The 140,996-nt window shown below is 43.3% G+C and overlaps 10 protein-coding genes and 1 non-coding gene across 13 annotated transcripts; 6 read left to right on the top strand and 5 right to left on the bottom strand.

Moving 5' to 3' along the window:
* Nucleotides 1–54,101: 54,101 nt before the first annotated feature.
* LOC137912956 (lysine-specific demethylase 8-like) lies at nt 54,102–57,248 on the top strand. Of its 2 annotated transcripts, none has more exons than XM_068757086.1 (8): nt 54,102–54,204; nt 54,802–55,272; nt 55,539–55,711; nt 55,851–55,983; nt 56,058–56,111; nt 56,626–56,775; nt 56,882–56,974; nt 57,060–57,248. In XM_068757086.1, the coding sequence occupies exons 2-8, from the start codon at nt 54,823–54,825 to the stop codon at nt 57,222–57,224; spliced, it is 1,218 nt and encodes a 405-aa protein (XP_068613187.1). In that variant the 5' UTR covers nt 54,102–54,204; nt 54,802–54,822; the 3' UTR covers nt 57,225–57,248. The 2 variants fall into 2 exon arrangements, with proteins under 2 accessions (XP_068613187.1, XP_068613188.1); XM_068757087.1 differs by having other exon boundaries at nt 54,123–54,204; nt 54,788–55,272.
* Nucleotides 57,249–58,769: 1,521 nt separating this feature from the next.
* On the bottom strand, nt 58,770–66,814 carry LOC137912937 (UNC93-like protein MFSD11). The gene is made up of 13 exons (XM_068757065.1): nt 66,725–66,814; nt 66,078–66,133; nt 65,878–65,985; nt 65,722–65,801; nt 64,908–65,004; nt 63,103–63,161; nt 62,838–62,982; nt 62,167–62,216; nt 60,782–60,847; nt 60,583–60,708; nt 60,323–60,497; nt 60,103–60,238; nt 58,770–59,362 (listed from the first exon to the last, which is right to left on the bottom strand). Exons 1-13 carry the CDS (start codon nt 66,812–66,814, stop codon nt 59,210–59,212), a joined length of 1,341 nt encoding a protein of 446 aa, XP_068613166.1. The 3' UTR covers nt 58,770–59,209.
* A 1,243-nt stretch (nt 66,815–68,057) lies between these two features.
* LOC137912949 (ubiquitin domain-containing protein UBFD1-like) lies at nt 68,058–72,417 on the top strand. Of its 2 annotated transcripts, none has more exons than XM_068757079.1 (7): nt 68,058–68,132; nt 69,571–69,831; nt 69,912–70,120; nt 70,199–70,264; nt 70,783–70,888; nt 70,991–71,073; nt 72,000–72,417. In XM_068757079.1, the coding sequence occupies exons 2-7, from the start codon at nt 69,588–69,590 to the stop codon at nt 72,108–72,110; spliced, it is 819 nt and encodes a 272-aa protein (XP_068613180.1). In that variant the 5' UTR covers nt 68,058–68,132; nt 69,571–69,587; the 3' UTR covers nt 72,111–72,417. The 2 variants fall into 2 exon arrangements, with proteins under 2 accessions (XP_068613180.1, XP_068613179.1); XM_068757078.1 differs by lacking the exon at nt 68,058–68,132 and adding an exon at nt 68,182–68,333.
* A 1,023-nt stretch (nt 72,418–73,440) lies between these two features.
* Nucleotides 73,441–74,616, top strand: LOC137912966 (recQ-mediated genome instability protein 2-like). The gene is made up of 2 exons (XM_068757097.1): nt 73,441–73,726; nt 74,223–74,616. The coding sequence occupies exons 1-2, from the start codon at nt 73,441–73,443 to the stop codon at nt 74,372–74,374; spliced, it is 438 nt and encodes a 145-aa protein (XP_068613198.1). The 3' UTR covers nt 74,375–74,616.
* A 262-nt stretch (nt 74,617–74,878) lies between these two features.
* On the bottom strand, nt 74,879–82,548 carry LOC137912939 (zinc finger CCCH domain-containing protein 7A-like). The gene is made up of 23 exons (XM_068757067.1): nt 82,456–82,548; nt 81,582–81,683; nt 80,903–80,942; nt 80,504–80,707; nt 79,898–80,056; nt 79,543–79,623; nt 79,356–79,409; nt 79,233–79,272; nt 78,824–79,143; nt 78,490–78,727; nt 78,379–78,407; nt 78,160–78,304; nt 77,919–78,077; nt 77,556–77,761; nt 77,061–77,161; nt 76,784–76,965; nt 76,604–76,677; nt 76,394–76,527; nt 76,210–76,315; nt 76,008–76,116; nt 75,792–75,925; nt 75,544–75,707; nt 74,879–75,451 (listed from the first exon to the last, which is right to left on the bottom strand). The coding sequence occupies exons 2-23, from the start codon at nt 81,647–81,649 to the stop codon at nt 75,262–75,264; spliced, it is 2,937 nt and encodes a 978-aa protein (XP_068613168.1). The 5' UTR covers nt 81,650–81,683; nt 82,456–82,548; the 3' UTR covers nt 74,879–75,261.
* Nucleotides 82,549–84,789: 2,241 nt separating this feature from the next.
* On the top strand, nt 84,790–86,499 carry LOC137912926 (phospholipase A2-like). Its single transcript, XM_068757054.1, has 4 exons — nt 84,790–84,826; nt 85,346–85,514; nt 86,118–86,224; nt 86,342–86,499. Exons 1-4 carry the CDS (start codon nt 84,790–84,792, stop codon nt 86,497–86,499), a joined length of 471 nt encoding a protein of 156 aa, XP_068613155.1.
* Nucleotides 86,500–88,653: 2,154 nt separating this feature from the next.
* On the bottom strand, nt 88,654–88,725 carry trnat-cgu (transfer RNA threonine (anticodon CGU)). The gene has a single exon. It is a non-coding gene; the product is annotated as a tRNA-Thr (tRNA).
* An 8,256-nt stretch (nt 88,726–96,981) lies between these two features.
* LOC137912943 (axin-1-like) lies at nt 96,982–107,276 on the top strand. Its single transcript, XM_068757070.1, has 10 exons — nt 96,982–97,829; nt 100,356–100,490; nt 101,151–101,247; nt 102,286–102,423; nt 105,272–105,792; nt 105,882–106,043; nt 106,123–106,359; nt 106,465–106,572; nt 106,930–107,079; nt 107,150–107,276. Exons 1-10 carry the CDS (start codon nt 96,982–96,984, stop codon nt 107,274–107,276), a joined length of 2,523 nt encoding a protein of 840 aa, XP_068613171.1.
* Nucleotides 107,277–111,566: 4,290 nt separating this feature from the next.
* LOC137912955 (galanin receptor 2b) lies at nt 111,567–113,387 on the bottom strand. The gene is made up of 2 exons (XM_068757085.1): nt 113,014–113,387; nt 111,567–112,329 (listed from the first exon to the last, which is right to left on the bottom strand). Exons 1-2 carry the CDS (start codon nt 113,385–113,387, stop codon nt 111,567–111,569), a joined length of 1,137 nt encoding a protein of 378 aa, XP_068613186.1.
* Nucleotides 113,388–117,996: 4,609 nt separating this feature from the next.
* Nucleotides 117,997–121,297, bottom strand: LOC137912941 (AN1-type zinc finger protein 2A-like). Its single transcript, XM_068757068.1, has 10 exons — nt 121,159–121,297; nt 120,515–120,606; nt 120,343–120,437; nt 119,816–119,947; nt 119,574–119,725; nt 119,363–119,491; nt 119,172–119,247; nt 119,013–119,089; nt 118,478–118,562; nt 117,997–118,304 (listed from the first exon to the last, which is right to left on the bottom strand). Exons 2-10 carry the CDS (start codon nt 120,567–120,569, stop codon nt 118,266–118,268), a joined length of 840 nt encoding a protein of 279 aa, XP_068613169.1. The 5' UTR covers nt 120,570–120,606; nt 121,159–121,297; the 3' UTR covers nt 117,997–118,265.
* A 7,483-nt stretch (nt 121,298–128,780) lies between these two features.
* LOC137912925 (homeobox protein unc-4 homolog) lies at nt 128,781–131,326 on the top strand. The gene is made up of 3 exons (XM_068757053.1): nt 128,781–129,039; nt 129,491–129,666; nt 130,361–131,326. The coding sequence occupies exons 1-3, from the start codon at nt 128,781–128,783 to the stop codon at nt 131,324–131,326; spliced, it is 1,401 nt and encodes a 466-aa protein (XP_068613154.1).
* The last annotated feature ends 9,670 nt before the right edge of the window (nt 131,327–140,996 follow it).

The following is a 140,996-nucleotide window of genomic DNA, read 5'->3' as shown; positions in this document are numbered from 1 at the left end:
CCTGTTAATTAGCTTTGGTGTTGTGCCGTGAAATATTTTTTTTGTGAGAAATGCGCAAGTGATGGGCATTATGTGATCCCATTAAAACAAAGTGCCAGCTGTTTGCAGCTGGGAATTTTTTTGAAGCAGGGATGAGGTGTACGAGGGGAATACCGAACATCCTGAAGCCATTAAGGGTGGCTATTTAACAAATGCAACTTTGCTGAAATCTGCTATTGTGAGAGGAAAACTGAAAAGGCTCAATGGTGTAATGGATTCATAAAGCTGTGATGTCTTCTCCAGCCTGATGTCACACATCCATCAGATAGATGGAGTGTTTAAATGTGTGGAAACTTAACAAGGGTCCGGATGAAATTCAGTGTTAAGATAAAGAGCCTTACCCGACGTGAACATCAGGCAATAATCAACCGAGATATTGAAGAACACATCTTTAAGCTCCATTGACTGCAATGTTACTCAAGTTCAATGCACTTGATTATTTATTTATTTCCCTTTAGGTCTGTTTTTGTCATATATGATGCAACAAATACGCCTCTATAATAGAACATTTTACAAACCCAAAGGATATGGACTGAATTCAAGGCCTCTCAAAACAGTCTGTCATTGTTGTGCTTAATTGCAGTGAAAAGTGTCTGTATCCTCATCAACGTTGAATCTTGAACCTCCACAGTAATTTCGTTACTGTGTTGAAAGCCCTGTTCAGCTGATTGCGTTCATCTTAAGAGGTCAACCGTGTGTTTATTCACAGGGAACCAGAGTGACCCTTTGAAGCCTTTGTATAGAAGTAGGCAGAGGCTTAATGTTCAACATAGATAAATAGGGAGGCATCAGCCAGGTCAGCGCGCCTGAGGCCACATTCTGCACAGACTTGCTGATTTAACGGGTTTATTAAAAGGAATAAACAAATCTTCTGTGGTCCAATTTATATTATTACCAGTATAGCAGAACTCCAGCTCAGCAGCCCTGTAGCCACTGCTAATAAGAGCGTAGTCTCCTGCGAGTGCAGCCAGTAGCTGGCCCTAACCACTAATTTCCTCAAACACGCCACAAGTGTGTCGGCCTAGAATGTAATGAAACGGGCCAAGTGCAGAACGCTGTATCTCAGTGTGGCGGCATGCCAGAGATAACACCGCAAGGCCCGGCTGAGACGCTTCCCCCCCGGTCGCAGAATCTCATAGGAGAAGTCAAACGCACCCTGAATTTCTAGTCGGAGACAACCAGCCACACGGATAAGAGCAGAGACTTTAAACTGCTGCATGTTTTAAAGCTAAAGTAGAACATAAAGTCATCAAGAATGAGGATGCCTGCGGGTGTCAGGGCAGGGGCGCTTCATCGTCAGTGCTGCTGATTAACCGGGCGGGTGAATGGTTTGTTGTTGCGCTCCACCATGGGCACCGCTGATGAGGTGTTGTCTTTCAGAGACAGACAAGCGTCCACATTGCACAAAGAGAAAAGATTATTTCATGAGAATTCAGGGTTGTTGTCGGCACAAGGAGCAATTCCCTTCGGGAAAAAAGCAAATGTTTCATTGTTGTTTTTCCACAAAGCACATTTTGACATTTGTAGTCATTTGAATGCATTTATTACCCTTAAGCAGCGCCCCCCCCCCCCCAAAAAAAAATTACAAATGCATAAGTACATCTAAAATGAAGAATTAAGCATGAAGCATAATTAATTTAAAGACAAACAACAGACCTGTTGGCGGGATGTTGCCCGTTGTCGTGTTTTCATCACGAGGAGAGATCAGAATGAGAATACTTGAATAATCCCATCGGGAAATTATAGAATAAGATAAGATCGCGACTCAATGAGAGCGACAAAGGAACGTAGGGTATCGTTTAAAACAAGGGCTCCCAAGATGGTCACTGGCCCAAAGTAATAAGTAGCTTTACTTATATATGGATTGATTTAAAGATCCATTTTATGAGAAGAATATTTTCATGATGCATTTATTGTTTTCCAATGACAACATATTTGCTGTATTTGTACATAGTTCACACATTTCAATCAATAGTACATCTGAGCTACTCTCAATTAAGCGATCAATGGTGTCTACAGCTACTCTGTAATGAATGGCTTGCTATTTTTTTATTTATTTTGTAATCTGGAAGCGTGATTACACAAGTGTGGTTTCAATCACTCCACGCTCCCTTCGGTTTGCTGACACTTCATTTGTATGCAGACACTTTTACGCTTGCCCTGAGGACAGCAGAGGTCCATATAATAGTTATTCCAAGAGCTCTGCTCTGAATATTTCAAAGGCATGCACCCCATCTCAGAGAAAATTCAGATCAGTACAGATGGATTAATCAATGCTTTGGTATTTCACAAAGGAAGCTTGCATTAATTTCAAAGAGGGGAACTTGTTAGCCAAACACACGGGGGGGGGGGGGGGCTGCATTATCTGCAGCTTGTGAGCCGCAGCCTGCGCTTCAGGTATTGGCATTTTCATAGACTCCTCTGTATTGATCTGCATAAAATGCAGGGAGTTTAATTGAAGAACGGAGTTGTAATAAAAGGAAGCTCACGCTATGTGTCGTCTTTCACGTCAAGCAGCTGTGCTGAAACGAACAGGAAGCAGAACCGAGTGCTCAAAATATATATAGAAAAAGTCATGCGTCTCATTTTGTGTGTCGTCCTCAGAGCTTTACCTCAAAGTGATTCAATGAGGACTTAACTTCTTAATTATGCATGAAGTATGTTGTCAAAGGAATTGTCTCCAAAGCGTGCATCATGGCTTTTGAACTGATACGATTTGACCATTTTAGAATGAAGGCTATTTATTGTTGGTCTGCAAGGCTGAGCTGATTTTATCATTTGAATTTTAAATAACAGCACGATGCTTTCTGCAGCGCTTCTGTTATGAATTCGGTTCCTTGAAACTGAGCAGAGGATGAGAAATGGGTCACGGAAGAGAGCCACAAATATTGGAGCTACAGTAAATCCTGAAGAAATATAGACGATTAGTGAAATGTTCTTGATTAGCATCTAGATAATGGTATAAATATCAGGTCTGGTGCTAAGATTTCATTATTGTGGAGTTCTTGGTGGAGGACTGTACTAAACTCAGTGAATTTCTGTCCAGAAAGAATTCAACTGATTCATGTTTTAATCAAAGATAGACGTGGTTACAACTATCAGCTACAAGACAACTGTTAGATAATCATCACTGTGATGAGAATCAAAACTTCCAATTTCTTCATGTTTAAACATTTAAATCCGTTGATGTCTAATTAAAAAATCACTTTAAATCAATCGCAATCAAGAAGGCTTTGTGCTTCACTCTGCTTTTTCTTATCCTATTGTGGCACAAACTCTTTCCACTAATTGGGAAATACCTCCATGAAATAAACCCCAGGAAAAGAATGAATGTATCATTGCAAGTAACGTGCATTGAAGTCATTTCAAAGGCTGTGATAACCTAAGACGTTCTGGTGTGAACCTCGGGCGCAGAGTCAGATTGAAACTCTGCACACGTCATATGGGAGCACAACAAGGATGCCGAGCCTGAATGCTTAATTCGGGGCGAGTGGGATGTTTACTTTATAAACAAGTACGGCGAGCTTTTAATTATCTGTGACTCCTCGCATCTCAGCAATAATGCCCTGTGAATTCAAATGGCTTCGACCAAAACAAACAGAAATCAATGAGATTTGGAAAAGATCTTGTGCGCTGTTATATTCAATGCCCCAACGACGGCTTGGCACTGCAGTGTGTGACAGGAGGTCTGAAAGTAGATGCTAAGGAAGCTTTGATGTCTTAGCACAAGGAACCTCTTGCGGGTCTATTAAAGTCATGTGCGCCTTTGGAGTGTATTAATTTACCTGATTTATTTCATTATCACATGTGTCATAAACACCTATAAATACTTCCATGTGTGTTGTTTAATGCTGACGAGACACGCCGAGTGTGCAGACCCATTATCGTACGCTAGATTTAACTTCAACACCAGATGCTCTGCGGTGACATAAAATATTATATATAAAAACAGGAGACGGTTATTCTGCTTTTACTTTTTCCTCATGAGCACAATTAATGTTAGACATTTATTACTGATTAATATTTAACACAACCGGGTGTTTAATTATTCACCGCCTTACATAATGAACTGATTTCAAGTAAGAATTCTCAACCCAATTCATTTTTAGAGAAACGGCTCTTTAAAGAACTTTTCTGGTTTGGAAACAGTTGGACTGGAGGAAAAGCGGTTGTCTTTTCTGGGTCATTATTTTGGGCCAAAAAGGTCACAGGGAAAAAGATGCCCTCTGCAGTGTTCCTCGGGGCTATTATCACAGGCTCAGAGGGAATTGCCTTCAGTAAAAATATCACTGTATTCTTAATCCTGCAGTCCAAGTGGAGAGTTCTGCTCGAGTTCACTGATGTTGAGACGCATCTCTCATAAGCTGTCTTTAAATTAAAGCACAAAAGCGTTTTTTCAATGTTTTTATTTTTGTGCGTTTACAACAAATGTTGTACTTGAGACCAGTCCAGATATTTATTTTGGATGTGTTCATTGTGCTTGAGAATGAGGGTTGTGGCTCAGGGGGTATAACGTCACAACATTCCTGGACAGCCTGTTCGGCTGCTGGAATGGGGTCTGCTGTGCAATCTGGCTCCGTGGGATGTGTGTGTCGGTTTTCAAGCCAATCAGAGATCACTCGCTGATTTCACTAATCTGCATGCCTTCAACCAGACAGAGAGGAACAAATCAGCTGGTGTTGAATTTGGCTGGAATATTAATTTTCATATCTTCCAGGGTGCAGGACAGGACGCCATTGGCCTAGAGGAGAAATGGCAGTGCACCCCACTGATCCGAGTCCTATCCATGAACAAATGCACTGAATGTTAAATGCTGCACATTAAAATGATTTCTTGGCTCCTTTTGTGCATCTAAATGGTGACGTTTCTATGGATGTGCTAAAATGTGACCAATCTCTGCGTGTCTCAGCTCTTTAAGTAAACTTTATTGTCTGTCACAATGATAAAAAAATAAATAAATTGTGCAAAGACCAGAGGAAATAAAAGGCATGAGGAAACAATCCAAACCAAAGACTTTCACTGCACGCTGACATTTCCTTGGTTTGGGTAAATCAAATGTTGTGTTCAGGTGCATGAATGTGAGTGTACATTTTAGTGCTGGGTTCACTGGCCTTGAGTTCCGTCATGACCTCCAGTCTCCTCCATATGATTTCATGTGGGACTCCGAGGTTGGGACAATCACAGTGTTGGATGAATTCAAAGTGGCTTTTAAGTGAGGAATGAGTGTGAAATGTTATTTTCTAAATGTCAAAAATGTTAGCACCGTGATGGGAACTGGATTAAAGCAGTTTGATGACATAATCAGGAAGGATTTTTAAGGTCATAAATGTTTTTATTTAAAAATCATCCTACTGGGAAGCCATTACCAAACAGTGGATGAAGCTCTCACACAAAACGCTTCACATTTGGAGTATGTCAACATTTCAAGGGGAAAGGATGAACTGGTGAATTGAAGTGCTGAATATTGATTCAGATTTTGATTATACCAAAGCATAGATGCAAATAATCACAGTCTTTATTTAAAACCAGTAACACTGACCTACAATCAGATGGCACATCATCTCACTGTAAATATCATAACAATGAGTACTGACTGCTGACTCAGCACATCTAACCAAAATATGCCATCATTGAATACAAGACGGAATGGAAGTAAAGATTTTCTACCGAGCTGACCGGAGACGGAGCTCGAGCTCAAAAATAAAATATGGGAATTACTTTTGGCTGCTGAGCTTTGGGAAGACGCTGAAGTTACCTAGATTTCTGGTAATATTAACCGGCGTGCTGTGTGTGTGTTGTTGTTGTTTACTTGATACTGGGATGTGTTCAAAAAATTGACAAATTGCATTTAATAAAAATGTTATTCCTCTTTTTTTATACAGAGTAGATCAATTGTGCACCACTTTGTCAAATGATTCGTAACATAAGGTGCCGAGTTTTCACTCTCAGACATCAAGGCGAAAACCCATTGAGTGATTTACCTAAAAAAGAACATTTGACCAATAACAATCACAGAGCTGGTAGCGCTAACTGATAGCTGTTATTAATCAGTCTGTTGGTGCCTTGGTGATGTGCAACATCTTAAACAGAATCATTTGCAGGGAAAGACTTCACTTGTGTGGCTGCAACGCTGTCCATAAAGAGCAAGCAATTCATTACTGTCAGCCTCGGAGTGCATAGCCCTGATTGCTAATGCGAGGGCACACTCGCCATACTCAACACAAGACGACAGGGGCATATGGCTGAAATTATTTATCATTCATTTTTTTCTCTTGAGCCCTGCGATCAACTGTATATTTCTTCTCCCAGACAAATACATTTTGTTCTAATATATTTTCTAGGTTTTCTTTGAGGTATTTCCAGGTGTATGAAAACTCTGTTGAGAAATCTAATATTAGAGATGTGATCCTGAGGCGACTTTCCCTCCCCTGACTTCGGTCTGAAGATATAAAATATATGTTTACATTTTAGCTTGACAACAATGTCCTGACATCGCTGTTTCCCATGTGACCACATGAAATAACCCTGTCAAATATATATTACAATCCATACTTATGACATTTTGCTTTGCTCAGTCAGACAAAGTCGGAGGAGGCTTGGGCTTGGGGGGGGTGCAAACATGCTCTGCATCCCGTGGTAATGGCTATAATAATCATTGTCGATATGCAAGAGCTTCCAGGCTTCGATTTATCACACTTGAGGTGGAGTAGATGAAGAGGTCAAACATTTTTTTTCTTTTGCTCAAGTGAATCAGTTATTCCACCACTGAAAAAATGGCATAACAGCATCTGACTCTGCAAGCTTTCAGTCAGCCTGTATTAGATTTATCACTTTCTTGTCCCTGTGCCTTGTTGATGCCTCCAGAGTACAAATACATCGGTATGGGAGAGGCCGAAGCTGCGACTATGACATCTTTCCTGGTGCATTATCCTCACACTCAATCTCCTTGGGGTAGGCGGAGTGTTTCCACCGGTTAAGTCCTAACATGTAACCAGACATTGCTTTTAGGGCTCGGCTGTTAACAGGATTGACAATACTCTTTTACAGCCTTCAGATTGAATATTCCCTCCTGTTGCAGAGGCCTCACCATTATACAGCTGATAGCTCCATTGCTTTCTGAAAGAGTTGGCAGGACTTTTTAATGTTTTGTATTTTCCCCGCACTTAATGGCTGTCACTGTTCCTTAACTTTATTGTACACACTTTGGCACGGACGCTTTTGGTGATGGCACAATGGTGTCTGTGCTCTCTGGTCGGATTGTGTGTGTTCAGTGTTTTGTGTGCATTTGCATAACATCTGCATGTCGTAACATATCAAGTCACGATGAAGAAAACTTCATGAATAACTAATGTCCATTTTTAATGATGGAGTTAAAAAACAGACTCGCATCCTTTTCCTCCTCAGTCCTACATTTTTCTGCTCCAAATCCCTTCTTGATGGAGGAGGGGAAAAGCCGGAGGATTTATTCCAGGTCGTCAGAACTGTTATTTTGCCTCACCATCTAGGTGACCAGGGACTTCAGCAGAGTCTGTAGGATTAAAATCAAAAAGCACTGTGGACCATGGCATGCAAGAAAATAAAATACAAAATTTATTAAGCATGTGAACTAATCAAGTTGCTTTGATTTCTGCATTAATAAACTTTATTGTGACATTCAAAGGAAATTGTATCGGTAAGGCTGCAGCACATAAGAAGGTCTATCGCAATGGGGTGGTTTACTCTCACTTTTTAAATAAATAATAAGGAAATATTCCAGAATGTTTCTCTTCATAGTCCTGTGTTTAAAAAAAGAAAACCAGAACTTAAATCAGCACTGATACATGAAGCTCTCTTACTTCACAGTAGGATGCCTTTCAACAACAATTAACGCTAAAGTGCACACAATCCCACTCACATTTGATTTGTTTTGCAGCCCCATCGCCAACAACAAAGTAAATGCCCGTTGAAATCCACCCAGTGGTTTTTAGATAGGCAAGTGTCACCGTTCAGCGTTGGATGAAGGAGATATTTTTCCAAGATTTTATGGTTCCTTCTTTCAGGCACGCTTCACCCTTCCACTCAGGTTCATCATAACACTTAAAGGACTTTATGAATAATGCACAAATCAGTCAAGAAAAGTAATCTTGCGATGTTCACTGAAGTAGAAATATTTTTATCTGGACCCGCCTCAAATTTTAATTGGTTCTTCTTTTCTACATGCCGAACACATCTACCAAGTTTGATCAAAATTCCACTAACATGTTTTCAGACATGTTAGTGGAATCCTTTCCTGTAATGAAAATCCATGAAGTGGTTTTTGAATAATTTTCCTAACAGTCAAGCAAAAATAACTGTTGATGAAAACATAATCCCCATTCCAAATGTCCAAATGTAATGACATCCAGGAACAGGATCCCTGTCGGAAAAACTGAGAATCACAATAAAATATGTAGTGCTTTTAGTATTAAGACAATATGCTCTACACAAAATGCATTAATTACACTGCAAAACTAAGTCATTTTACTTCTTACACCTTTAGAAGGGGTTTCAGCATTGCAATATAAATATAAATATAATATTTTAAAATACAGTTCTTGCGTAATTAGGGAAAAACATATGCGAAGCATAACCTCAATGGCAGAGGTAATAACCCCTTTGGCATGTAAAAGTAATGAGTGCTATAGATTCGTGCAAGACAAAGCTGCAAAGGAAGCCTGGTATTCACAGCGGGTCGAGTCGAGCTGCTTCCTCATTCAACAGACAGACTGTTTTAAAAGAACAGAGGACGTTTGATTTGAATACAGATAGAAACAATCCCACAGACCCGGGCCAGAGTTGGGATTCAGTTGGGAAAACAGTGAATAATTCAATAATTAAGGAAACTTAAGTCATCGGCAGCCGCTCCAGTCAAGAGAGAGTTCATCGAATGGAATCCCAAAAGTCTTAATGTTGAGCAGTTCCCATAATCCATTACTGTTACATCGCTGTTACATCAATCCTGATATTATTTGTTGCGCATTTTTATTGTTTAAACTTCATTTAGATCATCCATCCCATAATCCTCACATGGATACAGCATACATTCATTGATGCAGCATACATCAGCGTTTGAAATTAATCAAGAGGATTTTTTTAATGTTTTTTACATTTCATTCAAAATCATTTCCATCTATATTCAAATTAATCTGGTTATTGTGATCCTGACACATTCCAATGACTGGTATCCAGGCATAATTTAAACTTCTAGAACTCAATCCAAGGGTGAAAACCTACTTTGTGCTTGTTATTTGTTCATTTTTGGGGGGGGCAGGCAATTGCATTCTAACAATATTGGTTTTTCCATTTCAAGCTATCATGATTGAAAAGCTACATGTTGTTTGAATGCAGTTGTCACATTATTCTTTTGTACTGTCTCGCGCTTTCAAACTGACAAGAGGCTCAAACTTATTTATTTCGTTCACTAAAATTAAAAACACCTTCAACTACAAAGAGCCGCATGTCTCCGCCGACGGGGTTGTCACATCAATCTGAACAAACAGGAAATAGTCAAAATAAAGTCTGGAAAAAATAGTTGCCGCAGGCCTTTGAAATAAACAATAGGCATTCTTTTAAATGTAGTTGTTGCATTATATACACTGGTACCTCTACTTACAAATTTAATCCGTTCTGGGAGTAGCTTCGTAACGTGAAAACTTCGTAAGTAGAGACGCATTTTGAAGGTAAATGCACTAATCCGTTCCAAGCCCCGCAAAAGTATGATATTTTTTTTAAATATTAATTTACCTTTTAGCTGTTACTTTTTGTCCTCTTTGTTTACTGGTCCTTTGCGGTGTTTTCTGCCTCGCGTTTCTTGAAAAACTGATCCAATGACGTCTGCTTTTGCCGGCTTTTGACAATCCGTCGGAAATGTGCGAGGCAGACGTCATCATAATGAGCAATAGCCCGACTTGTCAACACTTTTTCCGGGTGACACGAGGGGGACACGAATAGCATGCTGGGATACACGCATACGCAACGGGTTGCCAGGCAGATTTTAGGCGATAGCCAATGGCAGAGCAGCTACGAGCAGCTATTTTTGACTTCGTATCCTGAAACGCCTTCGTAACGAGAGGCAATATTTTCCCATTCAGATACTTCGTAACCTGAAACTTTCGGATGTAGAGACATTCGTAAGCAGAGGTACCACTGTATATATATATATATGTGTGTGTGTGTGTCATCAACTCTTCCGAAACAAAACAAATAAACAACCCCCTCCTGGCTGCTTACTATGTAAACTAAATGTTCATATCCAGCTGAGAAAACAACAATAATTCTTGCGTTCACTCATTTGAAAAACGATTAATACTAAAACCAAATTGTTTTATTCCCATCAAATCCTTTCCTTCATCACAGTTTGACTCATAGCAAGAAATGACTGAAAAACGGGTTGGAAAAATCGGTTTTCCGCATATTGGAAAGTGTCCATCCCAAATCAGATTCCACACGAAGCCCTTTGCTCCATCCCTTCTCCTGACTCTCCCTCTGGCGCGTCCGCAGTGTTTAGCTCTACCAGTGGAATACACCAGATTAAACAGAGATACTGTATAAATTATTAAAACTGTCTCCACATTTGAAACACACTTAGATATAAATCAGAATTTGACTCATCGCAGCTGATGAAGCGTTTTGGTGCAAAGAAACCTGTCGAAGCTTCCGATCAGCAGTTCATTATTTTTCTTTCAGCCAAACCCAAACAGTGATGTGACAGATGATCTGGGTGTGCAGCGGTGATCAATAAAAAAAGAATTGAAAAAATATTTTTAAAAATGTAAGGTCAAGTTAAAAAATGTACACATTGCCAGGATACAGGATGGAGCTTCCGGGGATCAGGTAATACATTGTATCGGAAGTGCTGCTATGATTAATTCAATGCAGTGTTTCCCTGCTTTTCACCCGCTGACCCTTCTTTTTTCTCAGGCACACTTTTAACTCCCCTTGTGGATGCATTTGATCCACCTCCATTTGTCTTCTCGCTGATGAGGACACTGCCTGCCATGTTTCCAGTCCTGAGCCCCGCTCGCCCTTGTTACCGCCCTGCAATGATAAGACAAGTTGGAAATTGTGACTTCTTACAATTGCAAAAAAAAGCTTCACTAAATGTCAATAAACAGAGAAAGTGGGTGAAGCAGAAGGTCACATGACAGCTTAATGACAGCAGGTGGATTTTATTATCTACCTTCACAAGTGCTCGAGATAAAGAAAAACGCACTAAAGGTGACGATTGTGACTTGTTTTATCGGGCATGGTCCAGGATGCGGATTCATGCAAACACAAGGCAACAACTTCATTCTTTAATTATTTTTGTCCTGTTTAAATCTGCAAAAGTGAAATGGATAAAGATTTAAATGCCAATGTTGGATAAAGTGTACAGCATAAAGCTTCTCCAAGTAAACATCTGAGGGCAACATCTCTGGGGGTGAAGTATATTTGTGCTTTTTTCGTGTGTTTTTTAACATTCGCCTCATGCATGTTTTAATGTGAGTTAAATATTGTATTGTAAAGGTTAAACTGACTGAATAAGTGCTCGAAGCCCGTTGAGACACTGAAGGTAATCCTCCCAAATAAACCCGGCTGTGCTCATTGACTTCATCCGTTTGATGTTCAATGTGTGAATAGAAACCATAAATACAAACCGGGCTCGCCATAATCGCCTCGGAAGGGATACTGTAAGGATATTTTCTGAATGCTAATTGGACCAGTGTGTTTTGTAGGATCTATACGGCATGTAAATTGCAGCATAAAAGAAGGGTTTAAATGAAAACAAGCAGAAGGTTAAATGTATGAACACTTTGCATGACTCTGAACCTGCAGCGCTGCAGCTGACGAGCCGCCATCACATCGTTCCGGATGAAATATAAACCCTATAGACCAGCCGGTCTGCAGCTCTGAGGGTGCATATTTAAAATGTCACAAGCACCCAGTGTAACGGTGACACGCACTTAACACTGCCATTTTACGTCAGGCCCATCATATGGCTGCAATGAACTGTGGAAGCTCCAAATGGGGAGCGTTAAATGATGCATGTCAATCACAGCCTGCAGTTATTAACTGTCTCTAAATATTTACTCAGCAGTTGTGCTTGAAGTAAACAAAGGGGAGTTCTCAAACCAAAAAAAAAGGTACCCTCAGAATTCCGGATGATACTCATACAGGTATTCTGCATAGGCTGGCATATGCAGAATGCCACAGGGAGCCGTTTTGGAGGAGCGAGGTAAACATGGCCAATGACTTTCATTTGGGCCCCTTGAGTCAAATATTTCCTTTTGCATTTAAATTTAACTCGTCAATGTCAAACATACAGATTAGTGGGATTCTTTGAATCAACCTTGATATTGTCAGACGAGGCAGCGTATTAATGAAGGCAGGGCGTAGCTAAGGTAGCAGCATTATTAACGACACTATAAACACACAGTTTGCCTCAATTAAAAGTTAAAAATACACTACTGTAAATGAGGGGGAATACATAAAGGCCCTCACATTATCCCATTATCATCCTCATTATCAGTTCAGCAGGAAGTCACACGAATGAATGGAGGTGTCGCGGCATCCATGGGTGTGTGCATGATAAAAAAACACTTTCCAGTGCATCGCTGGTATGGACAGAAACTAATTCAGAGTCGCATACAGTCAGAATAAGGTACAGTTCATGTCACAGTGGCAGACTTAAGCGCTTTAAAAGGAATATGGGTCATTTAAGGGGAGCCCTAAGGAGTACAGCCATGAGTACAATGCCTTTATAATTGCCTGCATGTGCAGACTTCCCGCCTCAGCACACGCGTGGCCGGCTGAGGTCGAGGGCACGAATACTCCGTGTCCGTGCATTCTGAAGTCTGGTGGCTGTCGGCATGAAAGGCAGCCTCAAGTGCTCCGAGCAGCAGCCGGGGAGAGGGCGCTTTGTAGCCGGATCAGCACACACTGCGGGAGGCGGCAGGTGTGTGATACGGTGTGAACCAAGTGGTTCCGGATTCAGCGGCGACGGCACACACTCCCCTCCGTGTGCCTTTTTAAACAACACACAAACCCCTGGCACGTCTGACAGCAACATATCGGCCTGAGCAGCAGCAAAGCAGGAGTCTCGCTGTAGGTGTGATGATTTAGAATGGAATACTCAACAAACCGCATGTATTTCTCTGTCTACTCAGTGTTTCCAGTCTTTATCTCACTCCAGGTTTTTCTCCTGTAGTTTTACTCACTTGGTCTGACTATTATAAAAAGCCATACTGTGTGTTTTCCCCCTTGGAAACATTACCCTTAAGGAGATAACAGCAGCAGACTATATATTAAAAGGATAAAGCTGGTGGCTGTAGTTTTTCCTCTAAATTAATTCAAAGCCCAGAATCATTCCCACTAACAAATATTGCCTGGGTATCCACGGACTGTTATTAGGACAGTAAAAGAAACCAGTCTGTGGCCATTATCCACATTCAGCTCTCGTATCATACAGGGATAGAATAAATAAATCATGATCAGAACTTACATCAGAACCCTAACACCACAGTCCGGTCTGGCTGTGCTTTGTCCATTTAATCTGAATTATTTCAGAAAGCATGCCTGAGAAAAAATATTTAATTAAATAGGCAATTAATAATAAAATAAAGAAAGAAAGAAACAAATGTGTTTCTGACACAGTGTCGTCAGGCTCATCACGAAAAAGGTTATTTGGGCAGATGAGACATGCAATCCCTCTCGGGAGTTCTGCGTCCATCCCGGGGTCGTCTCCCATTTGGTCATCCCCAGAGAAACTCCCTTAAGGCCCAACCACCTCAACTGAGGAGCGGAACCTCGAATTCCCTCCTTTGAGGCAGGAAGTCAAACCCAACCCGGAGGGTGAAATCCACCGACTTCCAGCCGAGCCATGGCCTCACATTTAGAGGCTATCAATCTCATACCTGGAAACTGTTCCAGTGATCCCGAGATCTCGTCCACAAATATAACAAACAGAACCAGGGACAAGTTGTGCTACAGAAAAAAAAAATGTTTTAAAGTTTGCTGTTTCAGACGCAGCTGGTGTTAACAATAATTGAAGTAAAATGCCTGAGAGATATGCCTAGATGCTTCTTATTGTTGACACCTAAACTATTAGATATCAGTGGGATAAGAACACAGCAAACAACGCGAGTCCTGAGCCAATTACAGCTGGATCCAGGTAGGCAAACAGTTCCAGGGTCCAGCCCACAGCACCGGCGAGCAAAGCGCCTCCCTGAAGCCGTCACCCACAAAGCTTTTTCTTTTATTATTTATTCATAAAATTGTGTTTGCAAGACTGCATCCGTGTTTCAGTCTTCAGAGGCAGATAGGAAAGGAGGGTTTCTTATTTTTAATCCCTTGTGGCTCCACTTCACTGGTTTCAGTAAAGAGCAATAAATGCATGAAACTGATGGATTGTAATTCCATTTTTAATAGGAATCAAGATGGTTTATGAAAAAGACTTTGAAGCTCAGGGAGGTTTAAATGCCTTTCTGTTCGACCATCTTGTGTCTCGTCTCCATTTATTCATGGCAAGCTGACACCACAACAGAGGAAGAACTATTTTTGGGGATGAAGTAATTTTATGCCTTAATTGCCCTTTGTGAGCAGTTTAATTTGTGAAGAGGAGAACAGAAATATCACCAATATTGTAAAACAAAAAAAGAGCTTAACATCGAATCTGAGAGGCTGGAAGAAGGACAGGTAAAAAAAAAAATGAACATTTTATTTAGAATGTGAGGCCTAAATAACATGGAACAAGAAAAGCACTCAGTGCAGACCTCCACCAAGCAGCTCATTCCCCTCCATAACATATGAGGAACAAATTTTGAAGCTCCATTGACTGCAATGTTATCAAAAAATTCAAAGTGATTCAGAATCCAGTAACTAACCAAGATCTTTATGTGCTGTGAGGCTGATGAGGAGACGAGCAGCAGGTGCCCTGAGCAGAGGCGGAGCTACGTGGAGCAGGAATCTCCATCCGGGTTCCTGACAAATCCACAGCAAATGTAAATGAAACATGCAAAGTGATCTAGAATCCAGGATCATCAACAACATTTAATAATCTGTTCCTGGTAACATTCCTAAAATGTCCTGAACATTTTTTCAATAAATTATCTTTCTGAGTCATCTTGCTAACAGACAGATAAAACGCATATTAAAAACAAATATATCCCGTGTAGGCCCTGCAACAAAGTCGTGCCGAGTTCCACAGGTAGATCCAGGAGTACCGGTGGCTGGTTGTAGCAATCTGTGCACTTACACACACATTTTGATCAAAACAACACAAAAGCTCTGGATCAACATAAGGAAGGGAGCGTTCCGGAGTCCTCTAGTCTAGGGTGCCGTGCATGCTTGCAAATAGATTCATTTCATGGCGACTGTATTAACATGAACTGTAAGGCAAACACGGATTCAATTAATCAAGTTAATTGAGCTAATTAATTTAGAGTAGTCGAGCATTTCCAGTCTAAAAGAGCAGCAGGTCTTTATAGGAAAAAAAAGAGAGGCAGCTTTAATAAAGCTTTAACGGTTGTCGTCCTCACGCCTCCCTTTTATCTATTTATTTTAAAGGCGCCCTATTTAATATTAGCCAGAAGTCTAATTATAAATGCATTACTTCTTCCTCCTCCGTACAGGTGATGTCATTTGAATTTAAATACAAGCTACTTCAGGAAAACAATCAGCAGAGAATAAGGTTAAATTATAATCACTGGAAGATATAAGAACTCAAACCAAATTTCCTTTGGGATCAACAAAGTATTTATTTATCTTACTTGCATCTTGGAGTCAAGAATCAATTCTGCATCACTGCAGTGTTTAATACATATACCATCCAGAGACGAGGATTGAATTGAGACTACTGATTTATTATTTGCTTCTACTGCAATATTTGCTGCTTGTACATGTGAGAAGTTTCCCCAAGTTCTCGTGTCCATTAAAAGCAGGCTTTATTGATCCTCCGTGAAACTTTCGGCATTAAGAATTGGACCGGCCATATCGTTTCAGCTCACATAAGCAGCTTCAGCGCTAATGAGCTGCTGCACCAATTGACTGGCGCATTTATAAATATATATATATATTAATATTATGTTGCCTTGACAACAATCTTAAACTCAACTAAGTGGATTTGGTTGCATTCATTTTCCTTTAAGTTGGTACTGAAACTTCCAGATGTATGTAGTCAACACTCTACCAGCAAGAGGCACACACACACACACACAGGTGAAGCAGTGTGTCTGATTGAACCGTCCTGGTCACAGTGTTTATCGGGGGCTTGCACTGTCAGTCATGCTTTGTGTGGCCGGAGGGAGGAGAGAGCAGCAGCCGCTCAATAAGCTTCACTGAAGAAATGGAGTTGCTGTCCTCGACTCTTTTGCCCGCTTTACCTTAACCTCTGACACTGATAGATATTAGGCAACAGAATTTACTGGCAATTTAAACGTTCAGGGGCAGATTTACGTCCTGTTGGAGGAAGCGTTGTCTTATTTGTTAAGGGGGCGGGGGTGTTACTCCACATCGAGACTAGCTTTAAACTCTTTTTGCTGTTTGAGATTTACATTTTTCGAGTTTCCTTTTTTAATTGTATTTTTTTTTACTTAACATTTGTTGAATTCCTTCTCCAACCCTGAACCCTCCCACTTCTCTATGATTGGCCACACCTGGCAACACAGCTGACTTCCTGCACACCAGATCTGCATTCAACAATCAAGCGTCCCCACGTCACTTAATTTCCTGCTCAAGAGGAGAAATGTTCTGCAGGACATCCTGTGGCCCGGATGTCTTCGGATCTCGTGTTGCTTTCCTGTTGCTTTCATGTTTGGACATAGATCAAACTCGACAGAGCAGCGGCTCCTAATTCAGATTGTCTGCTGGGCAATTGCTGCGCTGGTGACACGTAATTGTAGCCCAGCCCTTGGGTTTTGAAAGCATCTTAATGCGGACATTAACATTTGGACCACTAACAGTTCTGTGCATAATGAACTCCTCAGGGTGTTTGACCCCTCTGAGAAGGTTGTGCTTGCGTTATTTATATCAGCTGTTGAGCGTATTTAGTTGTTCAGGAACAGCGGGTTTGAAATCCTCCTGCTTTGAGACATTTCCCTATACAAAGCGAGTAGAAGTAAATCTACATTATTCACATGTGCCTGGAAAACACTGTTTTTATCTATTTTCATGCAGTTTTAGACGGTAAATGTGAACTTTTTGCATTTGGCTTGTTCCTTTCACCTTGTTTCTTAGCAGTGTGGATGAGTGCGAAACAGATTTTGAAAGATGGCTTTAAAATGATCCTTTAGTTGACCAGCCTTGTTGTAAAATAATGGCGTTGCTACAGGAACATCAGCCGCATTGGCCTGGCGATATAGCGCTCTGTTTGGTTTCTGTTCTGAATGTAATCGATTAAAGGATTAAGGGAAATGTTTTTGAGCTGCTTCAGGAGTATTTTTCTTTGTACTTGTTAAGTATTCAGTCTGAAGTCAAGATAATGATCAACCAGTTTAGCATCTGACTAGAAATAAGTGCTCCATCTATCTTCAGTCTCATAATCACAGTTCTGTAAGAATCCTCCATTTCTGCTGCACCACTTTATTTTTCCCAGATCTTCCCATTAACTATTGATCCTGATAAGTGACTGCAACTCAGACACATTCACTAATGACGCAAGGAATACCCTTAACCTGCAAATACAAATCCCTCAGCGGTCTTGATCCTGCTGCAGCTGTTAGCGTCCGAGGTTCGGGCCTTTAACACGATGCATGTTGGCGGTTTGGGACGTTGGAGCGTGGCTGCGGGTGTCGAGACCACGATGGACAGTGAAATCTAACAACCGCCCAGCGCTACTAGCCGTTATTCTCTAATGAAACGGCGCTCCGGGGGCTGCAGGGTCCATACGACGCAGCCATGCAGCACTTCACTTGTTTCAGTCTTGACTGTACCCGAGGCATTGGGTACAGGCTTGATTTATTCCGCTCTTTTATTCGCCACTAAAACGCTTAACCCTTGACTGTTGTGATTTGAAATGGCACCGGTTATTTTTATTCAGTTGAATGACAGCGTCACGGAGATGAAGCTGCAGTCGGAGGCTTCCACCAGGGGATGCATGCAATTCTTCATTCCCATTGGCGTGACTTTGTTTTTAGGGCTTCTAGGACTTATATTTTGACACTCTTGACACTAGAAAAACAACGGCTGAATTCTAACACATTCTAAAGTATAAAATCAATAATCTGGTCATCCAAGCTGCGCGTAGTGTCATCACGTTCCCATCAAAGCGACCAGTCGCTACGTCATAGTGCTGGAAATGACTAAAAATACTTAAAATCAACATCAACAATGCATGCAACAAAATCAAAATCATAAATCACACATCTATCGCTCTTTTTCCGATTCCAGCCTCTTGTACTTCACTGCTACGGCTCCCTTACAATCCCTGCAATTTTCTTGTCAGTGGTCTCTTTTTTTATGTACCGTATATATATCTGTCGAAAATCCAAAATTGCAGCACACAGCAGATTTACGACTTGACAGGAGCTCAAATTCAGTTTCACCTCAGTCCATGCCTTCTCCTGCAGATTTGTCGGCTCCATAATAAGAACAGCCACACTCATTCTGAGTACGATGACCTGCGCCAAGACTCGCTGGCAAAAGAAATGAACTTTGTGCATCCATCAATCAGAGTTAAGCGTGGATTCCCATCAGAATGTTACCAATTTAGCCCCGTCGAACATGTGCAACGAGGGCTTTGTGAGATTCCTCACTGTATTTTCTACATTTCAGTGAGAATGCAGGAGAGTGTGTGCAGTTGTTCTGGGTGTTATCTGATTTTAGTACATTTATTTTCAATGATGATACCCATCCTGATATATGGTGCCTGGGGAGGGGGCAGCACAGGCCTCAGGCTCCACAGGAGGAAGTGCTCCAGGCCACGCAGGGAGCAGTACCAGCAGTGTGGGGATTCTTCTGTGACTTTCAGCACACAGTTGTACCGAGATTATCATCCTGAATCGAAAATATGGCAACAGAATTCTCCAGAAACTGGGAAATCAACTTATAAAGAAACGCCATCTGGTCTTGGCAGCTTATTTCCTCCACGCGAGTCTCCACATCCTGGACAAGTGTGTGAGTTTCTTGTTGGAGAGAAAAGCTGTCCTCTCTATTTAAAAAAAGAATAATAACATAATAATATATATATAAATAAAGCAGAGACGTAGAAAAGTTGTCCTCCTCCAAAAGCCTTTCCCCACCGGTGCTGCACAGGTGACTGAAACTAAGAGGCGCTCACCGCTCTGTGTGTGCGCCGCTGTCGGCTCTGTGCTGCACTGGTGGTTCATGAAAAATCGCTCCCCAAAGTTTATGAATTATTCTCCTCTATTTCTCCTTGTAACCGATGTCTTGTCTCACCGCTGATCCGTGGCTAATCTGATAGCGATTTAGCATTGTAAACGACAGGTATGACATGGTATGGCATTTAAAATGCTCCCATTTGATGCATGAATTCTACCACGGCAACAACACAAAATATTTTTCAGTTTTATTAAATGAGCTCAAAGAAAAAAGCAATTGTGTAGATGTGCTAAATGCACAGACGGTGTAGTGTAGTGATTTCAATCTCAGCATGGAATGATCGAGTTCATTTTAGGCTTGGTTTGTTTGATTGAAGTGTCCTAATAATCCGAAGCATGAAAATCGATTCCCTACGTTTTGAGAAGGGTTGTGTTTATACGTTAACGTCATGTGTCTTTGTTTTCAGACATGCATTGGTTCCAGCTTTGTGGTATAATTGTCACATTAAGTCTCAGTAAACAGGACAGATGGCATATTATAAAGAAAAAAAACAAACAAGAATAGCCCAAAACGGTCTTATCGCACGCCGGTGAACAGACGTGCCAAATTTACTGTATATAATAACTGGCACAGTCTCCCTATTGTATACGGATCTTTTGTTTATCTTCAGCTCTCCCACTTACAATCGGTGTGATGCTGGAGGCCAGCAAAGAACAGCTATCCTCGGCGTTGGAGGCAGGCACAGCTGAACTGGAAACCATGGCAACACAGTGCTTGTCTCTATAATCTCTTGGCCATGACAGAAGGTAGGCAAATACCTGCACAAGCCCGGCCTATTCAACACCTGCATGAAAGAAAAAGCGTTCCAATTTGCACAAGATGAAAACACGCCAGAGAGGACCGGTTCTGATGGCCCGTTTCACTACAGTATCTCCATATCTCACAGCATAGACGGACAGGCTTGGCTTGGATAAAATATCCGAATATAAATCATACTGCATTTCACAGTGAACCGAGTTTCATTTGTTTGTATTTTATCAGATCAGATTTTTTGCGAATTTTGAGTCATATTTGAGAGCAATTTTTCAGGTGGTTAATGTTTTTGTTCATGTACCGGTACTATAACACCATTCAGTTAAAGAATGGTCTCTAAAATAAATTGGTGCATGCTTTAAATATATTTAAACTGATAAAAAAAAATAAAACTGGGAGAATAATGCAGCGATAAAGATGATTCTTGAAGATATTTATTTACTTTACATATAATCCATTTGTAAATAATTTTGGATCAATCAAATCATGCAAAGTAATGGAATTATTCATAGTATAGTTCCTGCAGGCCATGAGGGCTGAGCTTACAAACACATACAACCACCTCTTATGCTAAAAAGCCTTAATTGATCCGAATAAAATATTTTTAATACATATTCTCCAAGACAATGAAGTTGTTCCAGACATTTTTATGTATGATGCCCTTCTGCTCTGACACTTTGACAGCAGCCAGCTGAAAAATGCGCAAAGAAGGGAACAGTACAGAAATAAATACGCACTGCATTTGCGTTTCATCACATGCTTGAGGTGCGTGTTGACGATCCGTAAGAAAATCACAAACGTTTCCCCAAGAGAAGCAACAAAATAAAAGAGGACGGGTGAAGGCCTTGAAACGGCAGAGGAAGCCGGGACTGCTGGCAGATCTGGGAAGTTACTGTCAGCGGAAAGGCTGAAGCGCTTCATGGAAGTTTCATGTAGAAAGATTTCATGTAAAACTTAAAATTGCTAAATCCATTGCAATATTATATAAAGGACAAAATAGTCTGATCTAAAGCCCTATAGGAGGAAAAGGTTTTGGGGATGTTATTGGAATTCAATAACAAAGTAAAATTCATCCATTCATTCCATTCAATTCAATGGCAGTCCCTTCATGTAAGTACATGCACACAAAGTAATGTAAATTACGTAAATGAATGAGACACTGATGGTCTGAGAGTTTTAGCCCGTCCAGTAAAACTCCACTTTCATATTGTGCTGTGATCGAAGCTCATGGTAATATCAAAGAAAAGACAAAAGGCATCTTTCCTCGGTTCTTATCTTCGCTCGCCGTCCTTGAACTGCTTTATTTCAAAGTCTATTATCCCGGGTGGATCGTGGATAATGTGATGGATTGTTTAATTACATCTGTGCTAAATAATTACTGAAAATGGTACTGTTAACAAAATCTCATTAAAATTCCAGTATGAAAAGTGCGCGATTGTCTTACAAGACCCTTACGGTGTCACGGCAACCCTCTGTCTCCGGACCCATCAGGCATTGGACGACAGGTTTCACAGCCGGGGACGCAACAGCTTGGAGCCGGACTGTATTACTGAATTTAAAAGGGAGTGGTGAACTCTGTCAGACAGAAGAACAGCTCTATTGTTCTCTGTGTTTGTATTCAGCCTGTCGCTGTCTAAAAAGCATTCACATCAACCCTGAAAGTAATAAGTATTTTTCGACAAAATGAGCCGAGCTGCCCACCTTTAACCTTTTAATATCATGGCGATGAAGAAAACAGTGGCAGGAAGCCAAGTCATCAGCATACGAAATAGCAAACAAAAATCATTTCCACAAGATAATAGCGCTGTCGGGAATAAAGCAGGAGGTTTATTCAAAGGCAGCAAGGCCGAACAAATCTCCCACCTGGATGCAGCGTCTCGTTACGCAGTCTTTGTGAACGCAACATGTTCAGAACTGTGTTTGAAATGTTTGTGCGCACAAATATCCTGTTTATCAGTGTGTTGTTTATGCGAGGATGTGATGGATCGGAGGAACATTTACGGAGACCCTGCGACGAGTCAAACATGGTAGAGCTGGACCGAGCTTTGATGTAAATTCAATCTTTGTGTGTCTTTCGCTGCGTTCACACCAAATGTCATGCAAATCTTTTTGCACGCTGCTTGATTCCACACAAAGTCTAGAAAAAAAAGCCACAAAGCAAACTTGTGCCGGTACAACGTGAAAGCTGTGAGCTGGCACAAAAAAAAGCCAAAAAGATCTGAAAAGGGAGGTAAATAGATCACAAGCAGTTCACGGAAAATAAACGGAAGGCCTTGAAAGCTATAAACCAACAACCTTTAGTCTAGAGAGGGCAGACGTTCTGGTTCTGGTTCCTCCCGCGTAAGGCAGCCGGGTTGCAGGATGCTTTGAATCTCGCTCCTCCATCCTCCCCACATGCATCATCTCACTGACCGAGTCTTTCGGATGCATGTGAAGAGGACTTGGTTCTTTTTTCTCTTCATAATCCTTTCCTAAACTCTATACATGAGTTGACGGTGACGACCGACGCTCCACCGAAAGGAGAACCGTGTCCCCAGGAGGGAAATCAGCAACACATTTTCCAGCTTCAACCACCTGGAAATGGGATTAACCTCCTCTGACACTGGCAGCTAAACTGAAACCGATTTACCAGTGGAAATTACTGTTTTGCATACTATCAGCGTGTGTTTCTACGATACGCTGCAGGCTGCAGGACTCAGACTGCGACTCCCCTCTGCTCATTCTTTTAGCTTCTCCCCTGGGGATTTGAGATGTTATCGATAGGGATGTTCCAATCGGGGGAGGTTTAAAATGTGTGTGTGACAAATCTGGCCCATCTTATTTCTAACTAAGTTGGGTTCCACTCGGTGCCAAAGGCGAGAAGCTGTTTTTCACGCACACGCTCCAGGCTAACGCTGAGCGGAGAGATACCCGATTTCCCACCATCTGAGTTTAGTGAATCCAACGGAACAGGCGATCCTCACCATGACTGAAAATATTTGCACATCCACACACTGTAATTTCCTCTCCTATATAAAGCTAAAAGGTTCACCGTTTAGATTTAGCTGTCACTAATGGGAGCTTTGCCCTGCAGCACCAGCTGAGATGACAAAACGCTGTCCAGATCAGTAAATAAGGGATGAGAATTTACGCAGCTTTGTATTAACCTATGCCGACGCATTAAATGCAAACCAATGAGCGACCCTTGGCTTGGTCAGCGTGGTCACAGGAGGGTTTACACGGGATGCACATCCACCCCTGATGGAATGAATCAAATCATTTATTTAGTGTGTGCTGCCAGGATATTTGACTTGCTCGGCTACATTTAGCCCGTAGCCTCCTCGTGATGAAACGGCAGGCAGAAGAGGAGAGGAAAGCGACCCCGAGGCGCTGTGGAATGATGCTCCTCGCTCACCTCGTTTCTCTTTCTGTCAATACAATTCTCATTGACAAATATTGGTGACACGAACGCCTGATGACAGCCTGTAATTAAGCTATTGACAAATGTCACCAGATAAATAAATAAATAAAAATTCACGCTTCTGTCATTTGTAGGTTGAATGATGCATCAATTGGGCGGTTATGACTTTAATTAGGCGCCAGCCATTATTTAATCGCTGCTCGCGTTCTGTCTCATCGCCTTCCAGTGGCACTTTAGTTAAGGATGCTCAGATCCAGTTAAGTCAACGACCTGTGAAATTCTTGGAGGATGATGTAGTTCTTAAAGTACATCGTATAATGTCTTCTTAATGTCAGCTTTATTCCAGCATTGCATAAATCGTGTTGCGCTGACATTTTGCGTTGTGCAGAGAATATTAATTCAACTCTCGGCTCGTAACAAAACATGTTAGACAGGCGAGCTGCACCGGAGTCCCACAGCTGCTTGCTGGTTATTTAAAGGGTGACAGAATCACTTCCTAAGGCTCTTGGATGCTCGTTTTAATGACTCTAATTTCCTCGACTCTTAAATCTTAGATGCTATTAAAAAAAGAATTCAGTCCAAAACAGAAAATAGGGAGAACAGATTCTGCTTTCAACAGTTTTCCCTTTTCTGTAGACTCATTTATTCCAGTGAGGACACTGAGCAGACCAGCAGTGCCTCAGGGATCTATCCTTGGCACAGTTGTGTTATCTCCGTATGAGCCCTAATTAGCCGAAAACACACATCGCTATCTTGCCATAAAATCCGGTGACTAAAAGACTGCACCTTTCTGAACATTGTAAATATATTGCGAGTAAATTTGAAAGCAGTTACTAAATGTGTCTCTCTCACCGCTGCATGAGAAACGAATGGAGACGATTTAGTCTTAATGGCGTTACCGCAGATAGAATCTGACAAACACCGGGTAGAAACAGAGTCAAATTTGAGGACAAAGTTTCTGACCTCAGACTCCCCTTTGTGTGACGCTCTTGCCAACATCACTGACCTTGTACCACATCAGAGCCGTGGAAAGCGCTCGTCTGGCCCAAGGTCAAAGTCAAGAACTTGCTGGCGCCCTTTGTCATCGCGACAGACGGGTTCAGACATGATCCACCCGGCAACCTCAGGCTGTCACACATTTTAAATTTACTGTCCGGCTACTTGTCTAAACTCTATATTCCTCGCACCGTACATTACAACTTTGAGTTCGAACTTGCTTACCAACCACCAACAAATAAATTGTAATATAAATTATTACATCATTGCACCCAGGGCAATGCGCACACTGTTGCTATGTTGCCATGACAATGTCTTTTTGCTTGGATCTGTGTTATCTCAGCTACACATTGCTTTACATGCATCTGTCCCTTTTATTAAATATATTTAAATACCCTAGATCTAAATTATGTCTTGATAAAAATGGGTTTTCGATGCCTGGATATGTTTTTTTTACGAATTATAAATGTATTAGCATTTCAATATCAGCAACAACCCAAACAAATACGAGAAGAATGTTCAAGTATCTTTCTGTATCATATATATCATAATTATGTTCATGTTATCGCTCAGCTGTTCACATCGATATTAAATATTCAACAGGACCAAATAGAGTTCTGAGATAAGGGGGCGGGGATCAATGAAGTACTTATTGTATAATACATTTGGTTCGGACTGAGCTCTAACATCGTATTCAGTGACCTTTCACATTCTGCAGCTCCTCTCTCTCATGATAACATTTCACGATGCCGCAACAAGAAATAGTTTCTTTGAATGACAGCAAACTGTTCTTGGTGATAAAAATCATTTGCGTCTTCACTGAATGGTCCAATTTAAATCTGATCTCAATTTGAATCTCTTCATGCCTTCCACACTAACAAAAGCGTGTACACTGTACAGGATGCTGCGACTCTGCAGCCACATTCATTTCTGTGTCATTATACAGTTTATTCAGTAGCCCGTGCTGGTTCTGCTGACAGTAATTAGCTTATGCAGTTGTTTGTTTGTTAACCAACAATGGATTCTGAACCCGATCCTCCTTCTTGTTGTTCGATGAAAGGTTCCCTTCAAGAGCAAAGCGATTCGTTCTAAATCCATTCCCGAGCTTGGCGTGATTTAAAAAAAAACAGGCGTTCATTTCAGAATTGGCTGCTATTTATTCTATAATGGCGAGATCACGCAGAATAAATTATTAATTATTATTAATTTCTTCAACTTGTTATTGTTTACTTACGTCTTAATGATAGAAATCATGCCTGAGTGGAATATTTTTATTACATTATTTGAATGAAAGTATATTTCAGTGTGCCTTTTTGTAGAAAAATCTGGCTTTTGCTGGTAGGAAGAGCAGCATGAGAAATATTTTGCTGTTCTCCTGCTGCATTGTTCCTCTAATAGCGCCGGCGCCGCTCGAGCCGTGTCCTCAGGGAACTCCCTGGCACTCCTTCATCAATAACTTGGCTTCCTGGTCGAGTCTGCTCGCTGAGCACAAAACTCTACAGCAACAAATTACATTTTTAATGAGCACAACCTCTTGCTAATAGCTGTGCTAAATCAGTGTGCTTCACATCACTTATATCAGCAACTTTAAATTTTATGGCAATTAAAGCAGAGCTCTGCGGTTATGTAATGCGCCCTTCAGCAAGTGCTTCGCGTTTGGTGCAGCTTTCGCCTGAAACCCGAAGCCGTAATTCTGAGTTTAACCTTTCTGGTGTCCGTTCTCCATGTCTGGAATTCTAAATAAGAGAAAGGTTCCCGGCTCTTGACGGGAAGAAGAAGGCTTTTCATTTTTAGAGGAGATCATGATAATGCATTTCTAAATGGCTGTAAAACCGCATCATTAAAACCGAATTCTTTGGGCATTCACTTTGATGGAAAACGGTGAAAAGACAATTCATCTAAAGTTGTACCTCATGAAATATTTTTTTTATGGGTGATCTTTTTTAAAAGATCCCTCAAAGCCATAATGTTTTCCTTCTAAGTCAAGAATGAAGGCTGTGTGAAGCCACACACACTTGGAAATGCTCTGCACACCACAGAATCGATGGCAGCTCTGGGATGGGGCCGAATCACGCTTGTTGATGCAGGCAATTCTCCTGTTCATTAGGATGAAAAAAACAAATATTCATCGACTTGACACAAACAGACGTATTACAGTCAAGCATATTGAATCACTGGCTGGCACAATTTACATCTGAGCGGTGATCCAAATGATAAAGAGTTGATTATGAGCTGCTTTTAAGATCTAAACTCTGCCTATGCAAAGACCACAGCTTTTTATAAGAATGTCACAAATCAAATGAGGCATGAAGAAATCTTTCTGGTTCTCAGAAAAATTAGCATGATGTAAAAAAAAACAAAATAAAAAGCAGACCTTCAGCCAGGCCTCTGGCAGTTAACGGAGTATTAGTGGGTGAACTAAATTAAGCAGCTTGAAAGAGAATCATAATGATTGGATCCATAGTTCTGAGTTCGTAAACAGAACAGCGTGTAGCGCAGAAAGCACGATTGAAGAATTTCTGTTTTGACAAGCTTGTGTATTGAAAATCAAGACAATGTGAGTCTTAAAGGGCTTGAAGCAATAAAAGCAAGCGGCTCGCAGAATGATGAGTTCATTATCGACCTCGTGCGCTCTTCTTTTACCCTTCAGTGCCTGTTCTGAAGGAATGCATGCTCAATGCTGTTGCTGCTGGACCGATGAGCGGCTTTGATAGATGCATTCATGAGATGTGTCATGACATCGCACAAATGTTTACTGCGGGACGGCGTCCTGGCACGCCACATTCTTCAGGGGACGCCAATCAAGCTTCTATTGAAAGCTCGTCGGTCATTGCCGTGTTTTTTGGCAAACCGCTCAGCTCTCACAGCGGCGTGCGATACAGCCATGTCAAAATAATAAAAGGAGGCCGCAGTATTTTGTCTGAAATGTATCAGAGGTTTAAATGTATTTAAGTTCAAGAAATAGTTTCATGATTTTTATCAGTAACATATTACATATTATATTTTTTTCATTGCTTTTGATTACATCCCCGACCGATCAGTGTGAAATCAGTGTGTGTCCCGTCTCCGGCATGTGTATTATCTTCATCCCTGCACAGGACGAACATCAGAGGTCAAAGACTCCTCTGGGTGTCTTCAACTGTATTCGGTAAAGACAGGTTTGCATTTATAAGCTGATGTGTTGATGGAGCATAAAATTGTGCACACAAAGTTTTATGTTCAGTCCAGTATTTGCATAAAACAAATTAGGAATCCATCCTCGTTTCACCATATATTTTTCGGATAACTGACAGTTTTAAAGATGATGTCGTTCTGGTAATGCAAAAGCGGTCAAATGGCGGCGATAAAACTCCCGTCTGAACCGCAAGAGTTCGCTCATTTATATGGTTAAAGAACACGGCGAGTCCTTCAATGTCCCAGACAGGAACCTCCCACAAATCGATTCTGCTCATCTCCCAGCATCTGCATGCAAACGGTGTCAGACGCTGCTGAATGTCTGGTACCTTCAGTATTAGATGGCTACAACCTATTTAGGAAAATTGAATGTTCAATGTGATCATTATTATTAAAGGACTCAATGACTCAAATTAAAGACTCCACGCCAGATCCGACGCAACCTGGAAACCCTTATCAGAAGCTCACGCAGCAACTCGGGGCCATGTCACGCAACTATTTCTGCACAAAATTAGGCGACACAATCGTAAAATGAGTAGGTAGAATAGGTGAGTCACCTGGATATTCATACATCCCTATTTGGGACACACGTATTCCCCTGCACAATTAGAGACAGTTTTTATGCCAGTGAGTTTTAAAGAACAATGAGTAGATCATTATATTTGCAATATACAGTAGTGAGTCTGAACAGTCCCACTGATTCCGCCTTTGGAGAATCTGCAGCAGGCGTATTCACTTGAAAGCAATTCAGCTAGAGGCGCATGGCCACCGGCCCAGTTGGACCCATTCAATTTCTGTTCTCGCTACTCTGTATGTGCTGGTCCAATTGGCCGATTTATAGACGTATTTGAAGCCCGGACAGCCTCTGTGTCTCTATATCACTGGATGCATTAAATATGTTCTCTGTGCAGGAACAGAGTTCGCTTTGGTAATGCTGATTATCCTTTATCGCCTTATCCTGGCTTCCTCCGCCGAAGTTTTCGACCTCGTGTCTGAATGTATGGCGCCACACCAGCGGGAAGTCCATATATGGTCACTGACCGGCAATAGAGGCTGAGCTGATTGGACAAAACCCCAAAGATCCAACACCTCCACCCTCCTGGGGTTGAATAATTATGTTGTTACTAATGGTTGCCTAAACGTAATCAGCAGAAAGCATTAAATTCCCACACCCACAGACACACACACGGGCGGACACAAATAGCGTCTACAAGCACAGTCATGAAACTCCACTTATTTTAAGCCATTCCCTGTTGTATCCTCACTTCCAACAGCGCTTTCAACTCCAAGAGCTGGCGAGTGGGGGGGGGAAGCGTTTCTTGGATGGATCGCAGATTTATACAATGGAGCAGACAAAATAGCGCGAGCTGGGCCAAAAGCGCAGAGCTAACAGTGGCGCCATCAGAAAAGCCCAGACATGGGAATAAACAGAGGTGCTGATCAGCACTTATAGGACTTGGAGATGAAAGTTTTTGGTAAAGTATTCTTTTCTAAAGTGGATTTCAGTTTAGACTACATACGAGAATGTAGTCAGCGCTACCCACTACGCCACCGTGCCGCCTCATCATTTAACTCGCTGCTTGAATTTCTACCTCTGACAGTTCTATTTATTTTTTTTACCAGCCTGTGAATCGATCCCAGCATTCTAACTTTAACTGGCATAATAGAATGAATAAAGGACGATAGGATAATGAAATGTTATTTTCCAGCTATATTTGTATATTTGTCAAAAGTTGAGCAAGATGAATGAAAGCCCTCAAAGTGTCCTGGAAAAAAAGGAAATCAGGCTTTTATTTGATGTGACATGAAGTCCAAGGCTATTCCACGATATTGAATATTAGCTTTACCAATGAAAACATTGAATAATGCTACTGGAGACTGGCCCCTGTGTTTAACAGATGGATATGTTGCAAACCGCTCTGCTGCCATTAACGATGCTTATCTATAGGGCCTCGTCACTATCGGCATGACTCAGCCTAATTACCTTCAGGTCAGAGCCTTAAATCACACAAATGAGAACAACTAAAGTATGAGCACTTAAACCATCGCTGTCTTAGTGCTCGCGTCAAACTCGTCATCCGCAAATGAATTGTAAATTTATGGAAATGCGACAAGCATGAGAAGAGTTGCTTGCATTTCGGGTGACAAATTGAAAGCAGGGGAAGACAGCTAATCTCTACACCGTCCCGGGGCTCTTAATTCCCACCGAAAATGTGCCAGACATTCCCCCTCTCCTTCCCATCCCGCATGTTCCTTTTCCCTTATCTCTGTAATTTGGCGAGCGCTGACAACGGGACGTTTGACAGAGCTGTTGACAGTAACTCTTCCACACTGGGATAATCACTTCAGGATTTCAGACAATGAGGGAGAATATTAAGGGAAACGTACAGTAGCCAGAACAGAAAGACGCAGCAACTAAGGAGAGCGAGTGCTCTGCAGGAAACGTAGATTTTATTCTAGATGTCCATTTGCTATAATATTATAGAAACCGCAGTTCATTCCCCCTCTCCTTCCCATCTCCTTATTTTATATGGACACAATTAGAAACAATGACAAAAAGAAAAAGAAAACAATGTCTAAGAAGCCCAATGAGGAGCAGATAGATGAGCGCTATCTGCTTCTCATTTGGTTTGGTTTCTGACGTTGCATTAGTTAAACAGAAAGGCTTTAAAATTACATTTGTTAGATTGGTTTAGCCGCACGGCTGCTCATACATTTACATCTTTACTTGACATACATGATTTTGAATGAAAGCTAGGTTTACTCGCAGTTGAGTAGCTTCTGCTCAGTTTCCTTTACGACAAGACGTATCGTGTTACATGTTGAATATAGTCGGGGCGACCCGGCTGAACATTATTTACTATCCGCCGTTAGGGACCAACCTTCCAGTCATAATTGGTCTCTGGCAGAGCCCGGTTCTCATTTATCCATTAATCCTCTTTAATTAATTCTCTTTCATTCACCTTGGTTAGAAGAAATCAATAGCACGGGTTCCACTTAATTTGACAAATGGTCTTTTGCTCAATCCCTTTGTGCTGTGTGTACCGGAATGTGTGTATGTGACAGCACAAATGTTGTGGACATTTACAAAAAAAAAGTGATTATTAAAAATGACATTTTTATCTGTGTTTTTTTAAAAGATTATGGATGAAATATTCACTGGTAAGAGGCTGTAATTGGTTTCATTATTCCCGGGTGCACATTTCCCATAAACTGTGGCGTGTGGAAACACGTTTGTTAGTCGGAGCAGTGGATTCTGACACATCCCACTTCCCTTTTCACCACCGAGGACCCTGATCCTTTGAGCTTTGTCTCTTCCCTAACATTTATACACTTTTTTTTTTGAAGCTTCAAAGTTAGTCCCAGAGGTTTCAATTAGAAAAGTGTGCTGCATCTAAGTGTATTCACTTTAATAGTCGAGAGTGATCTCCGGAGTGTTGTTGAAGGGTATCGCTGGAAGTGTTGCTCTGTCTCTAACTTGGGTTAATTGGGTTTCTTTCAGCTTCAGCCAGAAATAGTACAATGGAAAAAAAGGGAAGAGAAACTTCTTATATTATCTGCTTTAACCTCGTGTTTTCATTCTGATTCACAAACTGAGAAAAGCCATTACTGTCGTATTTTTTTTTTTGTCAAACCCAAGTTGCTGTAGCTTTAAAGATATCAAGATAAATGTAACCACGCTTATTAAAAAAAAAAAAAAAAAACATCACAATCAATTTTATAAAATACTTGTTTGCTCTTGTTGTTTGGGATTGATCCCTTTTGTGTGTGTGTATTTAGTTTAGTTTAGTTAATTATAGTGAATTAAGTTAGGATTCCTTTTGGATGCTAAATACAAGATTTGCAGTGTTCAAATATTTTCCTTCTGGAAACAGGCCTATTAAAAAATACTATTCATAAATGAAGGCTGGGGGAGAAGATAAATCCACATAAGTGCCTGAAGACTGCATGAAGCTGCGGAATAGCCTTTGTTAATTATCAGGTCTCGCCATCCTGCTGATGGCAATGAAAGTGGGATATGAATATGACATTGGTTCGCTCATGGTAGGGCAACTTCATTAAGAGCACACGGCCATTTTTGATGATGGAGTAGCAAATAAACTGTCCCAAATGGCTCCCATTTCCCTCACCTCCTCCTTCCTCCCTCCTGCTTTCAACCCTCTCTCATCATAATTCTTGTTTACGAAGTAAGTGTGGAGAGGACGAGATCTACGTACGAGCTAATCTGAAGGACTCGGATATAATATATAAAAAAACACGCAACAGGTCTGACCTTGTGCGCTGCGGTTTTAACATTAAAGCAACACACCTGTCAACCCTTTATTGCCAAACGTATCATATTTGATACACATGGCCTTTCAGGATTTTGAGACTTCTACTTCAGAAGTGTGATCCCCCCCCCCCCCCCCGTTCTTGCACAGTGCACGTTTTTATCAATTGTTGCACCAAAAGTTTAACAGTGGTCTCCCGTTTAATTTTTAATTTCGATGCATTCATGGGAACGACAGACTAAAGACAAGCTGCAGGCAATCTACTTCACAGAAATACCAAAGGAAGAAATGATCAATAGAATGTATTTATTCTGCAGCTTTAAGCTCATTTTTGGGTAGCTAAAACATAAAGACATTATTAACAAGAATTCTGATTAAACATTGAATATTTCTGTCAATTCCATGCACAGCATAGGCTCTTTTTTTAAATCAGCACTTCTGGGCTCGATGGTGTAAAGGACTAAACAACATTTTCTAAATTCTCGTTTCGGTGGTGCAGCAGAAGCAGACGCCTCCAGTACTGGGGGAACGACTACTGCACAGGAATCCACAGCTTCCCACGCAGAACAGGAGTCGAGAAACAATAGATGGCAGAACAGCCACAGAGACTTCCTGTGGTGCAATAAAACCGCATGAGCAGAACTGAACGCTGACAATAAAAGACACCGAATCGATGGGGGCGCCTCGCGTTTCCCGTCCCATTGGCAGATTATTTCATGGAACACAGCAAACAAAGCTGAGATTCATTCAACGGAGGGATTGCTTCGCCTCTCATTCTGCAATATGCTTCTTCTTTTTTTTTTATTACGTTAAATCTGAGGCTGTTTAAGCTTTTGTCAGGAGTGGAATTAAACAGACAGCGAAGGCATGGGGACGTTCCAGCGTGACATACCGCTGAGAGCCCAAAAAGAGACAGGGCAGACAGGGAGCATCACATAATCTGAGTCATTATCGGACGTAAATGAACGGAAAGTGCAGCCGTCTCAAACGAACAAAGTGATTTCACAGATCACTGGCGCCCTTTTCTGGAGATGGCAAATTAATGGCAGCACTATATATATTTTTTTCCTGGGCTCTGCAAGCCCTCCTGAGTGCAATAATACTGAGTGTCAGGGTTTGCCATCGAAGAGGTGAATCGTTTGCTGCCCTGGACACCGAACAAAGTGAATTGGGGAATTGATAATGGGATTCGCTTAATTGTTAATTAACATAATCGTGTTAATGGGATTCTGTTAATTTAAGATTTATTTCCTTATTGATTAATGTATTCTCTTTTTTTTTTCTTTTTTTTTTTTTTTGCTGTGTGTGTGTGAAATGATGTTAGAGGATAATTACCAGCCACCTTTAATTGCCAATAATTGAATCTGTAGCGTATCATTAATCAAGCTGACGATCGCGGACGAGGACGCAGATTTACATTCTGCATCCAGTTTCAGAGATGCTTGCGAGTCATTTTTTTTACAATTATCATCCGTCTTTAATGTAAATGAGCATTTAACAGCTTTTTTGGAATATGATCTCTCCTAAACATGCCATTGCAATGCAACACACGATTGTGCGTCTGCGCAGCGGCTCCCAGAGAAGCCCATATTTAAACAGTCTCCGTGCAGGTATAAAGGCCGGGTCCAACCTGAGTGCTGCAGCGAGAGAATGACACTGGATCGCCGAGCAGCAAAGCAGGGAAAGAGGGAAGAGGTGAGACATCGGGAAAAGCACAGCAACAAATCAACGGCATCAACCAGGCTGGGAAAACAGTCAGCGCAGAATGAATCATATCATGAGCAGGCATGGACAAGGCCAATTAGGGGGAAAAATGGCTGAAAGCAAGTTACCCCCTCAGCTAAAGATAGCGCTCATGTCGCTGCAGTGGAAGCCGGTTGGCTTTGTTATAGTAATATACGGCTCACTTATTCCTTTGTGTTCCCAATTTGCAGCTGAATATATTTCACTGTATTCTAATCCAGCTCTGCTCTGGTATCTGTTGCTCCTCTTGTCATGTCCATGCACAGAGTTGATGCTGATCTCCTTTCACTTTGCACCCTTGGCCTTTATGTAGGAATGCCTTTCTCATTGCGTTCATTTAATAAATTAATTTCCTCATATCAATCAAGGCCAACAGCATTCTTTGCCACATCAAGCTCAAGCTGGCCAAAGGGGCGAGAAACACCTGCAGCTCTACCCAGAAGTAGAATCCAACAAGCAGCTCAGAGTAAAATCAAAGTTACATCATATCAAATCATCCTCAAATATATCCTGATTTTCTGCTCCTCTGTGAATTCGTCCATGGAACTGCAGCACCGCACCAAGTGTCCATCTGTGTAGGCGTGACCGAACTGCTCCACCAAAATCATCTGAATCGTGTTCCTTTGTTGTGTTTACACTGTTTTTGGTGTGAATTGTGTTCTTTTGTTGTGTTTACACACTTTTTGGTGTGTTTTTGTTCACATTTGAGGGTGTATATCCACAGCACGTTACACACAAATCACACTACACACAGTGACAACCCTCAGAATGTATTAACTACAAACCTGTTCTGGAGTTCTAAATAATTTTGTCGTGAAGCCTTTTATTGCTCAAACCTTTCTCCATATATTTCTGAGACGTGTGTGTGCGAACCCACCTAAAGCAGGCATCTTCCTTCTTTCCCACTGACGTCTAGACAGGTTTTAGCTTTGTGTTTCTTCTCTTTCATGTTTTTCTCTCAAACTAATTTGCAAAACTTGGGAAAAAAGAACGAGGATTAGCACATGATCATGCACGCTATCCACGGCAACCCAGAGGCCATCATCCTGGGAAGGAAGGCCAATTTGTACTCGATTTGTTCCAGGAGGCCATTCCTGAAGCGAAGTCCTCTTTATTAGCTTTAAGTGTCTCATTCTCCAACCTGTCCAATCACATCCTGTCTCATTCTCCCATTAGCCAATCATATGTTGAAGCTGTCAGACGTTAAATTGCCTCTCTCTCATGAAGTCGACCTCTCATCAAGCGCCACCCTTCACCATCACCAGTGTTTGGGCTCACATCTCCATTGGATGGTTTCCCTTGGTGATCCACTAAATTCTTTACGTCACTTCTGCCATTCTATTGTTCTTCTTTTGGTTCTCTGACAAAAGTGGATCTTTGTAGGGTGATTTTTCCTCCCCAGAGGCTTAATCCCGGCTGAAGGAGGAAAATCACCCAAATGGGGTTATTCTATTAAAAACCTGCGGTTACATGAGAAAAGGCTTCATTCAAAGACATGCCTGCATCTGCTATTATTATTGATCGTTCAGCTCCAGCGCTTCAAATGTGTTGCAACCTCAAATTCAAAGCGACACGGATGTGACTTCAAGGTCACGAGTGCAGCCACCACTGGGAGTCTGTCCAAGTGTGGCAAACAACACATTTCAAAGGGCTGTTGTCACTGTAGCATCTGTTTGATGGCACCTCAGCTGCAGATGTCGCCACAATATGTCAGCGAGAGAGAGAGAGAGAGAGGAAACACCCGCCGGAAGCATGCGGTGCACATTCGGAGCATTTAAAAGGATGGTTCTACAATGCTGAACCTGTCTCCGAACACAATCAGACACTATTTAGTGATCAAACATATAGACTTAATAAAGATTAATATCTTCACTGAGGCACGAGGGAAGACAGGCCGGTCTGACAGGCAGATGAGAGACGGGGGACTTTGAACGACAGTTTGACCGGCTGGAATGTTAGGACTGTTCTCGCATCAGATCCCTCGCCGAAGGATTCTAACAGCGTCGCTGATGACCTCGGGCTATCGGCTTTCTTTGGTACCAAATCTTTGATATGCGACTGCTGCAGTTGAACTTTTGTCAACGCTCCCATGTCAAACTGTCAAAATCTTGCGCTCCTCTCATGAGTGGTGGGTGAATACAAAGCCTTAACGAAGGCAAAGAAATAGATGAGAGAAAAGAAAACACATTAGTCAACAAAAAGTGCCGTTTTCTGTGATAAAAGTTCTATTTTCCAGCCATTCAGTCCCGTCGTGATTCATTCCCTGAACCTTGTTTGAGATTTTGCCCGAGGATCTAAAAATTACTTCCTCTTTCTTAAATCTCTTTAAAAAGCAAAAACAAAGGGACTGATTTGCAGCCAGAGCGATGCTGTCCCTCTAATCAACCAGAGACTCCAATAAATGTCCTGGCCCTTTGACAGCGTCCAAACATTCCTAGGACGCAGCAACAAAGTGCTGCTGTTACGTCAGAAATTGACCGGTCGGAGCATAGACGCAATTATTTCCCACAAATCCGTCCTAAAAACAGAACGTGTGAGTTTTCTGTGAGCTGCTTCCATGCCCTGCACCCGCTGCAATCCACATTAATTTTGGTGTCATCTAAGAACCGTGGCTTCTACACTCTGCTGGAAATGATCGGATTAGCCGCGCACGCGACTTTGGCCCACTAAAACTTCAGTCGAATTATTCACATTGAAGAGACGACCCAGGAAATAAAGTCTACATGCCGTGGAAGGTGCCCTTATCACCCTGTGCAAACCAGCTCGAGCTGCAGAATTGGGAATGAAAGGGTGGGAAAATGTTTTAGCCGTCCGCACAATTAGGAGAAGACACTGGATGGCCTGACATTATTAGCTCAGAGTCATTACGTTTTCATTATTCTCCTCCATCAAAAGGACTTTTTGCAGCTTATTGTGGTCAGAGAGTCCACTGCTCTGACTGGTGGAGATATCCAGGAGCTATGAAGACGCACCGCCCGGAGGATGGGGACGACGTAGAGACATAGAGACTGTCCTAATCCCCTGTCAATGAGTCCAAAGAGCGATCAGAGTCACAGTAGGGCTATAAGAGTTTGGGACTTGGATGGATGAATCCCTGAAGGGTCAAATACAGAAAGAAAAACATGATTCATGCTACACATTCTATAAAATAAAATAAAAAATTGAGTTTAAATAAAATAAGCAGGGCTTATCTGATCAGCAGATGCATTTTTGTAAAATAAATGTGCACATAAATTGGCAAATAGCTGGCATGTATCAGGAGAATGCATGCAGGCAGTCTGGGATTCCGCATGTCGATGTAACTTTGTCAATTCTCTCTATCGCACCCTGTTGATGGATGCAGACTAATAAACAACAACAAAATATGTGCCATGTATTTTTATCTCAGACTCCATGTGTTGGAAACGCTTTATAGCTCATCTCTTTATTCTTGTAGCTGCAAAGCCTTTTTTCCAGACAGCAGCATTGCTCTAAAAGTCATCTATCTGACAGAAGCAAACAAACAAGCACGGTGCAGGAACATATGTTCTGTAAAAGGCTCTGCAGTCGCTCTGGGACTGTCGAGGCTCTCGCTGATCCGTCAGCGCTGCAGTCAGCTGGCTGAGAAGAAGCCACCTAAAGTAAACACAACTTCTCTTCTCACAGCTCGTAAAAGCTCTTTATTAATTCAGCTGCATTCACTGCTACAACCGGAGCTCCAGACATTTGTGCCTGCAGTGATGCAGCCTGAAAGGCCATGAGTAGAACCGTTATTTTTTATGAATATGAGTGATTACCTCCGCCAAGGAGGTCAATCATGATAGGATCTCTATCTCGCCACCAAATTTCATCTGGATTGGATCCGGATATTCTTGAGATTTTTCTAAAACAATGGGGCTACACTTGCGTTTTGGCCTTCTGTGCATTTAATAATAGAGATAGAGATTTCTAACAAGCGTCGTCTTATTGCTGAGCCAATTCTACATCGGCGCAGGTCAACGGATTTGTTGCTTCCACCGTGGAAAAACTGCCGAATGAATTTAACCAAAAAAGAAATCTGAAGATGGGTCTTGGTCTAACTTAGATCCCATTAAATCTTTAGAGCAATCTGGAAAAAAAAATCTGAATTTGTCCATTTATTTATAATGGAGGTTTAAAAAAAAAAAAAACATGTTGTAAAATACATGGGATCTCCGAGTATTTTTCGAGTTGTATTTGTAACATACACATAAAACAATATATTGAATATGAACTATATCCGTATTCAAAACGCTATTTAAAAGCTGTTTTGTATGTGGCTAGGTTACTTCAGGATAACACATGAGGAACTGGGCGTATCCGTGAGCAGGTCAGACAAAGGGATGGGGTGTCCTTTCTTTCATGGAGGTGAAGTGGTAAAAAAAAAAAAAGAAAAAGAATAGAGACAGCAAGCTGACGGCTGGCACGACCCGTGTCAGCACTGTTCAATCTCTGGAAAATCACATTCAAGTTCCTCTGGAGGCAAAGCTGGTGCGTTTCGTTTACTATTCCACAAAATGTGCCGTTTGAAGGCCTTTGTGATGCATCCGTGCACAACACTGTCGGTGAACAGTCATAAAATAACAGTTACTCTCTATTGGATTTTTAGTCCAACTGCAAATATCGAGTAAATGCATGTAAAGGCAAATAGATATACGTACATATTCAGCTTTTTTCCTTCAAAACCATTTACTTTCAAACAGCCGGCGCATTTAAAAACCCCTGCGCAATTCATGAAGTCTCCTTCCAGCAGATTATTATCAGAACAATATTTATGGACTAAATCCCGACTGCGGCTCGGAGCTTCCGAGCAAATTAGTGCACTGGTTGTTTTGGTTTCTGTGTCGTGTGAATCCTTTTTGTATTTCTCCTCAGCCTCCAATGCTGTTGACCCGCTGTCTCTCCGGTTCATTGTTACTTGGATAAATTAGTCAAGAAGACGAAGAAGAAGTCAAAGAAAAAGCCGATAGAACTGGGATCCCAGCTGGATTGTGATGTGGATCGTCATCCGGACCTCGTAGTGCATTTCAAAGCTGAACGTTTTTCTTTTGATGTCTGCAGCCATGGCTTCGGTTATTTAACCTAAATGTGTTGCTCAAAACTTTCCCACAAATGCGCTCCGTTTCTTTGACTCATTATATCTTCCAACAAATGCAGCTTTCTAGCTTTTCTGCAAGAGAGAAAATTACCGGCTTTCCTCTGATATTGTTTTCGAGCAATTCTCCATTCTGGGATCGGACAGATTTCAACAACCATTGATAAGAAAAGGGCGAGCGATAGCGATAGCGGGATCAAATCTTAATCTGTGGGAACACATTTGGCAGATGTACAAAAGGGTCTTTGGCGCGTTAGCAGTTTATTTGACATGATTTAAAATCCCCTCTGGCTCTCGGAGGCTGATAATGTGAACTCTGAACATCACGGTCTTTGTCTCATTTCACAGTCAAAGTACAAAAAAGAAATCTCCTGATGTGCCGGAGTCTGAACACTCGATGGGGGAGCCTTCTGAGACGTTCGCCTGAATCGTGACTTTCTTCAGATGCAACCATGAAGCTGCTAAAAGATAATCTGACCATCGTCATGCAAAACAATCCCTTTCTTTGGGCTGCATCCGCAATTATTCCATGAATGCTGCTCCATCGCTGTCGAGGACAAAGTTCCATGCTAATGGCTTCGCGTGTCGGGCACGCCGTATTCATCTGGCCGCGGCTCTCGTCTTTTATTGTGAAGACACAACGGCTTAGGACTTAAAGTGCAAGCACAAGTGCTTCAAGAGATGTTCCTGGCTTCAGACAATTTGCTGTTGAATGCGTCACCATGGCAACACTCCACCCACTCCGCCTCACCTCTGGAAACCAAAAGCATTTAACATTCGTGCTTTCTTGTCCTTCTTTTATTAACCATCCACCCAATTTCTTCCGCTTTTCCGGTCAGAGGAGTCACTGGAGCCTTTCCCAGCTTGCAATGGACGAGAGGCGGGGTCCGCAGAAGTGATGTCATCCGAGGTCTTTGTAACTCCACCCCTCCAGACAGCGGGATTAATGATCAGGTTCTTGATTGTGCCTAGAACACATGTAGGAACCCAGAACCCTTCTGAATCCGTAAACCATCGCGTGACCCCGCCTGCAGCCATCGCTGCACATCCGTGATTGCCCCGGGAGACTTCCACAAATGATCCTGCAGCAGATCCCTCTTCCGCTGCCCTGTGCACTCCCATCCCTTTTGGCTCGCCCCCTCCCGTGGGAGAGGTGTTCTGTCTGCTTGCTCGCTTAATCCCGGCCTGTCAGGACCCTGCTGCGTTTGTGGAAAGATAACTGAGGCCGTCCCTGATGAATGTGTCTCTCCTCACTGTGCCGTCAAGCCCTGATGCTCGGTCATCGCCTCATCATCGGGTCTCTTCTGGCTGGTTCTCCCGGGACACAATGCCAGCTCTCTTTTAGTGACTGTTCTGATATTTCTAGGGAACCGGACCTCGTTGTTTGAACTAAGCGTGGCCACAGTAATGAGGATATGAGCTGAACGTGCTGCCGCTTTGAATTGTCTGTCTTAAACCTCTTCACTCCTCTGCCTACAAAGAAGTTTGGAAGACACGACTAACAAATGTAACAAAATTAGACCCGGCCTATTGGGAAAAGAACAAGAAACATTTGATCCGACACCTGCTCACTTCCCATTCCTGCACCGTTTCTACCACCTCACCGGCGTGTAACGCCTGCACAGCTCGTGGCGCGTCCTTCTGGACCGGTTGTCAGTAGAGCCGCTGCTTCCTTTCCATCTGGATGACATCAAACTCTGCAGGACATTTGAGGCTCAGCACATTAAGCCGGCAACCAAAACCTGATTCCTCTCTGTCTGGGCCGCTCTGAAAAGTCGATTTGCCACAAGTGTTAACGCAATCAACACAAAGTAAAGCTTTATCCTGTCCTTGTCGTCGTATGCATCCTTCATGTTTGAGCCCTCGACAGAACGCATCAGGATTTTGCGGACGATTCCCGGTTACTTGGCAGCCTTGGACGGATGCTGCTTCCTTCAGGCTGCACGGATTGGATGATGGATGAAATCAGGGAAAACGCATCCCCCTCTTCAACAGCAGACAGCTTTTTTTTCTGAAGCTCTTCTCTGCCCAGAAGATGTGAGTGTCAAGGCCCAGATCACCAGTATTTTTGATGCAATACCCCAAGGAGGAGAAGGATTCCTGAAATCCACTTTACTGCTAAGAGAAATCTGTTTTTTTGTTGTTGTAAAACAAAGGCAAACGTGTAATTAAGACCTAAAACAATAGTCCAATACCTGTACATCCCTTCTGTGAAGAAGATGCGTTAAAAGACACGGCCATCCCACAGGCGTCTGCACGTGAAGTCATCCTTCTTTATCCAGAGACAGGGAGTGTGTAAATGATGCATATAAATGATGCATTGTGTTGAGTTGTTGCAGAGCACTCGGCAAGGAAAGAGAAAGGCAAACGTGACATGTTGGAGACGTTCCCGTTTGTTCTTGTTCGTGCTCGCCTCTCATGACATGGAGACTATTTTCACACATCTGCTGCAACACAAGAGGCTTTTGTCATAGTAATGATAAAAAAAATCTCCAGTAATACTGAACAGAATTCAATCCTCCTGCTTCTTCCTTCGTCTACATGTGCATGCTCCTTGATGTGAAACCATCTGAGCCGACATGTTGCTCATGCAGACGGGACGTAAAACAAGCCCGTGTCATCGCGCAGCAATGATAGTGATTAGGTCGTGTTTAGAAATCATGAGGTAATAATTTGGTTTGTATTGTCAGTGCGGTGGGATGAACCAGCCAATAAGATTCTTGCTCTGCTTACATGTAAATGTAATTTCTATAGTGGCTTTATACTTTTTTGTGATTCCTGTCTAGCTACATTTGTAGTCGTCATGTGTGTAACATAATTGCCATTAAATGCCGTGTCTTCCTGCAGAACAACAGATGACTTTCTGCATACGAAGAATACTTATCAAAATGAAAGCATGAGTATCTCTATGAAGTTTTGTCTGACGTTTGCCTCAGCTGTGAATGCTATTTTAATATTTGGTTGGATTATAGGCCCAGCAGTTAAAGATCAGGGCAGGGAGCCGCGGCCTCGGAGTTCATAATGGATGCGGTTTCATCCGCGTGCCGTGAAGCTTTTACTCACTCACTGCTTTATTGCAGCTTTTGCTGCAGTGATCGAAAAAACAATGAGTTGGATTTGGATGTTCATTTACTGCCTGATACAAAAATGTTAAGTTCCCAGACGGGGGTTGGTTGTTATTATTGATGCTTCCTTGTGTGTCAGACCTCATGAGCTGTGATTAATACTGCGAACTGTGTCATTCTTTCAAGCCTAAACGATGTATGGGGAGCTCGGTTTTATAGAACAGAATAAGAGAAAACATGAAAAGGTGACTTCAAATTGAATTCAACATCCATGATGGTAGCGGCGTATTGACCTAAGGAATTAGGTGCCATAACTGTTCCTGCATAGTTCTGCACTCACATCCTATATTTAAACTCACGTCTTAAAGCAGACACTAAAATAAATCAGCTAAATCCTTTAATAGCATAAGTTCTGGGCTTCACTTCATTTGCCTAATACAAATAGCACTTGGGTTAACTGTGAGAGCCTCACTTGCCCTGCCAGCAAAATGTAAATAAACCGCATTTGCATATGTGGATTTTTCTAAAATAAAAAAAAGGATGTAGGTTGACGGGCAGCTCATTTGTCATCTGCCCGCTTCCACCTTGGATCTCATCTTGACTGTTAAATGGATTGCTGATAAATCAATTATGTTTTGGGTGGCAGATTTATCTTATCACTTGCTGCTGGGTTGAATACGTGAGCGATATTTCTTTAGTCCTCTGCATGGTCATTTAGAAGAATAAAGGAGTCTCTTTGGCATGCAGGTGTAATTATTGAGGCCATTAGAGTTGCTTTATGCCTCAGGAACCAGACCTCCTGATTCCGGGTTCATCTTGTGCATCTGCTACCAGCCGACGACTCGTCCTTTCTAAGTCTATGTGAATGATATAGACATTAATTTAAAGATATAAATCCGTCTTCAATGTTCTTAAACCTTCTGTATCTTGTATATTCCTGACACTATTAACGAGGTGTTCTGGCAAGAATAAAAGCACCATCAGTGAAATTTTGTTTTTCTTTAGTAGCTGCAAAACTACCCCAAAGTCGAGAGGTAGGTTTTCATGCACGAGGATCCATATTAATGAGGTCAAATGTGCTTTTAGGTGTAATCTCATCGTGTGGAAACTGAGCCGCCTCGGTGGAGGGACGCGATCTCTGAGTGCTGATAAGTTTATTCAAGTATTAGACTGAAAGAAACACAGCAAACTTGGCTCCCATACACATTTCCCGGCTGATGTGGAAGTCTCGGGCAGGCAGTGAATATTCATGTTTTGTGAAGGAGTGACTTGAGAGAAGATACTGATGGATGTTGTCGAGCGGTGCAAGATGAAAACAATATTGATTTTGTTAAGAGAAAGCATGATCTGGCCTGTGAGGGTCGGTTCAAGCACGGTGCTTGTTGTTGATTACCTTCGCCAAGGAGGTTCTGTTTTTGCCAGTGTTTGTCGGTCTGTTTTTGTGAACCAAGCCACACTGAGTCACTGAGTTAGATTAGTTTGGTCATTTCGTAGCATACCCAAAATGAATCTGTTTGCTTTCCAGCTCACAGATTCTTCATTCATTATGTCTGACCATCTGTTTCACAAAACAGGGCTACTTTCAATCTCGTTAGGTTTTGAGCAGCGGGAGGACACCGGTGAGTCGTGTCATACCTCCAGCCGCTCATCTATCCATCAATCAGCGATATCGGCTTTTCTGCTCTCCTCACAAAAGGTCCGCAGGGCGACAGGAGGAGAAACACTGGGACACGTCGACAGCCTATCACAGGCTAACACACTTTTATACTCACACTCACACACTCTGAAAAATTCTGAGGCTGCAGCCGGCCCGGCCGGCACGTCTCTGGACTGAGGAAGGAGAACGAAGAACCCAGAGGAAAAGCCTTGTGAAGTCAAGTCAAGTTTTTTTGTGCCGCCAGATATCATGTAAAATGTCTCGGTGGGGTTTACGGGTTCCCAGCGGGAACTGTTCCCTAACACAGATAAAGCTGGAGGAGGGAAAAACTCAGGGATAAGAGAACCACTGAAGAAGAAAGAGGGAACCTCAATGGAGGATCCCACTTCTGCTGAAACTTATGTGATGATCCGGGACATGAGAGCCAAACAGAGCAATTATGAGAAATAAAATATTAAATAGGGGAGCCGTGCTATTCATCCTTTCATATGTACTGAAAGGAAAGTCAACCTGCCTACGCAATCTATCTGTTCTTGTTTGATGGTAAACTTAATTTATGTTTATTATTCTGACTCTGATTAAGCTGTCCTAACACGATTGTCCTTAAGTCCTACTTTGTCTTGTCCTGTCTTGATGTTTCGCACATCTTTGATGAGAAGCAGGTATCAGTTTCAAATAGCATGCACAAAGCTCGTTTATCAAAGCGGGTTGGTGCAGGTCACAGACACTCACGCACGGAAACTATTTATCTTCTGCACGGCCAACGTGCATCGATGGCGACATTCACGACAAGTAAATGTGCAGACAGATTAAGAAGAGTTTTTATGACGATAGGAGGCTTGAGATGAGATGGATGAAGGGCAGAGTATCGCCGGTGCCTTAATTTACTAGCGTGGGCACTTTAGGTCAAAACTATACTTACAGCTTGAAGCAGCAAGCATGCTAATTAGATTTAATTATCATCTTCAAACCTTTAACATTCTCTTTGATTAAAAAATGTCTGCAGCTGTTGCTAGAAGAAAAAAACATTCTCAACTTACATCAAGTCCTCTGCAGGAGTTCTGTAATTATGAAGGCTGTCATGTACAATTCAGGCCATATGGGGATGTACATATGTCCACCGTGATTGAGACGGCGTCCTGTGGAGCCGGACAGATGCTGTTGATGCATAAGATTTATAATATAGAAGGAGGATGCAACATGGTCACAGCATGACGGCGTACAATTTAAAGGATTAATGGCCATTTATTTTGATGCCATTACAAAATCTAATTGAAAGAGAAAGATGTGATTCTTCTGGTTCGTTTGATGCACAGAATGAGCCCATGATCGCCCTGAAATTACATCCAAGGAACTGTTTTAGCAGTCAGCTCTGGAAAAGATGTGCAGTCCTCATCTCTCCTCCTGAGGAAGATGCTCCTTCAACAAAGCATGTCTAATTTGAAAAAGAATGAAGGGGGTGAAATGTTTCAATGAGCCAGGAAATGTAATGCATCTGGCCCAGCAGCGTTGATGGGAGTCTATCAACTCCAATATGAATGGGAGGATTCGAGTGGCCAATCGTGTGTCTTGTGCTCGCCAGAGGAAAGTAGAGCTCAGTTGTTCTATTACATTGTGTAGCACTTCTGCAGAGATCACCTGAGACCTGCAAGACATTTTGCTTCCATATCCTTCCCCGCATTGTCACAAGTGAAAAATGCCAAAGGGAATTTAGGTGCAGAGAGGAGAGTGCAGGATTTGGAGCTCCTCGGACAAGCTGCTGCTCAGTTCGCCAGTAGTGGGAACTAGAGGACATCTCGCCAGGGTTATGACTTCAAACGTGTAGCAGCGGCGGCTGCTCCGGGCCAAGGGGGCAGATTTATCCAATTACAGCACCAGAGTCCCCTTGACACATGCAACGGTCCATTGGAGTGGACTTAGGGTAGTGGTATGTTGCTTAGAAACACTGGGTGTGTGTTTGTGTGTGTGTGGGGGGGGGGGGGGGCAGACACGTCCCACTGCCAATCTGTATTCCGTTAGAAGCCGCAGACATCTCCTTTTTACCCTGCTTTCGTTTCAAATTCTTTTCAGGCTGCATGTTTTTGGATGCCAACACAGGTGATTGGCACCTTCTCTCTCAATGTATAACAAAATCAATTCTCTAACAGCATCCCTAAGCACGTCAATCAGACAGCGATGCTTTCTGCTCCTTCGTTTTCAGCTTCGCAGGCACTGATTGTTTGCGGACAAATCCCTCAGTACTTACTCGTATCAGCTCTGAGGGCCGTGGCAGAATGCTGCCTTAATTGGCCAGCGTCAAGTCATGCGCAACATGTTAGGAGCCAGCAGCATTGGGAATCACCTTGTTAATTGAGGGCCGCAGTTGAGAGATTGACTAATTGATGAAGGCCTTTCCAGGGTTGTATAATTCGTGCAGGAGGAGGAGAACTGTCAGGGATGATTCATGTGTCTTTGGGAAGAGGATTGGTCTCAGTGGCGTCTTTTGCTCCGTAGACCCGGAGCAAAGCGGGTTGTATCATCAGCACCTCTGTCTCAACCACTCGACCCCCCCTTCTCTAAATCTGAATAACAAAAAGATGAGAATGGTGTTGATAGGTTGCCACAAATGATGCCGTGTTATATGTCTACATACTTCCCCAGATGGTTGCTCCAGTCCCGGAATGCCGTCAAGATTCTCGGAAGACGTATGGTTGTGTTGTAATGGAAGCGTGAAGGGATCCCAAGCCGCGAAGGAAATATCTCCATCACACAGGTCGAGCGAGAATCATACCCCCAATGTGATGCATTATGGGAAAAAATGGAATGTGCGACAACAGCATAAAGATTATAAATTGAAGAAGAGGCGGAATTACCTCCTATCTGTGGACTGAGCTGGCGCACTGTTGTGTGTGTGATACCTTAAGATGCAAATGTAAAGGGTAGAAGATGTTTTATTTTTTAAACTGTACATTTTCATTTGATTATTGTCAGCAAATCCGATGGAAAGCATCAAGATGTCCATCCTAATAACAAGTATTCCGTGTAACACCATAGAGTGCTTTAGAATTGCAATTCCTCTCTGCCTTAAATGTAAATGAATCAAAAAACCACTCGATGAGTCACACAATTGTTCAAACGCAACAAAAGAGAATTAATTCAGGATTGATTGGGTGCACAAAATAAATCAGCCCCCCAACACTAAACGCTCTGATCACCACCAACCTCCTGACTCCGCCCTTTGCTTCTGTCACATCCCTACAGTAGGAGTTCGCCTGCAGTCAGTGACTTGTCAATTCTTTCGCGTCCTGCCATTAAAGGTTCTACATCAGCGTTTCAACAGCGGACAATATGGCAGATGGAAACCGTCGGTGTGGTTCGACAGAGAATCAACGGCTCTTCCCTCTTCAGCTGTTTATTGCAGGTTAGGTCCACAAAGTATCTTATTGATTGGCGCAGAACTGCAAAATCCTCTTTGCTCTGCTGCAAATGAGAATCAATGCTGATCAAAACTACTCGCTTCGGAGAGGAAAAAATGATATCCTGAGCAGCTGTGTCTTTGAAAGCAGCGCATTTAACATACTGTTGGATAATCAAGCCGACTCTTCCCTCAGCTGGACAGAGGAAGCTCCTGAGTTGGTTGGGGTTTGATTTCAAAGGAAATATAAGCAGCTTCGAGAAGACAGCGGCCCTTCATCCGGGCCAGATGTGTGGAGTATCATTTTAGACGTTTATCACTCCTTGAGTATTCAGAGAATAAATCCATTGTTATGTAGGCCTGAAAGCATCATAAACTTTTGATGGGGGTTCTTTCCTCAGTTTCAGATGTTGCGGCGGTGAATCAAAAACACGTAAAGTTGTCTGATCCCATCCTTCTGCTAACTTCTGATGACGTAGAAGAAGAGGTAATCATTTCAGAATTTGAGGAAACAGTATTCAAACAAGACTTCAGTTTCCAGGGTTACCAGAATTGCATCTTTTATGTGGTTTTTTTTTTGGGGGGGGGGGGGGTTTGAAAGCAGGACTCTGGAATAGATTGCAATTTGGTTTTTATATGAGAGATTTATTAGTAAAAGGATTGCAGACCTTGCAGGATAGAAAGGCAACAGCCGGCCACAGTGTCCTTGCTGAATTGTCCTTTAATGAGATGATAAACAGTGCAAAGGGTTACATATACCTAAAACACACACCCTATGAATGTGAATGGATACCAAGAGATAAAATGAATATTTGTACCATATTTCCATATTTTCTTTTCCCCCCAAATATGGTAAATTTATCCATGTACATTCGAACCGACAAAGCGTGCGACAGCCAGCTCATCCAGCCGTGTCAGAGAGTCATTCAGGGAGGTCAAAGCGTCCGAATGAGAACACAGAACTTGGATGACGTATCAGCAGCCTTTTTGACAGCTGGATGCGATTAGAACCCTTTGGGCATGTTCAGAGATGTGTCTGTGTATTTGTTCATCGGAGAGGCAGGTGGCTGAAGGACTGGATTATTTTTGGCTCCTGCTCCTGCAAGGCAAAACAAGTGAAATCTGTGAATTTTGTAAGAGGTGGGGGATGATGAGACACGGGGGCATCTCTGTCACAGGAACTGAAACCGTGCGTGTTGTTCAGAGCCCATCATCAAAGTCATCAATCAGATACTCAGGGCTTTTAAAAATCAATACCACGCCATGATATTTTGGCACAGCTCTGTAAAGGACCGCCCAAGACTGTTGGGTGGGGACAGGACTCTGCCATGATGCATCTTCCTCTGCCCCCCCCCCCCCCCCCCTCCCCCCTTATTCAGCGAGGCAGTTGTTCGTGACAGGACCAATGGCGGGTCACAGGTGCCAGGAGAATTTACCCATCCTTTTCCCTCCACTGCAACCAAGTGTGGCTATTTCACCTCCCGGCTCAGTGGACGCCTCCGCCTTGCTCACAAATCAAAAACTGACTGACTTTAACACGCAGAGGTGACCGCTGACCCAGTTTGAAGCTGCTTGCGAGACACCCACAGCTTTCGTTTGTTCGCAACCCCACCAAAAAGCATTCTTGGCTCAGGTGCGTACGGCGTTCTGTGATGTGTAAGCATGTTGGCGTTCAGCTCTGGATGTCTTCCTGATCTTCTGTCACCCTTGTAAGCCTGTATGATGAACGGCAAAGAAAAGGATGAAGGCGCTCTTTTACCACCTGTAATGGAGGCAAACACATTAAAGCCTCCCCGTGCATTTTTGGATTGGATGCATCTAATTAATCCCAGCAGATTTTATTGTTGCTTTTAAATACCTGTTGAATCTTTTCTGTTGAAAACCAGGTGACATAGGAATGATTCTGATTCACATTGGAGAGTATAGCAAAGAATGTGTGAGTTAGTCTGGCTAATAATTACTGCCTGCGTCTCGACAGAGGCCCAAAGACTTCATCTCTGTTTTGCAGCCCTCTTTGTGTCATGTTGAGAATTTCATTCTTCAATATGACCTGATGAAAAGCCTTTCGGAGTCAAAACACTGTCAGCAAACAAAGCATGCGCGATACCAGGCTGTCTGTGTTTGGTCTTTGCATACTAAATGACAACGCTGTGGCGCGGGGAGGGCTTTGCCACCACAATGCTGCTCTCTGCTGGCAAGTGAACTTCTCACGTCGGACCGACCTTTGAACTGTTTCAGAGCGAGGATGAGTTTGATTCCGTGCACCGTTTGTTCGCAAGTGTGCAAATCAATCACACCGGTGCTGTTAATTATCCTGCACAGAATAAAGTGTAGCATGTCAAAATAAATTATGTATATATATATATATATACACATTTACCCTCTGACTGGAGGGGCGCGTGGATTTTCAGTAGTAATTCCCATGATGCACAGCTCCTGCTGGGGTAGCGTCTCTTTGTTCAGATCCTATAACGGTATGTTCGAGCTCCATAGTCAAGCTCAGGCCTTCCATGCAGACCCAAAGGAGCTGACCACCCACCATTTAGCCTTGTTAAAAAAAATAAAAAGTGAAAGGGAAATCCCATTTTGAGATAGACACCTTCTCCCTTAATTTGCACTACGCTTATTACTTATTCCAAAAAAGATCAAAGCTGCTTAAACTACCCCCAGAGCTCGCAGCCCCCTGAAGATTTCTCCACAGCGCTGGAATAACGAGGCGAGGGCTGCCTCTGTTTCCATCTTCCCCTTGCGTTAGCAGAGTGTTTTTATTTACCAGACTTATCTTCGGTGAGAGGTGCCATATCCTTCGTGCGAATGCGCCGGCGAGGGTTGGAAACGGGTTATTCGCATTTATTGACTGCCAAATAGTGCAAATGCATATTTTGCTGCTGGAATGTGACCGGCATCAAGCGGCGGGGCTGCAAACCAAGCTGGGGACCCTCTCCCTCGCTGTCTGTCCTGAAACAGCTGTTTGAGTTCTAATTAAAGGGAGGCAGCAGGTGTCACCTGAACCCCAACTGTAGGGTCACACCTGGCTGCATTAATTTGATGTAAACCGGTTTTGACGCAGTGCCTGCACTCTGGCATCCCACATTAAGCCCCTGGAATTGAGCACCTGCTTGGGGCGAGTAGGCAGGAACGCTTGCACCAACGACAACGCCAGGCTGGCGAGCCCGCGTCTCCGTGGTGACGACTATGTCATCCTTGACTCTGGCTTACCAGCAGCATCTGTAAGTGAGCAGCCAGTGTCTCTGACCTGTAGTCACACCGAGCAGAGGGCCGGGTGCGCCCAAGATAATTGCCTGTGTAAACCTCCCGGAGGCTGTAAAGGCAGCTTGTTTCAGAGCTCTTGATGATTTCACAGCACATTTAACTTTACACCTCTCATTTGTTACCTCCTCGGGGTATTTCCAAACACCCATTACCAGGTTCCCAAGGAGTGTAGCAACCCTTAACCTCCACTAGTTTTTATGTATGCATAAATTGCCCCGGGGCTCGGTGTGACACTACATTTGGACCCGTTGATGTTCGTTTGTGTGCAGGCTTAAGCAAACAGATGACCTTCAAAGCCGAGCAGGAAAATGAAAAAAATAAAAAAAAGATTGTGGCATTCCAGATGCAAAATTGGGTTGTCTGTCTGACACTTCACTTGCCAAATTGCATTTGCATAACCCGAGGATTAAGCTTACGCGGTTTGAGTGTGTCGTGCCTCGGGTCATGCTGCACTCTCCGCTGCAACAGTTTCTTTGACAATGCATTAATTTCATGAGTCAACAGGCCACAACTGGCAGTTTGTGCCGAGCCTAACAGTTTTTAATTGAATTCCAAACCATGGCAACACCACCGGAGGCTCGTTTTCCATCTTTTATTTCAGCAGCACCTGGAGCGTAATGGTGGTGATTACATCCCACCGACGGTGTCCCGGCAGCTCAGCCCTCGCGGGCCTCTGGGAACACGCCGCTGACAGTCACAGTCCATGCTGCCCTGTTTGGCTGCTGGCGAGCAGCAGGAGCTGCTCTCCCTGCTGCTGCAGCGTTGTTCCACTACTGTTTAGACAAGCTGGTTTAAAGAGAACACTTGATCAAACAAACAAAATACTCATTTAGGGTTTGGGTTGGGGGTTGCAACATTCCAAATAGCATCAAGAAAAAGACTCGTCACCGCTGCTGTTAAGACCAGCAGGAGGAGTGGATGGTGACAGTTAATGTTAGACTTAATTGATTTATTGCTGAAAGTCAGATCTTCCTTGAAATATAAAGCATCCCTGAGTCAACAAAAAATAGATTTTCCAATTCATAGTTTTAAGAGTTCATAAAACCTATTTTTTTTAATTTCTTGACTCACAAAAATCCTTAAAGTAAAAATGGTTCAAAAAGGCTGAGAATTCTTTCCTTTGTAAAAACTATTTTATGAAAATGGATAAATAGCACCTGCAGCATTTGAAAAGGCACCATTCCTGTATCGCCCCAGGGGCACCATTCTCATAATTCCATGCAGGAAAAGCCAGAGAAAGCAAGAGAGCAAGAAAGAGAGAGAGAGAGATAAATCGCCCTCCTCTTTCAAGTAAACCAGGCAAAGGTCACGGACTCCTGCCGATGGAGATTTGAGACAAGGGCCTGTGCGTCAAGTCAGCACTGACAGCACAGCGAGGGATTATATTGTTGGGCCTCTGACCTTCGGTGGAGCTCCACACCATCTTCCAAGCACAGAGTCCGATGCATTTGAATAATGCATCATCCTCTCCTGAAGGGAAAGCACTTCTAAACTACTCGCACAAGCAGAGGTACACAATCGCAGCATTGACATCCTGGTGTGAAGTCTGCGTGCTACAGCCTCCCGTACAATAATGAACTCAGTGTGCTCGACCAGCTGTGTCTCTAGTCTATAATGTGCTTTTGCATTGTTTCGCCTCTAATGTAGGCCAGTACAGATGATTTGGGGCCACAGGTTTTATTGCATTTAATGCTATTGTTTTTGTTTTTTCATTTAACTTACAATTGATTTCCTGCATACGCTAACCCGTAAGCGCAGTTAGCTCCATTCCTTTAATCTTTTTACATGAAATGTACAATAGATTTTTTCTTCTGGAAGTCCGTATATTCCAAATGCAACAAGAGCTTAAAAGAGAAAGAGAAAAAACCTAGCACACTGTAATTTTGGCCTCAAAAGTAATTTCTCACCTCCGAGCGAACAAAAGATTTAGCCACGAGAATTCTTCATTTTACAGAAAGAGAATGAAAAGAAATCCATGAAACATTTTTTAATCCCTTGTGATTCCTGGAGAGGCATGTTGTCTGCTTTACATACAGGAACTGCTCCACATTTTGCAGGGAGATTATTTGAATTTCATGGCTTTGTATTTATATATCCGACACTTCCCTACTGAAGATTTCCTATCATGTTTGTTCAGACGGACCCCGTCCCCCCTTCCCCCGTCCCAACCTCAACAAAGGAAATCTCTGTGTGACATCAAAAAGCACACACGCAAATATTGTCTTAACATTGCATAAGCAGATAAATATCAATCAGCCTTCTAGGAATATCTGTGTTTACATGAAACATTCTGAGTAGCAGATTAAATTAAAATGGGGAATACAAACGTTTGAGTTACAACGGCGCCATTAATTATAATGACAGGATTGTCACAGCGCCACATAATGACTGTGTTGGACACCATTTGATATTTATCCGGTCCAGTGTGTACGTTGTGTTCTGTTTCCTGGCCACAAAATCTATTTGATATTTTTGCAATAAACTTTCTACACACACTAATCATAACGTGAAGCGGTGTCTTCAGAATTTTCAGGGGATTTTCATTTTCATCCCTTTTTTTTTCAGGGGTACACTTTGTACTTTGGGTCATTGCGGTGATTGGCTTCATTTCCAGAGCAGATCACAGGCACTATTCTTTTTCCTCCTTTTTTTTTTAGAAAGCATCCTACACACAAGTACTGAGGAATTTTTATTGTATGTGTGGCATTGGGCATATGGGGCTAAACGATTGTTGCCAAAGCCGACAACGCCACTTCAGGACTTTCAACCTAAAGAGCTATTTTTTTCATTCCTTTGGTCCCCAGCACGTTTTAGCAGGTTTCCCCACCCACAGGTCCGCTCACAGTGATGACCAGCACGGCATTCAACAATCCAGAATATTTTTTTAACACTCTAAAAACTTCCTTAAAAACACTCTACAAACAAAAAGAAAAGGAGAGACAAGGCTAACAAATGAAAAGGAGAGACAAGACAGTGACAGTCTGCGGCCAACCTGCCTTTGACGGGGAAAACACAAAGACAGGGACGAGGGAAGGGAAGCACCTATATACGTCCCCCCCTCCAATCAGTGGCAAATGGGCCACAGGTGCTCCCTCCCACACCTGCCTGCCTAATTACATACCATCCGGTTACATATGATTTTGTTTTTCTGTGTGAAATGTTTCTCAAATGAATCGTTTTCAGGGTGCATCTCTGCTGCTATTAATATGTCTATATTTTCTACAAAATCATTATCTATTATTACCCACACGTCTCTAGTACAAAAATGCTGTCTTTTTAAATTCTTTGAGAAATGTAAATCTTTCTCAACTCAACTCCTTCCATTCCCAGCGACACTTTAAATCACCTTTCTGTATTCCTCTCCTCCCGTGAGTTTTTAATGCTTGTTTATCCATGTGTCCCTCTGCCCTAAACTTTACTATTAAAGGAGCACTGTTTACATTTAATTAACTAAACTGTGCGACAGCTGTCGGATAATCTATGGAAAGAAAGAGCACAAACGAGAGCAGCACATTTTCATGCAGCTCTGAGACTGAGCGGTTCCGCACAGATGGGGCATCGTAGGAGCAGAGTATCGAGATTGTATGCAAAATAGGATGCTGGCATTTGAATAACAGCTGTGTGTATAGTGTGTGTGTATCCAAGCAATGGCACAGTGCCATTCATTCCAATGTTAAATTGGCTCTAGAGAGTATTGCGACTCGTAATGATACTGCACTTTACAAATTACGAAAGAGTGAATGCAGCTGGTTTGTGCTATAAAAAAAATAAATGGATACACATTTAAAATGGATTACGGTAATCATAACTGTGAGGCGAAGCGTTGTTTGGGGCACTTGTTCCTTTTTGTTGAGAGCTAGGAACCTTTTTGTTGTTGTCCGAGTTCCCACCCGGCGTCCATTTAACGTCACACAGGTAGTAAAGTTGGATGTTGTTGCGGCTCAGCTTCACAATGGCGTCATCGTAAACAAAATACCGGGACAACTGCACTAAATTGTGTTTGTCGTGTTCACAGGTAAAAAAAACAAACATTCAGTTCACTTTTAATGTTTGATCACTTCGGATTTGGATACATTTGCATTGCGTGTGAAGCCTGACGTTACGTTCGTTTCTTTCTTTACAACTGTCAATATTACATTTATTTAACTGAATCAAATGACACATATTTTGTTATTGATTAATTTTCAAAGATTATCTGAATTGAATCATAAACAAAGAAGATAATTACAAAAACAACTTAAATATCTCAGATGGGACAAATAAATAGTACACCATTTTACACACACATTGCATTTGTCTCACTGCAGCAAGGATTTTGTCGGTGACGCGAAAAGACAATGTCGTGTGCGTGTGTGTGTGTGTGTGTGTGTGTGTGTGTGTGTGTGTGTGTGTGTTACAATCTTGGGCAGTTATCATCCGTTGACAGATGACCGGTGTGGCAGAGAACAATATTAAATGACAACCTTTGCCTCTGAGAATCAAGGCGGATTATTGCGATCGTTACTCTCCAAATGATGCACATGTAAATTTGTTTTAAGATTGGAAGTGCATCATCGTTGGGGATTAAGTCTGAACAAGCGGTGTCCTCTCACCTTCAGCGTCTGTCCCACAGAGTAAATGAAGACATTCATCAATGGCATTGCTGTGGTCAAAGATCTCCTCTGTCCTGCCTCCTAATGAGGAAGAGTTCCCGCTGCACTTCAGCGACAAGGTGGAGTCGAGCGTGTTGGAAATGATGAAACGGTCCCGGCGGCAGCTGTACAGCGACAGTGATGGGAGCGGCAGGATTATTAACGCTCAGATCATTTTGGATTTTTCGTGGGAGAAGCTCAACACGGGTACCTGGCGTGACGTGGACAAAGAGTGGCGATGCGTCTATTCTTACGGCTGCCTCTTCAAAGTGGCCGCTCTGTGTCGCCAAGAACTGCCGCAAGGCGGGATCGTGGAGGCCATACGGACTTGTGACATGGGTTTGCTCATGGGTGCGGCCATATTGAACAATATTCTTCAGGTTGTTGTTCAGATTCTACAGAAAGAAGTCCGAGAATTAGAAGAAGATGAACGGGAACCTATTGATTTCAAGGTCGGTGGTTTTTAACTTGGGTACTTTTGTACTTTCCTGAGTATTTTGACTTAGTTTTTGTTTGTTTAAAACAAAATGTGTCCTTAGGTTTTTACTTAAAGAAAATGCTGTGAATTTACTTTGTTAAAATAATCCTGAATGACTTTTCCTCACCGCGTCCTCGTTCATTAATCCGCTAAATATTTTGGTTCCACTGCCGGCTTTCTGTGTGGTAGGATGACTGACGCACTGTTGGGTTTCTTACGGCAAGACGTTTTCTTCCACAGAGGATAAAGATCGAGAACCCACATGCTCCTGCGATCCTGGAGGAGTTGGCTGTTCCCAGGATTAAGTGTCCTTCACTGGAAAGCTTCAACACCAACTACCTGCTCCCCGTCCGCCCGGTGATTTTAGAAGGGATTATCGACCACTGGCCCGCTCTCAACGAACACCCCTGGAGGTATTTCTAATCCACTGTGTGTCCATGTTCCTCATGAATACGCTTCCGTATACAAGCATTAATATACTTAGTATACGCTTCCGTATACAAGCATTAATGCTTGTATTCCTTCATTTCCCTTCCCCCCGCCCCCGCGAAGCTTGGAATACTTGAGATCCGTCGCCGGCTGTCGGACCGTTCCCGTCGAGGTGGGTTCCAGGTACACGGACGAGGATTGGTCACAAACGCTGCTGACAGTCGATCAGTTCTTGGATCGGTTTATTTTAAATAAGGTGAGAATGATCTCCTGTAAGGAAGCATGAGATATGTAATGCCGTACTTTAGGATTCCTCTGTGTTTTGTGCAGGATGGTGTTAAAGATTTAAAGGGTTACCTTGCTCAGCACCAGCTTTTTGATCAGGTATGGCACTTCGAATGATTTAGAAATGACAAGTTATTGGTAGTAATTGATTAACAGTAATTGAGCATTAGCAAATAATCGTTATCTGATTATCATGTGTCGATAATTGAAACTGGAGCTGCCGTGACTTTGGAAGGTTGTTCTGTAGAAAACTGAAACTGCCGACCGTTTGTTGGCACCACATTGAAAACCTGACATTGAGTTCAGTGAGGTCCATCCTCTGGGAATCACAAATATCGGCACCTAAGATTATTGCAATCCGTCTGGAGCTCCAATCTGGACCTCATTCACAGTCTATCGGTCCTTTATTTTCATACTTAGAACCACGTATGAAGTTGACCCGAGCTCAGCCACAGAACACACGCATATACCCATCATCATCATCATCATTTCTATTACAGCAACACTTCTTTCCTGTCTGTACTGCAGTTTCTCATACAAGGATCTCATGCTGCATTCAGGTGCGGCTCTGTGTTTTTTAGTTGTTGTTGTTTTTTTATGGATATTGCCTCAGATACCAGAGCTGAAGGAAGACATCCGCCTCCCTGATTATTGCTGCCTGGGCGAAGGCGCGGAAGACGACATTACTATAAATGCGTGGTTTGGCCCCGGAGGTACCGTCTCTCCTCTCCACCATGACCCTCAGCAGAACTTCCTGGCTCAGGTAACGGTAACAACTCAACTTTTATGATTCCAGTTAGTGTCAAAGAGCTGTCACAGGACCGCGTTTTGTTTATCCCGTGGGATTTTCCCCGTCGTACACACACCAGGTGGTGGGAAGCAAATACATCCGTCTGTATTCTCCAGAGGACACCGACAAGCTGTACCCTCATCAATCCCAGCTTCTTCACAATACCAGCCAGGTGGGATCGACAGTCCGTCGAGATGGTCCGCGCCGAGCCTGCGAATGTGTGACGCATTTCCAATTTCTGACTCCCTTCCATGCAGGTGGAGGTGGAGAATCCCGACAGGGAGCGGTTCCCAGAGTTTTCCACAGCTCCGTATCTCGAATGCGTATTACGGCCAGGAGATGTGCTGTTCATCCCTGTCCGGTGCTGGCATTATGTCCGCTCCCTGGAGCTCAGCTTCTCCGTCAGCTTCTGGTGGTCATGACGGCCATTTCGCAATAAATAAATACAGTTTTTGAGTAAAGTTTGTGTTTTGGCTTTATTTCTGTCGCCGTCAAACCAGAGCTTTTTAACTAAAGTGAGACTAATTCTCATAAATCCTCGAGCAACCTCTGATCCGTGAACAATGAACACACACTGCCAAATGATTAGTTTAATTGAGCTGATGATGATTGCAACAACTATTGTGTGAGAAGCTCCAAGCAGGGAGAGAAAAAAAGAAAGAACAAACAAGCTGTGAAAGATGTTTACTCTCATTTCATCCTGCATATAATTTGTTTGTTCGTCATCTAATTTGATAGGATGTGTTATTCTTTTCAAATTGGCTTATTTAATTGTGCTCGCAACCTAATTCCGACAAATAACCTCAGAGTTCCATAACTCATGGAAATGAGGCAGGTCTTCAAATGTAATAACCGAGTGAGCTGCAGGTACAAAAATCAGTTCTTTGGCGGCAATCAAGGAGGGCATGGATGAAAATAAATACATGAAAAGAATGATTCCCATGAGTGCAGACAGAATTTCAAATGAAAACTGCCGTCGCTTTGACAGCGGAACGCTTGTCGAGTACCCTGAACGCCACCTGACAACAAAGACGAGGGCACATCGTTTCAGATAACGGACTTCTGACGGGCCCAGTCATGTGTCCCGTAGGTCCATTTCCATCAAACCGTCTAATTAGAACTTGGAGTGTGTGAGGATGTGACAAAATGACGTACAGCAGCGCAATTTAAGAAACTTGCAGTCGGTTAAAGTGCCACTCGGGGAAATCGAGGAATGCTGAGGAGAGGACGAAGAGCTGTGTCAGAATATTTTAGTGAGCAAAACATATTCAGTATCAGGTGGGATCTGTGATATAAGAGTGTCAGCAAGGATGAAGGGAAAGGTCTACGAGACAGTGTGTGAGTTTCTTTTCATGTGTTACACTTGACAGATTCAGTTGACATTGACGTGCAATAATGAATGGGTGCTGCACCAGACATGGCAGCGTTCAGGTAATGGCAAATATGGTATTTATAAGGTTATCGCTCAACAAATAGCCCGAACCCTGCTGGAATCTAACTGGGTAAACGCAGCGTGCCTCCTTTAGCCCATCAGCGCTTTAAACAATTGAATTAAGATCACACAAAACTGCTTAATCTGATCAATACTCAATTACCAGTGAAGTAACGTGGGACCTCTGGGCTCATAACCCCGTCTCTTCCAGCTAGACCCTCTCCCTACTCTTCTGCTGTTTGATTAATGGTGGCATGGATTTTCAAATAAATCTTGGAAATCCGTATTAAATCCCGATTTATTTTGTTTCATCACACGTTGACGTGACGACCGGGTTCCTCATGGGCAGTAAATCCGCTTAATGCTGGAACACAAAGCCGTTCCAGGTGTTTCCAGACGGTTCGGTACACCTGTTCAAAGAGAGCCTCTTTGCATCTCGATAAGTACGACAGCAGTACATATCTGTCTCTTATCAGCGGCACAAATTGATGCCTATTACAACATTTTAAACTACAGTTAATACACAGCTTACCAGTGAAATTGCATAGATCTTTATTCAGAAGAATCAAACACTGGCATCATGCAAGATTTACAAAAAACTTTAATGGGGGTCCAGCATTAATTAGTTAAACAGCTTCTGAGCCCGACAATTTAAAAAAAAACATTGCTTTCATTTAATAACAGATTTAGATTTAACAAAACAATTATTTTCAACAGTATGACACGTTTTTAATTGCAAACCTGAGCGTGTATCGCGTTTCAGCAAACACAAGGTAAGGCAAGTGGTTACTTTTGACATCCTACAGTTTGACCGACAGCATTGAACGTGAAATTCTATATTTTAGGGTCGAAGGCACAGTTTAAAGTTAGTGGAAATATACTTATGGCAATAATATTCCAACGTTTTTCCTAATACAACTCCATTCCAGCCGTCTCTGATGAAATAATGGGCGCCGATAGAGAAACGGCTTCTTCCTAATACTCCTGTATGTCTGTCGCGGCGTTCTGCATCCTCTCCACGATGAAGAAGCACAGCGTTCCGGTGAAGCCCAGGATGACCATCAGCAGGAGCTGCCACATCAGCAGCAGGTAGCCGCTGTAGAAGAACGCCACAGCGGCGAAAACGGACTGAAGAAAAAGGATAACGGGTTTTATTTGGGGCTTGGGACAGATTCAGTTCTCTCATATTATATATTACATTAAAAATAAACCACTATATCGTAAATATCAAAGGCACAGAAAAAGAGCCAAGATAATATTTCATGATATTTTGCAGAAAACAAGCAAAAGTGAAATCACATAATCTATAAATGTAATTGGCAGAGTAAACGCTGTTCATTAACCCCCTCCATTGAAACTGTAATTATACACAGCAGGTCTGGAGCTGAACGGCTCACTAACTAGCTGACGCTACTTTGTTGGGTTGCATTAATACCTGCTAAAATATAAAGTTTTATAATTGAGATTAAATTGCTTAATGAAATTAATTTGACTCGTGCGTAGATAAAAAGGCAGAATCATGTTTTTGTAGCTGTAGCAACATGCTAGTAATTTGAAAATAATTTGTTTATATTAAAAAATTCTGAATAAAACATATTCTTGGATAGCCATGAATCATAAAATACTTAATTATTTTGCATTTTGATGTTTTCTCATTACACTAGTGGTGTACAGACCAGCCGATGAAAATAATGCAATTTAATTTCAGAAAACCTTCAAGGAAACACTTTGATTTCGAAGGCTTGTTTAGTATTTCTTTGAATAGTTTTGCCGCAAACATTTCTTCCACACGAAGACGAGATACCGTTTGTAACCCGGCTTCGCTCAGCTCTGCTAACAATGCCCGAGGGTTGGCGACCTGGGATTACCTGGATGAATTTGAAGATGGCGAAAGCAGGCGTGCTGTGCTCAGCGTAAACGTGGCCCAAGACGCTATAGAGCTGTGTGTTGAAACAACTGTCCCCGAGCCCGAGCAGGAAGCTGCACAGCAGGGCGACGGAAACGCTGGAGAGAGAAATCACAGCTGGTGTTCAAATAAAACAGAAAGGCGACTGTTTATTCTTCCTTATTGCTAAAGGAGTGAGCTACCTCGGAGTTAGGTACGGCTTATTTTGCGTTGTGGTGTGAAAGACAACGGGGGCGTCAACTGGGATGTTGAGGAAGATCAGATAGAAAGCAATAAAATGGACAACCATCCCCAGGAACACCACAGAGGTCCGTCTGAAACAATTGTTCTTAAACAGCAATCCAAACAAGCCTCCGCCTAATGGGAAAGAGCACATTTATTCATTCAATTACCTTGAAGTGATCTCAAATCGCCTGAAAACTCTAAAGGGGCACTAACTCACCTACAATTTCTCCGACGCCTACCACAATCCCGGAGATCCCAATCAAGCCTTTGGCCGCCGCTCTAAACTGCGTAGTTGCTCCGATGCATGTCCCGTAGACGCCGCTGTAGAAAGCGAGCTCCAGGCCTGCAGATCAAGGAGCTCATGCTATCACGGCAAGCCTTCCCCGGGGGCCAATATGCATAGGGCATCAACTTACCGCTGTAGGCCATGCAGGGACTCAGGAGCAGGATAGTTCGACCCTTCACAAGTTGCAGGATGGTTTCTGAGCAGGACACACGATACGCTGGTTTAGATTGCTAATAAATACGCATTCAATTTCCACCACTTATCTGGATTGAGCCCAGATTAAAAGGCAAAGGTCACGTTATATACCCTTGAAGACTTTAGTTCAGTGTAAATAAAAGATGCGGGCGGTGGGGGGGGGTTACCATTTACATGCAGGTGGAAAAACCACCCAAGAAATTTCTTTTTCAGAACGACCCCCCCCCCCCTCACTAGGTTTGTTAATAAATGACTGGATGCCCTTTCTTGGCACACATCTTGGAAGCAGGTTTCTGTGAACACAAGATACACGCCAGACAAAGAGCAATCTGATCAGCCAAACAACTCCAGGCTGCACCCAAGGTGCAAGAGCAGCAGAGCTTCCTATTGGCAAACACAGATAGCCATCTGAAATAAGCGTTTAGCGCTCTGTTGCTATGCTGGGAGAGTTTTGATGCAAACCAATTTCACCTGAAGAAAAACAGAGGCGCTTGTGAGTTTCAGCCTCAAGAGCTGCAAAGTGCAAAGTGCATTAGTGTGTTCAGCAGAAGTGTTTATTGCACCTTAATGGGACTTTAAGATCAACACAACAGGTGAAACTGTGCTGTGCCACCCCAGAATCTGAGCTGCAGTCCTGAACAGAGAGCATTTACAAGTCCGACGGTCCTGCCTCATTAATGTGTGCTTATTCTCGCCATCCGTCTTCTTGCAGCCGCACACCCCGGATGAGGCGCCAGCTCATCGCCGGGCCGTGCTCATTCTGCCGGGCACTTTAACTATACGTGAAATGTATTCTGCACACAAGTCGCATTGTGGCTTTTATACGCATATTCTTTAACGACCTTGTCGGTCTGCAGCGTACAACTTATCTTCCACCTTGACGTGAGCCTTATCAGAGAGAATGCAGTGAATAGAGAGACGGTGTCTGAATGAGAGAGTCGGTGTCTCCTCCAGCAGCGCCCGGCAGGCTAAAGTCAGTTATCAAATGCAGCTGAATGATGTGACGTTAAATTCCCCGGCGGCCTTTGGAGCGATCGCTGAGGCGTTCGATTCACCTCCAAGACGAAGTTCATTGACTGCAAATCGCCTGGTTCAGTAGTATATTTTAAAAAACTTAAAAGGAAATAATCTTTGTTTTGTGCTACTTGGCAAATGTTAGCATGCTAGAATGACTTGTATTTTCCACATGAGGGTCAGTTTTGTAGAACCCCTACAAACCTAAATGTGTCACTTTCCCAAAAATAAAATTTAGCATTCCTAAAAACCTGCTTAAAACAAGTATGTTTTTTTTTTTTTGATGCGTCCATGATGTAAACTTACTGAACTCTGCCTTGGCATCCTGCACGGCGCTGCTCGCTCTGTGCTGATACCTAAGCAACAGAAAGCAAACAAGCTTCAAATTCAACAAGCTGAAGCTGACGCACGCCGCACAGCGACGTGACCCTCCCTGTGAGAAGAGCAGCGATTTCCAAATCGACGAGGCTTTAGCTGCGTAAAGGATTCCAATGCTTCACACAAAAAAACGGTTTTGCACTGCACAGAAGGATTGATTGTTAACGCTGTTGGAATCGTGCACGCTGAAAATCAAATGCCTGAAGCGGACAAACAGTTTGCAAACATAACCTGCCGCCATGAAACGGAAACAGAAACAGCTTTCAAATCAAGTTAGCAACTTAATCAGATTTTTTTTTTGGATGATTTACTCATTTAATTATCAGCTAAATATTTCTCACAGTTGAAGTTGATCTTTGTTCCATTCAAGTTTCAGTCTAAAGTGGTGAGATGTGACTGTACTTGTACTGCTCTAACATTCTTTCTAATAAATATATTCATCATCATCATCATCAGGTTAAAGCTAAATATGGCCGACTGAATGAACAGTTGTTCTCGTATTTTTATTCAGCGCTTGGGGTCCCGTACCCTCCGTGCACTGAAAAGGGGCACGTGCCTTTCCGTGAGACACAAAATTATCTAAAGCATATTTCACTTACATCATCTGAGCGGAGAGCAGCGACTGCCCTTCCTCTTCAGAGAGCATCTCCTCTTCAGGGCGGTTCTTCCTCAACAGCAGGAAGCTGAGCGTTCCGAGCACGGAGGCAACCAACAGGGACAGGAAAATGTTTTTCCTGCTGCCGTCTATATGAAAAGAAAAAGGCTCAATTAAAACACACAGGAGATATTAGCGGCATTAAGCTGGAGCATATTTGGAATAACCGGTCACTCGTCGTGACAGCGGTCAGTCAAATTTAACCCTACCTGGGATCTCCGTTCTCCCATTCCAGTCAAGATAAACGTACAGATTGCCAAACAACATGCTGTAAAATAAGATAACGTGGGTCAGACAAGTGAGTAAATGACGTAAACACAAATAACAAAAGGGGTATGAATAAATCTTGTTTCCCCCAAGTGATGGCATATTCAGTTTTCCATGCAGATATTACATATGTACTGTAGATATTTTCATGGCAGAGGTTTTTAAAACTCTTAGTGTCATTTCAGGCAACAAATCCCGTTTCAAGGTCGATTTGACGGCCTTTTAATCGTGACACAAGGACTTCATTGGGAGACAGACTCTGGTCTGTGTCATGGAATTAAAGTCATTCCAAGTTAATTTCCATTTAAGGATGGCGTTCTGGCAATATGAAAGCCCCAGAGCCTGGGAAACATGAACCTCCTGCAAGATTGAGGCTGTTTCTTTCCTCTATGGTGAAAAAAAATTATTATCGAGAGGCATTAATTTCACTTCATGGACATTTTCTAAACTAATGCAATAAGACAAAGAACAAAAACGGCTGTGTTTTTAAGGACAGTTAGTGATTGGTGAAATTAATCATCAAAGACCACTGAGAGGTTCTCTGGTGATTTTTTATACATTTTTACTTTCTTCAATCAAACTGTTTGGAGTAAAAGGTTTGTCCTAAGAAGGTCGGAGCAGTTATGGTCTCCACCCTGTGGTACTTTTGCAGGATTGAAACCTCTTGTGCAGGACTGGGACATTCAGTTTTAGGTTTTCCTCTCTCTCATGAAGTCAATCAATGTGTCATCCAGCACTGGTTATTTGGTTTTATGTGTTTGACAGGCGAAGAAATCACAAAGGACTCCGGACCTTTTTATTTTTTTATTGGATCAAATAGTGACTCCCTAAAAACAATAATCTGCATTTCTTCCTTTGAGTTAACTTCTTTTAGTTATTTTTTTTATTAAAGTTGTTGATTTCCCTTTCATGATGAACAGCGCAGCCTAGTTCTGCTTTTAATTGCATAATCACGTAATCTAAAAAATGCAGACGAGCTACTAATTTGCATCCAGCCCTCAGTGAGGAATAATGGGGGGCAGTAGCTGCATTCTGTTTTGTGCAGGCTGGGAAGGACTGATTCACTGTGGCAGAGTCAGATTAGCAGTGCTCCATTGTGAGCTTTGAAAGCCAGGTGTAATTATTATAATAACCAACGTGCATATTTTATCAAACACAAATTAGTTGTTGGAGCCCGTGTTAAAGAATGGTGGGAGAGCGTTACAAAAGGAGGGAGGCTCCATGTGCTTTTATTCTGTGACATCTGACAATGTGTACTGTAATTTTATAATAAAGCATAAGGTAATATCCTGTCTAAAAATACAGACGGGATGATATTTTGGATGCCGCAGTGTAATTATATCCTACATCAACCAAAATAGGTGCATCAAACAAACAAAACAACATGAAAAACTCGCCGATGACTTGTGTTTTCTGCTCTGAATCTGACGTTGTGACACTGCAGGCTATTCTCGAAACGTCCTCGCCATTAAGCAAATTAGGAAACTGTAATATTTTCAAACTGGAAAAGCACTCGGAGAACGCAGGCCTCCGCCAAGCAGCTCGTTCCTCTCCTAACTGGATTTACACCGTCCACACGGTGATCTGGATCATCATCAAAAGGTTCTAAATTGTCCTTGGCATCTTTATGCACCAATCATGAAAAGTAAAAGTGAATCAGAGTTGATGTGGGGTTTCCAGTATGATGTGGGCTACGTCTGGTTGCTATTCCACGGGCTTCGACGTTAGCGCGTCAGAAGCTGCTTACCTGCACTGCAAGAGAGCCCAGAACACCGCCGTGTTCCTGTTGATGGTGGAAGCCTCGGAGTTTTCCACCAGGAAGTGTCCTTGAGCCGTCCACAGCACTGCAGGACAGCCAGAAAGAGGTCATTTGAGAAGGAGGGGGGGGGGGGGGGGGGATGATGATGCAGTCAGTTCATTTCCAGTGTGAAGTAATGCGTGTAACCAAAGTAGTAGCCCTGGGATGTGATACAAATTCATCACACCCCAGTGAATTCAGGTTGCATTCAAAACAGCCCCAAATCATTTTTTCCCTTCATTTTCTAATAAATGCTCAGTTCAGGGCTGCTTTCTCACTTTGTTTTTCGGTAGCATCGCAGAGAAAACTCAACGTTATGCACACTATTTACAGAAAGCGCCTGCAGCCCATTTTAAGGTCTAATTTGGGATATACTCTTTATACATACCAGCCATGATAATCCCCATACGCATGATTAAACAGTATTTGGATGCAGAGGATGGAAAAAAACCAACAGGACCCAAGTTGAAGCATTTATGTGTCTCGGTATCGTCAGTTATTATAGGCACACTGTTTTCTGCTTCATTTAGTAAATGGGATGTGATTCAGTGCCAGAGCAACAATAGAAACCTGCCTATTCTTAGTTAAAAAAACAGATTTTAAAAGGAAACTTTAAGATATCCTGTGATCTGGATCAATCGATCCAGATCACAGGATTAAAGTTGTTTTTATCATGAATATACTGTATTTGGCATTAGAACAATAGGAATAAGGACAGTTATATATCTGACGTTGCAGAAAAAGTCACATGAAAGGAACTCACTGGCTGCTCCGATGCCGATCAGCACAGAGGTCAAGTAAAAGGCCCACGTTGAGGGGGTGATGAACATCGCGATGTACCCACTAGAACGGAAACAGGAAGAGAAGTCAGCCTGTACGACATTTACCGACAGCCTGGATTTAATCACCACGTGTTTACCTGTAAAGTAGGCCGCTCAAAAACATCGTAAACTTTGGTCCTATTACTGAAACGACAGCCGGTGCAAGTAAATTGCAGAATGAAAATATCCCGTAGATTATTCCAAGACTGCAAATGAGACAAGAAAAATTGTTATTCAACAGTTTGTTTGTTTTTTATTATTAAAAGTAACACAAAGATCCTTCTTTCTTTTCTCCTACCTGTGGAACCCACTTCCACTGAGCGTATCATTCTGCAGACTTTTCACCACAGTTTGCTGAAAATAAGATGGAAACAAACTGAGTGATGGCGTTAACGTCCAAGTCCTTCGTGGGGGGGGGGGTCCCATCTGAGGGGCGCATCTCCAGCAGAGGAACCTGCACAGGTTGCCAGATTGGAGGGGGGGGGGGGATCTAGCGCTGGAAGCCGCTCATCTGTTTGATAACTTCACTGACCCTTGAAGAAAATTAGAAACACGAGACGCGCCCGACACAGTTCCGTTTCCTAACGCTCGTTCACTGCGGATTCTTTAAACATGAATTGCCAAATATGTGTGGGGGAAAAGAAATACAAAATGTAATAGTTGTACACCGATTAATACATTGTTCGTGCTTTTGCGTGCCGCTGTCATCATTTGTAGAACAGATACAGATGTGTGTAAAAGCAGCACGCTATTTTATATTTGAATATAAAAGATTCAGAAAGTGTGTTCCTCAGCATGCAGTCTAATATAAATATAAATATATAACATATTTAGCCTCCAGTGTTAGAACTATGAACTTCACAGGTTGGGGATGAGCAACAACTTCGCATATCCTTTTACTTTTTACTTGTTTTACTTTTATACATATCCTTCCACATTACTTACTTCAACGTTCCCACAGGTGGTGAAAGCAGTAAAAATGAGCAGAAATGCCAAACCCAAAATGACAACGTTGCAGGTCCGTTTGTCTGCCATGACTCACTGAAAGCGCAAAACTAAGAAAGACTTCCGTGCGGATTCACGCTCAGCTGAGAGGAATCCATCGGGATGACTTTAATAACAGTTTGGTTCTGGTGTCGTGGACCAGTCCGGCGGTGAAATGGACAGTCTGGGACGCGGACAGCACCAGCGCCGCTCAGCGCGCCCCTCTGCTTTAATAACAAGTACGCAGGACAACTTGTGACTTTCATTAAAGCCAATTTTTGCGGTCTTCCTTTCTCTTCTTCGCCTTGTAGACATCCTCTCACACCGATTTTGTCTTCTTCTTGTGCGATTTACAGTAAATTACGCTCCTTAAACTCTGCTGCCTTCCAGAGGTTACCAGGAGGAATATTCCCCGTGGAAAACCGTCCCGTGACAATGGACGTCCACGCGTATTTGTTCGCAGAATAACTCGGAAAAATGATGAATGAATTTGGATGAAATTGTTAAAGATGAATGTTGATTCTGGGCCTCTTTTTCTGGATATGTAATCCAGTATGGATTATAGAATCACATATGGAGGATTTTAATATATAATAATCTATAATGTACATGTGTTTTGTCACAATGTGATAACAGATAGATGTAGCGTCATAACACGTGTTTATCAAGTAATATAATCCAAATTCAAACTCTACTGAGACCATAATGATCAAGTTTATTTAATCCATGGCTTTTATTCAGCTACCTGCAGTTCTAGAGTGACATGAACTATAAAACAACAGCAAAGAAGTTCCTATAAACTTCTTAGAAATAACCATTTCACAAATGATCGATCTGGTAGTTAAAAGGAGCTCTCAGTTGAAGTTGACACAAGAATCGTGCAGTGAGACTGTCTTCTTTTACAAGATTTAATCTGCGGGGTTTTAATGAAGAGTAATGAGGAACGAGTTAATTTTTCATGGTTACGGTAGCAACAAGTACGTCATTTTAAACCCAAACGTAACCGATATCGATTAAGAGAAACGGACTTTGCGTAAAGTGCCCCCTGTCGGTGTCTGCTTTCGCTGCTTCTCCAACAAAGAAGATACGTGAAGCAAGAGGACTCCCAATCGATGACTTCCGGATTTGCCAAAAATTCCCGTATGTACCAACTTTTTTCACTTCGCGTTTTCGAATTGCTCTGATGGTAATTTTTTATTAAGCGACGACTCTGCTTAAATGTGCCGCATTGACGCGGCTTTTGTTTTGTCATAAAAAAAAATATTGCTTCATTCAAAAAAAAAAACTTTATTGGAATGTTACTTTCGATTGCGCATGCGCATCTTCTCCCCATTGAATTGAAACTCTTAATGTTGTTGACCTTTTGACGGTAGGTTTCCTTGAACTTGTCCCGTCACTTACTAACTCATCTTCTTTCTATATTCCACGCTGTGACACAAAGATGGACGTTTGATTCAACCTTTCTACGTGGTCGACTCGCTTCCTGACTAACCGCGTCATCCCGCTGTATGTAGTATCTTTGTCACAACCTACAACAGATTGTACACAATCATCATGGCGACCCAGGATGGTGGGTATTGAGAAAATAACGTTAGAGCAGGATTTTACTGACGTCTTTACATTGAGTCGAAACACTGTTAGTGAAATCAGACGTGTGTTTAACTGTCATGTTAATCTGGGCCCTTATTTGTGCCGCGCTATGTGATTGTAGGTTTCTCTCTAAGGTTATTATTTATATTTTCAGTGTGGGTAGCTAGCTAACGTAAACGATAGCTAACAGTCATTTAGCCAGATTCGTCGAAGACCTGTAAATTCGTGTTGATTTGGAAGATCAAATTATGTTTAGTTTAACTTGGGTACCATGTGATATTAAAGACCTAACTAAATATGGTGAGGTTATGAATAGTAACGACGAAGTACCGACGTACTGTAACTTTTCCGCTACGTTCACGTTACCTCTTCTGTTACCAGTCGAGGCTGACGGCATTGGAAGAGTTTGCTTTCTGTTTCAAGTCTTTCACTCACATTTATTTAAGTCATGAATTAACGCACAAGTAACTTTGCTGCCTCGACGATAAATATTAGAGATGAAAAGAGCTAGAAAGTCCACGATGACGATGGAAAACTTAAATACACTTCATACTTTATAAGTATTGTTACATTTCTGTTTCTGAAGAGATCTGGTTGATCTTAGTCTGATACAAGACGTGAATTCAAAGGTGACGAAAACCTAGATCAGCCTAATTAAAGGGAAGATGATGAATTCAATATTTGTCAGTCAAGATTGTCAAGTGGAAGATCAATATCAATATCAATCACTTATTGTATTTATTTTGTAGACATTCTTAACGTTTTATGCATCTATGCATCAGTAGGTTTTCTATTTGCATGTAAAATACCATGAAGGCATTTTTTTTTAAGTTACCACAAACATCCACTCCGACCAGAGGCTGAACTGATTAGATGTGTTCTTGATCCTGATATTTCATTATCAATGAATCTGTTGAATAATTGTGTAAAATAAAACCCATCAGAAGTTAATCATAATTGTAATCTAATTTAAACTTCTCTGTTACAAAATGTGATCTTTCAAAGTTATCACTTCTCACTGCATTTGTCATGTGACTCATGGATACTTACCTTGAAGCTGGGTAGATTCTCTAAATCTATTTCTGTAAAAATATAAATATACGAGTAGGGACATGATCAGGTATTTCTAGCTGCTCGTTGTTTACGGGCCAGGTTTGAGTTCAAGCTCAATTCCACTTTTTGTATTGTTTTCATTTCACTTTCTTTCTTTTTTCCAGGAAGTGAAGAAGTCATAATGGAGACTGAGGCAAAGCCGAATGATGCTGAACCACTTTCTGAAAAGGTTGCTGCAGAAGCCACGTCTCACACGGATGCAGGAAATGCCACAACTCAGGACTCTAGTATTAGTAATGGGGACGACGCAGGTGACAAGGAGATGGTGGAGTTGAAGATCATCTGGAACAAAAATAAATACGACCTGAAAATACCTGTTGATGACACCGGAGCCAAGCTAAAAGAGAGCATCCATTCTCTCACTGGTAAGAGGCATCGGGCGTTCCCCCTTAGCCAGGGCGGTTTTACAGATTAAAATCTACAATGTGTCCCACGTGTGTCCAAGGTCTTCCACCGGCAATGCAGAAAGTGATGTACAAAGGACTGCTTCCAGAGGACAAGACGCTACGTGAAATAAAGATTACAAATGGTGCAAAAATAATGGTGGTAGGGTCAACAATAAATGATGTTTTAGCTGTTAATACACCCAAAGAGGCCATTCAGCAGGAAGTCAAAGCTGAAGAAAACAAGAAAGAGCCTTTATGCAGACAAAAGGTAAGAGGAAGGACGTCTCTGCAGAACGACGTGAAATGTTCTTGTTTTGTGATTTTAAAAACTGCTCTCTTGTTTCAGCAACACAGGAAGGTTTTGGACAAAGGTAGACCAGAGGACATAATGACAGCTATTAAAGGAACAAAGGTGAGCGAAAAGGACAAGAGATGCGTTCCATTTGTACGCATGGAAATAATGCCTTCACTGTTACATGGCTGTTGATGCCAGATAATAACTAGAAAAACTTTAAGAGAGCGCAGACCTCCACCAAGCAGCATATTCCTGGTAACATTCCCAACTTTTCCTGAAAATGTCTTTAAGATCCATTCAGAACTTTTTGAGTTAAGTTGCTAAGAGACAAACGGACCATCGTCGGTGATTACATAGCCCCCGCCGCGGTGGAGGTGATAGTGAGTTCCCAGTCTCCAATCTAACGGCATTTTCACGATGCATCTCACCCCTGCTTTGTCCATCCACCTTGCCCTCTTCACCTTTATACAGACGTCGATTCATCACTGTCTCCACCGCTGGCTCAGAGGCAGAACAACAGTGACACCCTCCCCCGATTAAAGAGAATTCAGAAGTCCAAAGCTCTTTTTGCATATAGGTGTTGACTATTAAATCTGATACCAGAAACAGTGACCGACGCATCCTCTCGCCTACAGGAGCGGTTACCCACAGTGCCTTTATCTGGAATGTTTAACAAGTCTGGGGGAAAAGTTAGACTCACGTTCAAACTGGAGCAGGACCAGTTGTGGATCGGAACCAAGGGTAGGATTTCCTTCCTCTTTTTGACAAATTCATTGTCACACAAATGAGGAGAAAAAAAAGTCCTAATTACATGTTGATCTTTTCTTTTCTCCCCGTCTCCAGAAAGAACAGAGAAAGTGCCGATGGGCTCCATTAAAAACGTGGTGTCTGAGCCTATTGAAGGTCATGAGGATTATCACATGATGGTAACTATTCTGCATCGCATGAAAAGTCATTAGGGCCCGGGCTCATGCTGAAACAAGCGTCACTATGGGCTATGAATTTACGACACCAAATGACGAAGAGAGGCTTTAAATAGCGATATTAGCAGCTAAGGATCAGATCGGATGTTTGCTGCACTTAAGTAAAAAGTCAGTTTGGATTTGAAAGATCGTTTGCAGCATTGCTTTCGAGCATATTTCGATAACAATAAATCTCGTCGTGCCTCCAAAAACGTTCATGAAATTCACCGCCTGAACTTGACAACACAAGTTAAGCTGATAAGGGTGCAAGATAGCAAGATCCCTAAGCATTGTTAGTTTTGTGGACCGTTTTTGTGCTTTCTAGATAGTTGATGAATGACACAAAATAAACAATGTAAAAGTTGTTCTATTATCTTGTTTCGGTGAACAAAAATGATACTTGCAAGTACGTAAATGATCGTCAGGAGGAAAAATGTTCTCTGGAAGAGTGCAGTCTGAGCCGTGCACCGAAGTCACTGCCTCGCGAGCGGATCAAGAGTGATGGGGTCGTCGTCTGTTGTTTTGGGTTCTGCAGCAGAGCGGGAAATGTCACCGCTTTCTCCAGATTAACCTTTAATGTCGAAGCGCGCCTCTGTTCATCATTGTCAGTGAAACAGAAGTCCTAGAACGAGTACGGTAACTTAATCGAACCGGTTCATCTGAGCAGGGTCGGTTTTTGAGAAAACAAAATAATGCGTCATAAAATCATTGATATAAAGAGCGTCGCGTTGTGAAGAATATAGCTCATCTCTTATGTGGAGGCGCTACTTAAATGTCACGGCGGTGTATTTAACCAAAATACTTCATCAGAAACTTGAAAGTCAGGAATATAAACATTTTTGAACTGTAAATGTGATGAGTCATTGTGTTTCTGCCCCCGTCTTTTGTAGGCTTTTCAGTTGGGTCCGACAGAAGCCTCTCAGTATTGGGTCTACTGGGTGCCTACACAGTTTGTTGATGCAATCAAAGACACAGTCCTTGGAAAATGGCAGTTTTTTTAATGTGCCTCTCTTTTTTTTGGTGATGATGAACTGGGATTGAGAAGAGCTGGAGTCAACAACGAGGGTTAAGGAACTTTTTGGAAGATATTGCCAGGAAACCGACGGATTCCTGCGGACTAATAATTGTTTTTAGGTTAAAAGTGCACTATGTGGCAACGTAACATTTCTCCGCTCTAAGGTTTCAGCAAATCCCAACGGTGAAATAATTGTACAGAAATTCCTAACACTTTTCTTCAATTATTCTTAAAGAAATAAAACTTATTTAATGAAACAAATGCATCATGGCCTTTTTTTTTTTTGTATTCAAACTTTGCATTTATTTAGTTACGTTTCAGGGCCATTGTCTTACTAAAAAATAAATCTTGAAGCCGGCTGGTGCATTTTATTCTTCCAGGAACTCTGGAAAAATGTCCTGGTTGGAATTTAGTAAAGCTTTTAGTATGATTACAAAAATTATCTCTGGCTGGGCCCACATGAAATACTTTTCGTTTCCATGTAGGCAAGTGCGTCATACAGCGGAATGATTGGAAGACATAAAACTGGGACAGTATTCCTGACTGCATTATTCTCCTGGTCATTACAGTGCCGTGTAAAATTCAAGTGCAAAAGTTTCTGTCCTGGAATTATTCATGACTTGCTGGCTGAACTGGTGTATAATTTCTAGACTGCAGGACAGATAAAGTACCTCATATACAGGAAATGAATTAAAACCACTGTGGTTGGGTTATTTTAATTTGTGCTGAAACCTCCCAGCTATTTTTTTTCATTTTTAAAGCAATAGTATTCATCTTGGGAAACATCTTAGGCAACCTTTATTTTATTTTTACTAGTTCAGCACTTCTGCAGTTTGCTGAATGGACTTTTTACACAGCGGAAAGGACGTATGCAGGAAAGTTGCGGGCCAGTTCACAAGGGAATGGTCATTCGAGGAATAGCTGGAGAGGAGCGATCTTGGCTTTCTCTAAAAATAAAATGTAATTTCCAGGTCGCCTACTCAGTCAAAAATCCGTCAAACCACAAATTACAGCACAGCCAATATTAGAATAAAAAGATCCTCTCAAATTGGTGGTGTGTATTCCCATTTCCTGAGTTTCCTTTTTTCATCCCAACAAAACTAATTCTAACAATTTGAAGTTCGATGAAAACGTTGCCCAAGAAATTGTATATCATCTGTTAAAAAAAACGAAATGCTGTTCAAAGTACACCGGGTACCTTTCAAATAATATATGGCTTTGTCAATGCTTTTATTGTGAAATAGGAAGTGGACGGGAAGTGATGTGTACGAACTTCCGCCACAACATCTTTGGCGGGATATACTAGGTGCTCAGTGATGTTCAAACGAGAACAAACGTTAGAGGCTAACCGGCCGCCGCCGATTAAAGTCTTATCCGGTCAGCTGAGGACGGCGGAGCGCCGGGGGGGCGCTGACAGCGGGAGCGCGTATGACGTCAGCCTCGGTGGGGGTCGTTCTCTGCTGGTCTCACTGGTGTGGATGCAGGGAACCGTCCTGGAAGCCCAGCTGGACGGCAACACCGTGCTGCTGATGGATGAGACGGGGACGTTCGCGGTTCAAGGCGTCAACAACATTCCCAAAGGGAAGCCGTGCTTGTCCAAAGGTATGGGAGGGAGGCGGAAGTTGGTTTCTGGTTCCGTATACGTCATATTCTTCCCGAGGACCGCTTCCGGTCGCGGTGGCGTCTCACCTTTGTTCCTTCTCTTTTAGTTGATCTCTTGATTTCATTCGTAACGTAAATCAATACACAATTCTATGAAGACAAAACTTGGGTCTAAAACATTTTTTTTTCAATTGTATTTATTTAACACAATCAGCATCAATGACGTCATGAATCCTCCTCTTGGCCTGGCAGGCCTCACCTGTCTCTTCCTATCCCCTTTTTTTTGTCTGGAGTCCGGTCCTAAAATGAGTTGAGCCTTTTTTTTTTACTCCCATTTTATTTATAAGTCGACACAAACCAGCCTGAATTCTGAGTCCAAACCAAGAAACTGAAGAATAAAAACAATGTCAGAGAACTACATACATAAACACCATCCTTCCTGTTTCCTTGAATCTATTGTCGCTGAACATTTGACTACCTGCGACTGTTTGCGCAGGGAAATACGTCATGGTGATGGGCGCCATCCAGACCGTCTCCCCGGAGCCAGTCATCCGTGCAGTGAAGATGGCAGACCTCTCCGAGCTCGCAGCGCTCCACAGACGGATGTGGAAGCTGGAGGTGGAGGACCTGCAGCAGGTGATGGCCTGATCGTTTCTGTGAGGCGCCGCCTTCCCTGGCGGCAGGACGACCTGCTCCCGTCACGACTGTCTGGCTGGGGATGCATGCGGCGTTAGTGATTTCTGACAAATGGAAAAAAAGACTACCTCCCAGGCCTGAACAGCATGCCCCCCCCCCCCTTCCTTACTGGGATGCGTGACGCAAGAGGGATAAATTGTTTTTTCACTGTGGAGTCTGCCAGTTATTTTTCAGCCTGCTTACTATTGGAGGTCCGTTTTGTGGGGAAAGAGTGGCGCTTTAGTATTTAAGGTTCTGTCATAAATTTGTAAATAAAGTCTTTGTAATGGTATTTTCCATCTTTTTTTTTTCTATAATTATTAATCAAAACTGGTGCGTGATGGGAACATTTCACACACGCTTTTATGACGTGCATCATTTAGAATACCTGTAACAGAATCATCCCTCGGAATATTTCAGCACCGCTTTGGGAAATACTTTCTCACGGATTAAGAAAAAACAAAAAACAAAGGCTTTATTTGACGTGGCGTTCATTACACCGGTAACAGATTAATGGGTAGCGAGAATGCCTGAACTGAGGATTTAAGTATTCCATCCTTTCAACTTAACTGAAGGCCGTTAGCATACATAAACTGCTGCAAAAGAAATCACTTTTTGTTTTTTTCAGGTCAACTGGATCGAAGGTTAAAACACGTCGCCCACGTCCCCCACGCACGCCACTCAATGGCGCGCCAAGCACGACTTCAAGTGTCTCGCATACGTTGTGGTATTTTTTGGTTGTTGACCGACTGCTCTGCGATCCAGCTGCCAATCAGAATGCTGGGCTCGAGCGTCTGACTCAAGACTGTTCGAATTACATTTGCTAGCTTACGTGAGCATAAGTGCCGAGATCATATAATTTATATAATGTCTTTAAGCAGAAAACTGTATTTTCCAAAGTCATTGTCGTTCGGTGCTATAAGATGGTCTTTTCTGGCTTTGGCAAGTTTCATCAAAAGGAATTCTCTGCGCTCCTTCCACTCTGTTAGTTCCTGCGCCCCGTGCGCCATTTTACACAATTCGTCCTCCGTGCACGTGCCTTTAAGGAACCTGTCGGGACACAGGGGGAGGGGTCAAAGGTCACCAAACAAAACAAAAAAACAACCAAAAACCCAGCTGGGACTGTACCGGGATTATCTCACCTCTGACAAACTTTGAAGGTTCCTGTGGGGAATCGGTACTGCCAGCAGTTCTGGTCGTCCTCGGAGTTGAACACCCGGTCTTTGTGTTTTTCTGACGTGATGTGCTGCTGCCACTGCTTCTCACTGTTGCAGTTTTTACCACACAGCCAACAGTGATTACCGGTCTGCATAAAAAAAAAAAGAACAAAAAAGTGATGAATAATTCCGATCCGGTTTTTGCCGCGTCGTGCCGATGGATTTAAACTCACCACTTCTTCGGCGTAGTCTGTCGGCATGTGGATCTGCTTGCCGTTCTCCCTCACAGAGTTGCCGGACGCCTCTTCGCCCCAGCCAGGCTTCTGAGACTGCAGCCACTGCTCGTACAGCTGATCCATGTCAGGAACTGCGTGACGACATAAAGAGGGCTTCACATGCTGGGCCTAATTCAGACGCGAGCGCGAAGCGTCCGCCCGGATCACACTCACTGTTGTTCTCCTTCATGTAGGTCCAAAGGTCTCTTTCTTCCACACTGTGAGCAAATGTGCAGTTCCCAATGTACTGACATTTCTTTCCAGCCGTCACATGCATACAAATCTAGGCCGGAAACAGAAAGTGAGGGGGGGGTCATTTTAGATTTCTTTTAACAAGGAACAAACATTTTAGGGTTAAAGGAAAAGCCCGACTTACCTCAAACTGAGCTGGGATGGGTTTTTTGGTTGGAAGAGGTCTGACTGTTGTCCATTTTTTCCTAACAGTAGAACTCACAAGCACCACCCGCCTGTCCTTCGCCCACCTGAGACAGAGTTTGCGGATCACTTTCTGGATCCAATCTCCCGTCCACAATGCGTGTTCAAGGTTTGGAAGCACTCACGTGTGTCGGGCCTTGGCGGAGCAGTACTTCCTGTTTTTGTCCGCTTCGCTGGGTTGTCCGTTCCTCCAGCACTGGCCACAGACGAACATCATCTTCAGATTCGGGGGTCCAAACCTCCTCTGAGCCGTGGAAAGCTGCCAATAAAAAGGTCTGCGGTCAGCACGAAGCGAAGACTGAACAACGACGAACGAGCTCAAAAAAGGAGCCAACCTGAGCGCCCTGCTGTGAAGCTGGTGAGTTCCAAAACTTCTTTACTTCTTGGATGATACCTTCATGAGTGATCCCTATTCCGATTCGCAGTGAAAGGACAAAACAAAGTGAGACGCAGCCTCTAAAATGTGGCGTTTCTGGACCATCTCCTGCCTCTGGAGGATTTGGCGGCGGCTTTACCGAGCTCGTGCTGCATCATCCAGACCTTCAGCTCTATGAGGCTGTGGGCGTAGAAGCAGTCGTCCTCCCTCACGCAGCCGTAACGCACCTCATGGCGACAAAGATCCAGCTGGCACAGAGGGCTCAGGGGGCGGATTTTGGAATACCGGACTGTATTCTCCTTCAAAATGTGAACCAGGCACCTGAGAGGCCAAAAACAGGAGAACAAGCGTCCACAAGCCACGCCTTTCATGAGACGATGATTGGTGTCGGAGCGGCGAGAGGAGAAATCGCTCACTTGTGATCCTCAAAGTCGTGCTTGGTCACCGGATGAGAGCAGCGCGACGGGTCGTCTTTGTTGGTTTTGCTGATTATTCTGGGTTTATGGTCGAAGCACACCTGCCAATGAAACGCAGCCGGTTCACGGCGAGGAAAGAACGGCCACAGGATCCTCGCCACGCAGCGTCACGCGTCGCACGTCTTTACCCATCATTACGTGTTCAGGCTCCACCCCCTTGCCTACAGCTGTGTCTCAGTTCAGGGGCGTTTCCTTCTGCCAATGTTCCGCTTCTATTTGTCACTATAGCGGCTGCAGTCACAACTACACAAGTTCTAATTACAAAAGTGCCGTAGCTCTTTGGCGTCGTTCTCAGGACGCCACTTCAGATCTGAGACGCGGCTCATATTTCCGGTAAACGAGAACTTCGACAACAATAGGCTCATTTAATTCAGCGCGGCGGCAGACGTATTCAAAAGGGCTCACTGACAAACAGACGTCGCATCGAGTCCTCACCCCGCAGAGAAACATGAATATCCCATGATGCTCCTGTAAGATCTTAGGGATCGTCAAGCTGATATTGGAATTGGGCCCGTAGGGATCGAAGAGCAGCTCTCTGGAGATGAAACCTTTCCGCTCTAGAGTCCAGACATCAATCTCTTCTTGGCAGTATGCAAATGTGCAGTGGCCAGGGTACATGCAGTCCATCCCAACAGCCACCTCTGGAAAGACGCAACATTTTAGTGTCGCCGACGCGCAGGACGAACGGCCCTTCAACTCCGGCAACATTTATTCCAATACAACAAAAGGATTTGTGTCAACGTGAATAAATTAAGGCAAACTAAACTATTTATGAGCAAAGAAAACGCACACACACACCTTTACAGATGTAATAAGGTCCAACATATTGAGTCTTCGTTGGCCTGGGCCGAATCAGCTTCCACGTTTTGTCCGGTGAATGTTTGATTCTGCCGAGCAAAGAGTCTTTTTTGCATTTGTGCTCCTCCGTGTGAAATGTGTAATCCAGCACGCCCGGCCCTGAGGACACGACCATGAGAGGACCCGTTAAACAGAACCTTAGAGACACGCACAGGCTGGACCGGAAGAACCGTGTCCTCACCGGTCTTCATGTAGCACGCCGAGCACGCTTGCTTGAACTCGTGCGTGTCGGCCAACGGGTTCTTCGCTAAATCTACGGCAGCAGGAAGACCCTTCACTTCAGGCATGCCCACCGCCATTCCCATCGGAATTTCAGCATTGTCCAGCTTTAAAAGAAATAATAACACCGTTAGCCTGGAGAAGAGAAGACTGAAGAGTCTGGACGGTGATGATGAATTACCTGTGGCATGAATCTACTTGAGGTATAATCTGAAATTTGAGGAGAGAATCAGGAGTCGGCTCATATTCTCAGCACGATTAACCAAGTAAGAAAACACGGTAAATAACTTACCCGTTTTAAAATCTCCCATGCTAAGGTTATCTAACGAGTCCATTGTGGGTGGGAGGGCACCGAAAGTGTCCATACCAAAGTAGGAGCTCGAGCCGGACTTGTGATACAGTGCGGGCAGATTCACGGTGCACTGCTCAGCACTGCTGTGCAAAAAGGGCATCAGGAAGGAACTGGGCATGGGGCTGCCCGAAGCGATGCTGGTTGGCAAAGGAAGGGGCCCCTTCACCGTGGGAATACCCTGGAAGCAATTTGTTCACATTTAGAATAAATTGCATTCATCATCTTCAGATATCACCTTTGTAAGGGGGGGGGGGGGGGGCACAGAATCGCTAACCATGGCTGATTCGGGGCCGGCTTGGTCCAGGAGATCATCTAAATCATCTTCGATTACGTCGGCGTCATAATCTGGACTCGGCTGACGCATTGGGCGCGGGTTGCCGCTCCTGCACCCGTTAAACGTGGACATGTGAAGCGGCGCCGCCACGGAGACGGACTCGAAGCACGCCGGCTCCGACTGGGTCACAGAGGACAGAGTGTGGTTGTGGAGTTCGGCCACTGTCGCGCCGTTTGAAGGAAAGGCGACGGCTACAAGAGGCTGGATTGGATCCGGGACCGGAACGTCGATGCCGCTGTCCTGGCTCAGCTGGGCTACTTCTAAAACACATGGGGGAGACCCGGGATGAGAGAGCGAGGTCCTGCTACCTCCAGCTGACTATTCAAAATGTGTTTAATAAGCAGCTTACCAATTTCTATATCCTCAACGGAAGAGGAGTCGTGGGAAGCCTGAATAAATGCAGAAGAATTCCAGTGAGCGACGCGCCAGAGTCTAGAAACATAACGCAGACGACGTAGCAGCTGCTGCTCACCTGGTCGCACGACGTATCCTGGTAACTCGACCCCTGCAAAACATTCAAGGCCGGCTATGGAAAGAGAAACGAAAAGAACCTTCACACAACCCCGAAAGTCGATGCCATCCAGAATCAGAAAATGACGTCTCCTTCACATGAATGAAACCTCCTCCGACGGCGCCGCCGCCCTCACGGCGGTACGTACCTTACTCCTGATGTAAGCTTTACGGATTTTCAATCCCAAACTTTTGGCGAGGTCCTGAGTCAGCACGGTGACGCTAGGATCCTGGGAAAAGAAGAAGCTAAATTGAATGGGGACATACACATTTTATATGTTAGCGTTGCCCATGGCAACAGCAAGCGCTAAATGTACCCTGACGAAGCAGCTTAAAAACAAATTAAACAAGACAAACCAAAGTCAATAATAACCATTTTAATTTTAGCCTCCATGACAGAAACATAATGAACGCTGGGAACGCGACGTTCCTGAAGGCCGTCTGCCGAGACCAAACAAAGAGTGGAATCTGTACAGGAGCACGAAACACACATGTCCGCCTCACCTGAGGCACGACTAGAGAACATTTGGCAACGGCCTCGTAGGCCTCTTGATGTCGTCCCATCTCCTTCAAGGATTTGGCTTTCCGATACAGTGCTTTGTAGTTCCCCTCGTTCAGCTGGAGAGCCTTTTCACAGTCTTCTAACGCTTGGTCATACAGCCTCTGAGAAAGAAGAAAGGATCCCGAGTGAATACGGAACAAAGATGCCGCTCTGTGATCGGAATTCGACTGAAGGTGCTCGGTCAGCGGAGTGGTTGATAGCATTGGAGCCGGTCGATATTCATTTTCAAGCCTTTCATCACCTTCCTACCTAATTCATGCTTTTTAAATAGATTTTTTGTTCATGACAGCCAAATTACAGAACTTCGTTGAGCCTCAAACCATTTTCAGATCTCAACGATTCCATGAGAATAATACGTCTGGTTAAAACAGACAAACATTTGGCGTTAGGAGTGACGGTTCCTCGGTACCGACGGGAAGCTTGTTTGCTTCCCCGTTGATGTGGGACTCCGGTGATGTCATGGTGTGCGGCTAATTGTTGATGTCAAAGCGTGAAGAAACACGAAATGATTAGCATCTAAACTGGAACCAAAGGCAGGGGCAACTTACCGGGACAACGTTTAGATATGAGGCGGCACGATTTGCATACAGCTTCTCCAGTAAACCCGTTGGGATACCGATTTCCTCAGAGTCGGCGTACTCCGCTATACTCAGCGCTTCGGTGTACATCTCGATGGACTTGGACCATTCCCCTTCTCTGAACACGTCGTTCCCTTCTCCAAAAAGGTTCCACACCAGATCCTTAATGAACACCTGAGAATGTAAGGAAGCAGAGATCTCACGCGGAATGCAGCGGGTCGAACCTTTACTTCATAGAACATCACGCTTTGCCTTTTGTCTGGCCCAGATATCAATGCTCTGATCAGTTTAGCTCAACGCAGTGCAAATGTTGACACACGGACACAAGCCGGGAATCATCATCATCCAACAGAAGCGACACGTTTTTACCTCATACTGCTCTTGGCTCCCGGGGAACGGAAGGGTCGATCTAAAGGCAGGCGAGGCGAGAGGATCATGTTAGCAGGACAAAGTTTAATAGAACTGGTTACAGTGGAATGAGAGAGAATCTAATGTCATTATTCATATTTACCAAGACGCATTACAAAAGCTATGTTTTCCATTGTCTTATCGTTGGTACAGTTTGTTTCGGCATTGAAAAATCAGACACCAGAAATAAAGACAGGAAGGTGTGTGTGTGTGTGTGAAGTAAAATCCAAATGTCTTCCGTTTTATTTCACATCATCACACTTAAATGAAGAGTTTTTGATGAGGCTCTCCATAATGAAGATGACGGCAGTTAGAAAAAAAAAGTGACATTCCTTTATTTGTTAATCAATCTTAGTTTCCTGCGCAGCATGAGATGGCAGATTAGCACTTTAAGTATCACTTTTGTTTTTGGTAATGAAAGCTCAGATGTCAGATGGGATTAAATAATAAGAAGTTGCGGCGCACGAGTGCAAAACTCAGATCTGTTCCGGAAAAACATCCTCGTATTATAAATGAAACTAGTCAGCCGTCACTGACTGTTACTTATTAATCACAAGAACAGTGTCCAGAACAGGTTCTGCTTTGATCACAGTCAGAAGTCATCACAGCAAAATAAAAAAAGAGCGACGACGGCACTCACTGGATGAACTGCAGGCCCTTCTGAATCTCCTGCCAGCGACTCCTTCTGTCCTGACAGGCTTCGGACATGTTTGTGTTTTAAAGCGCACTCCTTTGATAGCACCTGAAATGATAATGATTATATAGCATCTGAAAACTCAACAAACACACAATCAAAGCACGACTATTATATTTGCACATCATCAAGTCGTCAGACTGGTTTGCTGACAAACCCTAACGTCAATGTCAGTCAGTGCTAATTATCATGGTCTTCAGGAGCTCGTTCTGACTGCACGCCTTCGGGGTTATTAGCTTCCGTGTTTAGTGATGACGACACTCGTGATTCCGGAAATTAAATCTGAACATCTTTGTTAACTTACGAGCCAGTGTTAAAAACGTCTGTGTGCTCTTTGCATTATAATATATATTACACAGTAAGTTAAGGAGAAGCTGTGTATGTCTATCTTAAACACGTGTAGTATATGAAGTAGAAGAATTCCACGTAAAGCGTTAAGGGCGAGGAATTTTGTCATTATGGGGAGGCGTCCGATAAAGGATGCACGGCAGTTAGCACACGTGTGTTACGCGCCGCTTGGAACCAGAGTGTACACTTCTTGTTAGCAATCATCATTTGCTAGCAGAGGTTATCAATTCGGTAGCTCGCGTTGTTTTCTCACTAACAATACGCATGTGGTGTTAACTTTAAACAGTGCTGTAAACACACCGAGCTAATCGGCTACGACGGTTTCTAGGAAATACAAAGCGAAGGCACGTCCGAGTTAAGTTCCCCGACGGAAACAATAGCGGGCAGCAGCTAGACGGCGTCGCTCCAAGCCTGACAACTGGCGAATATAACACAAAACGCCGAGCCGCCACTGGCGTGCGAAGCTACTCACATGAATGGGTCGCGGTTCCGAGCCAGCCTCGCGTAGGTTACCTAAAAGGAATAACAAATAACGTCGCGTTAAAACTGAAATAACTTTGCTTTGATGTGCTGTATAGCAGAAGGCCGCCCTTTGTCTCTTCTTCGTCTGTTCTGTCAACACTGACTCCAGAGCACTGCTTCCCCCTACAGACCCAGAAAGGAACTGCAAGTCAAGTGAATACTACTAATAATAATAATAAAGAAGAAGGAGAATACAGTATTAAATATCCATTCGTAGTGTTGACATTGCTGTTATACTGTCTAAATAAATGCATGAGCAATTTAACGCTCATGTTTTATCGTATTTCATTTCTGTGTAAACTAATAAGGAGTATTTCCTGACATATATTTGTTTACAGTGTGCATCAAACATCTTTTCCCCTGAGCCATGCTATAATCATTCATTTATTCTTATTTGAAATTAATGGAGCCAGTGCATATACAGGAAAATAAGTATTAAACACAGCTTTCTTGTCAATTCATTGCTCATATGTTGCTTGTTTAAGCTTCACATCCACACCATTAGTCTCAGTCAGAAGCCAATCCGATCAATTTAAATGTTGATACGCAGATACACAAGGGTTGAGGGATTGTTTCCTCTCTTGCAGCACAGTCATCCTGACGACCATAATAACTGCCAGAGGGAGGCCTTATCTCAACGTGCGGAAGCATGACAAACGTGACAACGTGCTCCCTGTTATCAAACCCAAAGCATGAGTCTTTTATGATTTAGCTGTTAAAGTATTCTGAATGACAATAGAGTCCCGTACGGCAGAGCTTAAATTAAACTCTCAGAGAACACAATAAGAAGATAGAATGCAATGATGTGATCCAATTCATGTCATTCTCAGAGCGGATGTGTTCAGAGAGCTGCTCAGTAACTCAGATTTGAGTTACCAAACAACAGAAAGTAGCGACGAATGATTGTTTTACATTCTGCTGTCTTTCCGTCAGCGAAACCTCAAAATGAATAAAAGATTTTGACTGATATTAAAATTCAAATATGACGGAGCAAATTGTGAACGGACTTCTGCTCTCAGCAGTAAAGTAGGCATGAAGTTAGTACACAGTGTGATAGAACACACAAGATGCAGGCTGACCCTGGAACCAGCCCTGAATTAAAGACAACAGAATGTAAAAAAATAAGAATGAAGTGTGTCAGAACAGCATGAACAAGCCCAGAGTCTGATTAGGTTCATTAAATCTTGAAAGGTCACGCAGATCAAAAGCGAGCTGTACTTATTATTGTAATAAAAATAACATGAAACTACAGATGGTTTTTGCTTTTCATTTTCTGCCAGCCTGTCATCTTTCAGGTTGCTCTAACAAAGGTTCTAATGCTGAGAAGTTCTGAAAAAGAAGTTCTAGTGATGCGATGGAACAACATGTCTCCGCTGTCCTCAAGCTACTGTCACGTAACAGAGGCAAGGCGATCGCCTCTCTGTTTAGGACTCACAAGTAGTGAACAATATAAAAGCCGCTGATCAATACGCATAAATCCTAAATAGTGTCCGTGTCAAAAGACAGACGGACGGACGGACGGACGCCCACAAAAACATAATGCGGAGTGGTCAGGAACACACGTGAGGTCAAGGACAATAAGATCTTTCGCTATTTGAACAAGTCTCCTGATGAATTTGTAACAAATACTGGCGTCACTGTGACTCCAATCGATCCCACCAGACTAATCCACCTCTCTGAAAAGACAGAGAGAAGCTGAAATCTGGAGAACTGCCACGGCTGGGACGACCTAACCGAGATCACGCCATTGGCATGCTGGAGGCGGGGCAGCACACTCGAGAAGTTGCCGTGGGCAACACCCTGGTTGATCGCCTGTAATGAGCCGGTGCACAAAGCAGCCGGCACACAGGACCGACATGTGGAGGTTGTGTCAGTCCATGAGGAGCAGGATTACTGCTGTAATCAGTTTTTTGGTTGCACACTCCTGAAAAACGTGTCGTGCATATCTTTGTGTTTCTTCCAGAGGTCTTGTTGTTTTTATACTAAGATAATTAAATGATAATAAGCATGAACATACAGGTTGTTGTTGTTTTTAACAGGACACGCTCTATCCAAGAAATCTGGCCTATGACGTGTTAGGGCAGCATCATCACCACCAGCTGAGAAGACGCACTTAAAAAAGCTTCGGTGTGTGTCCACTAGGGGGCGTACATGTGGTTTTAAGCCTCTGTTCAATGGTGATGCTCTTTAGAGCACTCAAAAAGGAGCTACAAAACGCCCTCCTCTCCATGTTACACCCACAGTGAAAGTGACTCTTGTGGAGTTCAGCTGTCTGCCGGATGCCATGAATCTGTTTTACCAGGTGCTTCTCCTGTTAAGCGGTAAGTTGGCCATTTATTTCGGAGCATGGGGAGGGAGAGAACACCTGAATAGTTATTAGGGAGTACAGAAAACCTTCAAGGGAAACCATCCATGTTCACCTCCAGACGATTCGTTGAGAGTCCGGTTGACTGTCTGTGTGCTGTATCGTGTGTTTTGCTTATATTCTGTATAAATCATACGTTTCTGACTGGCTGAGTCTAAAGCAAGTTGCACAGTGAAATGCGTCTTTCATTGAGGCTACAGTGATGAAGTGTGTTCATCACCCCAACACCATAAAGACACCACAAACTGCCTCCAAAAGACAATAAATAGTCTCAATCCAACGTGAACACAACCTGCATTTATGAGACTTCATTTTCAGACACTTGAAACTGAGTCCATAAAGGGTGGATAAAAAAAAAAGAAAATAAACTTTCAATCCAAATTTTGTAGCCTGACAACGAAAACAGCTGTAAACAATGACATCATCAGCACGATGCCACGAGTTTCTCCCTTTGATCGGCTGCTTCCTTTGACAGTGGCCGCGGCCTCTGCGGCAGCACGCAGATCCCAGCGCTCCAAAAGAGGGATCTTGGAGTTGGCGGCAGCCGTCGGGTGCAGCACGGGGAGATCCGCCTTGGTTTACATAGGGTACGGATGCTACTGTGGACTGGGAGGTCATGGCTGGCCCATAGACCAGACGGACTGGTGAGTTCTCAGATCACAAAATAAAAGTCTGAATCGCCTTTTTTTGTCTCCCTTTCCTGGGGACGCGCGTACACACTTTGGACTGGTTACTGTATATAAACCAACTATACATTACGTGAGGCCAAAGATATAATTTAGCATGAAGTGATGATGCTTTGCCCTCCACCACACAGATTGGTGTCTTCCCAGGATGCCCTTGGCCTTCCCCAGTCATCCTATACATTCTAATGGAGTACACACAGTTTCCGCCGCTGAAGGAGTCGACCGAACCACAAATGGTGGGCGACTAGCCGACAGGAGGGGATTGTTCTAAATTCGCCAGTGGGCACTTAAAAAAAAAAAACATCTAAAAATTCCTCACCCAACTCCTAAATTGCTGTGTTCATCTTTTCCTTTTACGTTGTAAAACACTGAGCCCCCTCTATCCAGCTAACTACCGGTTCCGGAAACCCATTTGGTCATCCGGCCCCGCCTTTAAAATTGCTGTGTTTTCATTCAGCCTGCAGGCCCGTGTCTGACCCGCCTGCTGGTTTCTTCATCCTGTCTCGTCCAGGGTTCGGCCTTCAATCTAAATGTTACCTGTTGTTTTTCTTTCACGTGTAGGTGTTGCCACAAACATGACTGTTGCTACGGCTACGCTGAGGAAAAGGGATGCCATACCAAAACAGCCCGGTATGAGTGGACGTGCAAGGACAAGGTGTTTGAATGTGGTATACAGCCTTTTTCATTCTAATGCTAATATGGTAGCTATTTCATCAAATCTAATCTAAACCATTGAATAATCCTCTTATACCGAACAAAGACTTTTTATGTGCTCTTCTTTGCAGAGGATTTGGAGGACAAGTGTGAAAAGATGCTCTGCAAGTGCGACAAAGACATTTCAAAATGTCTGAGAAAAGCACCTTTCAATCGGAGATTTGCCCTTATGCTGAATCTATTCTGTGATAACACAGAGCCAATGTGCAGCCTATACTCAAATGCATAACACGTTTGCCCTGGCGACCTATCAAACATTTTTTGTACTGCTTTCAATTTATATCATTGGGTTCTTTTTAATTAAACTGAGAAGGGACAGTACTGTGTTTGTGCAGCATCATTTCAGCCATGCTGCTCAGATCAATCACACAACTCTTTGGTTCTCAGGTGAGTATAACCCTCCCTGTAAGTCTTCCGAATGCAGATGGAGTGGATTTTGAAACTCTGACTCAAAACTCAAGTAAGACTCCGACTCGAGGTCAAATGCTAGTCGGTGAGGGAAAGATCGGATCGCCGGTCCTCACAACAGCACATTGATTCACGGCCGTTCAGGCCATTGCTCGCCTTTTAACTGTGAAATTGACTCTTGTGCATTTGGGCTGATGGCACTTAAGAAAATCTTTTTTTTTCTTTTAGGGAATTTAGTGAAGTCATAGCTCAATCTAACATAGACAAAGACAGGTTTTCCCCTGTTTATATTTAAAAATCTATGGAAGTGTCTTTCCTTCCCCGCCAAAAAAACATAAATGACTATTATCAGATGACCAGATTTAGACTTTTTAAAGAACTTATGTTTTATGATGGTACCCACTGTGACACCGTGCCGCCCCCTTCCTATATATGGCTACGAAATCTATCTAAAATTAGCATGAACTAATTTTCTTCACAGTATTTACCATGAGAAAAACACAAAAACACAACCATCGCACAGCCAGAAGAATTTCAACTATCAAACCAGCAGCAAGGCAGAGAGCGAGAGTGCGGTGCATTTATTCACCTGTAGATGGGGCCAAAGCGACTTGAACGAAGGGAAGCAAGAATGAACAACAATAACAACAACATATATCATAGTCTAGAGACTTATAGATCCCATTGTGTCTATTATTGTGTGTTTTAATATTTTGTTGAACTGTCCGGGTCCACAGCCGGGATCCCAGTACTCAGCCGCAGCTCCCCGGTGACACACTCGTCTCAGTAAACCTTTTTTGTGGGTGTAATCACAGTCTTCCTATAATCCCAGATGTTACTTCGTGTTTGTGCAACGTTCACAAGCGTCCGGACCAAAATTCGAGCTGATGTCGGGGGTGCATTCAGGACCTGTGATAAGTGTGTGGGTCACGGCCCACAAAAACCTTGCGGGATTTCGTCCAACCGCCACATGCTTCATTCAAGAGGAAGCGTGGTCCTTCCTCTCTCATTTTCAGTTAATGTAATTATACGCAATTACTGGTAAATATAAAGTGGTTCATTAAATAACATTTGTTTTCTTTTTCTTTATGTGCAGTATATAATCAGCCTGCATATTTTTGGGTTCAGAGGATCAGAAAGAAAAGAAAAGTTACAGCGCTTTTATCTTTTCAGAATTCCAAACAGTGGAACTGCTTCTTTTTCTTTCTTTTTCTTTAAGAAAAAACATTTTAATCTCAGTTTTTTTCTTTTTGGGGGAAAGTTTGATTCATACTTCAAGCCTTCGAGTTACCCTTTGAAAGGGGGAATTCGATGAAAGGATAATCTGCGCGTTTCCCTGCAGGAGTCCTTCAGACTCTCATCCTCATCGTTTTTTCTCTACTACCTGTGAAAATCCAGGGTGTTTCCTCCTTTGTTTTTTCTGGCAGCCCACTCCTTTCCTCTGATGACGCTGCATGAGGCGCAGTTGACGCACAGCCGGTTGAGGGAGAAAGGGAAGCCGAGTAAATTCCAGCCCCTATCCTCCATACGCATGACAGCGTGTTTGTCCCAGTGAATGAGCGCATTCTTTAATCCCTGGCGGGTGAGCTGCACAGAACCTCCTCCACGCTAATTGCGTCCTTTAATCAACTGTTTGGCTCACCGGCCCAGAGCCAGATGGCGCACAATGAAGTCTTGGCTTAGTCAGCTTGAAACATAAACAGTCACAGCATGTGCGCAACAGAAGTTTGACTTCTTATAAGGATCGGATTCCTTAAATTACTTTTGCCATTAATGTATTGAACCTAATAAAAATATTAATATTTTCTTCATACTTTTTTTTTTTATTTAGTTGGCTTTATGTCACAGATAATGTGTTAATGCAACAGTTCAATGATGACGTCATTGCGTGCTGATAAATGATCAATGAGGAAAGTATTTTAACCTGTCTGCCTACACACTGCTGAAGAATGAGATTTATGCGTAAAATCTCAAAAGGCACGGACGGGGTTCGAACCCGCGATCTTCGGTTTACGAGACCGACGCCTTACCACTTGGCCACCGCGCCTGCGCCAACCGTCGGCACGTCGTCATTCATAAAGCTGTCACATGACGTACACTGTGCCATATAACTTTCGCGGCATGGATTTTATATGTGCTGGTAAAAATATTTGACTTGCGTCCTTTAACCTCCGCACGAACCACGTGATCTGATGAGACGATATACCTTTAGAAATGCATTGTTGCAAAGCGGCCGCGGAGGGGCGCTGTTTTCTACCATGTGTGATTATGTGTACCTGACAGGCTGATTTCTACAAGATCCACCTACAAAGAAGAATGAACGACTTAAGAATTAACAATTATTACAATAAAAAAATGATTCTACCTACGATCTAAAAACGATCTCACCCACAATTCTAAGTCATAGGATGGGATGGAGGGGATGTGCTGAAGCAAAGTATGAACCAGGGTTATCTTCTTTGGAACATGACGTGGCCTCCTTATTTTGCCAGTGAAGTGATTGAACCATCAGTTTTATGATATCATAATAATTCAGAACAACAGACACAAATTAAAATGACTGGTGAAGGGTAACCGTTAGTCGGTCAGGGAGGCTTCGTATCAATCCCCTGGGGATTGTAAATATGAAAACCAAAATCAATGGGAATCAGTGCAGACTGAGAGTCAGCTCGCATCGCTAATAACTATGAGAATCAGGCTGCTTGTAAATTCTATTCTCAGCAATACAATATGCATGAAGCCCGACCGCAGCTTTCCCCGGTCTTTCTTTTCGAAACATCAAAGATGAATCCTAGCCTGGAGGGGGTTTGTTTTCCCCCCCTTCTTTGGATCAGATATCCTAGAGGCTGTTTGAAAAATGAATAAGACTCATTTCCATTGGGAATGAGTTAGCGGTGAAAATCACAGCTGTGGAGTTTTCACCTTGACCTGTTTACTGCAAGTCATCAGCAAACAGACGAAAGAACCACCAGCCTTGGATTATTGTTACAATTGTTTTAAGACGATATAAAAAAGATCATTCGAGATAGCGTGTGTGGGTTTTTTTCTTCTTCACTCATCACCATCTAAAGTGTAATTAGCAAATACGTGATGCATCTGTCTGCTATGATACCTTTGCTGTTTGAGTGAAGCTAAAGTAAACAAATTAAGCCATCATAAATGTAAATTACTGTATTGCTGATGTGAATTTTTTTTATTGCTTCTTCTTCTTTTTTCTTTTTTTTTTTACAGTGAACCTTTGGAGCATCATAACCAAAGAAAATACAATATGCTCCAGTCAGCGATCACATGGATCTGGGGCATTTTTGTTCATGTGGGGAACTCCAAGATGCTCACTCCCTCACAGAACAAGAAACGTTATTGTACGAATCTATTTTATTATTTATTGGTCTATTGCTTTGAGAAACAAGCTTATTTTTGTGCTTGTGCAAAAAGACTCTTGCGGGTTGGATCTGTGAGATTATTCTCTCTTTTTTTGGTTCAACTTTTTTTTTTCTTTAGAGGCCTCCTTTATTATGCAAGCAAGAATAAAATGAAACTGAAGTACATTTGAAATCACCAGTAAAATCAAGTTTAAACTGCTTCTTTGTCTAAGATAATCGTGTAACAGGGAGCATTAATATCACTTCCTCCAACTATCCATGTCGTAAGCGAGGTCTTTGCCTGGTGCGATGTGAGGAGAACGCTGGCCATTGTGAGAAGGGTATGCTGGATCTGACCCCCCGCCACAACCAGACACGTGAGTGTGAAATCCATTTGAAAGGTAAGCAGCTGATAATGCTACATAACAAAGGCAATATCATCTCTCCCCCTTTCTCCAAAATGTCTTTTCATCCATCTTTTCATTCTTGTCTTTGCGTTTACGCCTTCAATCACTGGGTTTCTTCAAAATAAAGCAAAATGATAGATTTTTTTTAATATATATATTTTGTGACGCATCTCACCGAAAAAGCCTTTGGGATTATTTTGATTTGAGATTGATTAATTTATGTTTTTTTCTTTTTTCTGTCACTTACGAAGCAATTAGGCACACGATTTATGCATGTTGGGTCTGTTACCATAGCTACAATCTGATTGTGCAGACAGTCATCTGGTTCCTCCAATGGGGTCGCAGGGATGAAGCCGCAATATAAAGTAAAGATGCTCATGTCACGGCAGCACACTAGTAAAAATCAGAATCAGGTTTATGAGTACAAGAAAGTATTTTCGGGGCTGGTGAGCGGGATACACGTTATGGCGGACCGTAGAAACAAGAGTCGACGAGCTGCACAGCAGGAGAGGAAGGTGAGGGGACCGACCATTTTGAAATGCAACTCCTCTTATTGTTCACTGAACGAGTTGGAGGGAGGAAAACAATGACAGTAAACAAGATGCGCCTTTGCATTCAAGGTTTCAGTGCAGAAAAGGACCAGGAAGGGGGGGTGTCACCCTCAATGAAAAGCGCTAGCTGGATAAAAGCGGTCTGCTATAGGCTACAAATACAGTTCAGGTTGGTGAGATCAAAGAATCCCAGTTGAGTTTCGCAAAAAGAGAAGATGGTTTTTTTATACATCATTTATGACGAAACAGCTGGAAATGCGGGAAAATTTCAGCTTTAAGGGTTTAAATGATCAGCAGCGATCATTTACGGATATTTGAGAGCAGTAATGGAGACGCGGTATCAACTGAAGAGCACCTGAAATCCCATCAGTCCGAACATCTGAGGAAAAGATGCATTCAGGGACAATCATGGAGGAGCTTTGAGGCCGGGATTATTGAAATCAAAGGCCCGAGAGCTGAAATTGTTTTTTTTTTTTTTTGCAGGCAGCCCATATCGTTCTGAGAAAAATAAATGTAGTCAGTTCGTCTGCGGCTTGGAAAAGGACAACAGCCAATGCAGCATGTTCAAGCTGCCCCCCTACTGGGCGGCCCATGAGCCTGTCGATATGGCGGTTTGATGTTGGATGGCAAATAAGAACCCCCCCCACAACAAACAGAGAGGGCTGGAACAGAGAGACTGGAACAGAGAAAGAGAGAGTAGAAAGGGAAGAACCATCGACAGATGGACGCTGTTGTGATTAAAGATGGCGGCAGTCTTCACTGCAGACTGCGAAGGACTATACCCGATCCACAGAAAAGCGGTGGGAGCCGTCTCCGCTTCAACCCAGGAAAGCCAGGAACCAAACAGTGAGGCAACCCAGCAGGTATGACATCTGCTTTTCAATTCCTGACAATGAAAAGTACGGTCAACTTTCCATTGTATTGTTTATCACTCTATTGTGTCTGCTATCGTTTTTCGTGCCAGTGCCACACCGGTTTTTGTTGTGTCCTCCCTCTCATCAAAACCCAAGCACATCATTTGATCTGACCGGTGGTGAATGTGCATCCCATGACCAGACTGCCCAAGACCCCAAAAAACGCTGAACGCTTAGATTCATTTGAATTTTCCGAGCCACCAGATGTCTGATGATGCACATTCGCCATTTGGTACATTGTTCCGCATGTATGTCTTCGGTATTAGATCACCGTAGGAAATACGTTTTTTTATATAGAAGAGTTGCCCTCCTTGTGGGAATACAATGATCTGGCATCCAGCAAAAATAAACCGAAGCCCACAAATGTGTCAGTCCTCTGTGCCTCCTAATCCAGTCCGAGTCTTGTTAGTCATGATATATTCAACCAGGACAAAGAACATCAGCGGGACTCCAGAATACATTTTCAGAAAAGTATTTTGATATTACCTTTGAACCTCTGTCAGAACCTCCAACAACCAATGAACAATGTTAATAAGGCGGACAAAAAGAAAGATTATTCATATCTATAGTTTGTCTCACTTTGGCCCATGAGCATTAAAATATGTCTTTATTTCTCTTTTTTTTTCTTTTGTTTGCCTCGACTTTTCGCTGAATTCTTTGAAGACAGCAAATAAAAAAAATAGAAATCTCTATTGCGGCCCCTCAGAATGGGAGCATTCACGTAAACGCATTAATGGGCTTTTGTTCATCAAAGACTCTTCACCAGAGATAAGCCTATTTCAGCCAAGGCCTGCCAGGGAGGCTAAATCCACACTGACAGGTGGAACAAAGGACGGCTGGAAAGGACTGAATTGGGAGAGATGAAGTTGTCGTCTTTTAACAGCCAACAGGAAACATTTGTTGCCAATATTTTACAATATCAGAAAGCGATTTGCTTTTAGGAGCCATGATTGGAATTGTTGTAGGTTTTTTTTTTTTGCGACAAACTACAAAATGGCATCAAAGAAAATCTCTCAGTGGCTTTAATTAAAGCCCTTTTTACAGCTACATTTCCAATCACATTAACAAAGCAGAATTTTAAGCTTTGCTGGTTTCATAAATTGGCAGCTATACTTCATATAATAGAGCTGAAGAGAGGACAAATGTTAAAGGACTCCTCTGCCTCCAGAGCAGCTCTATTAGCAGTCATTTTAAACATCGATATATGGATTAAAGTATTTTTTGAAGAATACCTTTCTTTAAAGCGCGTTATGGTAATTTTCTTACATTGCACAAGAGGAATTTAAATAGTGATTATTCCATCCTCTTCCGCTTTCCTTCTGCTGACGCAAACATTTCTTCTTCTTCAGGAGCAAATGGATGGAAAAGACAAATTGCCATGGCAACGTCCTCCTTTGGCCAGACCTTCCCGTGTCACGGTGACGAGAGAGCTGTTTCCATTGCTCCAGGCCGATGTGTGGAATGACTGTACAATGGAATCCCCAATAAAAGGATGCAATGACGGAGGAAGCGCGAGGAGGACCACAAAACTCAAGGTAAATTGCGCCAAAACACAAGCGCCTTCAAAAAGGCAGCCATCATGGCGAAAGAAGAAGAAAGGAATCCCTCGATAGGCTCGCCTCTCGAGACAAAAGTCTCTCTGCGACTCAAGAAACCGAAGCCCAGATGATTCAAACGAACACACGGTTTTGCAATGCCTCCAAAGATGAATTGTCTGTCCTTCCTACATGCAACAAATTAAATCGACATTCATCAGGTAGTTCACGTGGAATGGCAAGAAATGTGGAAGGAAAAATGTTCAGTGGGTGCGCCGTGACTGAAACGCATTCATAGTCAGAGAAAACCGTTGATGCTGTAAAGAAAAAGCATTTCAGTATCTGGATGCTTAAATTGTTGCCGCCCAAAATCTATTTTGCCGGTGGCGCAGTGGTGAGCGCTGTTGCCTCACAGCAAGAAGGTCGTGGGTTCGAATCCGACTTCTGTGAGGAGTTTGCATGTTATCGCCGTGTCCGCGTGGGTTCTGCCCGGGTTCTCCGGCTTCCTCCCACCACCAAAAACATGCATCTTAGGCAGATTGGTGACACTAAATTGCCCGTAGGTGTGAGTGTGTATGTGGCTGAGTGTCTGCCTCTGTGTTGAACTGACGGCCTGTCCAGGGTGTACCCCGCCTATCGCTGAGATAGGCTCCTGCTTGGCACTTGGCTCAGTGCGGCCTTTTTTCCTGCTTCATCTGGCCCTCGTGAATATCGTAGTCTTCACGCTGCACACCTTAACCAGCTCTGCTGATACGATGAGACAGTGTGAGACGTATATTCCTGCTCTCTCTCTCGCGTTCCCAAATGGTTTGGGAACTAATAACACAAATCAAGCACACTTATGTTTTCATGGCCTTCCATTGGTTTTTCATCTCAGACGCGGTTAAACCGCTTGACTCCTTAACGACGGCCTGGCATGAAAGCAAAGGAGCCGACAACAGCCTTAATTGCAATCCTTTGGTCTTTGCACTGAGCATTTTGTGAAGACATGCGATGATGAAAGCGCGGCAAGAATGAAAGCTTTGCGCCTGTAAACGTCTTGTGTCGGTGGTCAGCTCTGAGTACCTGCTCTGTGAGAGAACATTCAAAGTGATGATTGTCGTTATGTCTGTCGGTGTGACGTAGCACCTTCGGGGCTTTTTGGAAACGCTGCCGGGTTTGGCTTTCACCGAATACATCTTGGTATTATTCACAAACACATCAAACAGTCGTGTCTCGAATGCAACTGCAAAAAAACAAGAAGTTCACTTTGTTATAATCCTGGAAATGTAGTTTATTACATTGGGATAGAGACCAGTAGATGAGTTTGGGGCTGGTTGTTCATTGTGTTCCGGCTTTGCAACAGTTAAGCAGAGTATTTAACACCCTTTCAGCTGCTGCAGTGAAACCTGCTTGCAGCCGTACTGGAAACATCCCAAAATGTCTTTTTTTAATGCTTTAAATGACAATTAAATTGATTTGCACGATAGGATTTACAGGCCGTGTGTCACCTCTGCCATGAGGGAGGAAGTAAAGACAGGAGACGGTTTGTCACGTATCATGGGATTGTGGGAATGATTGTGACTGAGCGACACAAATAAATACAAACATACTTTGAAATGCATCGATTTCCCAAATGCAATCGCTGCTTTTGGCGTTAATATAAAAACATCATGTATTATATTCTCTACTGCAGCCTCGTTTTCAGGATTCATCTGAATTCTTGTGGGAGACAAAAACAACCCCCGTCCCGGCGGTACCGAACCCAAACATCGGTAGTTTGTGTAGTGAACCGGGCGAGGCGCTGTGCGTCATCCTCTCCTCGGTGCAGGCTGCAGCTCCGCGCAGGCAGACAGACAGACAGGCACCGACAGACAGCCACGGCGGGCTGGAGCGCCTTTGTCATTCCTGAAGTCTGGCACTTCGCAACTATGACACTGTTTGCGGTGACTTGTGCGGATGAAATTTCCCGATGCACTCCAAAGCAGCAAGAAGATCTCCACCGGTTAAGTATATGAGACTTTTTTCTAATCCCACCCTCCCCGGATCAGATTGGGATTGCGCTAGTCGGGAGATATGTGCCGTCGCTTTTGCGCGTTGTTAATCTATTCCGCGTGGGATGTGGGATTCCCCCCGTGGATCCGGTGGAACGGGGCGTCATTGAGCTCGTCTTGTTGTCGGTTTGGATCTGTCGGTTACGCACGGAGGTGTCACGGACGGAATAGTGGGACAAAGTTGTGCACTTGTCGGTCGCCTGCAGAAAGGCCTGTGTGTGTGTGTGTGTGTGTGCGTGCGTGCGTGGGGATGGAGTTTGTTTCTGGTTCCCCTCCCCCCCCCACCGGCCGCTGCTTGTTCTGGAGAGGCCAAGACGCGAACGCGATGTCCGGCTCGGTCCGGAGGAACGGTGTCGGTATAAAGGAACCGGTTCTGACCGGTTAAAGGGACGTACGGAACCCTTCTTCATATCCCTTTACGAGCCCCCGCACACCTGTGACCGCAGAGCCGTTCGTAAATATCAATGCGCCAACCGGAGCTGCTCCCGCACGGACGCTTCTCTGACGCGCGTCACGGCAGAGGATTAATCGGTGAAGTCAGTGAGAGCTCGAAATGAAGCTTTTATTGAATCTGTTCGAATTGCATGACGGTTATTATCGACGCCAGCGCACCCGGCTGTTCACGCGGCGCGCGTGCTGCTCACGCGTCAGGGTTACGCAGAGAAAGCGCGTTACGCAGTCTCTGACCGTCTTTGTTCAGTCATGGATGTGATTTTGTATCTGACAGTGAGTGGGTGTGCCCTGGAAGAAACGGAATGGCAATCATTAAAATATATATATATATAGATAGATATATAGATATATATGTTCTTTTTTTTATTACAGCCGAGGAAAACCCAGCTGCCAACGCTTCAGATTTGTTTTCCCAGAAAAATCTAATTTAAATTCAAAATTGCAACAAAAACTTAATTCAAATCCATTTGTTATAAATAATTCCTTTATACTCCTTCTAATGTGAAGATGAAACATTGCTGTGTCGCTCTGTCAGCATCGATTCATCCACGAGGGGGCTGTGAGGAGAAAACGTCACAGATCAGACGCTATAAACATATTGATTGGTTTCCTAACTCAAAAGTAAATCCAGCATCGCTAGTCCGATGCGACCAGCACGCACCATTAAAAGGGGAGCTTCATTTAAATATCCCCGTTTCGAAGCTTCTCGGGTTACTCGTCTCACGTTTTCAAATCCTTGGGATTTCCGCAGAATTTGCATGAATTTTAATGCTCTCCCGGAAACTTCCCACAGTTGAAGACCTTCTCATGAATATCTGACAAAAAAACTAAAAACTAAAAACTATCGCACTAAATGTGATGATCGCCATAAAAGCTGCGTATGAGTTTGCTGCTAATGAGTGTGAAGATCTGGTGAAGTAAGCGCCGCTCTTAATGATTTGAAGCTCATTGTGCATTTTTCCCTCCTTGCAGGAGTTTTTTTGCAGTGGCATAAGTAGAGTCCGGGATCTAATAGTGGCGCAGTGCGTGCTCTGCAGGGACGCGGTTGATGGATGCTGGGACTATGAGCATAAGCGACAAAAGGGGCTACTTCACTGAGGATGCTCCCAGACCTCCAGTCCCAGGGGAAGAGGGCGACCTGGTGCGCAGCGACGGACGCCAGCATGGCAGCCTTGGCTTCTCCCCCTCAAAAAACGAGAGCCTCAAATGTGAAGCTCCTGTGGCGACACCGAGGCGACCTGATTTGGACCTGGGCTATGAGCCGGAGGGCAGCGCTTCCCCGACACCGCCGTACTTGAAGTGGGCAGAATCCCTGCACTCGCTCTTGGACGACCAAGACGGGATTGACCTTTTCATGACATTCCTCAAGCGGGAAGACTCTTCCGACATGTTGGACTTCTGGTTTGCGTGCAGCGGCTTCCCCATACTCGAAGCGAGTCAGGGTAACGAGTGCAAGAAGGTCAAACTGGCAAAGACGATTTATAAGAGGTACATCCTGGACAACAACGGGATCGTCTCCAGACAGATCAAACCGGCGACTAAGTCCTTCATCAAAGACTGCGTCACGAAGCGCCACATCGACCCCGCCATGTTCGACCAGGCTCAGACTGAGATACAGACGATGATGGAGGAAAACACCTACCCGCTGTTTCTCAAGTCGGACATATATTTGGAATATACTCGGACGGGAGGAGAGAGCCCCAAGCCTCACAGAGATCAGAGCCCCGTTCCTGGGACTGGAAAGAGCCTGTCAACTATAGTTGAAGACCGGGAACTGGAACGTGACCACGAGCTGGAGGATCAGCCGGGGTGCGACCCTACGCTGAGCAACCGGCTCGCTCAGAAGCTGCTAATGGAGACGGCGCCACAGCGATTCCAGGACGGTCACGATTACAGGTAAATCTCCTCCGAAAGCTTCAGTTCAGATCCAACCGCAGAGCTTGTTTCATCAACCTGCCGAATTAGAAATAAACCTGGGAGCCCCAACCCAAATCAAGAACTTGAAGCAATGTCACACATTTCCTAGAATCAGAGTCAATGGAAGTCCAGGAAGGGAGTTCTTTAGACTCTCACTGCAAGGCAAGGCAACAACAGTTTGTTGTGCGACAGAAGCATTCAAATAACACTTTTCACACTCACACTCAGCTTACAGCAGATCTCCGGCTGGCCTGCTGAAACACATTTCAGTTTCAGCTCGGCTGACATGCTTCAGCAGAGGTGTAGATCGTGAAATTGGCTGGATTGTCTTGTGCTTGTCAAGTTTCAGAGTCCTGGTGTCGGCTCGTTGTCACGAGGCTTGAGATTTACAATGGCACCATTGTTGATGGTGGGATAACATCGCATTTTTGGCTAGAACAGATCTCCCATGAAAAAAATGAGATTTTCTGATCGGGCTGACATTTGATTGCAAAGGTCGAATCAGACGGGGCCGATTCTGTGTTTAATAAACGTAATTCTGAAAGTTTGATCAGCAGGAGTTGGTTTGAGAGGTGATTTCCCAGATGTAAATGCCCCCTGTGATCATCGATCAATAGGTTTTGATCGGTGGGTTTGCCTCAGCAAAGACGTTTTAGCTCAAAGAGAAAGGCGGGTTTACTTCGAGGCGACTGTTGAAGACAGAATGCCTGAAACCCGCGGAATCCGTGTTGTTGTTTTTTTTTATTTCCTTTTGCGAGTTCAACGTCCTCAAGTCTTTATCCGAACACATCTCAGGCACAAACATGTCCTTGTTTTAAGCCCTGTGAACTCAGATGAGGCCTGATACCAAATGGGCATCTGCTTACGTCCCTCTTCTGTTTTTCTGAAGCAAAGGTATAGTTTTGTTGTGCTGGACGGCAACGCTCACGTTGACTGTAAGGGTGCATTCCCACTGCGCCAAGAGGTCTCGGTTCCTTTGGGAGCAAATTCCTGCATTTATAATTCCCTGAAATGGCTGCGTTCCCACTGTGATTTCTTCACGGAGCGAACTTTCGGAGCAAAGTCGCGTGGCTGAAAAGGGCGCTCGTCGATTGGACAACGTAGAAGGTGAAGTCCCGCCCTCCCGACCCGGAAGAACGCACCGGTAAACATGGAGCCTGGTGTTATGGTTGTTGTGTGCTTGCTATTATTTATATAAGGTATATTGTATTGAGCTTCTTCACATTATTGTGAGGACGTGCTAAAAAGTTAGCGCGCGCAACTGTTCCTAAAATGCTGTCGTAGCTTGTCAAGGATTGTGATCGGAAGCATTTTATACTATAGTATTTTCATTTATTGCTGTTAGGGCAATTGAGCTAAGCTATCTAATAGCTGCTAGTGTTGGCAGTCACATGTTGCCATCAACAGTAACATTCACGTAAGGAATGATACAGATGCGCTACGCATTATCTTAGCATAGATTGAATTGTAGCTTTGAATCCTTTCCTCCATTCGTCTTTTCCTTCCTCTCATCCTTGCATTATCGCGACAGGAACATCTGGGCATATCCACGTCCTGGTAGTTTCAAAGGCATTTCAAAGGCATTTCAGCATCAGTGAAGGACAGTTTCAGTTTCAGTTTGAAACACAAAGTTTCACAAAGTTCTTTCAGCCATCGGGCTTTTATTTTTGTTGCCTGGAATTACAGACAGACGGGCCGGATTTCTTTCAGAAGCATTTTGGCAGCGTCTCCCCAGTTTTTTTTTTTTTATTATTAAAGTGGACTTTGCATCATCTGTGTTCAGTGTCCTCGGAGATGAGCCACTAAAGACATGAAAGCGTCTTTCAAATCGGCTTCAGAGAGACTTGTAATAGATTTCTTTTGTGCGTGAGTGAATATATATTAATAACACATGAAGACCAATGGTGGGAACTCCTCATCCTCATTCCAGGGTGATCCCCGATGACTTCCACAACTACACATGAACAATAAAAGTGTTTGTAGACCTTCGTCATTGTTATTGACCCCGTTTGGTTACGGTTAGGTACCAAAACCACTTAAGTATGCATATCTGAGAGACAAAGTTTTAGTTTGGCTTCATTTAATGAAGCACAAACTAAATGCAGTTCAGGGAAATAAACGTTGTTTGACCTCGAGTGCGCCGCTGCTCAGGGGCTGATGGGAAATCTGGTATTGCTGGAATCAAGAACTAAGCGATATATAGGTGCCGTTTATTTGGACGCCACCAGTGTCAGGTTGGAAGTGTAGATTTTAAAATGTGTGTATTTCATCTGGACAGATGCAGAGATTGATCTCTGAATATTGGGCAGAAACAATTCTGCTCATGCAAATTGGTTGGTTCACAAAGGTGGGAGTTTTAGGAAGTGGCCAAATTCAATCATGTAAATGAGCTTGTGTGCACATTTCCATTGTTTCTATGACCGTTGTGTTTAAAGCCTTCACTAGTCCTCTTTATTGTTCCATCTATGATACTTTAGATGCGTTTCCTGTCCTTAATCTGTCCAGGCCAGGGCCATGTCGGGAGCCCGACAATCTCAACAGCGGTTTCGCCGAGGCTCCTTTCCCGAGTCCCAACGATAGCGAGCGGCCGAGTGTATCCAGCGACGGCGACACCATCTCCCTCGCCGGCAGCAGCAGCGTGTACGTACACTTCAGCACCAGCATGTCATAAGTCCGACACCACGCTGCATATTTACCAGGAATGTGAGCGATTTAGCATCAAAGCTCGCCGCTGTACTTCATAAATATCCCCAGGCAATATCTAAAAAAAGGAGGGAGTCGGCTTGTTACGGTTGCACGAGGACAGGAATAAGAAATCTGTGCAACAGGAGCCGCTGCTAAATACCCATCAGCTCTTTAGGCAAAGGAGGAAAAGCTGTTCGAATTGATCTCTGATGCTTATCAGGGAACCGAAAAAGCAGTTAGCAGAAGTTAAAGCACATCTGATAGGATGCGGTGGAATTAAACGACGTCTTTTCTGACATTTTTTATTGTTTTTTTTAAGCAAATGTGAACAAGTTTTTTAGTACCGGTAAGTAACACTGATGTGTTTGGAAGCTTGCACAACTGGACTAAACAGTGTTTGAAGCTCACGGAGGAGAGCCTGAACACCGGCAAGACCAATCCCATGCGGAACTCCGGACTCAGGATGGCGTCAACACGTATAATTGTGATCTGCTAGGCAGGACAAACCCGTGAGAACGGCTGCAGAAAGCTTCCAACTCCAAAGCTGGCTGTGTTGTTTATTCATGAAGATGTTTTATGACCAAAAAAAACAAATGTCTTTGTTGTTAATTCCAGCGATGCAGTTCCACCCTACAGATACCGCAAACAGCATCGCCGGGAGATGCGCCAAAGCGCCAAAGCCAATGGGCGAGTGCCACTTCCTCATATTCCAGTGAGTTATTCATGGCTTTGCTCCCTTCCCTCTCGCTTTCTGCTTCGACACCTCTCTTTAACTGTCTGTCTGCCTCATTCCCCCCCGCCTCGCTCCAACGCCGGAGTTGTGCATATTTAAGTTCTGCTGTGTCGCAGGGCCCGTGATGGAGTGTAAGAATAGCTGATGGTGAAAGAGAAGTCTGTCTAAATGCAGCTTGATGCTTCCCTAAGCTGTGCGTGCTGAAGCCGAGCAGACATTAATCCTCCCGTGTGACAGCCCATGCATCCTGCTGTCTCTTGGTAGGGAAGCCGTGGCCCTAATTAGGCCTCGGAGTAAAGAGTCAAATTAAAACGCCACACATTAGGATGCATGAACTGCTTCCACTGGAGAGCTCAAACCTCGAAGCACAAATGTCCCGTTTCCCTGCCCAACAAATGAATCGTGACTTCACTTCGTTAGCAGTGAGAAGATCAATGGCGTTCAGGTTGGGTTTTTTTATTTTAATTGTCACTTTGTTTGATTTAAATTGATTCCAGATCAGACAACTTTGTGTTATCAAAAGGAAAAAAACAACAACAATAAGAAGAGCTTTGAGAGATTTGCTATACTTCCTGCTTTGTTAAAAAAGGTTGATGTTTCATTAAATGAAAATACCGACGGGCTACGGGAACTTTCCACACACACACACACAACAGCTAAGAACTGAAGCGGTTCTTTTTGCTGCGTGTGTGTATTTGATTTGTTTCCATGGTTACAAGCCATCTCTCTCATGTTCGGGAGATATTTGAATTTGCAAATTGGAAATGTCTCAAATACACCAATAATAAGAGCAGGAGTTCAAATAACTTCTACATGAACTGTCCTTTTTTACGCTCAATGGAGGAACCAGAATATTTGAACAATGTTCCTCATTTGATTCCGGATCCTTCAGTGTATAAGTCCCTTTATTTGGCAGCATGTGAAGGTTCAGGGTGGCGAAACAGCAAACATGGCGCCGACGAGCGGTGACATAATGATGCCGACAGGCGGTTTACATATTGACATTTCTTCCTCCAGCGCACTAACCGGATCCCGAAGGACGTCCACGTGGAGCCAGAAAGGTTCGCCGCGGAGCTGATCGGCAAACTGGAAGGCGTGCAGAGGGAGAGGGAGGCGGAGCAGAAGCTGGAGGAGCAACTGAAGATAGCACAATTGGTACGTTTGCTTTATTATCTGGGTCAGTGTCTGTTTGGTGCACAATTTGACGTCTGCACTCCTCAGGAGAGCAATCAAGGCTTTGGGAGAAGGCAAAACGAACGTCTCTGGACCCTCAGGATGTTTCTGAGCTGCTTTTACCCAATAAAGTGAAAGTCGGATCCTTCAGGCAGGAGCATTGTGATTCCAAATCCCAGGAGCCGGTCTATCATGCAGTTATTGCTTTAAGATGCAGTGACGTACGAGAGACCGAGCACATCATCAACTAGCAGTCATTTCTGATATAATCAATGAGCAAACTGTGCGGTTTTTTGGAAACACTCATCCTGATTCTTGATGTATTTCTGAATTCTCAGACTCTGGAGAGAGAAAGCAAAAGGCCCCGTTTTTAATCCTCATTCTTGATTTCCAATGACTCTCCTTTCACCTCGGTGACTGTCGCATACTTTAATAAGCGGGTCATTAAATAAATGATCAGAGGTGGCGGTCTGAAAAGCAGACCGGATACGGAGGCGAGTCAGTGATGCCTCCAAAGCGTGTTTCCGAGCCAGGAAGCACGATGTGTGTCTGGCCGCCGGGCAGACTGGAGTCCGTCTGGGCTTAATGGAATTAATGAGGCGAGCCATCTGAACGGGATTTAAAGGAACATCATGAATCACTTGGAGAATTCCATCCTTGGCCTGTTAGCGATCTGGCTCCATCGATCAATCGGACGGAGCACCTGCACACTCGGCCACTTGTAAGCCCGGAACAGCGTGCCGCCCGTTTGATGTCGCCTGAGCGCTGATGAAATGTTTGCTTCTGCCACAAATGAAATATCCCTCAGTTCACAGAGCCAAGTATTAAGTCTCAAGGCGGACAATTTATTTGGTTTGGCCCTGAAAGAAGAGAAGCTGCCTTCACACGACTCGAGGTTCCCGTTATTAAACCTGGAGGCGAGCGTGAAGCGATCGCTTTGCCGAGCGGTGCGCCGTCCTATCAGGAAAAGGAAATATCAGAGGCTGGTTCGCTGGGCTGGGGGGTTGCCCGAGCTTGGCGGTGGGTTGGGTGGTGGGGGGGGAGGTGCGGGGGCTGGGGGTGGTGTGTGGGATGGGTAGAGGGTGCTGGGAGGGGGGCGGGCGGCTGTGGGGGGCGTGGTGTTGGGTGCTGTTGGGGCGCCAGGCCGGCCCGCTGTGCCCCGTGCTGCTGCGCTGGCCTAGGTTTCGTTGGCTGTGTTGGTGTAGGTCGCCCCCGGGCCCTGGGTTGGTTCTTCTGCGTGTGGCTCTGGTGGGGCTACGGTGGTCGTTCTCGGGTTGCTGTGGCTGTTTGGGGTGATCTGGGGGCTCATGTTGCCATTGTTGGGTCCGGGGTGGCTGCCCCGTTCTTAGGTGGTGGTTTCACGCATGCCAGATCCACCACTCCAGCACCTATCAAAACTCGTTTTGAGAGTCAACTCCGCCCACAGATCTCTGAGTCAGTGGAGGTTGCTGGTTCAGTGTTTATGGATCTCACTATGCTCTCTCTCTTTTTCCTCAGATCTCCTGAGAACTTGGTGATCCATACTTTCCTCTAGAGACGAATGTGAACCTGGTGTATTGGGACAACTCTTGGTGATGGTTGGATGAAAGGGGTAGAATTAAGGAGCACAAATAAATCCATTGCACTTTCTTTTCAGAACACTGTGTATTTGTCACTTTTTGTTTGTCCATGTTATATGTTCACTGCGGTGTGCACAGCCCTCTACGGCGGTAAGCAGGTAATAAAACTAATAAAATATGAATAGGCTAGTCCGCCAAGAGGGCAGGTGACGGTCACAATCACTATAAGAATAAAAATTGCATAGAACTCCAACAGTGACTGACGTCATGTACGTTGTCACTGTTGAGCACGAATGCAGACAAGGTAAAAGGAGAAAGAAAAAGGAAATATCAGAGGCTTCAAAATGAAGTGGATTTAATTAATCATAAAATCAGATGCATTGATTAAAAAAGTGTTTTTTTTTTGCTGTGGATGTGCGTAACCTCCCGCCACAGTTCAGCTTCACTAAATGTTGGCGTTCTAGAAACAGTGGGCCTCCTGAGCAGGAGGTTCGTTGCTAGCCCTGAATGGATGCTTATTCAGTGCTAATGAGCCAACAGAGCGTACAACCGTGTCCGCCATTACTCAAGGAGAGGCACAAGGTTGCATGAATAAACTATTAGCTGGAGATCCCTGCCGGCCGTCTTTCCTGAGGGGGTAGGATGTCAAATTTCCAATCGGATAAGGGAGCAGAATTCCATCAATTATTCAAATCCTGCAATAAAATATTTGACTGCATCCGGCATCTTTTACTGCATCGCTCAGAATGACACGTTTTATTTGATGCAGTTACAGCAAATTTATGGTGAAGTAAGGATTTATGGCATTTTCATCCCAACCATGGGGAAAGTTTTTGTCCTGAACATCATGCAGGAACTTCAAAAAACAAATCGAATCTCTCACCGCTTGAGAAACATTTGCTGCGATGTGTCGCTTTTTCTTATTTAAAGCGAAGTATTTGTGTGAAATGTGCAGCAAACACACTTCTGCGGTAAAGGTGGGGTGATGAGTGCTTGCATGAACCTCTCCGTCCGCCGCTTTACAACCCCCCCTGTCTTGATTGACATTTGATTAGCTGCACTTGCCTTACAGGAAACGACACAAATGTGTGTCGTGCATGCGTTCTTAACCCCCTCCAATATGACGACAGAATCTTTGTGTCAAATGTGTGCAGAAATATTTTGGATGCGCCGTTCCAGAGATATTCCCACCCGGTCCCTGGAGATCCAGAGTTTTACTCCAGCTTCATTATTTTCCTCTAAATCATCTGTTTTGGTTTTTTGTTCTTAAGGAAGAGGAAGGCGCTGAAGTCATATCCACACCCACAGCTTTATGCAGTCACAGGCTTCCCCCTGGTGGTTATCCGCAGAATTACAACCCCCGTTATGCTGACATCACCTACTGCGGTCCTTTCACGAGAGACGCCCATGAGGAGAACCCAGAGAGCATCCTGGATGACCACGTCCAGCGGGTCATGAAGACCCCCGGCTGCCAGTCGCCAGGCACGGGCCACCACTCCCCCAAGTCACGCTCCCCAGACGGTTTCCCAGGGGGCAAAGGGATGGCGCCGCCCTTGTGTCCGGGTAAGCATCCATCAAGGCATGGCCTCAAGGGAGAGGTGAGCCACCAGCACCACCACAAACTCCTGCACCACCTCCACTGCACCGGTGTCGGGAGGCCCAAAGAGCAGACGGAGGCAGAGGCAGCCGGGCGTGTCCATGGCAACCTTCCTTGGATTGAGGCGAGTCATTGTGGACCCCGCAGCTATGCAGGTGGCATGGGATCCAGCCCTTTGGAGCTTCCAGGCTACAGGTACGCACCAAAACTCTGTCGTCAGCAACGCATCCGGAATGTTTTTTTTCCTTCCTACTTAAAAAGGTCTTTCTTCCTTTTGTTGGTAGCAAAGGTGGAACGCAGTATAAAAGAGCATTCAAGAAAGGCGAGGAAGCGCGTCCGCACGGCGTGCCGGGGCCTGCGGATGAGATGGAGAAAAACCAGAAGATCCTTTTGTGGCTGATGGAAGGACAAAAAGAAGTGGTGCAACACGAGAGGAGCCCACACGGGTCGGTAACGGCGTGAGAGAGTGATCTTGTTCTTTAAAAAAAAAAAGGGCAAAGATAAAACGTAAAAATCCCATTTTAGAAGCACCGCTGGGTCAAAGAGGGCGCCGGGCAACGAGGGATCCCGCCTCAGCCCCGGGCTGGTGCACCCCTGCATTGGCACCCAGCTGTGGAACAACGTTCGGCCGTCCCACCCTTTCATCCAGGATCCCACCATGCCTCCCAACCCGGCCCCCAGCCCCCTCATCCAGCTGGAGGAGGTGCGGCGGCGGCTTGAGGAGGAGAAGATTAAGTCTGGGAACGTACAACCCAAGCAAAGGTGAGCGGGTAGACCTGGGCTTCCTCCACAGACCGCTCTCAAGCCCCCCCCCCGTGTTTCACCGGGCCGCTGCATGTCTAACTGCTGGGGTTGTTGGGTCCTCAGGTACGTGATGGAGGTGATCCAGAGGGGGCGGACCGCAGTCAGGCCGGCGCCGGTCCCTCCTCTCAGCGCGGTGCCCGCCGTTTCTGACAGCGAGCTCTCCGAGCCCGAGTACGTCCACCGTTTCCTAAACATCCCCACAGGTCGCAGCATCTCGTACAGATTATTGTGCATCTCGCTGTGTTCTAAAGAGAACATCTAGAAAGCACTAATGAGTCGTTTGCTTCATTAGCATTAGACGTTTGACCCCGTGTTCCAACCCTTTCATGTTGGCTTTTTCCTGCATTCATTCATGTGTTTTAAGCAACTTGTTGTTTTATATTATTTCATTTGACCACTAAGACTTGATTTTCATCTCCCCCAGTCACTTTAAGTCAAAACGCGTATTTTAACTGTCTCAGAAAACGCTATTAACAGGAAATGCCCGGGACGTCTAAATCCTTCTGTCCCCCCCCCCCCCGCCTGCAGACGCAAAGCCACTAAAAGGCATCCGTGTGAGAACATCACCGTGGCGTATTACTTCTGCGAAGAGTTGATTCCGTACAGGACGTCGGTCAAAGGCCGGGCCGTCACGCTGGGCCAGTTCAAAGAGCTGCTGACGAAGAAAGGAAATTACAGGTGGGATAGAAAACACGCTGGATTACGTGCATTCCCGAGGACGAGTTTAACCGTCTTCCTTCCTTCTTAGGTATTATTTCAAGAAGTTCAGCGATGAGTTCGACTGCGGGGTGGTGTTCGAAGAGATCCGCGTAGACGACGCCATCCTGCCCCTCTTTGAGGAGAAGATCATCGGGAAAGTGGAGAAAATCAACTGAAGCGTGGAAAGAGGAAAACAGGAAGTGTGTACTGGGATTGAAACCGGAAGGAGCGGCGAGGAAAGTGATGCGGTGGAAGTGGATCTAGTGGATCTAGTGTCAAGGAGCGACGGAGCGGGTCAAGAGGGACGACCTCTGAGGCTGGACGGCGCCGCCGTGGCGACGGTTCACCAGAAGGATAAAAAAAAAAAAGACCTCATTCACTACTTTTGAGTGTAGCATCGTAGAAAAATGAAGAACAAAAGTGCTATTTTTGATATGACGCATCAGGAGGCGTCCTTTCTAAGTAACCACACTTGTCATTTTGATATGTATGGGTACCAGCTGTGTACAGTTTGCGTTAAAAGATAACAAAGTTTTATATCTATTTAAGTATTTAAAATGCTTGTTTTAATCCTACTGAAGCCCCCCCTTTTTACAGGGCTGATTTATGTTTGCTTGTTGTAAGACCCCTCATCTTTTAACCCTTACTTGGCACTTGCTTTTTTATGATGCATTCAGTCAGGCTGCACTTTAAATGTATTCCGTTGAGACATTTTCTACTCCGTGAAACACGAGTCACGTCAAAAATGCGACTTTTACGAAAATGATGAGCCTTTAGTGCCGCTAATAGCAACGCCAACGGATCCCATTAGATGAGTACAAAGTCGACGGCTAAGTTTTCGTACACACTTTTAAATGTCACGAAATTTAAAATCAACTTTAACATTTTTGCGACATAAAATATTTATAAAGTTGTGAGAAAAAAGAGAAGATGTGATTATCTGTGCATGTTTTCCACTGACATGATGACTTTGTGGAATAATAATTTGAAGGCATTTTGCTTATTTACATTTCGTCATTTTGTCTTCATTTAATTTGTCGGGGTGAAACTTTAAAGTTAAGTTGAGGACAAAAGGTTTTTGTTTTAATAATTGAGTCTGATTGTGGATGACTAATTTGAAAATATTTGATCAATTGCTCCTAGGAGGCCAGTTTGGAACGTCTTCCTTTTTATTCTCCAGTTTAACTTCGCTGAATGATTCTGTTCGGTTCCAAAGCGCTGCCTTCAGGGACAGCTTCACCACCTGGGAGGTTTGCACACTTGACTTCACGTTCCTGCAGCACAGAGAGGTCAATGAATCTCTCAGTGAAGATCTCCTATTCATACTGTAAATCGGTATGTTTGTCACGTATTATTGATCTCTCCTGAGAGTATCTATCGGTTGAGAAGGGGCCGTACCCTATCACAGATACACTTTGTGCCCGGCAGGAATGAATCGAGCGGAAATGATTTGCCTTTGGCAGATCAATGTTACACCAAAGACAAAAAGAAAGATGGCAGATACGGCAGGCGCACACTTGAAACACCCCTTGATGTTGGCACTCCTCTTCATTTTCATTGCAGCATGTTTTTGAAGTTCTTGCACGAAAGGATGGAGTGTTTTTCATATAAAACGGTGCAGCTAAAGCGTTGCCCCCTAAGTATCAAATAGGCTGGAGCGCTTCTCGAAGCGTTCAGATCTTTTTTATTATTGCCACACTGGGAAGAAATGTCATTTTGTTCCACATCCTTGCTATTTGGCAACGTGACATTTGTGCACAAGTTAAAAATGAAAGCGCATGTGTGATCATTAAGATTCAAGGCCACCATATAAATGTTTCCTGCTCCCTATCATTAGGCTGGAGCCTATAGTGAGTGCTATAATAAAATGTTTTTTTTGTCAATAGGAGGCAGAAAAACGAGCGGACATTGAAAGCAGAGCGCCGTAATCATTCCCACACGGAAACCTTAAAGATGAACTAAAATGCTGGCTTCAGGCACTTCCATTTCCCCCCCCTTTTTCCCTAACTTAAAACTTAATATATTTACTGTTAAATTATTGATTTGCCTACAAGATCAAATGAAATACTGTATCTTGATGTGTGATGTTTATTTCTTTAGAAATATACGTTATCAAACATGTTATGATTCTTACTGTGACCCCCCCCCCCCCCCCCCAATAAATTGCCCCTTATTTAAAACCAACGGAATGTTTCTTGAAATCAAAAGTCATCAGAGTGCCTTTATGATGCTAATCATGTCTGCATTGACTTTCAGTTAGTTTCTAGACTTTTTCCTTATTACGCTGCAGGAATTATACCTCGACTCTTAAGCAAATCGGCGCTTCGTGCCCATCAGAGATGTTTTGGACAAACAGGAAGTGTGCTGTAAAGCTTCTCAACGCACGTGCCCGGAAGTATTTACTCCCTGTCACAAAATAGAAAATAAATAAGACACAGTACATAAATACCATGTAATTATCAATTAAAAGTGCTCATTATAATTAAAGTAAACTTTTTCATCTCATAAAATATATTTTCAAATTGAATAAAACAAAGAAGCGTTCTAAAAATGTCATTCGTATGGATAGAAACTAATATTAATACTAATATTAGGTCCTTTTATCGCACCACCTGTCAGATGAAACCAAATCGTCTGTGTGACTTTACTCAGCGAGATTAATACCTGTCTGTTTGTCCAACACAACAGCTTATTGATTCATTTTCCACATCAGCTCCGTCTAGAGAGAAATCAAACATGAAAAAGCATCTAAATGGAAAAGTTTAAACATCATTATGGACAAAGCTTTATTTATTCATCAATGTCTTCTCCCCCCCCCCTCCAAGTGGCCTGTACCGCCTCCGGCTCTGCTCTCACCTCCGAGAGAGGAGCTGATCTCTGGGGGGATCTGCTGTGCTCATAAATTGGGTATTTCACCTGCATTGCCAAACAGCGGTTCGCGACCCGAGGCAAGAGCAAGTGAATTTATGCAGGAAGAATTCAGCTATATATCCTGATATCTGCTGTCCTTCTGGAGTAAAGATGGAACGTTTAGTCTTTTTCTATCAGATATTATATGCATGTACACTTAGCAACAGATAAACATCACATTTTCAATTTGAGTAAAATAACGCCACAAAAATCTGGCAGCAGAAAATATTTGTATTTGGACATTCATGTGGAATATGTTCTAAAAGAGTTGGATTTAAATATATAATCATATACAAATCTACAGGCTGAAACTGCTGTATGATAATACTTGACGCAGCAGATGCACAGGAGTTGGGGGGGGGGGGGGGGACAACCGGTCAGTGCAAAGGATGTTGATCTGTTTGTTAGTTGTTGTTGTTGTTGCATCGCAGACAAAGTGAACAGACGAGAGGCGAGAAGAGTTTTCTGAGGTAGGACACAAAACAGTTAGAGGGAGGAATACCGGGAGTCCTGTTCCATTTGGAGGAAAACTCTTGGATACACAAAATCTGCACAGTTTTAAAGTAACACGGTTCATAAAAGCTCAAGTGTACTCATTGATAAACATATTTCAAATACCATAACATTACACACCAAATATAAATATGCCACGAACACAATCCCAAGTAAACGTAGGAGACTTTTCCAAATGAGGTCCTGATTTTGCTACATTTTCACCAGAGTTCAAAGCAGGATGTCTTCGATGCTGGTCTGAAGTAAAAAATATCACTAAATATGACCTTTGCATATGTTATATTAAAATGTTTATGATTTTAATGTACGAAGAACAATATTAAATATCTTAACAAGACAAAACGGCATCTGCATGCAAGAAGTCAATTTAACTTGTGGGCAGGCAAAACCACATTAAATATATAAATAAATAAGTTGATTGTTGTGTATGAAGCACTGCAGAGGAATACTATATTTTTAAACTGTATGAACCTAAAGCCGTCTGCAGTCTAAGAAAGGCTTCCACGAATCGAACACCTCACACACCTTCGAACGTCTTTGGAACTCTTTGAAAAGTTGAAACGTATTCCAACATGAAGCACAATCTGTGCTGCTCTTAAAAGGAGCCACACGATTTCATGTAGATTTGAAAAGTTCAAGAACATTTTTATTTCAGTGCAAGCTGTGGTTAAGGCAAATTTATCGGTTTTAGTAAATATAAAGTTTTACATATTGTATATGTAGTGCATATCTAAAGGGAAAAACATAATTGTGTTTTTGTTTGTTTGTGAATTGAAATTTTGTGACTAATTATGTTTGTGCACAAACACTTTTAACTCCTCTCCTGTTTCAAGATTGCAGAAGAGGGCTAGGACCACAACACTTTTTCAGAATTCTCATTTAAAAGTTAGCAGTCAAAAAAAACCTCCAAATCAAAACATGTTTTCTTGTGGGCCCGTTCGTTTCCCACAGAATACCACAAAGTAAAATGTTCACATTTTGAAATACTTGGTGCAGCGTTTGTGACACAAGGCTATCTACATCCAACGAAACGGTGTCGCTTGTCAAGTCTGTCCCTGAAGGGGTGAATTCAGCGTCACCGTGGCTTCCCTCGGCTCCACCGCCAGCCTGCTCGTCATTTCACATTCATTCTGTCGCGCGTTCTCCTCGTTCATCTGCGACACCTCGGTGGAGCCCGCTTCAAACCCGGGTACCGTGTTGGCGACGTGAACCACGTGCACCTTGTTTCTCCCGTTTTGACTGAGGATGCAGCTGAACACTTTTTTGAACCCTTTCCGAAAGTGCTTGGACACCAGCGCGTAGACGATGGGGTTGACGCAGGAGTTGGCGTAGGCCATGCAGTGAGACAGAAGCCTGAAGGCGTAGGTGGTCTCGTTGAACGGGAAGTCCCCATACAGGTAGCACAGGATCACCACGTGGTACGGCAGCCAGCAGATGCAGAACAGCACGGTGACAATGATGATCATTTTGGTGACTTTGCGTTTGGCCCTCTTGGACTCCGACATCCCATCCAGAGGATCGACGGCCGTCCACAGGTACTTGATGGTCCGAGTGTACGAGAGGCTCACAATCAGCACGGGGATCACGTAACCGAACAGGAAGGTGCACGTATCCAGGACCTTCCGGCTCTCCTCCTCCCAGCCGGGGATGCACACAGTGCTGTTGGCAAAATCAATTAGGTCATAGTAGCTGAGATAAGGGCCTGCAAACACCAGAGAAAGACCCCAGATGATCAGCATGGCGACCACCGCGTTGCGCGGCGTCCGAAGCTCTCTGGAGCGCAGCGGGTAACGAATGGCCAGGTACCTGCAGAAACAGAAAATAAGTCCCTGCTGAGCAGGAAGGCAATTAAAGCCCGACATCTTTCTGGGGCATGTGTCTTTAAATAATCAGGACCCGCCTTCTATAAAACCTGTTGCTGCTAAAATTGTTATCTCCTCATTCAATCTTGCACTAAATAAGGAAGGAAAGGTTGCATTTGGGGTGTTGCAGCCTCTTTTTTCTGCTCATAGTCTACAAACCCCACATCCTCATTTCATCGATCCTTCAACCTGCTCTTTGAAATGCTGCAGATGGCGGCGGAACGCTGACTCCTTCTATTTCCACTAAGAGGAAAATGTTGCCTAACAACAGCAATGGTGGCTTTAGAGCTTATTAAACAGGTCACATCCACCCGTGGATATTCAATTACAGATTCAACACCTCTTTAAGCTCTAATGGCTCTTTGAATAATGGCCTTTCTGCTCGCAGTGGTACCGATAGTTCTTATTCAGATAACGACAAATAGTCCCACATCCCCCATGGTTTAAAAGCAACTTATTGTACCGCCGTGTGAAACTTTAAATGCTATTAAATTCACCGGATGGAAGCTGCCGCTGGATCCGAATGGCCAACGTGGTTAATTCAATGCAGCCGGAAAATCACATGCATTTCCTACGTGAGTGTGAATTTGAAAATTGCATATGTTGGACTCGTGCACCTTGGACCTACCTGTCGACGGAGACGGCAGCGAGCGTGAAGCTGCTGGCGTACATGGTGAGGTTGATGAAGAAGTGGACCGCTTTGCACATGAAGGAGCCGAACACCCAGCCCTCCAGAGAGTAGATGGTGGCTTGGAAAGGGACGCAGAAGATGATGAAGAAGAAGTCGGCCACGCTCAGGTTGAGGATGAACAGATTGGTGGTGTTGTAGCCGAGCTGGCCGCTCCGTAGGAGCACGGCGAGCACCAGGCTGTTACCGACGGTGCCGAGGAGGAAGATGAGGGAGAAGACCACCGACACGATCACGCCGGCGGGGTTCAGCTGGTAGCTCTCCGACGCGTTCGCCTGCCCTCCTGGCTTGCTGAAATCTTCAAAGTCAGACATGTCGAGTCTGGAAAACAGAAGCGAGAAGATGAAATGGTCAGAACGGATTCTAACGATCAGTTCAGAATGCTGCTCTGCAGTTTCATTTCCATACTCCAACCTCATGCTGATGGGACGGAATGATAAATTGCTTTTTAAGATAATGTTTTTAAAACAGTTGTAAACCCCGTCAGCTTCAGAATCAGCTTCAGCGTCATCGTTCTAATCCCCAGCCGTGTCACGCATGTGTCTGAGTGCTGGAATTTAAAGAGCAGAGGTCCATACAGCCTGTGGGGGGCTTTTTACACTCTGCTAAGGTGCCCATTGCCAAATTCATAGAGCCTAATCTCTAATCACGTCACATGAGAGCCGACGACGTGTGGCTCTTTTGTTGCGTCACATTGGCTGTCTGGGGAACCGTGAGAAATGAGGCTGGAGGTAATGATGATAAAGAGGACTGATGATGCGTTCAGGACGCGTTGATTAGAATTCCTTAAACGCGTCACGATCAGATTTGGGCACTTTGAAATCAGACCAGCTTTAGACTCACAAACTTTCTCACACAGGTTTTAAAATGAAACTTGCTGGGTTGCATGCAGGGGAAATTTCAGAACAAACAGAAGAAGCCCTGAAGCGAGAAAGCAGTTTGATCCGAAGTCTTATTATGTTTTTATTCCTGTTTAAAATGCGAGCTGCGTGATAAATTCACGTCACGTCCTTTGGAGATGAAGCCGCAACACAACAGATGGGAAGATTAGATTTTATTTTTCATCGGAAATCATCACAGGAGAGAAACACTTGATGATGCAAAAGGATCCTAAGTCGTTGTGTTTTCCTTAAATCTCGGCTCTAAATAAATCAGAATTAATTATTTAAAGATATTCAACTGTCAGTATCCTTTTGGGATCAGCCTGCATAATCAGGATGAAGGCTCGATGAAGAGGATTGCAGCTAACTGATACTCCACAGTGAAGCTGTAAGGAAGGCGTTATCCACGCAGCAGCATCGCAACATCTTTTGCTGCGCGCTGCGGAGACATCGTCGTCGTCGTGTCTCCGTGCGCGCGACTTTAGCATTTCTGCTCCTCTTCCTCCACTCCAGTGAAGACAATCCGGCCCGATCCTATATTATTACACCGCAGTGGCAAAGATTAAGGGTTTAAGTATAAGACTCCCTGCAGCAGGTAACAGAGGATGAGACACCTGACAGGTCGTGGAATGCAGCGTGACAGGTGTGGGAAGGGGGGAAGGGGGGCAGGGGGGGAGGGGGGGGCGCAATGATTTAGAATCTTTAGATGTTAAATAATCATGAAAAGGGCAGGGAGGAAGCATGATGAGGAGGATGAAGATGAAGCACAGGTTAATCAGATATGGGGAAACATTTTGACAGGAGAGTTAAAAAAAATACATGCTTGGATCTTTAATCAATAAGTAACCCCCCCCCCCCCCCCCCCCCAGGTACAGAAACGTGATATCGATCCTCTGCACGTGTTGGAGTGAGATTTTCCATCCAAACTTTCGATTCATCAGAGGAACTTTGATTATTAATTCCATTTTTTTCACCCCCTTGTTCTAATCGAACGCAAACGCACGGTATGTTTGTTCTATTTGGTTCCCTTCCATCGGTTCCGTTTGCAGACAGGCAGCAGACGCAGCATCAGCACCAGCATGCAGGATGATGAACCTACCGGACTGACGACGGCCGGGCTGCGTCCCAACAAGCTTCAGCGCTGCAATCGGATCAGGATCTGATCAGGGAGGCTCATGACGACCCCCCCTTCTGTTTGTCACTGTCTGTTGTGCTGGTATCTTTATTCTTTCTCCACCCTCCCCCCCCCTCCCCCACCTGATCCCCTCTCCCCGTACAGCGAGGACTCCTCCTCCTCCACATTCGCTTTAATGTTCATTCTGCAGAGAACGATTGCAGAGCAGCGGTGTGGAGGGAGGCTGCAGCCTCCAGCAGTTTATTAGCAGCCTGGATGATCAGAAGAAATACATCTGCAATATCTTTATATATATTTTTGCATTGATATTCAAGGTGAAACCATAAGAGGATGCACGATTTGATTTGGCCAATCAAGTCAGGAGGGGCACAGCGCAGGCAAAATAATCCTGGCTGCAGAGTTTTACTTTGATAGGTCAGCATCTCCTTTCCAAACGTAAAACAGCCATGCAGGTGATGCAGGGATCTGAACCCGCGCCTCGAGGCCTCCCTGATGCTGCAGGGTTCTTGGGAGGACGCAGGACAATGATTTCAGAGACTGCCTTTTCTTGACGTTTTCCCCTTTTTCTCGCCTGCTGCAGTCCTTTGTGTGGATTTATGTATTTTGGCTGTGGTTCTTTTATTCTAGTTTTTAGTTGTGACTCCAGCCAGTCTCGGCTTAGACTCAGTTTTGCATTTGTTTTTTGTATCCGGCTGTGATTCTTTTCGTTTGTGTTTTTTTTGGGACGCCATTACACTATAGTCAATGCAAATGGTTGGTTCTGGTCCATTATGGCTTGTGGCCGGAGAGTATAAGGCACAGTAACATTCAGAAATACCTCTGGCTGTTGGTTCATGTGAACGTTTCCATAGCAACATGGATGGATCGCTTGAAAATGAGCCGATATTGATTCTCACCTTGAACCAAGGGAGCAGCGAGACATTTTAACGGTTATATGGCTTTAATGAAACGAATATGTTGTCCAAACAAGTGCTGTAAATAAAACTGATCAACCCTCATGCATTAGCGTAAAATAACACTCATTTATTGCTTATCCAATGGATCAGTTTTCTTTCTTGACATTAGACGGGAACGCAGAACGTTCTGTGTGAAGAACGGCCCCGGTGAGGCCCAGCAGTCGTTTGGCTTTAATAGCGCCTCTAATAATAGTGTGACAAAAATACGGACGGGATCATTAACTTCAAGAGGCAACATCCTGAATAGAATCGCAGCTTCTTGTGTCCGGCGCCAAAAGGGGTACCAAAACATCATAAATCCACACAAAGGAATGTAGCAGGCAAGACAAAGGGCAGAACAGCAAAGGCAGTCTCTGAAATCATTGTCCTGCATCCTCCCAGGAACCCTGCAGCATCAGGGAGGCCTCGAGGTGCGGGTTCAGATCCCTGCACGTCACCTGTATTCACATCTAAACGAAGGCCTTCGACTTCTTCTTCAGCTCTACTGTTTGTTCTGACCCATCGGGGGCTCGTTCTGGTTTAATGTCCTGTTTCACCGTCCTGTCATCAAATGACACCGGCGACACCGGGAAATTGAAGCTTTGTTAGGTCTCCGTGATTTCCTGGACCGCCACCGGGTCATGAATCTCCACAGCTCCACATTTATTTTTCCAAACAGAGATCAGTTTTGTTTGATTTTTTTTTAAATGGGGGTAATCATTCAAAATGTAATCACGTCAACCTGTAATTTAGACATTCAACTCCACAATGATATTTCTACACATAAAGCAAGGACCTTTGATCTTTCTTGACTTTTAGAAATGGATATTTATGCAAATAATTTCCAATAAGCCAACTTGACTGCTGGATTGTTGGATCACTCAGAAAGCCTTGAATGACCCTCCAACAAATTGCAGCTCCTTAGAGGAGCTCCTTATCCCCACTCGTCTCCGTGTGGACGCTGTACAATCTTTTTCGCTTCAACCTCCATCATTAGGATCCTTGAGTGTCTGGAAATTATTTCTTGAGCATATCAATATTTTCTAATGTGAGAGTAAGCAATATGATTATAGGCCAAATCAAATCTAATTCAATACTTCTCATATCAACCGAGCAATTAGAAGCAGAACCAGCCTTTGTCTGCATCTCTAACTCCATTTGTAAACAGCGAAGGCAGCAAATGTCTTCATTCTGATAAATGCCACGCAGCAAAAAGCTGCAGCTCAACCAGGGAAGCGTCACATTGTGGAGAAATCAATGAATTGCTGTTAATGCCCTCAGAAACACGGGGAGACAATGGGGTTGTTTTCTTTGAAATAATTCCAGTTCTTTCTAAAGTTCTCCACAAGTGGAGTGTTCGTGGCCGGTTTATGGTGAAATGAGGTTTTCTGAAAATTACTTTCCCCATGAATTTTCAGATTTATGCAGCTTAGTGCAAAAATGTTGAAATAAAAAGTATGTATTCATACCCACTGGGTTTGGGGGCATCTTCATAAGGCAGCAGGTTGAAGCTTTTGTGCAGCAGCTGTGCTTCATAACAGTTAATGATTATGCAGATGCCTCAGGTCTGTTCACTTCAAGGACAATCGCTGATATTGTTGGTCACATCTCAAGAGCAAGTGGATTCAATAAAGTCTCTCCTCATCTAGCAAAAATAATGGGATGACTTAAAGACAAGCAGAAAAACAGGTTTAGTCTGAGGTGTTAGCGCCCTCTCCTGTCCAGACCCGCAACGACACCAAATCATCACAAATCTTTTTATTTTGAAATGAACTGAAGCTCTAAAAATGCTAAAATGTGACAAAAACATATTAATCTCGAGTCTGATGCCTCCTTCATAGTGATCATTTGTCAGAAATTCAATTGTGTCGCAATCTGCTATTTAATTGATCACTTCACTACTCGAGTATAATGGACTTACTGATTTGTCTAAATAATCTGCTCTTTGAAATCTGATTCAATTCAGTCGGAGTCATTTTTGAAATAATTTATTCAATATTCACAAGTGATAATATAATGGTTTCTTCATGACCAGCATATAAAATATTTACAGAGCAAATCATTAGTAAAACCGATTCTTCTGCTGTGAAACTGTGTGCTTATATTGTAGAAGGCGGTAATATCTCAGCAAACATCCAAGAGTATTTCTTCGTGTAACAATCATTGATCCGGGATATCGACATCCCAGATGTTTCCTTCTATGCAATTAGCTCATCTTGGAGTCTAAATGTCGGTCGGAGATTAACAGACGCTGCAGTTGGACTGTTTGGACTCCCTCGCCTGAACAAGGAGGAAGTACAGTTAGAAACAAACACTGACATTTCATAAGCACCTATTATTGACTAATTACACCATAATAAAAAGGGATTTCAAAGGGAATAGGTTGCCACAACAACAGTGTACCTACATGCACTCCCGTTAGCATGCTACTGACGGATAAGCTTTCCGGGTACCTGTTGTCTCTGCTGCTGCCGCCTGTAGTCTTCTTCGCTGGCAGCGAGAGCCTGAGCCAGAGCCAGGTCCTCCTGTTCCTGAGGGCTGAGTCAGAACAAACAACAAATCACACACACAAACAGACAGACAAACAAGCACATGCCGAGAAACCTGGAATTACTGCCGCTTCCTCACAGTCATTGTTTAACACAGGTCAAACTTGATTAACATGAATTTATCTCCATTCCTGGAATTTGTGGCGTCTTTGTCAACTATTGCAACACAAACAGCCTCATGGGGGGGAAACGCACAAATAAAAGCAGAATGGGGTCTCCTACTTTCCTTAACTCTTACATTAAAACTAGGCCATGTCGATTCTAGTCGTAAAAATAATAACCCACTTCCTTTTTGTAGCCTTGCTGACATTGGTGAAGTCAGGATGATTGGATATCTGAGAGTCTGAGGAAGCTCGACGCTGACACTCGTGAGCCGAGGGTGATGCTGAGCCGTTCACGGGATATTTCTAGGATTATGACTTTGGTGACGTTTCCTCACCTCGGAGTCGGCTGGACTGTCTCCCTCGACTCGGCCAGAGACATCTCCAGAGCCCTTTGCAAGGCCTGCTCCTCGGTCTGCAGGGACACCGACACCGGTTTAGATTCTCACCGCTTTGGAGACGTTTTAAAACCAGTCGCATGTAAATAATGTTCCTACCATGCCGGCTTGAAATGATGCCGATGGTGGCATTACATTCTGTGCTGAAACGTAAGTAGGCATCTGCTGAGCGGCGCTAGGAAGAGAGGGGGGGGGGGGGGGGGTGAAATTATGCTTTATGTTCCCATTTAAAGTGATTTGACTGGTATTTTTCTATTAAACCTTCAAAATCACCACGCAGAGGCGCTCACCTGCCGTTACTGCCTCTGTAAATTGCACTCATCCCGTTAGAAGCCGGCCGCGAGTTTCCCGAAGCAGATGAGCTAGAGCTGGAGTCAGCGTTGGAGGAAGCAGCGTGGGCTCTCGTCACAGCTGCGTGCCTGAGAAGAACCGGAGATTCATTCTTACTGACGTTTCAGATTAAAAACCAAACATCTGGATACCTCCTGCGGATGTGCATACCCCGATTTGGACAGAGGTTTCCCATCAGTCGTACAATCGTGGTCTAAAGGGTGCCGGTGCTTAAGACAGTAATTTAAATGACACTGATCGCAGGTCACACGCATCATTTCCTTCTGCTTACAACCTCCCTTTGAGCATTTATTTGTGAAAATCTGAAAGAAAGAGGAAAAACAAAGAGTCTTCTACTTTTGTTTCTATCCAACTGGATGCATGTTCTCTCTTTTAACTCTGCCCATAGCAACCTTTCTCTTTCTCTGCGCGGGGTCTGATTTGCAATCTCGATCGATGTGTTCTCCGACTTTAATGTCCGGCATCTCTCCTCTCTTTATAGGGATGGGGATGTTGCACAGCGGACATACTGGGACCTGGATATCCTACAGGAAATAAACAAGCCACAATCATTTAACACACTTTATATACACTGCTTTAATTCATATATGATTAGATTTATTTATAGCATCAACTTTGCCGTTGACTTTTATTTTGACAGCACGAAAACATCTCGCTATGGAGACTACCAAGAGGTTTTTGACTATTTAATGTGTTGCCGAAATTAAATATTGACAAGATGCACCGCGATGAAGAGCTGCCAATACTTACAATCCAACAGGAAAATCTGGATTTATTTCGTCTGACACAATGAGACTATTCATGTTCATTATTGCAGCATGACGGAACAAGTAACGACGCAGTCTTAAAGTTTACAGCCATCAAATTGTGACTCTAAAAAGTGCAAACTGTTCACAGTTCAAAAAATTTGATCAATTACCTTTTTGTACGACGACATGCATTTGTGAGTTGCATAAGTTATGTGGTCCTTGCAGAAAATCTCTTGACAGGCATCACATTTCATCGGAAGAAAATCTGTAACGCGAAGAACAGACTCCCTTCAAACTGAACAGGATAAACATGAAGAATATTCCTCTTTCTCAAAGTCCCACCTAAACGCTTGCAGGTCTTCTCTGAGCAGTGCTCTCCCAAATCTGGAAACTCCATCGTAAGAAAAGCGTTTAGCGCTTAGAACCTCAACAACCTGGAGGAATACAAACTGTTTAGGGTATAAACAACACTGACGTAAGCAGCTCAGGGTGTGCTAAGGCTTAGCACAGCGTGCTAGCTACAGTTTACTGTGATTTGTGACAAGTCATCGTGACTTTTACAGAACTGCTCGTCTACTAATCGTGTCAGAAGCTTGCTATTATAATTCGTTTTTATATCATGTCAGAAAGATCGCTGGTTTTCGGCTTTTAAAAGGTTGTTTTGAAAAGAAAACTGAAGAAATCCAAACGCCAGGAAAATACAATGCTAACCACTCTATAGCTAACCAAGCTAGCTAGGCTAATTTACACGATTAACTCGGGTTGTTACAGAACTACAGTTCCCGTATTTTAGAAGACGTTAACGTTAAAGTCTTTCAAAGATGTTACGGATACCAAATCAGGAAAATATAAGTTGTCGGGACCAACATTTTTCATATCCACCACCCGTGTTTGAAGCTAGCACATAGGCTACTGTATGTCAACAAACTAGCAAGAAGCCACAATCTGATAGCTAGCTTTAGCTCTTGTTTATTTTATTTACTCACCGAATACCGTGTTCCTTACGGGTCTGTTGTGTTTTCGCCGATTATCCAAGTGAATATATATATATATATACGTGTTTCGTCTCTTTCTGGTGGAAGTTCCACTACAGACTCGCGTACATCTGTCTAATGTCTATTATGCTCTGGGCCGTCTGCTTTTATTAAGTTTTGATGTGTCATGCACGCTCCGCCCACCGCGATGACGTGTTCATACGTCAGAAAGCTTGCGTCATTGCGGCTGAGGTCCAACACAGAGTCAGGTAGAGTCTGGAAACCTCCAGAACATTTATTTGCCTTTAAAAGTTACAAAGCAGATGAGTAAGTGTTATTGACTTGATTATTGATCATCATATTGTAAATACAGCACTCATTATCAATCCTTTAATTTAACGTACAGTGACAATAAAGATTTCTGTTCTAAAACACAATATTCCACTCTGTCCTGCGAATCTGTGTTTTATGACATCACTGTCAGAGATCTCGGGCAACTGTTATTAATTATTATATGAATCCTAGTTGGGAAGGAGGTGGGCTCCATAAGGAAACTAATAATAAGTCCAAATAAAAACTGCTTTCAATTTTATACTACACTATAGGGTTTAAAAAAAGATATGCAATAAACAACAAAAACATCACAAAAGTATTACTGGACTCTTGAGGTCAAATCTGACTTTTGTAATCTATTAACGGCGTCTCTGAGCACCCACCACTTCATGCACTGCTCATGGGACCAGTGGTGGGAGGTGCAGTGTCGTTGTGAAGACAGGCTTGTGTTCCCCATTGAGTGGGCAGCAAGACATGAATTTAACTGCTGATTTGGCTGCTTAATATAAGGCCAGCTGGCTGCTGCAGGTACCTGTGGGCTCCCGCTGTTTTATTCACGCTATGCTTTAGGAGGCAAATGTGCTCAATGAAACCTGAGATTATTATTTTTCTCATTTTTATTAGCTGGACAATAAGCGAGCGCTGCTTTATGGGAGACACTTTACGCTTAGCGTTTTGCATCAGTTAGGCCAGACGCACCCGGGTGGTGAGGAAATGTCAGGTTCATTTAGCGACAGGGAAAACTGTGATTTGAATTTATAGTGTTTTATTGCGCGTTTTTTTTTTTAGACTGCTGATTATTAGAGTTCCTCCACCGACAGATGTGGAAACATGGAGTCCAGAAAAGTCCACTCCATTGATCCACGGTCCAATAAACACCGCACAGCTGCAATGAGAATTTGTTGTATAGTACAGTCATGTTATACAACATATTTATTGTAGTGGAGATAATCTTCTGATATTTTAAATATCATAATCAATTCTTTTTTTTAAGTTATCTAAAACTTTATCTTAAATATTCCTACTTTATTTTATGATGCTGCCAAGTTGAGGTTTGATTTAATGGAACTCATAATAAATTCACTTTCATAACTCTGGTATAATATAAAGCTGTAACTTACTTTTAATAGAAAGTGAGATGGGGGGGTCATATAATTCCAACATCACAATTAGACATCTATTATTTAAACTCATTCAGTCATTTGAAATTTTAAAGAGAACGGATCTTTACCTTATGCTCTGTAATTTGAGTTTTGACTGCTCTCAGAAGATTATGGAGTAAAACATTATCTTAAATGACACTCTTGTTAAGTAATGGCTTAAAATACCACAGAGAGAGAGAGTCTTGATTTAATTAATAGCACTAGTCTGAGTGTGTTTAACGACTTTTACCAGTTGATGGCGGCAGGATCCTTCTGCTCACTCGACTGAGGCGCTGTAACACACGCACACACACGCACACACACACACACACACACACCATATGAATGTAACATGTCTTTAATTATTCCCTTTTACTAGCGTCACATGACGGACACAATGCATCAAACAGCAGCAGTGGATTCTAGAGATATTTAAGGAGGATGATCACAGCTTCCTGGAAAATTCGGCATCTTGTGGTGAAACACTTTTTGAATCAAATGAAACTACTCGCAACAGGGATGTGATTCTAATGATTCTAACTATCCTTTCATAGTCAAGGAGTCATTTTATGCTGGTCAGTATATTATAAGATTATTGTTAATGAATGGCGTCTAGTTAGAGTTGCACTGATAAACGACACTGCTGGAAGGCACTCCTGCTGTGAGATGGTAAATATAATGGTGATCATCAGGAGCACACAGAGGGGAGTAAATATCTCTCCTGCACTGCAACACCTGCCTCTTAAGATGCTAACACTGTGGCCAGATGGCTCTGCTCTGAAAACACCTGGCCCTCCGCACGCACCACCCTGCAGCCTCCACCCACACCGTGCGTGGACCCGGACCCGGTGTGCAGTTGTTGTCAGGATGCATCTTATTAAAGTTATAGGTCGTAAGAGAGGATTCTAGAACCACGCAGCAGAGCGGTTGGATATCAAATCTGTGTGTTTGCGTTCTTCAGTGGAATGTTTTCTCTTTCCTGAGGTCAAGAGGAAATATGAATAAATGATAAATAAATGATATAAACTATTTTAGTTTATATGTTTTTAACTTTTAAAGTATGTTTTTTTTTAAATAAACCTCACATAATTTGAAGTTAAAAAACAAAGACATTTAATAAAATATGTGCACGTCTGTCCACAGTCCTACAGGGGGCGCACCAGGAAACGCTAAAAAGCAAACGGCCACTAGAGGGCACCAGAGATCATCATTTCGCCACACTCTAGCAGAGAAGGTGAACTTCAGCACTGTGGACAGCTCCATATCCCATATCCTATGGAGCTGTACAGTGCTGAAGTTCACCAGCGCTGATCCTGAAAGTGACGTCTTTTCCGCGGCATTGACTCGGGGAATGTTCTTTATCTTACCAACCGATTGTTTTTTTTGGGTTTGCGCATGTCCATGGCTTTGCTTTGCTTTTGTATCGATTATCTTTGTTCCTGCGTGATGATTGCATTTGAATGGAACTTTTCCACATTATTAAATGTGTTAATTTATTCCCATCACAAACTTTGGTTCATGCTTATGATTTTTCTCATTTACAGTATGGCTTTATCTCTAACAATTTTTAAGTTACAACCTTTTAAAAAAAGTGATATTAAAACTGAATATTTTATTGTAATTACTGTGGCGGCGAAAGAGTTAAATAAAAAATAAATAGATATTTAACAGCATGATAAGGAGTAGTTACATTTATTTTACATTAAATGACATTACATTTAGTTACATTTTTACTGTGTTACGGTTTACATTTGGCCTTTGGAGGGCAAACATAATGCTAATGTGGCCCTTGGAGAAAATGAGTTTGACACCCCTGCTCTAGCAAGTCTTCTGAGCTTTTGGGTGGATGACTCCTTGGTTTGAGGTCAAGATGTGTAGCTATAGCAGTCTGGCTGCATTGAAAACGTGTGAATGATTCAGGATGTGAGTTTGAATCTTGCGAAATATGACTGCAAACTTTCCAGCTGCATCCTCAGACCACCCTCAAGTTTATAAAAGTTCACTGCAAGATTATTTTTGTGTCAGAAATTCTTTTTGTGTATAGCAGCAGATGGCCGGGCTGCAGAGTACAGTCTCTCCACCGGATCATTGTAATGCGAGGAAGCAGCAAGGGACCATATCCTGCCATCACTTCCAATTTGGCTATACAGCCAAAAAGAAACGACACAAGACAGGCTATACAGTGTTCTTTTATGATGATAACAAACTTCTCAAGCCTTGTCTGAACTTTAATCCAAGTTTATGTGCTTGGATTAGTCTCAAAGTTGAAGAAGAAGAGCAAATTTCCAGTTGGATGAATTTATACCTGGATAATCTTTAAGAAATGGATCTGTTAGCTATATCTCATGAAGTAACAAGCTGCTTTGGTCTGTGAAAATAGATAAACTATCTAAAAACAGACACCCATATAGTGACAGACATACTATTATTTCATATCAAACCATTTGGGATTATAAAGGTTGTTTTAATATTTGGATAGGCTACACTTATATATATGTTCCTGTAGAGTTGAATTATTGGATTGAAGTTGAATAATAAGCACTGAGTCATACAGCACACCCTTCATCTGCGGAGCTGTAATTAACGGGGGCAAAATGCAGGCGGTGGCGAAGAGGGGGAAAAAAATGCAAATTATTCTGCACAAAGGCTCCTCACAAATTGGCGTCACCATTTCTCAAATTATATCATTACTATATTTTGAAAATGTTAATCTGTTGAGCGGATTTCCCGGGGGAGTTGAGTAAATTAGTTCTATTTCCGAGACTGCCTTTCTGCAAAAGGCACGGCAGCGACAAGCACCTCTGATTTGCTGATTACAATTAGACTCCCCAGTTTGGGCTCCTTCAAGCATTGATAATTTTCGGCATATTAAGCACGTTTTAGCAAAGGTGATAAGTCAGTTTTAATTGAAATGAAATTATTATTCTAATGGAAGTTTGGTTATTATTATTAGGAGGCACTCGTCATTCTCATTTTTAATATATAAATGCTGGAGAGTAAAAAAAAAAGAGAGAGAGAAAAGATTTTGAAGGGCATTAGGGTGTCAGGATTGAATGAGGTAATTTGAAGGGAATTACTTTCTCTTCTATCAGAAATGAACTGAATTAAAAGTCCAAATCAATCGCTTTCACTTCTCCATTCTACTTTGACAGCGGCACAATTACAGATAATTAGATGGGGAGGAAACTTTTAATTGTGGGATTAGAAGGAGAGCGAATTTGCAGGATCAGAGGAAAAAATATCGAGGCAGAGTTTCTTGCTTAAAATCGAATCAAAGGATTTGCGAGTTTAAAATGGCACCAGCCTTCTTTTTTCCTTTCTCTCTCGCTCTCCTTGTGTTTAATTGGAATTGCATCTAGTTCATCCAAATCATCCAAAACAATTAATTTAGATTTAATTCTATAATTATCATCAAATCGAATAATGTGCAACCTAATTTAGATAGTTAAAAATTAACGTGCGTGAAGTTAATTGAGTAATTAAACTCCTAAACTGCCGCCTATTAATTTGCCTGCCTAATTAAAAATGAATTTGATTCTGTGCTGGATGGGCGTCTTGATAAAGTCTTATTTGGGGTTGGGGCGGATCATTTGAACACCTTTATTTTGTTGACACGCCTAAAAGTTCTCATAGCCGGTTTTCTGGAAGGAGGTGAGTGCATTACTCCAAAATCCTCCCATGAGACTCAGAGCCAAAGAGACAGAAAAGTTACTTCTTACCTATAGAGAAAGTGCAAGTATAGTTGATTTCCATTTGTTTAGCCTGAACAGGAAGCATTTATTATTGCAAGAGGTCCAGAAAGCATGTGTGAATGCTGGTGGAGGTTTTCTTCACCCAATTCATCACTGCTGTGAAAAGTGGACGTCCAGCCAACTTAAGAGCGCAGAAGGCAGCATTTACTGCTGGAGGAGAAAATAAACATGTTTGGCATAAAGTCTGTGCGTCTGGATCTAAAGTGGCCATAAGTCAAAGGCATCACCTCATTATGGATCAAATACATATATGGTTGTGCGCCCCTGAGCAGTCGCTTGTAAGAATGAATAAAACGCGCCTCTAATACGAGGAAAAGGTCGTTTTTCCACGCGCAAATGATGCTCGAGGTTAAAGGTTACGACTCACCAAAGACCCGACAGACCCCCCCCAGTGGAAAATTAACTGAGGTTAGCGTTTAGTTTTAAAAATGTCAGGGAAGCCTTGCAACTTTCCCCTGGTGTAATTTACGCACGCAGCGAATACGTGCATGCCATGTGTTTAAAATAAATAAATAACACAAACCATGTCCAGTTGTCATTTTTGGCTTCTCAGAATGTATCCCCTCTGGATGTAAACCGAATCAATTAGTTCTATAAGCCCTGCTTTTATTGATCCAGATCAACAGCGCACCATTTAGAGGATGTGTCCATGCAGCTTCAAGTCAAATCTCTGTAGAGCGCAGGGAAAGTATTTATATGATTATTTCCTTGCCCTCTGAACATCTTCCTATACAACTATATGAGAAAAGGTAACAAGGCAGGGCTGAACGCTGGCCTTGTTCGCCTTATTATCGGGTTAATTAAAGCTTGAATCTGACAATGTCACCCGGTTGTAGGGAAACGGATTTAAATGCAGCGTCTCTGGAGATTGTGTCAAGGGCTGCCTTTTCACTGAGCTGCTCCGTGAGGCCGAGTCTGCTTGGAAATGACCAAAAGCAATCACTGCATTTTAGATGTTCAAAGAGAAATGAATGGGGAGGAATTATTCATAAGGTCGCGTGTCCGCGCGCGCGTTAAAATGAAAGTTAAAATAGAGAGAGAGAGAGAGAGGGGCTGCTTCAAAGGCGAGCTAGAAAATACAACAAATAAAAATAAAAGAGGATAAATAGTGGAGATTTCCGAGGAGTGCATTAAAACAGGGCTCCGCGTTGAAATGCAGATGGTTGTTATTTGGGCTTGGGGGGGGGGGGGGGGGGGGGGGGGTCAAGTGACGAGCGGATTATATACTTTCCCATAATAATATTAATTAAACAATTTGCATGCTAATGGGGGTAACAATTATTGCAGCTTCTGTTGAGAGATTCGGGTTATTACAACATGCCAATCCGGGTGCCAAGGGGTCAGGAAGGGGGGGGGGGGGGATATCAGCTCTGATTAACACTGTGACAGCGCCAGACTCGGGATAAATAAAGTCGAATTAATTATTTGACAACCTAATGAGCAGATCGGATTTAAGGCGGCCCATCACATGTGAGTGCGTATTTATTGGTGGAGCGTTCCAATTTGGTTTCCTGACAAGAGATGTCACGAGGCGCGCGTGCACAGGATGGCGTCTTTAGCGCGCTGGATTGGCGCGCCCTGGTTCTTTTACCAGTTGAAGCCTTCCTTTATTTGGTAGATTTGGTTCATAACTCAGTAAACGGTTTCACATTGTGCCCTCAGCAAAATCCCCCCCCCCCCCCCCCACACACACACTTTAAAAGCCGCCCATATTTCAACAATCACCCTATTTGTTTTACGCCCTGCGTGCGACCCTCCCTGATTGTAAAGGCTCGGCTAAATGGACAATAACGCGCAGGGTTTATTTTAAACCGCTGGTTTCCAGAGGGGGTTGGGGGGCTCGGGGACCGGGGGGCACGGTCCAACGGAGGACGCATCACGTCCCAGACAAGAGGAATACTTTTATTCAGCTTTATTAGCAGCTATAACACCTGAAAACGCAGGTAGAGAAATAAAACATCTTCCTTTTGGCCGCTGATAAAGCCCCGCAGCGCGTGCGCGCGGCCTATCCTCCCCGCCGGCAGCCTCTCCTTCCCTGCATCCAGCTCGCCCTCCCTCCCGGTGCTCCCACCCCCCGTGTAGTTGCGATGTAGTTCTTATCAAAGCCCGCCTGTCTTGTTGTGACAGCCCTGATATTGTTTATTGAGGTGGATGTCAGCTTTAATTAGCAATCGATACGGGGAGCGCTTGCAGAGCGCGCCTCTGACGTCAGAACCCATTACCGCTTCTCATTGGGTCTCCTATTCCCAGAGCCTGAGCTAATTATTGGGAGGTTCATGTGGATAAAGTACAGCTCATCCCCCCCCCCCCCTTCACATCATGTCCCCTGCTCGTTGGCCGCACGCACTGCACGCTTTTTAAATTCCCGTCGCCGGCCTGCAGACGCCGCTTCCTTTCGCCTGCGGGGATGATGGACAGCAGGATACTGGATCCACCTCACGCCCAGTTCGGAGGCTCTCTCGGTGGGATGGTGGGCTTTCCGTACTACCTGGGCCACCATCATGTTTACGAATTAACCGGGCATCAACTTCAATCTGCATCCGCGGTTCCTTTCTCAATAGACGGATTACTGAATGGCTCCTGCGCGGCGTCCGTGGGCAATTCCAACCACCTCTTATCGTCGGGTTGCGGGATGAATGGAGATAACCAGCACTACAAACTGACAGGTAAGACTCACACGCAGCCTCAGACAATCATCTGTTTCTGCGCTGGTTGCTCAAAGACCAAAGGAGAGAGAAACAAAGACGCAGATATGGCGACATATAAGTTATCCTGTTTGGTGGTGCGTTTAAGGGGCGCACGCAGAGGAGGATATTCCCCCCCTGCCACATGCTCTCCATCATCAACAGAATTAAGATGCACCGATGAAAAAAAACAATGTTCCTGTCTGTCAGTAAGCAGCAGAGCAGGGAAATGTCTGCGCTAACATTTGTCTGTTAGTTGAATAAAGACGGCGGATCCGACAGGAGCTGCAACATCAAGCGGAAAGTTTCCAGCATGCTCTGCATGATGTGAAGGGAAAACTGTCTTTGTTGGGAGTGTGTTGAAACATATCAGTGAGAAATATGTTGTTGTTGTTGTTGTTGTTGTTTTAATTCATTGTCATTCTGCTGTCAGACTCGGGGGACCCAGACAAAGATAGCCCCGGTTGCAAGAGACGGAGAACGCGCACGAATTTCACTGGGTGGCAGTTGGAGGAATTAGAAAAGGCTTTTAACGAGAGCCACTATCCCGACGTTTTCATGAGGGAAGCTCTGGCGCTGCGGCTGGATTTAATAGAATCAAGAGTTCAGGTAAATATTTATTGTGTTCCTCTACATCGATGTATTTTTGTTGTCATGTTAAACTATAGTGCGTGCATATTTAATCCTGTCAGTTTTATTAATTCAGGCTCATCCATATGATCCATAAATATATAGGACAAAATGTTAAATCTCTACCTTGGAATATTTATAAAAAAAATAATAATAAAAAAATCACGTTCTTCTGCATCCAAGTGTTTTTGACCTTTCATGGTTTATGCTAGTCCAATAAATCGATTCCAATCACGCATTTATTTTGAAAAATAACACACCCTTTAAGCATAGCTAATAATTTGTCATTTTTTATTTGTTAGCTTGATTATTTTGTTAAAGATTTCTGAGTGGCTTTTATTGGGGAAAAAAAGGACAATTACGGACAAACAAAAATAATAGCAGTAGTATGCTGCTTGTTTTTAACGCCAGATAACTGAATTAATTTATTTAATTTTAAGATTATTTTTGCACAAGAAAGGAAAATATGCAGACCTGTCATCCTGGTCAGGAATCAGCCCAACTTTTTTGCTGCCTCGTCTGATTGGTGTTAAATCACAGGTCAAATTATACCCTCGAATAAAAAAGGCCAAACACCAAGATGAATCATAGTTATCGCAAATGATCGACACCATTTAAAGTCGTTTCCAGTTTGTGGTGACATTACACGTGCTTTGACTTTCGTCCTCTACAGGTGTGGTTCCAGAACCGCAGAGCCAAATGGAGGAAAAAGGAGAACACAAAGAAAGGTCCGGGTCGACCTGCTCACAACGCGCACCCCACCACCTGCAGCGGGGAGCCCATGGACCCCGACGAGATCGCCCGGAGAGATCTGGACAGGATGGAGAAGAAGAAACGAAAGCAAGAGCGACGCCTGCTCAAGTCCCAGAACAAGCTCCAGAGCGGGGATTTATTCCACACCCCGGGATCGGACAGCGACAGCGGCGTGTCGCATGTCACCGACAGTGACAACGCCACGGGCGCGCCTTTTGACTCTGTGGGAGGGAACCAAATGCAACCGGGCTGCGACCAAACGCCTCCCCAGACCCAAATCCACAACCAAAGACACTTGGACCAGGATGCTGGCGGATCCGAGCTGGACTCGCCCGACGCCGGCCACCGGTCCAGCCTGTGCGCCATCAGCAGCAGAGCCTCCGGCGCGCAGAAGCTCAATCCTTTCAGCGTGGAAAGCCTCCTGTCGGACTCCAGGCCGAGGCGCAACCCCGCGGCCTTAGCCTCCTCGCGGCCTTTACTAGGAAAAGGACACTTCCTGCTTTATCCCATCACGCAGCCGCTTGGATTCATCGTTCCACAAACTGCCCTGAAGACGGCGTCGGCGGCGAACTCTGAAAGTGACCCCCCAGCGGACAGAGACCAGCCCGGCGTCCGCTGCGGCGCGTCTGGGGGCTCCGCCGGATGCAGCTCGCCAGAATCCGCGGACGTGCAAAGAGGACAAGTGGATTCGGAGGACAAGACGCACAGCAGCATGAGCCCCCCCAGGGCGGGCAAAAGTACTCAGATCTCTGTTATTTGCGGCGACAGCCCGCAACTCGTTGAGCCCGTCGATGCGGACAGAAAAGAGCATTTAGAGCATCCTGTCAGCACCGAGCCTGCAGCAGAGAGGAAGACACACTTTAAAGAAGATGTCGACTTGGAATAAAACCTCGGGGGGTAAACGGAAACAAACAAACAAACAAACAAACACAAAACATTCTGATATAGCCTCCAAACGACATCCTCCATTTGGCCAAAGCTTAACCACAAACTATCTTTACATCTAATCTAAGTTTCCCCCCACTTTGCTGATATTTTTGTGCTCTCTCTCTCTCTCTCTTTGAGAATGTGTGCGTGCGAGAGTGTGTGCGTTAACCAGGACTCTATCCTTTAATGTGTGATAACTTGTCAAAAAAACAAAACAAACAACACACACACACAAGACCACGAGACCAACAAAAATCCTCAAGAGCTGTAAAAAAAAAAAGGTATTCTACTATTTATATATGTAAGTTTTTTCTTTCTTAAATAAATCTATTGTATACAAGCACCGTGTGAGACCTTAAATAGCCGCACAGGACTACAGTGCAGCAGGAAGGGCTTCCTTAAGAAATCTCATGTCGTACTTTGTATATTGCCTTAACAAATTTATTCATCTATAAAGCCCCCACTGAAAATGAGGTTACGAGCCTGAGGCGAAAGAAGGACCCGCTCGACTCCTGCAGAGTTTTGATATGAAAGTAATTATTTTCCCGGTGGCTACTGCAGGGGATTCAGTTTATTTTAGCTCAAAGGGGGGTTATAATACATTACCGATTTCTAGTGATATGAAATCACATAAACTTCCAAGAATAATAGAATTAGCATGAAAAGGCCTGGGTGTCAAATTGAAAAGGAAAATAATAGCCCCGGCAGCTGGGAGTGCGTGTGTGTGTGTGTGTGTGTGTGTGTGTGTGTGTGTGTGTGTGTGTGTTTGCGCATATTGGATAGGAGATGGGGATTCGTGGGGAGGCATTTTCATGAGCTGTTTTTTTTTCTTCCTCTCTCACTCTCTCTCTTTCTCTCTCTCTCGCTCTCTCCCCCTCTCCACTTTGTCAGCGCCCCTTGTAGCGGGGCTATATTAAGATAGATGCTCGATGATATCTCTCATTGTTCTGTCGCTTTACATTGATGTTTCTGTGTTATCAACCTATTGATCACGCGTCGGCTGTAATAGGACGGGCTGAGGCAAGCGTGCCTATTTACAATAGCAGAACACATTTGTTCTAATAGGGTCGGTGGTCCCCGGGGGGGGGGGGGGGGGGGGGGGGGGTCCGGGACATCTGCTCCCTTTTGCAATATCAGCAGCGTTGACCACAACATCACCCGAGGAAGAGACGCTCGAGGTGTGTGTGTGCGTGTGTGTGTGTGTGGCGTTCAAAGGCATCGAATAAAATAAGGAATAAAACAACATCCAGCCCCCCCCCCCCCCCCCTTAGTGCTCTCTCTTTTGGGGCTTGATTTGCAAATAAATTGAAAATAATCGAGGGGTGAGCTTTACGTCTGAGCCGGCGCAAATGAATTTCTGAGCCAGTGTCCCTTTCACAATATTTACATAAATTTCAACCCCATGCAGCTGTTTGCTCTGGGAAGCAACGTCTTATTAGGCTGCTGGTGGTTTCGGAAGGGAGGGCAGACAGAGACAAGCCAACATGGCACGCACGCACACGCACACGCACGCACGCACGCACACAAAGATTAGGCCTGGGTTGAAAGGTGGAACCTCTGCGTCTGCAGGATGGCGCGCATGATAATAGAGACCTCACTGTGCTTTATGGTGTTTTCACCACTGATTGATTATACCTTTCACTGCAACTTTTATGGTTAAATTACATTTTTTTAAAACACAAATTGTCTAAACAGCCTGTCAAATTGAGTATATTCTGTCACAACCCAAGGCTAAGTTGGTAAATTCACCCTTTAAATTCTGTAGAAAACACGGAATCGACGGTTGTCTCGTAAATTGTGACCAATTTGAAATCCTTCTTCGGTGTGCATAGATTATGGCATGCCGTTCAGGAACTTATTATATATATATATCAAAAGTGCTGGAATATATGGACCGAACTATGAAAAGTCTGAGAATATGGACCGAACTATGAAAAGTCTGAGAATATGGACCGAACTCTGGAATATATATACGAAAAGTCTGAGAATATGGACCGAACTATGAAAAGTCTGAGAATATGGACCGAACTCTGGAATATATATTTTGATATATATATTCAGACATTTTCATAAATATATTCAGACATTTTCATAAATATATTCAGACATTTTCATATATATATTCAGACATTTTCATATATATATTCAGACATTTTCATATATATATTCAGACATTTTCATAAATATATTCAGACTTTTTTCGGTGCACGGGAATATATATTTGAAAGCCGCGGTGTAGTGGTTGGGGTTCCGCGCTCACACCCCAGTCGCGCCCGTTCGGTTCCCGGTCGGGCAGCCAGATCGATCTTGTGTCATAAATGTAGTCAGCTCGAAATCTAGTGCGGCAATCCTCAATGCGGAGATAATGAACGCCCTGAAACAAACCCGCAAGGGCTTTTTTGAAACGCTCCTCTTAGACAGGATGTTTGACTGTATTTGTAGTGTGATGCATGCTGTGGGTGTCCGTCTGACGCGCGACAAGTCACGTGATGGCTGGCGTGCCGACAGCTGATCGTCACGCCCCCTCGCTGGCCAAACTGTTCTGACCTGATACGGCACTTGACAGGTCACGTGACGGGGTCGAGGCTGCCTGCCCCGGAACATGCATAGCGCCGTTCTGGCTTTATACGGCGCTATGCATGTTCCGCCGTATAAAGCCAGAACGGCTTTATGCACGGCGATATGCATGTTCCGGGGCAGGCAGCCTCGACCCCATCACGCGACCCGTCAAGTGCCGTATAAAGCCAGAACGGCGCTATGCATGTTCCGGGGCAGGCAGCCTCGACCCCATCACGGACACTTATAGCATGTATTACAGTACAAGTACAATCAAACATCATATCTAAGAGGAGCATTTCAAAAAAGCCCTCGCAGATCTGTTTCAGGGCGTTCATTATCTCCTCATTGAGAATTGCCGGCACTAGATTTCGAGCTGACTCGCTCAGTGATGACGCAAGATCGCAGCTGCGCCGTGATGATGATGAATATATTTATTAGATAGAATGTATGTATTAGATAGAATGTTAGAGTACACGTACAGTCAGACAGCAGCATGTCTTACAGTACAAATATCCTGTCGAAGTGGAGGATTTCAAAAAAGCGCCCGTGGATTTGTTCCCGTTGAAAGTCATAAACTAGTTTGCCCGACCGGGAATCGAACAGGGGCAACAGGGGTGTGAGTGCGGAGCCCTAACCGCTACACCGCGGCTTTCAAATATATATTCCCGTGCACCGAAAAAAGTCTGAATATATATATGAAAATGTCTGAATATATATATGAAAATGTCTGAATATATTTATGAAAATGTCTGAATATATATATGAAAATGTCTGAATATATTTATGAAAATGTCTGAATATATATATCAAAATATATATTCCAGAGTTCGGTCCATATTCTCAGACTTTTCGTATATATATTCCAGAGTTCGGTCCATATTCTCAGACTTTTCATAGTTCGGTCCATATTCTCAGACTTTTCGTATATATATTCCAGAGTTCGGTCCATATTCTCAGACTTTTCATAGTTCGGTCCATATATTCCAGCACTTTTGATATATATATATAATAAGTTCCTGAACGGCATGCCATAATAGATATATATATATATATATATCTTTCCCCCCTCCATGCTATACTCTTAGGCTATATTTGGGACGTATGCCCAGTTCATCCATAATTCATTAGCGCGCTGAATAGGGGTATCGCTGGCTGCACATTGGTGGCCTTAAGGTGAAATTAGCGATTTGCTTAAGTAGTTAAGCCTTTCTTGCCTGAGAGCTGCAGCGCGCTGCGTGATTCAAGACAAACTATCAATCGATATGCCTCGGCAGCCTCCAGGAGATGTGTCGCCCATGAATCATACTTTATGAATTCAATTTATACCCGGAGAAATTTTCAATTTGAACGCCGCATCATTATGGGAGAGTGTAAATTGTTTTTGCTCTATTATGCATCGGACGCCATCATTTTTCTTTCTAATTACGGAGGTGTCAGGTCGGGCCTGTCATGCAGACGCTGATTTTCAATTTAACTGATCATCATGCATTCATTTTCCCATTTGATAAATCTGCCATCTCGACGCTTTTTTTCCATGCTCGGAATGCTAAAAAGAGAGGCGCAGATTGGCAAAGTAATAGGCGCCTGTATGCGTGCAATAAGTGCAGATCAGGCAGCTAATTTAACACCTCCTGGTATTTCCATTTCCATTTCTCATTTCCAACTCTCAAAGGAGGCAAAGCAGCCCAAAGGCAGAAAGCTGGTATCGGAGAAAGACAGAGGAGAAAAAAAATCCACCAAACCGGCTTGTTTTCAGCCACACATTTTCCTAAATTAGGATATCAAGCTTAATTAAGGCTAATAGACTTTTCTCAGTATGTGTTAGTTTTATTTAATAGAAACAAATTTGCACAATTAATTACGGCCATGATATTGAGGGTCTCATTTGCTGCGTTCGATCTGCAGCCGAAATGAGCGTTTTCAGAAGCCAAATGACTAAACGGAATGTTTTTATACTCCCATCACAGACAGGTTCGGGCTATTTCCCCATGTTTGATCAAATTGTACCAAATCATATTAGACGTCAACTCTTTTGCTGCAGATGAGCAAAATGCATATGTCTTATTGTCCCGGAAATTGCTTTATTTTATTTTTTAAAAACATTTGTTTCAGCACAAAAACCGTTTTCTCTTGAATTACCACGTTTAGTTTCAATTTGAGTTATTATTTTTTATTGCTTTGCCCCACGTCTTGAATGCCTTTTTTATATATATAAATCTGTGTGATAGGAAATTATTGTTGTTTTAAGTTTTATATTTAACTCAACTCAACTGGATAAACTGTGCTCTTGCTCTAAATCTTCCTGTCTCTGCAGACCCTTGTGCGCTTTGTGTCGCCGCATGTGATCTCAGAGGCTTGGATAAGAAAGAACCGTGTCACTTTTTTTTTTTTTAAAAAGGATCCTCCATAAAATAAAAATGGCACTTGACATTTGGCTTCCCCTGCAGCAACTCTGCCATGCCTTTCAGGATTATTTTACATCTACATCCTCATTAATGCGCCAGTGGATTTAATCATTCTTATCTTTCCTGTGCATACCTGCATGGGATAAGCCTGAAATTACCATCTGCATTGATTTCTGGACGAACATTAAAATAATTCTAATTATTTCTCTGTTTCAAGAAAAAAACAAAATCCCTCTAATCAAAATGCAGTTCGTTACAGTTAAACATTTGCACCCCCTGCTTGTGTGTGCTTTTAACGTGAATTAAAAGAAAAATCTAAATTTAGGAGAATTAAAGATTCATGCCCAGTTTACATTTGCTAATTGACCATATAACCCATTTATCCACCAGCATATTGGATTTTTTTTAGATCATGTTTTTAAAGAGAAAGTTATTTTTGCTGTTCCCCTCAACCACTCTTCAAGTTTTAAAGATATATTTATTTTTACACAAAGAGTGAAGAAAAGAGGGTCAAATTGTCACATTAACTGATCATTTATACAACACAGAACATTACATCTACATGATGTTCAATGCAAATTGAAAAAAATACAAAGCTAGAAAGCATATTTTATTGTGAAGTCCTGGAACTTTTCAAAAAGGTTCATTCTTTGTGTTTGAGACTCATTTTTCTTGGTATGAGAAATGTCAAAAGAGAAAAAAAAACAGTAAAGTATCAGTAAAGAGGAAACAGCTGTTTGTTGAGCATATTCGCAGAAAAATCTAAGAAATGACAAACATTTATATTCTAAACCATTGTTCCTCAAACTACTGTAAAAGTCAGAGAATGACAGTTTTATCAACCCCTTAAATACTAAAAGCTAATAATTGCAACAGCGACCGATCAGACGATACACACTGTTACACCATCAACTATAAGAATGAGCTGAGCAATAACATTTGTGCAATAATAAACCTTTTCCTTCTTCCTTTCAAAAAAAAAAAAAATGGCTTTCTCATTTAAATATTGCAAATTTCTTCATTATGCATGCTCCATATTGTCTCAGAATAGCTGAGGGGGGAGGATTACATATTAGAGTCCTTTTCAAGTGCACTTATCCTTGCGCGATGATGTGAGAGGTGACAGGAGTCCATTCACGATGGTCGCACCTGAAACTATCTGTCTGGCCTCATTATCTTAAGCGACCTGCGTGGTGCTTTTGGATTAGAGAACCTGATGATTCACAGGACAAAGAAAATATTTGGGGGGGGGGTGGAAAAAGCAAAGGATGAGCTAAAGTGACCCACCAAGGATAAAAGGATGGTCTTTATTCCATGCTAGTTGCAGATATACACTGGGACATGAATTTCAAAGTTAGTGAATAACCGCTGTCTGACAGTCGTCGTATTTAATACTTTAACTCGGCGGCTTCCTCCCTTGAAAAAGCCACATTGAAGTAATCATGTCATTAAAGTATCTGATGTGATAGGAAGTGACTTTGGCGTTCTGCCGTGGTATCTGGTGCGTAAATCTTTGGAAGACCACTTTAGGTATTTCAGCAATCAGTAACGTTGAGGAAAACTTTGATGCCGCTTGTCTCAGACTGTCATGGCTACTAAATCTGGCTCAGTTCCTTGTGATGAGGCTTACGGCTCGCCTCCGAGTGAGATTGATGTGTTTTGAATAAAAAAACCCCCAAAACAAACAAACCCGATTTGGAATAAATTTCTCTGAGTTTATCTGGGAAATGTTTGCGAGTGCAGACTTAAATTAAAGGTATAGTTTGATTGAGGGTTTTATTTGGCATGCTACAAGCTGGCCTACATGCTAACTCCCTTTTGATGGCAGAATTAAGTGTTACGGGATCCGTCTCACCCCCTGTAAGATAACTTTTCTGACCTTCAGCAGATAATCAAAGCTGACGAAACCCGGTCTTTCCCACAGAAATCAATGATTGCTAGATGTTCATTGCATTTTTTTATTACAAATTCTACAACAGACCGCTCGGCTGCAAAGCTGTATATCGCTTCATGCTGCTGCTTAACACAGCAGGAAGAGAGCAGGGCAATATAGTGATGTCACACATGCACATGTAGCTCTATATGGATCACTTGTCATCTTCTGTTGGCTGAAAATATAGTTTAAACAATTTACAATAAAAAAAAATCTGTGTTTTCATTTGGCTCCAATTTCATGCGTGTGAAGGCTAACTGGTGGATAAGAACACGTGAAGGTTTATTTGGAGTAAATCCAAGCTCATTGTAGTACACCTTCTTTTGTGCGTGACACAACATATTCTCATTTCTTTTCAACATTCCTTGAAATAGTCACAAACAGTGGAAAATGACTGCTGAACCGTTGACATGAGGAAACCATCGTCTTGGGTTCGATAGCGTCCGATGGCTGGTGGCTGAACCGGAGCGTCTCCATCGAGGTCTGGATTTGACACGATCAGCAGAGGACCCCCCCCCCCAAATCAGGAGAGTCTAAAGACAAGTTCTGTTTCCTTATTATTATAATATCAAACGTCTCAAGTGGCACGACTCAAACCAAGGTCAAATAAAAGCTCACAAAATAAAATTGCCTCTCACCTGCATTTTTTTTTTTTTTTTTTTAACGGTTGATTGGATGTTTGGCTTCAGATTTATTTATTTGTTGAGGTAATTATTATCTCAGTTTGATGTTCAGTGATCCAGATTTATTTATTTATCTGGGTGGTTTATTGCTTCGAGTTCAACAGTCATGCCGTTTCTAATAAGTCAAAAACCATTAATTTCTGACACCGTGCAATTTTTGATGTGTGGCTGAGGTAGTGGTGTGTGATATTGGCCAATTAATCAGCTATCGGCTTTTCTCTCCTGCCAACTGTTGCGATTTTTATCAGCTTTTAAAAATGCCTCATTGGCCGACGTCTAACGAACGCCGTGAACTACGTTAACAGCCCATCGGAGGACGAATGGAGGAATCCTTCTCTCCGTGTTCAGATGCAATCATTCCATATTAGTCAGAGACACAAAAAGCAGAACGCTTTCCTTCAATCAAATGATCACTGTCAGCATTCATTCATAATAAAACAGCACTCTCACTCTATTTCTTTCTTCATCCCTCAATAGCTCCTTGTGGCGATGTAGGAAAGTGCAAGCAGATCATGTGTTCCAGGTCAAATGGAAACAAAAGAGTTACAGATATCACTGCCCCACAAGGTCTGCATCAAAGTGTTAGCAAAATATCTGGTAGTGTAGATGACCTGTAGAGGGAGATCCTGCAGGACAGGACAGACCGCCCATGTGCTGAAGGCTAAGCAAAAGCATCGTGGAAGCGTTTAGGGCCGGAGTCTTCCATTTCACCTGAGAGGAATCCTCGCTTCGGGAGGGAAGGGCGACACCACAGCCTGCTCAAGGTAGGATTTCTACATCTATCCTATGGTGTAAACATTACAAAGTCGGAATGTTCCGCCTCTGACAGCAGCACGAGGTCCAGAGTCCCCTTACCCCCGAGAGGACGAGGTCAATACCGCGTGGGAAGGATGGTCTCAATGCTATTCTGTTACTTCGGTTTTCCAAGAGCACGCATTTACTTCAGAAGCCCAAAGCCTGTCGCGCGAGGAAAAAAGTATGGATGAACAGATTACCGAGAGAATTTCTTCAGTGTTTGATGAACGAGTAATTTACATGTATAAATGTAGCTTTAATGTGGGACTCGGATTCTTTAGGTTGACTTCTAGCCAGACTCAATATCCACCACACACATCACAAAATTTAGCTCCCTTCTGATGGAAAGAGGAAAGCAGTTTTGTGCTCATGCCATTCATCCATCCAAGCAGGAACTACCTGCTATACTTGTTCCATGGTCTAAGTTAGTGTAGACAAGTCATCTCGGCGCTTGAGGTCCCTGTATAGGGTTTTATAGCTCAATAATCCTACAATTTCTTTGAATGTTTCTTGCTGGATCAATGTGAATTGCCACCAGGTGTAGCTCAGAAGTGGAACCCTGGAGAATGTCTTCAGCCCTTTCTTGAATGCTACAGGAAAGTCAAACCATTTGTTGCTCGATAACTGTGTCCCGAAAGGTCTGCAGGGGCATCATCCAAGGCATCACAGCGTTGTGATCCGAGGAAGAAGAGGACTCAGATCCAGAGCGGCGTCCCATGTGGATTTTTCAAAATCAGCAGAGCCAAGATCTTAGAGACCATCATATTGATTCCAGTTGGGCACAAATGAGGTGTTTCAAGCATCGATATAGTTTGTCAAAGTTTAGCAGGTGGTCGCCTACAAAGTCAAATTAAATTTAAATGTCTTTTTTTGTTTGTTTTTGCTCCTACATTCTCATTTGAAGTCTATTTTAAACTGCACAATTCCTCTGCACATTATAGCACATCCCTACTGGACAGCAAGAGGGAAGCTCTTATTGTGAAAGGGCGTCCAGCAGGTATAGTTGTTTGGTAATGGCTGTTGTGAATAAAACTGATGAATGTGAAGTGTCTTGTCGTTTAACAGTAAACACAGTGGTATTATAGATAAATTACGGATTTAGAAGAGAATAGAGCAAAAAAGGGGAAAGAATTGATAAACAGCACATATTTTTCCAGGACATTAGTTAAAATTGGTAGCAGACCAAAATTGTATAAATATATATATATACACACATTTACTTGCTGAGAGCTGCATACTCATGGAGGCAACCAG

This window comes from Brachionichthys hirsutus, unplaced genomic scaffold (assembly GCF_040956055.1).
Source record: "Brachionichthys hirsutus isolate HB-005 unplaced genomic scaffold, CSIRO-AGI_Bhir_v1 contig_851, whole genome shotgun sequence".
In the NCBI taxonomy this organism is placed as follows: Eukaryota; Metazoa; Chordata; class Actinopteri; order Lophiiformes; family Brachionichthyidae; genus Brachionichthys; species Brachionichthys hirsutus.
This window is presented reverse-complemented; position numbering and strand designations above follow the sequence as displayed.

Excerpts from the sequence above, each read along its gene's own strand:
- LOC137912956 (XM_068757086.1), top strand. The coding sequence starts at position 54,823 with ATGGCATTGCTGTGGTCAAAGATCTCCTCTGTCCTGCCTCCTAATGAG. Across the intron at positions 55,273-55,538 it reads GGGAACCTATTGATTTCAAG|AGGATAAAGATCGAGAACCC; the intron begins GTCGGTGGTTTT and ends TTTCTTCCACAG. Across the intron at positions 56,776-56,881 it reads AGCAGAACTTCCTGGCTCAG|GTGGTGGGAAGCAAATACAT; the intron begins GTAACGGTAACA and ends TACACACACCAG.
- LOC137912937 (XM_068757065.1), bottom strand. The coding sequence starts at position 66,814 with ATGGCAGACAAACGGACCTGCAACGTTGTCATTTTGGGTTTGGCATTT. Across the intron at positions 62,217-62,837 it reads CTGCTCTCCGCTCAGATGAT|GTATCAGCACAGAGCGAGCA; the intron begins GTAAGTGAAATA and ends TCTGTTGCTTAG. Across the intron at positions 60,848-62,166 it reads GGATGCCAAGGCAGAGTTCA|AAACCATCCTGCAACTTGTG; the intron begins GTAAGTTTACAT and ends TGTCCTGCTCAG.
- LOC137912949 (XM_068757078.1), top strand. Across the intron at positions 69,832-69,911 it reads GAGCATCCATTCTCTCACTG|GTCTTCCACCGGCAATGCAG; the intron begins GTAAGAGGCATC and ends CGTGTGTCCAAG. Across the intron at positions 70,889-70,990 it reads GTTGTGGATCGGAACCAAGG|AAAGAACAGAGAAAGTGCCG; the intron begins GTAGGATTTCCT and ends CCCCGTCTCCAG.
- LOC137912966 (XM_068757097.1), top strand. The coding sequence starts at position 73,441 with ATGTTCAAACGAGAACAAACGTTAGAGGCTAACCGGCCGCCGCCGATT. Across the intron at positions 73,727-74,222 it reads GAAGCCGTGCTTGTCCAAAG|GGAAATACGTCATGGTGATG; the intron begins GTATGGGAGGGA and ends CTGTTTGCGCAG.
- LOC137912939 (XM_068757067.1), bottom strand. The coding sequence starts at position 81,649 with ATGTCCGAAGCCTGTCAGGACAGAAGGAGTCGCTGGCAGGAGATTCAG. Across the intron at positions 77,162-77,555 it reads TATTCATGTTTCTCTGCGGG|GTGTGCTTCGACCATAAACC; the intron begins GTGAGGACTCGA and ends TTTCATTGGCAG. Across the intron at positions 75,926-76,007 it reads CTACATGAAGGAGAACAACA|TTCCTGACATGGATCAGCTG; the intron begins GTGAGTGTGATC and ends GTCGTCACGCAG.
- LOC137912926 (XM_068757054.1), top strand. The coding sequence starts at position 84,790 with ATGAATCTGTTTTACCAGGTGCTTCTCCTGTTAAGCG. Across the intron at positions 85,515-86,117 it reads CCCATAGACCAGACGGACTG|GTGTTGCCACAAACATGACT; the intron begins GTGAGTTCTCAG and ends TTTCACGTGTAG. Across the intron at positions 86,225-86,341 it reads GGACAAGGTGTTTGAATGTG|AGGATTTGGAGGACAAGTGT; the intron begins GTATACAGCCTT and ends TCTTCTTTGCAG.
- LOC137912943 (XM_068757070.1), top strand. The coding sequence starts at position 96,982 with ATGGATGCTGGGACTATGAGCATAAGCGACAAAAGGGGCTACTTCACT. Across the intron at positions 102,424-105,271 it reads AACTGAAGATAGCACAATTG|GAAGAGGAAGGCGCTGAAGT; the intron begins GTACGTTTGCTT and ends TTTGTTCTTAAG. Across the intron at positions 105,793-105,881 it reads TTGGAGCTTCCAGGCTACAG|CAAAGGTGGAACGCAGTATA; the intron begins GTACGCACCAAA and ends TTTTGTTGGTAG.
- LOC137912955 (XM_068757085.1), bottom strand. The coding sequence starts at position 113,387 with ATGTCTGACTTTGAAGATTTCAGCAAGCCAGGAGGGCAGGCGAACGCG. Across the intron at positions 112,330-113,013 it reads GCTGCCGTCTCCGTCGACAG|GTACCTGGCCATTCGTTACC; the intron begins GTAGGTCCAAGG and ends CTGTTTCTGCAG.
- LOC137912941 (XM_068757068.1), bottom strand. The coding sequence starts at position 120,569 with ATGGAGTTTCCAGATTTGGGAGAGCACTGCTCAGAGAAGACCTGCAAG. Across the intron at positions 119,948-120,342 it reads GCATGTCGTCGTACAAAAAG|GATATCCAGGTCCCAGTATG; the intron begins GTAATTGATCAA and ends TATTTCCTGTAG. Across the intron at positions 118,563-119,012 it reads ACAGTCCAGCCGACTCCGAG|CCCTCAGGAACAGGAGGACC; the intron begins GTGAGGAAACGT and ends GTTCTGACTCAG.
- LOC137912925 (XM_068757053.1), top strand. The coding sequence starts at position 128,781 with ATGATGGACAGCAGGATACTGGATCCACCTCACGCCCAGTTCGGAGGC. Across the intron at positions 129,040-129,490 it reads CCAGCACTACAAACTGACAG|ACTCGGGGGACCCAGACAAA; the intron begins GTAAGACTCACA and ends TTCTGCTGTCAG. Across the intron at positions 129,667-130,360 it reads TAATAGAATCAAGAGTTCAG|GTGTGGTTCCAGAACCGCAG; the intron begins GTAAATATTTAT and ends CGTCCTCTACAG.